The sequence below is a fragment of the Dermacentor andersoni genome, chromosome 2 (genome assembly GCF_023375885.2).
Source record: "Dermacentor andersoni chromosome 2, qqDerAnde1_hic_scaffold, whole genome shotgun sequence".
Classification (NCBI taxonomy): Eukaryota; Metazoa; Arthropoda; class Arachnida; order Ixodida; family Ixodidae; genus Dermacentor; species Dermacentor andersoni.
In genome coordinates this window covers 190,921,532-191,065,710 of record NC_092815.1, presented here as the reverse complement: position 1 = coordinate 191,065,710, position 144,179 = coordinate 190,921,532, and the positions used below count along the sequence as shown (strand labels likewise).

Below are 144,179 nucleotides of genomic sequence, written 5' to 3'. Positions count from 1 at the left end.
AATAAATTAGAATTTTATGGTGTCTGGATGTAGTGCTGAGCTCAAACATAGCAGCACTATCCAGTGTGCTTGATATCGACAGCTTTATAATATCAGTGAAATTACATCAGCAAAAAAGAATGCATATGTATAGGAGTGCTACTTTTGTGTAATTTCGCTACTTTCTGGCAGACGATAAACCAACAAGGCTACGTGTTCACAATTGAGAGCTGCAATGCTGATCAGAATGCTTTAGCCTATCATTAACCTTTAGCCTTACTGACTCTGACGGGTGCCATACAGATGGCAAACGCGAAAGGCCACAGTAACAGCGAAGCTGTTGTGCTAAAGCACCATGTTGTGATAATCTGCTACTGAAATATTTCATGTTGAAGCTCTAAAAAGAATTTGAGGCATGCAAATGACTAGGCAAGAAGTAGCCTGTAATTTTGTTGCCATATTAAGCACGTAGCTATGATAAAATATTTCGTTTAACCTTCGGTATATTGTTGGGAACATGCAGTCTCATGCTGGAAATATTTGTTTAGTTGCTTTCATTACTTTATAGCTGTGATTGCTTTTCTTGTGCAGGCCTCCTCCGGATCTTCATGGGCAGCGATGTGACGCCAGAAGACGAGAAAAAAAGAATGAAGAGTGTACGCAGGCACCTGGCGCAAAAACTTGCTGATGCACAAAGAAGTAGTGCCGCTGATACAGCTACAAAGCCTGTCCCAAAAGTTTGTGCAGTTCATGCCACCACACCCTCTGCTGCATTTTTGCTGACTCACTGCACAAGTGAGTCAGCAAAAATGCAGCAGAGGGTGTGGTGGCATGAACTGCACAAACTTTTGGGGCAGTCCTTGTACAGTCGCACCACCTAGTCTTTTGTCGTCCTCTACTGCACTTCCCTTTTCTTGCTACCCATTCTATCACCTTCACGGTTATCTACTCTATGCATTACATGACCTGCCCAGCGCTATTTTTTTCTCTTCATTTCAATTAGAATGTCGTCTATACCCGTTTGCTCTCTGATCCAAACCACTCTCTTTCTGTCTCTTAAAGTTATGCCTAGCATTCTTTGTTCCATTGCTCTTAGCGCAGTCCCTAAATTGTTCTCAAGCTTCTTTGTCAGTTTCCAAGTCTCTTCCCCATATGTCATCGCTGATAAAATGCACTGATTGTATACCTTCTTTTTCAATGATAATGGTATGCCTCGTTAATTCGAAGTCATTGGGACCGCAGAAAATCTTCAAATTCAGGTTGCCGCGTCCTGTAGTTCGAGGCTCCAAGGGTCATGTTATTTCTAGTTGACCAACTACATGCAGCATTTGAGAATTTCCACAGTAGCACTCAACAAAACTGCGGATAACATTCAGCGATCCGATAACTTCCCCGAGAGCGGGTGCTCGGAAGGGCTCGTTAGCGCCGCTATTGTCGCTGTGATCGCACATTGGCCGCATCAGCGGTAGCTTCACACTCCAAATCTGAGTAGCATGTTTGTTGATCTTTTTCAAAGTTCAGATACTCGGCGAAGCCAACTGCACTGGATTCGCTATCTCTGCGCAGAGTGCATTGATGCGGTCACAATACTCAACTCCATCTTCATCAAGTGCACGTGAATAGTCAGCATCGACGGTGCTTTCCTTCGAGAAGCCATCGTGTTCAAAACACCGCATGACCAAAGTGGGTTCCACTTGCCTCCATGCATACACAATAAGACGTATGGCCCCGAGGAGGTCGATGGAGTACTCCTTGCCGTTGTCGAAGCAAAGGAGCATGCGCTCGAGCAGGTGGTGGCGGTAAATCTTCCTTGTGTTGAATGACGCCTTGGTCCATTGGCCGCGAGATCGACGTGGTGTTCGGAGGAAGAAATACCATCCGGATAACTTTCAGGTGTGGGGTGACGCCATGCGCTGGGCAATTATCAACAAAGAAGAGTACATTCCTGCCTGTGGCCGCGAACTTGCGGCCAACCTGCCGAACATAATCTTCAAATATTGCACCTGTGACCCAAGCTTTCTTGCTGTGCCGGTATGATAAGCTCATCTCTTGGCGGCAGCCGTGCATTTTTAAAGCAGCGAGGCTTCCCACTCTTTCCAACTACAAGTAGCGGCAGCTTGTGTTTGCCACACATGTTCGCACCGAACAGAACAATGATTCTTTCCTTGCCCTGCTTTTGACCCTTGACCGCGGTGTCCTTCACTGCAAACGTTTGCAGCATCTTGTAAAAAATGACTGCCTTGTCAACGTTGTACACATCGTCTGTACCGCACTCGCTAAGCAATGGAGCCAACGTGTGTTCCTTCCAGGCGTCGATGACCCTCTTGTTTGCGCTGCCGCTCTCGCCACAGACTGCTACGAAGGTCAAACTATTGCGCTCTTTAAAACTGCTGAACCATCCATTGCTACACTTGAACTCTGCGTGCCGAAGTTGTAGAGCCAAATCGCTGGCCATCTCCCGCAGTATCGTCCCATTGACGGGAAGGTGGGCTGCGTTTGCTTTCTGCATCCAGCTAAGTAAAGCTGATTTCACATCTTGGTACGTGGGAGCCCGTACTTGCGACCGCTTCGGACATCAACAAAATTCCTCATTACATCGAAAGCGTCCATCACCTGTGAAGCAGTTGCCTCAGCAGGCACATCCTGTACGTCATCTTCGACATCAGAAGAGTCTTCATTCTTCATCATTGCAGGCGGCTTTGATAATCTGCTCATCATTCACCTCTTCATGAACTATAGCACAATCGTCAGCACCGATGTATTCATCAAGCTCGAGATTAGGCAACACGTTTCCCATTTTTTTCCAGTGTTTTCCAGGCGGCCGTGATCCCCAGTGCCGCTGACGCCTCTTCGTCGGTGTTGCGCTAGCAGAGTCTAAGGATAATGAATAAAGGGAAAATGAGACACCCACCTGTTCGTAGCAATTGCTGCAAAGGAAACCCATACGGGTTCCTCAAAAGAAAAGCCTCATAGTTGAAGAAAAATTCGTCCTGGTCAGGGACTTTTTCTTCAACTATGAGGCTTTTCTTTTTAGGAACCCGTATGGGTTTCCTTTGCAGCAATTGCTACGAACAGGTGGATGTCTCATTTTCCCTTTATTCATTACTTCTCTCCACCTTGCGGGTTTCCGCAGAACTACTACGTCAGAGTCTAAGGATAGATCTTCGGCAAATCCGGGTGCCTAAAACAGTTTGCAATGATTGAGTGACCCAGTGTGTTCCAGGCAGCAGACATAATTTGCAGTGCCACGTACATGTCCACCTTCGTGTCTTGGCCGGTTTTACTGTTGAAGAGCAGCCGCTGAATTAACCTCCCGCGGTAAGCGCGCTTCAGGCTCAGAATCACACCCTGGTCAAGAGGGTATAGGACAGATGTGCAATTTGTAGGGGAAAACATCAGCTCCGTGTTAGTGAGCTTGACTGCTTCGGAGTGATGGTCTGAACAATTGTCCAGAAGCAAGCAAACTTTATGGTCCTGCCGCTTCATGTTGCAGTCTAATGCCACCACCCACTCTGTGAAAATAGCGCGGGTCGTCCATGACTTGTTGTTCGCCTTGTACTGCACAGGTAGGCTATGGGATCCCTTGAAACAGTGTGGCTTGGCACTTTTCCAATGACTAATGGAGGACGCTTGTCGGAGCCATCCATGTTTGTGCAAAGCAGCACCGTCACACATTTTTTGCTGTTTGCCCCCGTGACAGCGCTGCCCCTTAATGTCGAGCATCCTGGCCGGCAACATCTCGTAGAATAGCCCAGTCTCATTGGCATTGTAGATGTCTGCCGGCGTGAAGTTGCCTAAAATGCCGGCCACATTGCTCACCTTCAAAGCTCCGTCAACGTCTGCGGACATCGATTTGCTGCACAACACTTTTCCGATGATGTTATGGAGGACCTTGAAACAGTTCAGCCAGCCAACGCTGGCTTTAAAATCGTCAATGCCGAGTAGGCAGGCGTGGTTCAAGGCTTTTTGCTGGACGATGCTTCCATTGAGGAGGACGTTCTTGCCTCTTACTTCAACACACCACGCATGCACCGCCTTGTCCAGCTCTTCATGGAGGGGCCGCGTCACCTTTTTGTGCTTGGAAGATGTGCCTGAAGCAAGTGCCTTTTTTACGCTGTCCTTATTTCCTAGCATCGTACACAGCGAACTGGCCGGAATCCCAAAGTCTTCAGCGATTGCCACTTCCTTCCTTCCACTCACAGCTTGGGTGATGATTTCAGCTTTCTGCTTGAGGGAAAGGGTTTTGCGTTGACATCTCCTCCCACGCATGGATGAAAGCTAGTTGTCGAAGAGACGCTGCGAGTGACGCGACCACGAAAAAAAAAACACCCAAAATGGCGAAACTGCAATCACATGATTTCGTGCTTACTATGGCTTTGGATTTAACTTAAACTTTTGCCAATAACACTTGTTCTGGTTTTGATTTTGACTGCGAAAATTTCGTTGAAGCGGAAACGCTCACCAAAAATGGCTCGTGCAGAGAAACTTGGGGCTATAATTTCTATGGGATACTGACGGGGAATTAAGAATTATTCGTTGTAGCGGTATATTCATTGTGGCGGGATTCAACTGTATTAGATATATATGAATATGCTAGTTCTATTAAGGCCGGGTGTATTACTGTGTAATAAAACTTTGAAATGATCAATCAAAGGTGTATTTTCTATACAGCAACTATCAGCGTAGTCAAGCATGCTTGGTACGCAGACCACTATAGGGATGCATTCTCAGAAGATCACTTTCAGAGGTAGTTTCACTTTTGCGAGGATCAACAATGGACAGCTGCACACAAGCGTCGGGCAAAAGCAAGAATCTTGACGGCTGAATCGTGAAATCTCGCAAAAGTGAAGCTATCGCTCAATGTGATCGTCGGAGAATGTTGCCTCAGGCGGCGGCAGCCAATAGTAGGTACCAGCAGACTTACAGGCCGCCAGGCTTACAAACTGACAGACTTACAGACTTACAGGCTGACAGACTTACAGGCTGACAGACTTACAAGCCAAAATAACGTATAGCTGACAAGCTGACAGGCTGACAGCCTGTTGGGTTTCTTGACTGGGACAACACAGTGTCAAGGTGGACATCCCGAGAGAGACGAAGAAAACAATGGTAATGCCCCCCATACCAAAGAACATGCACCCAGAATACAATAAGGACCGACGAGAGAACAGAGCAGAGCAAATACAGAAGAAATTCGGTAGCGATAATGACGCAGTGTTCGTAGACGCGGCTCGACACAGTCGCAGACGGGGGTTTACGGCAGCCGTAATCGATAGGGAGAAACGGTGCAAGACGTGCGTGACCATACGTGCCACAAGTAACGAGACAGCGGAAGAAGTAGCCATAGCGCTCGCAGTAGCTCAGACTAACGCAACCGTGTAGTCAGCCACTCTCAGACGGCAGTAAGAAACTTTGCCAACGGCCGAATCTCCCTGGAGGCACTACGCATTCTTCTTCCAGGAGGCTAAAATTGAAAAAGAAAGAGATACATCATCTGGACACCCGCTCACACCCTCGCGGAGGACGGCAACAACCAGGCGGCACACGACGCCGCTCGAGGGCTTACAGACCGAGCCGCAGTCGCAAGTGACGCCCCGACACCCTCCGGACGTGACGGTGCGGTAAATGAGTGGGAATGGGAGGACAGAATGACCACATATAATGACATCGCGAAACACTATATGTTACAGAGGGGCATATTGCCGCGACCTCACGGAAAATTGACAAAAAAGCAGTCTGTTGCATGGCGGCAGTTACAAACTAGGACGTATCCGAAACCTGCGCTCTCGCATATCATATATCCGGATGTATATTCAACGGACAAATGCAACGGATGTGAATCCAGAGTCACTCTGGAGCATATATTATGGGAATGCTGAGGGATAAATAATAAAGAGAACGCGGCCTCTAGCAGCAGCCTTCGCACGCGCTGGGAAGCCGCGCTGCTCAGCCCCGCCCTCGAGGATCAACTATGGGCCGTCTAGCGGGCCGAGGATGCCGCCAGGACCCACGAACTCCTGGCCGTCACCTAGGCGGGGCCTTTGGCCCTCGCCACCAACTCGCAGGGCACGCAATAAAGTTATTTCCTCCTCCTCCTGTACAGTGTACCAAAAGCATCGACATGTCTTGCAATGGAGAGTGAAGTGACTACGACAGCTGTTTTTCACAAACATTTTTTGAACTTCCATGGCAGACTGTCCAATAAAGACATTTTGTCAGATCAGTGGAATTTTGTTCGCGATTTCCAGGTACTGCCAAAAGCTATACATCATACATATGTCTCACTGAAAGGGCGCAATGACAGACACTCGGCGATACAGAACATGGGCAGTCAGGTAGCTGACTTTTGAAAGTGGTGTCGATGTACAACTTGGCTGCACCTTGCCAATTTCCTAGTATGCTAGAGTGTAAAGCAGTAGAGAAATAGTTGATTATTTTATTTTTGAAACTAGTAACCTGTGCACAAGCAGTCAAACGGTATCACACATAAAGAAAGTTAAATTGCAGCGTGGCCATGTGTTATGTGGATGAGAGATCAGCCGCAAAGGTGTTTATTTCATATGAGGCGAACTGAACCAGCACTTAAAGCCAGCACATTTGTCTACTGAGGTGCCTCACCCTTTTTGAGCATTTTGGACTTATTAACTATTATTATGCACTACAGCTCATATTACGAGGGTTGATACAGAAATAGGGTTCCCAAAGAGCTCCATCCACACGGGAAGGTGCCAGGCGAAATACCGCAACACTGCTGCGCACGGCTGTTCCCTAACTCTCGATTCCCCCTGGCGGCGCTTCGCTGCGCCGCTCATTCTTGGCTCAGCAGCCGTGCGATATAGAGGTTCCCATTGTTGATCACGCCATGTGCGAGATTCGTTCTATAATTCGCTTATTGCACGCCAAAGGGACTCCACCCTTGGATATTCATCGTCAGTTGACAGAGGTGCATGGCGACAAGTCTATGTCCGTTCAACACGTCCGAAAGTGTTCCAGGGAGTTCAGTGCCGGTCGTAAGGAAGTCTACGATGAAGAACGGAGTGGAAGACCGTCAGTTTCGGAGTAGGTTACCGAGATGGTCCAACGCGAAGTGCTTGAAAACAGGAGGATCACCGTCCGTGAACTTGTTGCTCAGATTCCTGGCCGTTCTTACGGTACAGTGGAAAGAGCTTTGACTGAAAAAAAAGGGGTATCACAAGTGTGGTGCTCGATGGTTACCGCAGCTATTGACATTGCCAGTTTCTTCAAAAGTATCCAGAAGATAACAAAGCATTGTTGGACTCCATTGTTACGGGAGACGAAACGTGGGTGTTTCATTTCACTCCCGAAACGAAACAAAAATCCAAACAGTGGCGCCACCCAGAGCCACCAACTGAGCTACCGCGCCGCCGTTTTCCTTATTAGTCATATAAGAAGCCAACAAACACTGACACGAAGGACAACATAGGGGAAGCCCCCTTTCTTCTCGTTGATTACCTAACGAGGGTCTCGAATCCCACAGCATTTATGCCTTCAGGTAGCATATGTGACTTTATTGACCAGTTGTCTTCACCCAAAAAGATCACGTTCTCGTGATGCCTGCGGCAAAAAGGACGTTCCACGTCCGCCGCCAAGGTCTGTGAGTGGTGGCACTGGCTAACACTCCCAGGGTTCTACTAGGAGACATAAATACCCAAGAAAGTGGATGGGAAAACGGCGCCGCGATAGCTGAATTGGTAGAGCATCGCACGCGAAATGCGAAGGTTGTGGATTCGGTTCCCACGTGCGGGAAGTTGTTTTTTCATCCACTTTAATTTCCGTTCATTTATCGTTTCTTTATTTCAATTGTTAAGCACAAGTAATTTCCCCTAGGTTGTCCTTGGCGTCGGTGTTTGTTGGCTTCTTATGATATGACTAATAAAAATCGGGCCCCTCGGTTAACCCGCTTTCCTCTGGTTGATTGCACAACGAGTGTCTCGAATCCGGCAACATTCATGCCTTCAGGTAGCATATGTGGGTTTATTGACCGGTTGACTTCACCCAAAAAGATCACGTTCTCGTGACGCCTGCGGCAAAAAGGACGTTCCACGTCCGCCGCCAAGGTCTGTGAGTGATGGCGCTGGCTAACACTCTCAGGGTTCTACTGGGTCACATAAATACACAAGAAAGTGGATGGCGAAACAGCGCCGCGGTAGCTCAATTGGTAGAGCATCGCACGCGAAATACGAAGGCTGTGGGTTTGGTTCCCACTTGCGGCAAGTTATTTTTTCATCCACTTTAATTTTCATTCATTTATCGTTTCTTTATTTCTTTTATTAAGCACAAGTAATTTCCCCTATGTTGTCCTTGGAGTCAGTGTTTGTTAACGATCGAAGAAGCCATTCAACTCTGTGATGGGTACACGGAAGACACGGTTCACATCTACACTGACAGTCAAGAGGCACTCACGCAACTGAACTCCTGATTCTACACGACTACCATAGCGCACCGGATAAAACAAGTCTGCCATCACCTGCGGGATAATAGACATGTACGCATTTTCGTACACTGGACACCGGACCACAATCTGAGGGGAGCGGGGAACAGGACGGCCCATGAGACGGCAGGCGAGAAAACGAGACAGGGCCGGCCATCGCAGCCGTGAAATGATCCCGTCACTTCTGGACCGCACCTATAGATCCCCGTCATCCGTCGTGTACCAGATCACCAGATTGCCCGGCTGAAGCACGAGAGGAAGGCTCTACTACGGGGTCCGTTCCTAGTATCATTCCTCCTATTCCCACTCGCCTTCCTAGAACAGCCCAGGTTTTCATCCACAAAGGAAGAGCTAAGGCATCCATTACACCAGATGTTCTGACCAAGTAGAGAGGAACAGAAGTGAAACGCCCCAACTGCCCTGCGTGGACGTCTACCTGAAACATCTGATCTGGCCATGTCCTGCTACAGCCAGCATCAGCACACCCGACCACTAAAGGTGGCATCGTACGAAGACTGGGTCGGACCGCAAGCAGATGCCACTAGAATTAGCGCTTTGTTGTCTTTTGCTAAGGAGGCAGGCACTTTTCACCCGCCGTGGTTGCTCAGTGGCTACGGTGTTAGGCTGCTGAGCACAAGGTCGGGGGATCGAATCCTGGCCACGGCGGCCGCATTTCGATGGGGGCGAAATGCGAAAAACACCCGTGTGCTTTGATTTAGGTGCACGTTAAAGAACCCCAGGTGATCGAAATTTCCGGAGTCCTCCACTACGGCGTGCCTCATAATCAGAAAGTGGTTTTGTCACGTAAAACCCCATAATTGAATTTCTTAATTTTTGCAGGCACCTTTCCTTTTACCTGATCACTTACCCCCATCTTCGACCACGGGCCATCCTTTCTGATAAAGGTTTCAATCAAGCAATAAATCAACCATACCGAAGCTCGCGGAACGCGTGTCGCATGCGTCACGGGCCCAGCCTTCAGTTCCTTCCTCCTCGCTTTTGTTCTTTTTTGGCGCAGCGCACTTCCGATGACAGCGTCGCGTGCGAACTGTTGCGATTGTCTCGTTTCGCGCACGATTTTGTGCGCTGTGCACGAGGACACCTGAGTAGCGGTATAAGTCAGTGGTACACGACTAGACAGACGCAAGTAGGCGAAACGGAAGTGCGTCTCTCATGCTGCAGTGGGAAGTAAAACAAAAACACGCAGACATTCGGTTTGTCTGTTTTAGTACTTCTCTAAACTTGAATTCTTCTATTCAAGCAACACATTACAGACATAACAGATATTCCTTGAATAATTTTCGAGGTCAAGTGTCACTACGAGCGATGTCACAGCACAAACGTGTACGTAGGCGCACTAGCAAGTGTACATCACCCTCTGACTTGGAGCACGGCGGCCGCGAGGAGAACGGCAAACGGCGTTCGGCCTGAAATTTCCGATCTTGCCGCGGCGCGTAGCGAAGTAATGTTTAGCAGACACGATCAGTATCGCGCATCTTATGCTCTCCGTTTGTCAGCTCAAAATGACCAGACCTGGTGAGGGGCCCTTTAAGCGAGCGAGCGTCTTTCCTCTGGCGCGATATGGGCGCGTGGAGCGAGGGATGGCGCAGAGGAAGCGCAGCGCGCGCCACCTGGCGCGGCGTAGCCCCCTAGCGAGCGGTGCACGAAGCGCACTTCACGAGCCCTCTCCGGTGGTGACGGCAGAGCCTGCTTGAACCTGTATGTGACCTTATTTATCATAAAATAATAAGGCCTGTCTATAACTACAAAAGTTGGACAATTTCCACCGAGTTATATATAGCACCGTTCAGTTAGACGGCTTAACGGTCTTTGGTTTGGGCGCAGTATTTTTCGCAACGCATAGGCAAGTCGCATTGTGCAATCTTCCAGCTTCTCTCGACTCACATACGTGCGTGACTTTTTATGTGCAGAAAGATAGACAGAACTTCTGCGATGCACAAGCATCTGCGAGCATGGACGTGCTGGCATCAAGACAGCCTCGCCGCCGTCAAACCAATGGTCGTTCCACGGGCGCCCAAACGAAAGAGAACGCTGCTTGCTGGAAGCTAGCCTACCTGAGCAAAAAAAAAAAAAACGTTTTTCAAATGTGTGAACATTTTGGTGCTTACCAAGCGAGGAAAACCGCGCGTCCGTCCGTCACGTAAGACCATCGCTTTCAATATCGCACCCGCACCAGCGAGCGATTTCACCTTCGTGCTGCCCCTCGATAAGTGCGAACTCGCAAATCGCTTTCTGTATATGGGCCCTCGTGTCTCTCTTGAACGCGAAATTTGTGGCGAGGATGGCACTCTGCATACCGCACGGATGACACTCTGCTAGAGAACCTGGTATTTATGACCTGCACATGTGTGGCCATACATACTTGAAGATATATATGTTTCTTTTTTTTTTAAGAGGGGTCCCGTACAGTGGTAAAATAAAGGAAAAGACATTAAAAAGAAAGAAAGAAAAAAGAAAGGAAAAGGGGAAGGAGAAGGAACATAACAGGCGATTTGAACTCGTGACCGTTGGATGTTGCCCGGAAAGATAGCTCAGTCGGTTGGTTCGTCAGGCCCCAGGTTACTTTCAAGCGCCATAGCTCCTGCTCCAAGCCTCATATTTACGTGGAAACGGACTGATGTTGTCCGCGACAGTCGGATAGTGGTTGGAAGGCATATTTTCTTGGAAAAATGGCCGCCCGAGGAGATGAGCGAACTCGAGCGGATTTAGAGACTAGGAAAACTGCCTTAAAATATTTAGACTTGAGGGAAAGCTTCGTTTACAAACTATAACACGGCAATCAGCACTCGAATACGACGAGAGGAATTATTGAGACGTGGAAAATTCCCTTGAAATAAATATGGTTTGCGAGACAAATGCTTGTAAGTATTGAACCTCTTAAAAGATGAGGGGGAAATATGCGCTCACCGAGAGGGCATCGTCTGCACGAGACCACCACCAGGCACCTTAATGAGATGGCGAGGGCTCTGCGGCCGGAAACAAAGCCTCCTCTCTCCGCCGGCCAAGAGGGGAAAACGCGCTTTCCGATCGCTCACGGTTGCGCGGACATAGTATAACTCTAGCGTCTAGGAACAGCTTAACCAGGTGCGAGGGCGGCACGCATAGCGTGGGAAGCTAGCCGCCAGAATAACTATCTCAAGGACTGCTGCTGACGAGGGCGAAATACCTTCGTGTAATTATTGTAACCCTAATCGGATTACTTTCGAAAGAGAAAAAAGGAAACGGCCCAGAGGGCTATACTACGAGAGCTATGACTGATAATTTTCCATATTTATATATATATATATATATATATATATATATATATATATATATATATATATATATATATATATATACTCATCTCATCTATGGGAGCGCATGCGCGCGCTGTTGCTTTGTCTCTGCGTGTAGTAGTTAAGAGAGCCAGTTTAAGGGCGGAGAAGAAGGAAGGAAAGGAAAGCAAAATTGCAGCGCCGTGGTTTTAAAGCGCACCCGTGGTAGCGAAACGGAAGGCGATATAAGCGTGCGTGACCATGATACGCACACGACAAACTGCCTCCAAACTGCTCCACATTTAATTATTGGCTTCGCTTATTATGGTTCAGTATTATTCTCGCTAACCGATCTCTTTCCGATAGGCAGACGCTCGTCAAATACTATTTATACCCCGTATTCTAACAACTAATATTTTAGTGAACACTTTGGAGGGCACCCAAAGTCAGCCTCATAGTTAGAGAATTCCTTAAATCGCTCTTGTCGCTTGCCTTAATAACGTATTCTGATTCTTCCAAGTCTTTGGTACAATTTAGGTGATGAAACATTGTCCGTAAACTATCTATATTTCTATAATCTCCTCCTCCTTTTTCGTGGAAATACCTTGCAAAGCCTTACTAAACGTCAACTATAAAATAAATCGGGGCATCCACATCTCAGCAACTACAAGGGAGGTTGCGTGAGTTGGCAATAGTTCATGAACTAACAGTTATGCAGTAACCTGTTCAGCAGCGTAAGAAACGTAGCGAGGGACACAATAGTTCCCTTCGGCATCGATTGCCCGGCATCCTTAGTCGGCCATATTGTTTGTCATTCAGGGATGACAGGTATGTCAGGCTATACAAAAAAAGTACAATCCACTCCACACTTGTCCATAAATGAGTGGAACGCTCTTACGCAATTCACTGCCAACATTAAGGAATTATTTCCAATCGGCTATACTAACCTACCTCAATGAGCAAACCTGTCATACCAGCTTTTCTAAACTGTAATCCTGCTTGCGTGCCAACTATCTTTGGACGCTGTCAGGCATTTGTTGTATTATTCTGTTCATTATAGAATCACTACTTCAAGCTACTGCTAGAGGTACTTTATCTCCTCAATGCTGAAAACATTTGTGTTTTGTTTTTCATGCTTACAACCCCATTTTGAAGTTCCTTGTTATCTCCCTTCCTGCCTGATTGTTGGCCTTTAGAGCAAATAAATGAGATGAAATATATATGCCACTGTGTATGAGATGTTCTTCCTTCATTGACTATCCAGGCAGAATATATTGCACGGTCATCCCACACAAACTGTCGTAAGTGGCACAAGCGCGTTCGCGTGGTTACGACGCAGGCCGCGAACAAGCCAGCTGTGGTAGAAGATGACGACGAACGCGCGAGCAGTGGCACGCTTGCTTTCGCGCGGTTACGATGACGCTGACTCCGATGCTCAACCCAGGAATGGGCGCCTAAGAGCGGCACTCTAAAACAAGGGACGACAAACAAACACGACACGACGTGCGCAGACTAGCAACTGCCGTGTATTGTCAGAAACACTAATGTATACCATGGCACAAACACGTGTAAAAGCTTAAAAGATTAGCGGCTAAATAATTAACTTCTGACTTCTGCGGCATCATAGACAGTTTCGCAACGCACACGTCACCGGACTTTTTAATAAAGAATGCTACAGCAATCTCCCACGCAGTCCTACCTTTGTGCCTTTACAACAGCTTAGTTTCATTCAGCAAATTGCATTATTTGTAATGTAGGCAGTAATTAGACCACGGCTGCCCTTTCAACGGAGCTCTGTGGTCCACTAATGGTTATTCAAACACCGTCCCGTTTGACCGATGTACCACTTTACAACAGTTGTACATGCAACTAACCTGTCACGGTCTTTAACATCGCAATCACTCCAATGTTGTGTATCGCCTTCAACCATTCTTTCTACTGGTGCGCAGATGCGGCCCAACTTATTTCTTGCCAAAAATACATTTCCACCAAATCATCTGTGCACCTTCGTCATGCGGTGAGACAAGGCGTGCACATACGTAATACTAGCCAATGGCTTTTTTTTTAGCGTTAACCTCTCTTGTTGTGACCTCTTTCGCTTCCAATTTTAACTTCCTCAGTAATCGTTTACTGGGGGAGGTCAACGTACTGATTGGACAATTTGACTCTTAAGTCTGTTGAGCTGATTCGAAAAGACTTCAGTCATTGGATGCGGGTATGACTTGCGCAATGCAGATTCGAAACAAGATGTGGCAAAACCGTTCTTCGCTAACTTCGAGTGACCAGAGCGGAAATCTGGAATGGACTTAACAGACCTTGGCGAATACAATCGATAGGTGTGGACGGGAGATGCATAGAATAACGCACACTGTACACGTGATTACATGGTGTACCTGCACTCGTTGCGTTTGAATTAAGGGCCTACAGACGGTTGTTGTGCTGTACATCATTGTGCTTTGGCGAGTTCCTGTTTCCAGTTTTGAGAGCGCAGCTCTGAGGCGCCCGTTCCTGCGTTGAGCGTCGGCATTCCCGGTGTAACCAAGCGAACGAGCGCAGCGAAAGATGAGAGCGAACGCGGACACAAGGGGAGGAGGAGCGTGCAGGGGGAGCATGAAGCGGAGGAGGAGAGTATAGGGAAACCGCGAGAAAAGCATAGTGCGTAGAGGAAAGCAGAGAAGGAGATTACGGCGAAAACGTGAGAAGAAAAGCGTAGTGCTGCTCAGGACCCTCGCGGCGACGACCGCTACGAGATGGCACCAGAGTACACACCAAATATTTTTACACCCTTAAGGGTGTAAATCAGTTTGTCGCCAGACGAACACCCTTAGGGTGCTGTGGCCTACACCTTACATCTGGGGTGCTAATATAACACCTCAGAGGAAGGGTGTCCAGCAAAATAAAAATAGGGTGTTAGGGTGCTAGTCAACATTAGCACCCATCTACATGGGTGCTGGAAGGGTGTACACCCTTTGTCACCTGTATCGAAGTCGATGAAGCTTCAGATAGGCATACGTGGAGATGCGCTATCGATCACAGTAAATAATAGTCATTCATGGCATACAGAAGCAGTTTGTCTTCCCTGCACAAACAAAAGCCGTGCAAAACCAATATATGTATTATAAATATTTAGGCACACATGCATTGAATGTTTTGTTGCTTATATATATATATATATATATCAGCAACAAAACATTCAATGCATGTGTGCCTAAATATATATATAATATATACATATATATATATATATATATATGTATATAAAACACCAGGGCATACACTTTCTTGCCTGTTAAAAAGAAATATGTGCGTGTTGATTGTGCTTCTGCCATACAAACTTAAATCTAATATCACAAAGGAACATTAACCACTAAAGTTCTTTTTAATACAAGCAAGTTAACATGCCACAAGAATTCTAAGGACGTGAAGCTTTGACAATTCTGTTGAGAAACTTAGTCGTCACAGACCTTGGTTTCGTCAGGTCAAGGCCCATAAAGAACCGCTCAAGCGCAACAAGGGTGTTAAATGCTTTGCGGTCATACTGCAGGTTGAACAGCCAGCATGCGCACATTATTGCCGCAAGTCCATCTTCTGCATTCATTGTGGCGAGAAACATTTCTCCCGGTCGACCATCAAGAAGAGAAACTCCGCATTGTGAAGCGAAGAACCAGTAAATGCCACACAGGGTGTTGCTGGAATGTCATCCTGCATGACAAAATTAAAAACAATATTTTCCGCATGAGATGACAGCATGCATGTGGCCAATTGATATGTTGCCTATACTGTGGAAAATTTACTCTTTTAAACATGACTGGATCCAACATAAATAAAACTTAACACTCATAAACTTGGCTGACGATCACTTTGGAGCAAAGGGGAGCCGTTATTGCCCATTGTTCTGAATGCGGTCACCATCCCAAGTATAATTAGAGATGATTGCTTGATGCACATACGTTCCGCAATCTCATGAGCACTGGTGCATTCACGGAAAAAATACGGCTATAGTGGCCAGTAAGAGGGCACACCCACTTTTATTATTTTCGAACACAAGACAAACATTGACTACTACATTAACTACTATTCGGCTATTACAGCTACACCTAATGTGCATAATAAAAAAAAACTTGCAAAGCAAGATAGACATATGCCCGAAACCGAGTGCTTTGAATAGGTAATACTTCCCACATATACATTTTCTGGGATGTTTAAACATTGCTATTCCATTTAGAGAATAATTATAGAACTATTTTTCTAGATCCCTTTTCATTTTATCTTTTATACTGTTAAGAAATCCTGAATATCTTTAGTGCGTGTGTGTGTGTGAAGAACCTTGAGCGGTGCTACAAGGTAAACAGAACAAGTATTTAATTTCAACAGGCTCGACAGGTGGACCAATCTTCATTAGGATTTATGAGAAAATGGCAGTTCGGCACTGATAGTGAAGACACCAGACCGGGTGCCCGGTCATTCTCATATACATGAAACTAAGAGGGACAGTTATGACAATGACTGACTTTCTCTCGGCGTTATGGCAAATTTACGGCTGGCTTATTGGCAACGATGCAGGGCAAAAGGAAGGTGGAGTCCCATGTATGTAGGGCAAGGTCGGTGAAAAAAAAGGAAAAAAGAAAAAAAGACAGGACGAGGGAGAAAAAAGTTGGAGAACGGAAGAAGGCGGAGTAGCAGGAGCTAGGTTCCAGCTGACACGAGGCAAGGAAGGAGAATACGGTCACTGCTCAGCACCAGTATGTGTGCCACCGTTGTAGCGGGCGGGGGATGTGGAATAGGGAGGCGGGGGGCACAATAGAGAAGGGGCCCGGAAGGAAGACAGAAGAGTGGCTATTTGTGGAAAGTAACACAGTGTCACAGTACACATATACAAGGCACGGCCCGTTTCGGCAACTTTGTGGTACAGCTGAGGTGCAGAAAATTTTTTTCTAAAAAGTATATACACGCGGGGTCCGCAAAGCAAGTACGCCCTTGGGCTTAGTTTTAGGGAGCAGAGTTACGCTTCCGTGTGGTGCAGTTTCCGAACGTTAAACGGGCAGCTGATATCACATCAGCTCGTGCGGATTCCCAGAAGGGGCAATATGTCACTCAGAATAACTACGCGAGTGGCAGGACGGAGGAAACTGGATTTATTAGTTTTTCGCTCGCGCCCTTGAAGCACACGCGGAGGGAGCCGCAAGCAGTGGCCAGCATCTCAGTTTTCAAGTAGAGAATTATTTGCACTCCCTATGCCCTCTCACTGTATATCCCAGACACGTCAGTCGCCCCGGACTCGCATTAATTCCTTTAGCGTATGTTGCAAACTTATGGATGAAAAAGAATTCTCTCTGCTTGTGTGCACGGGATGTTGGTAACAGGCTGCAAGAGCACGACGCTCACGCGTTCAGAGGAGTGATCTGGCAGTCGAACATGCCTGGAGAAGGGTAAAGTCGGGAGACTTTTCGCATGTGTGCGGCGACTGTTGAACCGCAGGTGAAAAGGAGTCTCTGATACATTCCCGCTTACACACCTCGCATCGAATTTTCTACATGACACTACTGGAATTGCAGTCAAGATTTTGTTACTTTTATATACAAAGGTCGAATTTGATGCTTCAGCGGTGTCTGTTGTTGTCATGTGATGACATACCTTGCAACAAGGTTTCCCACGCGGTCGACAACCCTTGGGCGTGTTGGGCTTCTGTGTCTTCGCCCTGACAAACAAATCCCTTAATTTTTTTTCTTTATATACAACACGAGGCAGCCACTTGAATATATTAGCGAGTTGGGTGCTCTGTTTCATGATGTTAAAATGGCGCTTAAGAATGGCATTGACTCGTGAAGCACCGGTAGTGTATGTGAGGACCAAGTTCGAATGTGATTGGGTATTTGTAATGCTCACGCTCTCTCGCATTATATGTGCTCGCTCTAAGCTGCGGGCCCGTTCAATGGCATTGTCTACAATTTGTGGAGCATATCATCCATGTGTTGCCAAAATTGTGCAGATCTAGAACAGGTTCCTCACGTTTGAAAGGTAGCCTGAATAATTTCTTTACATATACACACACACACACACACACACACACACACACACACACACACACACACACACACACACACACACACACACACACACACACATATATATATATATATATATATATATATATATATATATATATATATATAGATGTGTGTGTGTGTGTGTGTGTGTGTATCTGACGTCACATACATCTGACATCGTGTGCATTATGTGCATATTAGTCTACGTTCGCTTATTGCATTACACTATTGGCATTGTGCATCGTGTTCCTTGGCTGCGATGCAGTCTTTTTCTTGCTTTTGTTTGCTTACACATGTTGATATGAATTACGGAATGTTTTGACCACTCACATTCTTTGGAACAAAGAGCTCCCACAGCTGCTCGCTCCTTCACATTTGATACAACAATCTCCAGTGCTGCAAGTGCCAGGATGTCTGTAAAGCGAATGATAGAGGTATAGATGTCTGTATACATATTTATCTGTGTATAAACATATCAACAAGTACACTATATATATATATATATATATAGATGGACTCATTTTTTATTAATCATATAAGCTAGCATTCAATTACACCAAGTACAGCATAGAGGCAATTATCTGCATTTCTTATTGAAATGAAATCATAATAATTGTAAATAAAAGCCGATGAACTGGCCGCACGTGGGATACAAACCAACATCACCGTGGTGCCGTTTTCCCCTCCACTTTCTGTGGTTTATTTTTCTTGACTAGAAGTAACCTTAACAAATTATATTGTGCGATTTCACGTGCAAGAACCACGATTTAAAAAAATTATGGGGTTTTACGTGCCAAAACCACTTTCTGATTATGAGGCACGCCGTAGAGGAGGACTCCGGAAATTTCGACCACCTGCGGTTCTTTAACGTGCACCTAAATCTAAGTACACGGAAGAACCACGATTTGATTACTCATAATCAAATCGTGGTTCTTCACAGTCCTTCACGCCGTAGTGAAGGACTGTGGAGATTTTGACCACCTAGGGTATTTAACGTGCACCTAAATCTAAGTACACGAGTCTTCGCATTTGGCCCCCATTGAAATGCAGCTGGCGTGGCAGAAGTAACCATGGGAGGGTTAGCCAGTGCCACCACTCACAGCCTTTGCGGCGTATGTGGAACATCCTTTCTGCCCCAGGCGTCACATCTACGTGAACGATTTGAGTGAAGGCAACTGGTAAATAAACGGGCACGTTACCTTAAGCCACAAAGCTGCCAGATTGGAGACCCTCGCTATAAGAAAATGAGTGTATATATATATATATATATATATATATATATATATATATATATATATATATATATATATATATATATATATATATATTGTGTGTTCGTGCGTGTGTTTATTATGCGAACAACGAAAAACTGCGCAAAAGAGAACAAGACAGAGAAAGAACCACACGACACAGGCGCAGACTAACAACTGGTTTAATGCTCTAACGCCACTTTCCTACCAACAACAGAACGCATGCGCACAAACCGCAAAGACCAATGCCGCTATCATGTAGTCAAGCCCAGAAACGCCAACTCCTTGCGGTACAAATGTATGGAAGCCTCACTAACACATTTATCCGGCCCTAATCTCGCGATTTCTAAAGCTTCGATTACTTCACGCTCTTTCTTATCACTTGCTCGACCGACAATCTTAGTCCTGCCGAAAAGTGGAGAACAAACTTTGCCGTCATGCCTGCAGGTCTTGCAATGCTTAGGAAGATGGTGTCCTCTAGAATTATCTAGTGAATTGGCATGTTCTAATAATCTAATATTAATGCAGCGGCCTGTTTGTCCAACGTACACGTTGCCACAACTCAGCGGAATCTCATAGATGACATTCGCTCTACAAGGCACAAACTTGTTCCTGTGGTTAGTGCTGCAGTCGATTTTCTTTTTCCTATCAGGTCTAGCTAAATTGCACAGACTGGACAGCTTACAAGGTGCCGAAAAGAGAACCTGTATGCCGAATTTACCCGCGACCCTCTTCAGGCCGTGCGAGACCCTGTGGACATAGGATATAACTTCATACTTCCTCCTCTCCTGTGGATCCGCCCCACGAGGCTTTGAACTTGGTCGGAAGGACTTCAACAGGGACTCGGCAACAGCCCGAAGAAGGGCCAACGGAAAACCGGCCGACCGAAGGCGATCAGCTTGGGCATCAAAACTAGACTGAACCTTGTGTGGACAGGACTTCACTAACGAAGCCCTGAGGCACGTTGACGCAATCCCCCTCTTGACCAGCTTCGAATGGCTCGAGTTGAAGGGTAGAAGTGCTTTTTTCGACCTAGGCATGTACGCCCAGCAGAGGTGGTCAGGATCGTTAAAAAATAATTTTAAGTCTAAGAATTGCAAGCAAGAGTTTTCAGGAAGTTCAATACCAAAATTAAAACTGGCAAAAGCAGACTTAAAGGATGCTAAAACCTCCGATGCCACCTGTGTCAAGTTATCGTTGTAGTCTAAATTTAAAAGAATTAAAAAATCATCGACGTATCGGAACACACGAACGATGTGGTCGTCAGAAAGTACCCGCGCTAGCGAGCGGTCAAGTTCGGCTAAAAGGATCTCGGACAAAACAGAGGCTACACACGGCTACACACACAATTAGTCTTATTAAGCCGACACCCACACCAAGGACAGCATAGGGGAAATTATTTGTAGAAGGGTGGCCTGCATTTTTGAATGATGCATTGATAGGCAATACATGCAATTTTTAAACTTAAGAAATAGGGTAATCACAACTTGCACATGTGCAATATTGGTAATACAATGAAGCTGTTGCACACAAAATTATTGAATGTAGGTGTAAAAGTTACACTCAGACTTTTAATATTGCTGCAGTGCAGGGCCCAATATGTACTGCCTAATTTTTTATGTTCGCAGAATCTCAACATACTTTTTACAACTCAACAACACCAACTGCAATATCGTTTTGATTACTTACGCCTTGTTTCATTAACTGTTACGCCATTTCATTAGCTGTCTGTAACATCTGCAGCACATGTTCATCACAGGTCACTTTTCTCCTGGCGGCCATCCTTGTCAACATATTAATGGCTTGTGAAACCTTTTTGCTTGGTTCTGCCTTTGTTAAATCCTGAAAGTCACTGCAGAACTGCACAAAATACAGAAAGATGTACCACTTCGAAACAAAATGTCAAAAATCGCTTGGCTATACCTTTTCAAGTAATATTTTGGGTTGGGCCAATATTCGAAGCTTCATATGCAAATCAAATATCACACAATAAATATTCGTATAGATATTTCAAAAGAAACTAGTTCTTATTTTGACAACTGACTATTAAATTCCGGTTACAGTTCTCTATCTTCTACACAGCACATTCTGAAGGGAAACAAGACATTTTCAAAGCAATGCAGAAACGAAATGTGTGAAAGGCAAATTGTTATCCATCCAAATGAAGCGCGAACCTACAAAGGAAACCCATACCGTTTTCCAAAAGGAAAAGTTTTACATTTGAGAAAAAATCATCCTGGTCTGGGATTTGATCCTGGGACCATCGCCTTTCTGGCGTGGCCACTACTATCGGAGCTAACTGCTGTGGTCAACTAGCTTCTTGGTTAGCTGAAATACAAGAGCGACCACCCCACAAGTGATTTTTGCTAGTCTCTGATTTAGCATTTTTGGCAGACTCGTCATGAAGCAGGTTCAAACCTTACGCTCTCTCCTGGGTGTTTTTCTTGTAGCGAACCTTTTTACATATGCATATGGCACACAAATCCTTTGATAAAGCAGCATCGGCGCTTCCGTACTAGCATGGTGCGCACACATGCGTGCATCGTAAATTTTTTTTTGTGCCTTGCAAAAATCTTGACTCGATAGATTATGCTGCTTGGTATCTCCCATTCTCTATCCCACAATTATCCAAAAGAGCCGGAGTTGTTTTGCATAGCACTTTGGAAAGAAGCCCCATCCCTGCATATTTTAGGTAGCAATTATTCAGCCACCACATTTCTTTGATAACCGTGGCATACATTAGATCTAAATTGTACTTTGCAATTATTCCATTCTAGCACTTAGATTACAATTATGCCATACTTTTCACAGGTACCTATTAACAAAGTTTCATGTTAGTAATCAGTTTCACAAGGCACATGGACATTTCTAATGCACCAGAAATGGCTGATTTATAAGTGCCACACAAAAGCACCTTACAAACCTGTATAACTAAGAATATGTATTGCTGTCATGAACATCTGCAAAGCAAGTAGAAAAGCCGAACCACTTACTCGTTGAAATTCCATGAGGTATGGATATTTCATCTTGACATCGAGCACAGTGCTCTTGGCAAGGTCAGGAAGTCTTTGGTTTGCTGTTAGGGCCATTCTTTCTTGCATCGCCTTCTCATTTGGTAAAGACTTCTTGCTTTCTAAGATGAGCCATTCCTCGTGTTTGCTGATACTAGTCTCATCTTCTCCTTTGAGGTTCGGGAGGCCGATGGCCTGAATTGGGAAATAAAATTTCAAACCACTGATTCAATGGTTTCTGTAGTTTTCAAGCACAGATGCTGCTTTCTGTTTGAATGATGCTGAACTGTCCTCACCATCTTAGGCTTCTTGCTGCGCTGGAGCTCCTTCGCGGCTGCCTCAGTTCGTCTTTGAGCACCAAATTTCTCTCGGTTTTGCAATGCACGATTATCTTGAAGTTTCCGTCTCTGGTTTTTGAATTTATTTCGAAGTGCTACTTTCCAGGAGTCCTACGAATACAGAATATTAAACTGGTTAGGATATCTGCTGATATATAAAGCAATGCTGTCTCCACGAATCTACAGGGTGCAATGCTTCTTTAAATAACAGCACCAATTTACAATCTCTCTTGAAGCACTGCAAATTCACTGGCATTTGCTAATTTAAGACTTATTAAAATATAGTGTTTTACTGTGGGCAAGGTACATTTGTCAAATACATTGAATAGCATTGCATCAAATACAAACCGAATATTTAGAGCGAAGAATTACTTTTTCACAAATGTCTAGCACCGAGCATAAAAGCTTCAAAGGTTTCAGAATGGTGTTCCAGAAAGATATATAAATGACCAAATGTGCGCTTTTCGTTGTTCCGTTTTCGTAAGAACATTTGCTGATGCTCTCATAAAAACTATTGTGGATAAGTCAAGATTAATCCAATCATAGAGAACAGCATGCTAACTTTAATGAAAGCTTGCAGGACCTTTCATTAAAGTTATTCCATCCATCCAATGCTAAATTCAAATACTTCTAACCTGAGAATCTGGGTGTGAATACATTCCTTAATATTAGCTGAAATAATGAGCAAGGGCCAGTTTCAAAAGTTATGTACTGAAATGTAAAATGAGTAGGGTTTTAAATATAGGGTAATGCACTTTAAGTGGCTAACCGTAGGTACAATACAGCACAAGGTAAGTTAAAAAGGTGAAGTAGCATTAATTAATTTTATGAACACGCGTAATGCTATGTGCTTTCAGTATAAGCAACATTTGCATAGCTGGAGTTTGAGTACCTCCTTTGATCAAAATAATGACTCCCAAGTTTTATGGCAATACTAATTTCGTGGATATGCAATATACAGGCAGTACAAAAAAATTACAGAAGGCCGCCTTTTCTGCGCACCAAAGCATGAAATCTACTCACGGATCCACTTCCAACGTCTGGCAGCTGTGGGTACTTGTCAAGGAGAAGGGACGTCACCTTGTTGTAGAACTGACGTGTTGGAAACCTGTAATGTACGTGTGCATTACATTTTCAGTGGTACACATAAAAAAGTTATGGAAGGCAGAAAACTGGGATATGCAAGCCAATATGCACTTACAATGTTGTGGATGCCATTGCACCAAATAAGATGTCGGTGATCTGTCTAAAAGAAGAAGACGTGAGTGCTTCGCCACTGATGACTTTTTCATGGAGGGCTCCAAGGCTGGGCATCACAAAGTTGACCCCGTCATCATCTGAGCTCGATGGCCTACAAGAGATGACACTTTAAGTTACACATAAAAAAAGCTATTATAACGACGAGATTACTTTAATGGCAATTAACCTTACGATTGAGTTCACAACCTAAAACCGAATTTTGCACTTAAGTCTTTTTTATACAAAACGAAAATCATTTTTGGCACACACACTCTATAAAACTGATAGTGCCAGATAGCTGCAAACTTCCATGTTTATGTACTCTTGTCAATAAAATGTCAACCTCGTTTGCTTGCTTATTGATTTATGGTATTGTCCAGGCTTCGACAGCTATGTGGGAGTAAAAGCGATATTAACAGTGTCAGTTGAGTGCCGCGAGTGTGCTATGTTGCTGTAAAAAAGTTTCAAATTTATATGCCATCACACAAGTGGTTTGTACAATTGGGGAAGCTATAGCTGACGGGACTGAGAAATTCCTATATGTGACTGCAGATGTCCTTCTGAATGAGTACACTTCGAGCTTCGTCAAGTGTAGCCTTGTAAGCGCAGCTTTGACAGCACCGTAGCTTCCACAGTGCTCCAAGCTAGAAGTATGAATTTGTACTGGTGATAACTCTAGAAGTATGAGCTAATGATTCACTAAACATGCAATCATTGCAGTAAAAATTATCAGAAGTGCAATCACAACTGTACCTAAAAATGCACTTACAGTTCAATGTGATGAAGGGCTTCACTGGGTCTGCTCTGTACACAAGTTTCCAAAGTGACCTTTGATGTGCACTGAAAGCAGGAACAAGCCACAAACTTATTGTTTACTCCAGGTAGGCCACATACACCTGTGACCATTGCCTATAAAATCATGCGGCTTTTGTGAACTGTGGGAGTATGTGCAAGCAAAGCTTTGGTGAGCTGGTAAGACGAAACCTGCAAACATGAACATATGTCACTCGAACGCATACACTCGCTGTCGCAACACTGGCGGGAAGAGCGCGAACCGAGCGGTGCAAATGTTTATGCTGCCTATCCCTTCAATGAGTCTCCAAAAACCCGAGGTTACTAGACCTCCAGCACTACGGGCGTATGAAGGCGTACTGTAGATAATAGCCGAGTAGGCGCACCAAGCTTTGTACCTACCGCAGAATTTCAAGATAGAGTGCGGGCGTGCTGCTGGTGCAGAAATGACGCGCGCTCGCCTGGCCCTACTAAGCATGCGCTTTATTACGTAACCTCCAATATTGGGCGCGCATCAAAAATTCTTGGCTCAGCTTCGCTCCCACAGCCTACGGCGACAGAACTGCTTGTTGGCCTAGTTGATGCTTGCTAAAAGACATGCTTTTTGCCGCAATTGAACAAACACAATATTTTTGCCGCCCGTGTTGTCTTTATGTGTCTTCCTTTTGTCTGTGTTCAATTGCGGCAAAAGACATGTCTTTTAACCTACGGCAAGCAGGGCGCTATATGATCTTATGGCACAGAAGCGACAATGATAAAAATTCGCCTGTAGTTTCTATATAACTGCTACCACAATAACAGAGAAAGCGATGCGGCTAGCAGTGGCGGAACATAGCAGCCCTCTCTGCGAGTCAGCTGGCGCTGACGCTATGTTGCAGGTACCATAGTTAACAGCAGTTTGAGCCCCTCCAACTTTCCATTGTCATTTTCGAGCTTACAAACGTTGTTTTATTTACTAATGACGAATTCATTATTACACAAGCCATATTTGCGAGCAACTAAAGCGACCATGGATGTCACCGCACTATGGTACGAGAAATTGTACATGCCGCTTAACCTTACTAAATGGAAAGCCTGTGCGATACTGAATGAATGTACGGAATAGCCACTACTCCTTTTTGCTCTATCATTCACCCGCAACCACAGCTTAACCAGTCACACCTACACAATAAATTCTGCTCCTATCAATACTGCCCCGTCTTACAAATATCTTGGCGTTCACATGACATCGACACTATCACAGGCAACTCATATTGATGCCATCTGTTCTAATGCTTCACGCACCCTTCAATATTTAAAACGCAACCTGAAAGCTGTATCACCAGAAATAAAAAAGCTAGCATATCTAACATTCGTACGTCCGCAGTTAGAATATGCGTCATCTATCTGGCACCCTTCCCAATCATATGTAACCTATGACATAGAAGCAACACAAAATCGCGCTGCTCGGTTTATAACTTCCAATTACTCTCGTGGTACCAGCATAACCGCACTAAAATGTACACTTGAACTACCATCACTTGCTTACCGCCGCATCATCTCGCGTCTCTGCTTGCTTCACACCTTTCATTACCATCCACACTCCAGGCATTCCCTGTTAAATCCACCCTTACGTACATCCTCTCGCTTAAGCCACAGTCGTCCCATAGCAAACATTAACACCCGATCATCTGCCATGAGCACTTCATTCTTCCCCGACGCAATAACCCACTGGAACCATCTCCCAGACGATATCGTGTCATGCACTGACCGTAAAAAGTTCTGCGAAATGTTAAATAACCACACTGCTTAATTACCGATCCCACCTACCCTCACTCTAACACGATGTTCCCCTTTTTTTCACAATTGTTCCTGGCTTGTATTTGTTTATTGTTGTTTCTTTACTGTGCTGTACATTTGTTCCAACATTATTACAAGGATTAAAGCCCTCCCTTATGTAACGCCACCGAGCCTTTAAGGTGAAAATAAATGAAATGAAATAACGCGAAGGGATGCAGTAATGAATGAGGAAATGACGCATAAAAGCGAATGGCTGCAGGGCGCTTCATTCATCACTCCTGCGATCTACTGTCGCAACATAATGTAAAAGTACGATTGACGATGTTTTTGTCACAGTCGGTGAGAAGAGCTTCAACCTCCCTGACGCATATCATGGTTATAGAACTTAAAGATACCTCAGAAATGTCCACAACACAATCGAACACGGGAATGTCCTTCACGTATTACGCAATGATGTAGCGCGGAACTTTGTGAAGACCACTCGCTTAACGTGCCTGAGGAAGAGCCTCGATTGTTTTACTCAAGGTTGCAATTAGTAGACCATAACCACAATAAAGTGCTCAGTGGCAAGTCCTACCGCGGCGCTCTTGCGCAACGTGAAGTGCCAGCCAGCACGGCAAGCAGACGAAAATAAAATGGCTTTATATTCGTGTCACTAACCCGAATATTAACGCGTCACTTTATAAGACGCTTAAAAAAGAAAGACGCCTCATATTCGCGCAAACACGGTAATCATTAAAACTAGCGCGAGCTCGCGAACGTGTGAAATATTTAAAAAAATTAGTTAACTACAGTGACAACCTTCCGCTATGAAATTTACCTGTGATGATGAACATGATGGTGCTCCTTCAGCGACACTTTCCTGTTGGGCGTCAACAATGATTTTGGCCATATCAGGTATGTTGTCATCGGCAGCGAGGTCAACATATTCGTTGAATGTCGGATCCAGCACCTGAAACCAACGTCCGTGTACAGTCACTCAACCGGCTAACTGCGTAGGAGATCGCATTAAGAGGAGGCTTTAGCTCGGGCCCAACTCCGACGCGGCCTATTCAAATACATGCAAAAACGTTTTTCTGAGGTAACCCCTGAAACGATTTTAGCCCTTTGAGGGTCAATGAGGTAAATATACGGCGCCGCAAACGAACTCCAAGATGGTCGATGTAGTATATTTACGGCACCGTCTGTATGTTTAAAAAGCGCGCCAATTTCCTAACTTTTCCTTTGCTGTCATGCGCTGCCACTATGTAGGGATACAGGGAATTTTTTTCGCGTCACCCTCTCTCATTTTCCGTTGCATGGTTTGTTTCAGCGCTAGTTCGCTCCCGCGCGTCTATATAGTACCGCTCGCGCATTGGCGAGCGCGCGGGCTGTCGGCGGCTCGGGTTTTGTTCCGCAGGAGGTTTCGGCTTCTTGCACTTGCAAAACTGATGGCTATTTCGTTACTAATCGCTCAAAGGGCGACCGCCTGCCTCTCAATCGTTTAGTGCTCACAGGGGCGCGCTAGGAAGGATGCCGCCGCGCATGCGTTTCCGGTGCTTTATTTTTTTTTTTTTTTTTTTGACACTCGCGGGAACTAATTGCCTCTAGTTGACGATAAGATGAACATTAGCGGAAGTTTGTTACGCCTTTTGCTTTCTTGACGGGCACACAACAGTTTTCTTGAGTGTGCTCACCTATGCAGTTCGACAACGCTATGGATGTACATATTAGTGTAAGAGCAGGAATATTGGAGTCTTGCGAAATATTCTCGTGTGCGCCTTTTCAAAGCCTTGAACTATAACAATGCATAAAAGTTTCAATTCTTATCTTTATTTCCTTTTTTGTTGTTGTTATTCATGAATGAAGGGCACATATATACCAACGCAAAATATGTTTTTCTCACTTTACGGTCACCGTAGAAAATTACGGTAACTTTTTGGAAATAACTCCCTAAGAAGAATTGGAATCTGCAACAAACACAATCGACCCTTTGCAGTCGCATCTGGCGAAAAAAATCGACCCTCAGAAAGTTGATGAAATTTGTTGCATTTGAGAGAGCAAGTTAAATTCTAGTGACTGTTGTCGCGGAATCTTTAGTTCGGTCCAGAATTTTGTTAAAAAGATTTTCAAAAATTTGAAAACTTGAAAAAAAATATAGAAGCAAGAAGTTTACAGATTCATAGCTCTGCATAAAAAACAGGTATCTCGGTTCTGCAAACGGAATCCATTAGATCATTCAAAGCGGACAAATTCGATACGTCATTTTATATCTTACGTGAATTTTTACGTTGTTTACAAGGGTTCTGTAAAAGCTATATTTCCATACTACTAAATTTTTGAGATTCATGTGTAACATATCAATTTTATCCGCTTTAGACGTACTATTAGATGCAATTCACAGAATTGTATTAACAATTTTACTTGCTGAGTTACAGAGTTGTAAATTTGATGATTTCGTTGAAAATTTTCGATTTTTGCCAATTTTTAATACAAAACTGACAACTTAAACAATCGGAAATCAACAGTCACCAGATTTTCAGTTTTTCTTTTAAATTCAACAAACCTTGTCAAATTTGGTTCAGTGGTTGCCGAGAAAAACGAATTCTCCTTCTACATGCATTTAAATAGAGCACCCGAGCTCCAACTCCGACGCGGCCTATTCAAATACATGTAAAACGCGAAAACGTTTTTCTGAGATAACCCCTAGACCGATTTTAATGAAATTTGTTGCATTTGAGAGAGAAAGTTAAATTCTAGTGACTGTACGAAGCGAAATTTAGATTTAGGGCTTGAATTGTCTTAAAAAGATTTTCAAATATTGGACCGATTGAAAAAGAATAGAAGCACGACGTTTACAACTTCATAGCTCTGCATCAAGAACAGATATCGCGGGTCTGTAAACGGCACCCATTCGATCAATAAAAGCGGACAAATTCGGTACGTCCTTTTAAATCTTACGTGAATTTGTTACATTGGTTACAAGGGTTCTGCAAAAGCTGTATTTCCATATTACTAAACTTTTTTATATTCATATGTAACATATCAATTTTGTCCGCTTTAGATGTACTATTAGATGCAATTCACAGAATTGTGACATTATTTTTCGTTTTTGAGTTACAGAGTTGTAAACTTGATAGTTTTGTTTCTTGAAACTTTTCGATTTTTGCCAATTTTTAACCAAATATTAACAACTTAACTCAAAAATTCGAAACAAATAGTCGCTAGATTTCAAGTTTTTCTTTTAAATGCAACAAACCTCGTCAAATTTGGTGCAGTGGTTGCCGAGAAAAACGAATTTTCCTTTTACATGTACTTAGATAGGGGCACCCGAGCTAAAGCTTCCTCTAACATTTTTTTCGTCGTACAATCACAACTCCGCATGTACTCGTATGAAAAACCAGGCAAAACATAAGGCAAAGTTCGGTCTGCTGTTGCAGAGGTAACGAAGCACTTTTATCGTCGCGACGATGGATACAATTTTTTTTTAAGTGCTAGGAAGGCACATGTAACCGACAAACGGAGGCCTCGGGAAAACACCCGAAATTATAACTGGATGGCGGAGGAACTCTAGGGCCCCCAAGGCGCAGCGCGTAGATAACAGCTGGAACCAGAACGGTCTGTGTGTTCGAACGACCGAGGTCAGAGCGTGCCAAGGGTGCTCGCATACTGCGACATGCACAAGTCTCGTCGAGCCCCGAACTATTAGGCCAGTCCGGGCTCCCGCTTTGGTGCCCTAGAGGCGCCGTCAAGCATACTTAAATGGCAATTGTGAAAATAAACACGATTGGACAAAGAAAATCACGCCGGCCGCGCGGCACGGGCTTGCGCAGCCGCCAGCTTGTAAGTCGATGTCCCGCGCTAGCGCACCTCAGCTTCGCGAACACCAGCTATAACCTTGTCAGATATAAATGCACGGAGTTATCCACGGCAAGGTCGAACATACTGCTCTATATATAAACAGAATTCTACACTTGTCATTCGAACCGTCCTGAAATCGCCGTCGTGGCATATTTCCAAGCGTTTGAATTCAGAACTATGCTGCGAACAGCTTTTAGAAAAAAAGTGCGCGCAAGTGCAAGTCATACACGCAATTCGACGTAAGTCAAATACGTAAGTCGACAAACAAATGCAAAATCAACGTGCACTTACCTGAAATTTCCTTGATGACAGTGCCACCAGACTACCGAGAACTGGACAAGTGGCGACTGCTTGCTTGAGCGCTTCCAAGGACCCATCTTGTAGCGTGTACGACCGCTTCGCACGGAGGTGCGGCACAGTTAATAGGCAACGTACAGGCGGCATCTTCGTTGACACCGCGCACAAAACTAATCACAAGTATAAATTTGTAGAGCGGAAAACGAACAAACGCGAAGAGACGCCAGCGAACAGCGCAAGTGGCGCAGCTAACGAAACAATGCACGCACTGGCGCGCCTGGCCTGTACACAAGTTTGAAGGAAAGGGGAGAGTGAGAGAGACAGAGAGTGCTAAGAAAGCGCCCGAAGGTGTGAGGCAGCATGAAGGAAGGAGGAGGTGCGCGATGGAGACGGTTGCCAACAGACAGCTTGAATCAGGAGATTTGGGATAGCATGGGGATAGCCGTCCGGAGCTTCGCGAGTTGTCAGGAGCGTGAACAGACAACCCAATTAGGCGTTATTTATTTCTAGGCAGGGTGGATAGTCTGAATAAATTGTGTGGTATAGATTTCGCGTTACTTCTTGCTTATACATCAGCAAAATCACAACACATAATGATTTTGTTTTCCACAGCGAGGAATAAGAAGAAAGTCTATGATAAAAAAAATTATGCAGATCCCACGAGAATCGGTGTAAGCGAAGCGTTCAGCGCTGGATGCTTTGATTGACGATAATTAGCGGGGATGTTGGCGGCTAGAGCCTAATTTCTTTAACGTTTAGTCTAACACGAGAGTGGCGGGTTGATGTTAAACGTTACCTTACGGGCACCACTGCTGTTTGTCTGCGTAGTACACAGAACACGCAGAGAGAGGTGTTTTCTTGAGGCGTTGTTGTGCCCCATATTTCACAGCCTCTGAGAGGGTTGAGCATAGTCATTGCCTCACATGGCACATCGCATTGCGGCAGAAGTATTAAACTTGAATTGGATTATGGCGCTGTACGTTCCAAAACCACAATCGGATGATGGGGCATGCCGCAGTGACGGACTATGCATTATTTCTGAAACCGTGAAGTTCTTTAACGTGTTCCTAAATCTAAGTGCACGTGAGTTTTCGATTTCGCCCCCATCGAAATGCAGCTGCCGAGGTTGGAATCAAAACTACGGACTCTAGCTATGCCATAGCCACAAAGCTAACGCGGCGGGCACAGAAGTGTTGATTTGACGGTCGACCGCTTCCGTAGTGTCGCGTGGACCGTGTGGTGCGCTTTAAATAATGCGGCTCTGCTTCTGCACGCCCTGCGTAGTTTGGCCGCTTGAAATATTTGCATGGTGTTTATTTTTCAGAAATAGCAACAACATACTGTACGGTACCTTGAACTTAAACTTATCCAGTTTACCCGCAACCGCCGTCGTATAGTAGTAGGGTTTGCTTGCCTTCTCAAGTCACCTCCCCCCCCCTCTCTTGTATGGGAACTGCCTCTTCTCCTCCCTCCTTTCTACAGTTATGTCCCCTCTGGGCTCGCACCTTAGGAGAAAGGGCAGCGCTGTAGTTTCTGCAATGCTTCTGAGGGGAGCCGAAACACATTTCTCATCGGAATCAGACCAAAAGAAAGGAAAGAGAATGGTTCTTAATGAATTTAAAAGAAATGGCTACACAGAGGACTTCATTCGAAAAAGAACCAGACACAGACGACGGCTTCCCTACCCCAGAAATGAGTGTCCATCCCATACGTCAAAGGTACCAGCGAAGGTCTCTGCCGAATACTGAAAAAAGGCCTCAAAGTTGCGCACAAACCGATAAACGCTTTCAATCTCCTCGTCCCTAAACCAAAAGATCGTCCAACAAAAGAAAAAAGTTCAAGGCGTCGTCTACAAAATCAGCTGTGCCGACTGCCGGAATCGTACATCGGGGAAACCAAAAATCTCAAAGAAAGTATCAGACAACACGAGAATGACGTCAGAACAAATCGAATACGCAGCGCCGTCGTTGAACTTTTTGGAAAATTGCTTTCCAAGAAACCCAAATCCTTCAAACAGAGACGAACTCGGGAAAAATACTACTGGAGTCATGGCACATTCAGAATACGGGGGAGGGGGGGGGGGAGGGGAGTAACATAAACCGCGTGAAGGGCAACCTACCCACGCTGTATATCCATGGCCTTGGCGACATGGCGAAAAAAAAAATAAAGGACGCCTAGCCAGGTAGATTACCGCTCGAGGTCACCAACACCAAAACGTCTGCGCTCCCCCGTGCCCGACCCTCCCCCCCTCCTCCGCACTAATCCTGACAACTGCACTCTCACGGGTCAAGCCTCCCCCAGCATCGGTCATCCCAGCCGACCAGCGCCGCTACAGCAACCGACCCTACCCCCCTGCCCCCCTCTATTTCCGGATGTCAAGTGTATCCCTACGTTCCGTACTCTCCCCTCCTTTCTACGGAGGACCCTTTAAGCTGCACACCGGCACCTCCGACGAATACCCCCCGGAGAAGGAGCCGAACAGGCTCCGAAACTTTGGGCTAAAAAGTAAGCAGATCCCACGCACTGCGGGAATCGATGTAAGCGAAGCTTTCCGTCCTGGATTCTTCGTTTGACGATAATTAGTGGTGAAGTTGACGATTAAAGCATAATTTATCCAACGTCTGCTAACCCGAGAGTGGTGAGCTGATGTTAAAGGTCACAGTGCGTGCACCACTGCTGTTTGCGTAGTACACAAACACGCAGGGAGAGGTTTTCTTGAGGCGTTTTTGTGCGCCATAATTTAAAACCTCTGAAAGGGTTCAGCGTCGTCATTGCCTCACATGGCCCATTGCACTCTGGCAGACGTGGCAAGTTGAACTGCATTATGGGGCTGTACGTGCCAAAACCACACTCGGATTATGAGGCACGCCGTAGCGGCGGACTCCGGATTAATTTTTGCACTGTGATGTCATTTAACGTGTTCCAAAATCTAAGTGCTTGCGCATTTTCTAGTTCGCCCCTGTCGAAATGCGGCTGCCGCGATTGGGATCAAATCCACGACCTCTAGAAATATCAAAGCCGCAAAGCTAACGCGGCGGGCACAGAAGTGTTGATTTGACGGTCGACCGTTTCCGTAGTGTCTCCTGGACCCTGCGGTGCGCTTGAATTAATGCGGCTCTGCTTCTACACGCCCTGCGTGAGTTCCCCGCTTGACATATTTGCATGGCGTTTATTTTTCATAAATAGCAGCAACATCCTTTATCGTACCTTTAACTCAAGCTTATCCTGTGTCCCCGCAACCGTTGTCGTATAGTAGTGGGGTTACCTCGCCTTCTCACGTCTTCCTCCCCCCTCTCTTTTTGAGAACTGCCTTCTTCTCCTCCCTCTCCTTCTCCTCTCTACAGGGCTATCTGCGTCCCCTCTGGCCTCGTACGTTAGTAGAAAGGGAAGCACTGCAGTTTGTGCAATGCTTCTGAGGGGAGTCACCGGTAATTATAGATGGTGTTACGTTTCGCCTACGACGCGCGGTATAGCCGGCGCGGATGCAACGGACGCCGGGGCTTCGTTCAAAGCGGCGGACATTTTGGCCCGTTCAGCGCCGCCGATACGCCTCCCCGCCAAGCGCGTCCAGGCGTGTTTCCGTGCCATGTGTCTTCGTGTGTGCGTGTGTGTGTGTGTGCCACGCTTGTCAAAGCGCAGCAGCCGGGGAGAGGAGCTCCCCAAGTGTGAAGCGAGGAGGTCTGATCGGCGCCAGCTCGGCGATGCGTCACTACACTCGTCTCAACATGTCTCTCAGCCTGTCCGGGCCCAGAGTCACGTGGTCTCATCCCGTGACGTTCCTTCTTGCCCTCATCTCCGAGAGTATAAGAGCAGCTGCCCCCGGACGCCGGGAGAGAGGCTCCGATTTCTTCCGTTGAGTTACGTGCTCTCCTGTCTCTCCACTTCGGTCGACCTGACCGCCCGCTCTTTTGCGATGTTAGAATAAACAAGTTGTTCTGTTACCAGTTGACTCATGCTTTGCCGGGACCTTCGGATGCTTCCAGTGCCCCAGGCCGCCAGGCCAACGCTACCCTTGGGGCTTGCGACCCATTTGCAACAACGGGCGTCAGCACTGAGATTCCAACAACTGGTGGCAGCGGTGGGATCGCGACAACGGAGGCCAGCAGCGAAGATATGCGGTTGACTGTATGCTGAGCAGCACAACGACCATCCGGGAGCAGTGCAACGAGCCCTGTGTGATGACTGGTTGCCTGCAGCGGAACGACTGCGCTGAATTCTTGGCTGCGAGGTTTGGTGAGTGCGGGACTTTCTTCTTCTGAGTTTTGCCAGGCTTTTGTTAGTGTCAGAAACAGAGCTGGTAATTGTGGTTGTCGTTGCTGCCGGGTTAGTTTTCGGCAAGACAATAGTAGGCAGTAGAGAAAGCAGCATTCAGAGCAGCCATGGATTTGAAGTCGTTGCGCAAACCGAAATTGCTGGAGCTTGCAAGAGAGTTGGGTCTGGATGTCTCAGACAAACTCAGAAAACCAGAACTGCTAAGGGCTATTCTGGAGTTAGAAGCTGAGGATGACGAGCTGTCGGAATGCCTTGAGACCATTGAGGAGAGGGAGACGGCAAAAAGACAAGAGCGTGAACGTAAAGAACAGATAGAACGAGAGCAACAAGAGAAAGAAAGAGAGCGCGACCGTCAACACGCTTTGGAAATGAAGCGTCTCGAGTTAGAGATGGAACGCGCTCGTAATGGAAGTCAGGCACACGGTGCAGGAGAACGAGTATCGTTCAAAATGACTGACCTGATGCGGCCGTTTAAGCTTGGAGAGGACATTGGTTTGTTCCTGGTTAACTTTGAGCGAACGTGCGAGAAGCAGGGGTTCTCTCGGGAAACGTGGCCACAGCGCTTGCTCACTTTGCTACCCGGCGAGGCGGCCGACGTAGTCGCTCGCTTGAATAGAGAGGAGGCAGAGGATTTCGACAAAGTGAAATCGAGTCTGCTAAAAAAGTACAGGCTGTCCGCGGAGGCGTTCCGTCGGAAGTTTCGGGAAAATGAGAAAGGCAAAAGTGAGTCATATACAGAGTTTGCCTACAGGCTTATGTCAAACATGCAGGAGTGGCTCAAAGAAGAGAAAGCGTTTGGTGACCACGAGAAAGTTCTGCAGTGTTTCGGGCTAGAACAGTTTTATAGTCGGTTACCTGAGAACGTGCGGTACTGGGTCTTGGATAGGCCAGACGTTAGTACGGTGGCTCGAGCCGCTGAGCTAGCCGAGGAGTTTGTGACGCGTCGGGCTCGCGGAGCTAAGGACGGTCAAAAGGGTGAATTTGGCTCCAAGTTTGAGAGGCCAAAGTTCACGCCCATGAGAGCAAGGGGGGACACACGTAGTTCGGATGCGAGTGAAAGCAGTCCGACTGAACGTAAGGAGACGGCGGCAGCCGAAGCCGAACGCAGAAAGCGGTTCGAGGCGAGGCAAGCGCGCGTGTGTTATACGTGCCAGAAGCCGGGTCACTTTTCGGCGCAGTGTCCGGAAACAAAAACAAAAGTAGTGTATTTGTCATTATGCAGCACTGACGAGAACATGAAGCTTCTCGAGCCTTACATGCGAGACCTCCTCGTGAACGGGAAAGAGTGCCGAGTGCTTCGCGATTCCGCAGCTACGATGGATGTAGTTCACCCCTCTTACGTAGAACCCGATATGTTCACGGGCGAGTGCGCATGGATCAAGCAAGCCGTGGAAGCTCATAGCGTGTGTCTGCCCGTAGCAAAAGTGCTTATTGAAGGACCTTTCGGAGCGCTTGAGACGGAGGCCGCAGTGTCATCTATGCTGCCCCCCCAGTACCCGTACCTATTTTCGAACAGGTCCGATCACCTCCTGCGCGAGAAGGGGCTTTTGTTTGGTGAGGCTGGCGTTCAGGCCTTAACCAGATCGAAGGTTCGGGAGCTCGCTGCAAAGGCGGTAGTTGCGGGGCCGACGTTGTCGAACAATGAGAAAGGGTCAGAGGCGCAGCAAGCTGATATTCAGAGCACGCCCGAACTGAATAAAATTGAGCCTGTAGCGTTGAAGGCACCAGATACTGGAGAGGAAATGCCCGACACGGGAAAGTTAGAAGAGCTATCTGCAGATTTGCTCATCGCGCCTACGTCAGATGGACTGAATAGGTTGCTAAAAGTCAGCCGGTCGGCTTTGGTAGCCGAGCAAAAGAAGGATGGCAGCCTAGAAAACATCCGCTGCATTGTCAAGGAAGGTATCGCCAAGAAAAATGCTCGCTTTGTGGAAAGAGGTGGGGTCCTGTACCGGAAGTATCTAGACCGCAGGGGAGTGGAGTTCGATCAGCTGATCGTGCCTCAGTGCTACCGTCAGGATCTGTTGCGCTTGTCGCATGGGGGTTCGTGGTCCGGACACCTAGGAGTTAAGAAAACTAAGGATCGTCTCTTGCAAGAGTACTATTGGCCAGGGTGTTTTCGGGACGCAGACCACTTTGTGAAGACATGTGAAACCTGTCAGCGGGTGGGCAAACCAGGGGACAAATCGAGGGCGCCGTTGAAGTTGGTACCTATCATTACGGAGCCTTTTAGACGGCTCGTTATTGATACAGTGGGACCTCTGCCGGTAACAACCACGGGATACAGACACATTTTGACTGTGATCTGCCCAGCGACAAAGTTCCCTGAAGCAGTGCCGCTTAAAGAACTCAGCTCAGTTGAGATAGTCAATGCACTACTGTCCATATTTGCGCGAATTGGTTTTCCTGCGGAAATCCAATCAGATCAGGGCACAGCGTTTACTAGCGCTTTGACGACAGCCTTTCTCGAAAGGTGCGGGGTAAAGCTGTTACACAGCTCAGTGCACCACCCCCAGTCGAATTCCGTTGAGAAGCTCCACTCCGTCATGAAGCGCGTGTTGAGAGCATTGTGTTTTGAACATCAAACTGACTGGGAGCTGTGTCTGCCTGGGGTGATGTTTGCATTACGTACCGCGCCGCATGCGGCCACGGGGTTTTCGCCAGCTGAGCTGGTGTACGGCCGCTCGCTGCGGTCTCCGCTTCGCATGCTTCGAGAATCGTGGGAAGGCAGGGGCGACGACCCAGTCGTGGTGGAGTACGTGCTTAAGCTCCTCGAACGCTTAAGAAGGGCACAGGAGTTGTCAGGTGAAGCAATGGCAAAGGCCCAGCAGAGGGCCAAGGTTTATTATGATCGGACAGCCAGGGCCCGTCGTTTTGAGGTGGGCGATGAGGTCATGATATTGCGCACGTCGCTAAAGAACAAACTCGACGTGCAGTGGGAGGGCCCAGCACGGATTGTTCAAAACCTGTCGGACGTTAACTACGTGGTCAGTCTGCCAGGAAAACGGAAAGCACAGCAAGTTTACCACTGTAATCTGCTCAAACCCTATAAGTAACGGGAAGCAGTAGTGTGTATGATGGTAAACGCTCCCGAAGAGCTTCCGGTCGAGCTTCCGGGACTAGGCTCAGTGACGAACAGGAAAGACACCGATCAAGTCATTAGTGACTTAATCAGTAAAGCATCGCAGTCGCCTGAGCAGAAAACCGAACTACACCAGCTCTTACAAGAGTTTCAAGGTCTGTTGTCTGAGAGGCCTGGTAGGACTTCTGTCCTTACTCATGACATAGAACTTACCTCCCCAGAGCCAGTACGATCCAAGGCGTACCGGGTGTCACCCCGCCAGAGCGATATTATGGAGGCTGAGGTAAAGAAAATGCTACAGCTCGGTGTTATTGAGGCGGGTGAGAGTGATTATACCTCCCCTTTGATTTTAGTTGAGGTACCGGGCAAGGAACCTCGTCCTTGCGTCGACTACCGCAGGCTTAATTCCATCACTAAGGATCAAATTTATCCGATCCCTAACATCGAGGAGCGCCTTGAGAGGGTGAGTAGCGCTCAGTTTATTTCCACCCTAGATCTTGTCAGGGGTTATTGGCAGGTTCCACTTACAGAAGAGGCTAGTAGGTATGCGGCGTTCATTTCACCAATGGGAACATTCCGTCCTAAAGTGTTGAGTTTTCGTTTGAAGAACGCGCCATACTGCTTTTCAAGCCTCATGGATAAAGTGTTGCGGGGACAGCAAGAATTCGCTTTACCGTATCTAGACGACGTAGCGATATTCTCCGCATCCTGGCCTGAGCATATGGCCCACTTGCGGGCAGTGCTAACCCGCCTGCGCGATGCGGGCTTGACAGTCAAGGCTCCCAAGTGCCAGTTAGCACAGGCCGAGGTTGTCTACCTCGGTCACGTGATTGGTCGGGGTCGTCGCCGCCCCTCTGAAATAAAGGTGGCCGCTGTGCGAGACTTCCCGCAACCGCGCACGAAGACCGATATTCGGTCGTTCTTAGGTGTCGCCGGCTACTATCAGAGGTACATCCCCAGGTACTCTGATATCGCGGCTCCCCTGACGGATGCTCTAAGAAAGACAGAGCCGCAAACAGTCGTCTGGGACGAGACAAAGGAAAGAGCTTTTAGCGCCCTAAAGAGCGCCCTAACAAGCCAGCCTGTGCTACGATCGCCCGACTACACAAAAGGGTTCGTTGTTCAGTGCGATGCTAGTGAGCGAGGCATGGGCGTTGTACTGGGCCAACGGGAAAATGGAGAAGTAGAACACCCCGTCCTGTATGCTAGTCGTAAGCTGACCAGTCGTGAGCAGGCGTACAGCGCCACCGAGAAAGAGTGTGCGTGTATCGTGTGGGCCGTTCAGAAACTGTCATGCTACCTAGCCGGCTCGAGGTTTATCATTGAGACGGATCACTGCCCTCTCCAATGGCTGCAGACCATCTCTCTCAAAAATGGCCGCCTCCTGCGCTGGAGCCTCGCTTTGCAACAATATTCCTTTGAGGTGCGTTACAAAAAGGGGAGTCTCAACGGTAACGCCGATGGCTTAAGTCGAAGCCCCTAACGTGGGAATCAGCCTCAAAATTGTTTGTTACTGATGTTTTTCTTCCTGAGGCAGGATTTTTAACCTATTGCTTATGTGTAGTGTTTCAAAGTGATGATGTGCTTTCTAGTGCAATTTTCCGATTTGTGGACGCGTTCTGAGTGCTGCTAAACTACTGTAAGGAACTAGGCAGTAGTATAAAAGGGGAAAGAGCCTGGGAGGGCTTAGTGAGGGTTGTGCCGTGCTTGCTGACTGAGCGGTTGACTTTCGGCGTAGTTCTAACGCTTGCCGGGAACGAGAACAAAAATGTCAACTCTCCCGAAGTCACTTTGCAGTGTCCTGTGTGAACCTGAACGAGAGAACGAGGCCTTCTCTGTGCGCTGCGCTCAAGAAACGCCGAAGGACGACCGACTTCGGTTATGAGCATCAGCAAGCGACATCCCTCCGGACAGCGGATGCAGTCCCCTGACCATCGGGATCTCCTTCCCCCGGCGGGGCGGTCTGTTACGTTTCGCCTACGACGCGCGGTATAGCCGGCGCGGATGCAACGGACGCCGGGGCTTCGTTCAAAGCGGCGGACATTTTGGCCCGTTCAGCGCCGCCGATACGCCTCCCCGCCAAGCGCGTCCAGGCGTGTTTCCGTGCCATGTGTCTTCGTGTGTGCGTGTGTGTGTGTGTGCCACGCTTGTCAAAGCGCAGCAGCCGGTGAGAGGAGCTCCCCAAGTGTGAAGCGAGGAGGTCTGATCGGCGCCAGCTCGGCGATGCGTCACTACACTCGTCTCAACATGTCTCTCAGCCTGTCCGGGCCCAGAGTCACGTGGTCTCATCCCGTGACGTTCCTTCTTGCCCTCAACTCCGAGAGTATAAGAGCAGCTGCCCCCGGACGCCGGGAGAGAGGCTCCGATTTCTTCCGTTGAGTTGCGTGCTCTCCTGTCTCTCCACTTCGGTCGACCTGACCGCCCGCTCTTTTGCGATGTTAGAATAAACAAGTTGTTCTGTTACCAGTTGACTCATGCTTTGCCGGGACCTTCGGATGCTTCCAGTGCCCCAGGCCGCCAGGCCAACGCTACCCTTGGGGCTTGCGACCCATTTGCAACAACGGGCGTCAGCACTGAGATTCCAACACTGGCAACCGGCTATATAATGTGGCGACGGCCAGGTAGCTCCAGATGGCATTGTGCACATTCGACGCGGTGGGGTGAAAACGTGTTTCCAGCGTCGCCTTTCCTCTGTGACTCGCTGCTGCCATGTAGGCACACGCTGTAACCCCCCCCCCCCCCACCCCCTTTACGTGGTGTGCTTGACAGCATCAGTCACAGCGGCAACAACAGTGGAAAAGTCGAAGGAGGAGGCAAAGAAAGCTTCGCTTTAAAAAAAAGCAATCAAGTGTCCATGCTCTGCTGTCACACGGTCGGACCAATTGTCACGGTGGAGATTCTGGAACTATAAGTCCTAAACGTTTCCATACTCTGCTGCCGCACTGACGCATCGCTTCTGTCGCTGGAGAATCTGGAACTATAAGCCCTGTGTGAGCGCGCCATGCCTGGAGCAGCTATTTTATAATCAATCGTGTGTACCGCAGTCGAGAAGCTTGTGAAAGAGAGGCTCACAAAGGCGGCATTTAATGTGCTCCCATCCTTTCTGCGACTCAGAGGTGAGTATATGTTATATACCTATGTTATATTTTAGCCGCGGTGCCATAATTCGGGCAGGACAAGGCAAGCTTACACTGTACGGACACAAGGACAAGGAATACAACACAAACGCCATCCTCTCGTTCTTACGCCCGTATTTTGCAGGTCTACCTTTCCATATCATGGATTCCTTACGCACTCGCTCACGAAGTTTTGTGCAGTGTGAGACCGGAAACAAACGGAGGCGACATACGAGCGCTTCGAGACGAAACAGGTGCGCTTGGGGTGCCCAGGCCACAAGCGCAGGAGCGCGCTCAGTGCTGTTACAATTGATAATTGCACGGGCAAGTTATAAACCCAAGCAGAGCTGCACTAAACTAGTCTCCCTCCCTTCGGCACTGCTATGTGGCTACGTTATTTTACGACTTCTGCTTACCAGCCTATACTGTCAGGAAACTAAGCTTAGACACTGCATTATACTGAAATAGGCATGTTTTAATACATCACTTGTCATTGTAATTTCACGATGCAGAAAATTCCTAAACGATTACTTTTTTTCAGATGCCGGGTATTCGGTACTTTCGATGCCCAAGATGCGGGTATCCAACGTTCTCACTTAAGGAACTCTTCAGACATCTCCGTATAGCTCATGGGCATGAAAATAGCTGGCTATGTGGCCTAGGAGGCTGCATGAAGACATTCAGACTGTTTCTTTCATACAAGAGGCATGTGTACCGGAATCACCCCGAACTGTGGAAGTGTGCCATTGGAAGTGGAGCAAACGAGCGTGTTTGAGCCGCATAGTGAAGAGCGTACAGAAGCCCAAGAAGTTTTAGGTGATCCTGAGCCATCTCAGTCAAGTCCCAGTTTAAGCAAGTACGTGAATCAGCTTGCAACGCTGCTTCTGAAGTGGAAGGAAGCAAGGCGTCTTCCCGAGTCCACCTTGAATGAAATAGCAAACGATGTTATTTCCTTCATTAATATAATGCTTGAGGATGCACAGCTTTGCACAAATATTGGTGCTGTCGTTCATGAAGAGCAAGAATGGAAGCAGCAGCTGAACCAGCTGCTCTCGAAGTGGGGTCGGCTTAGATATTGGAAGACACATTTTCCAATTGTTGAGCCTCGTACCACAGTGCTGGGAACTGATGGCCATGGAAGATTTGACACCATGGAGTATGTGCCACTTTGTGATGTACTGAAGTGTATCTTGGAAAACACACAATTATCTGGTGACTTCAAAAGCTACCCAAGAAAAGAAAACAACTTGTGTTCTGCTTTTGATGGTACTGAATTCCAAAATCATGCCTATTTTGCTGGGCACACTTCTAAATTATGCATTCAGCTTTATAGTGATGAATTCGAGGTGTGTAATCCGTTGGGTATCATAAGAGGAAAACATAAAATGACTGCCGTGCATTTTTTAGTGTTGAATTTTGCTACAAAATTCCGTTCAGCACTCTCAGGAATACATTTGGTTTTGCTTGTTAAAGACAAACATGTGGCTACCTACGGCTTTTCAAAGGTCCTGGCTCCCCTAATTACAGATGTAAATGAATTAGAAGATGAAGGTATTGTCATAAATGGAACTCTACTAAATAGTTTAGTTTTCATTTTCACAGGTGATAATTTGTCCAGCCATAGAGTAGGAGGCTTTAAATGCTCATTCAGTCGTGTGAGAATTTGTAGGTTTTGTATAGGATTGCACCATGAGCTCAATCACAAATTTCTGGAAAGTGCTTTTCTGCTTCGCACACGAGAAGGCCATCAGCACCATTTAAACATGTTAAGTGCTGGGCTTCCCACTGCATTATTGTATGGAGTTAGAGAAGCATGTGCCCTCACATTCAACGGGTTTAATCCAACACAGCATCTATCTCCAGATGTGATGCATGCCATTCATGAAGGTGTATTGCCATCTGCGTTGCAGCATATCATTTCATCGTTGATGAAACAGAATTTATTTTCCCTCACATACTTGAACAAGATGATATGTGAATCGAATTGTGATGCTCATGATGTGCGCAACAAACCAGAGCCTCTATCAAAAAAGTTTTTGAAAGGAAAAGCGGGTATGAAGGCCTCAGCAGCTCAAGTGTTCTGCTTGTTTCGTCATCTTACTTTTTTTGTTGGTTAATGTGTTCCAGCAGAAAATGATGTGTGGCAGCTTTACCTTCTTTTACGTGAAATTGTAGACATTATCATCAGCTACAGAATCCCTACTAAGTATATTGCCTACCTGCAGAGAAAAATTCACTTCTTCTGTCTGGAATTCAAGTTATTCCCATTTTCATCACTACCTTGCAAAGTGCACTAATACATTATCCTTCACTCATCATAAAGTTTGGACCTCTAAGTGCACTCTGGGCAATGCTATTTGAAGCAAAACATCAATATTTTAAGGATATTTCACGCAAGATCCGCAATTGGAAGCATCTTTCGTATAGTCTGGTAGTCAGGCACCAGTTATTGCAAAGCTTTACATTTATAGCTCCTCATGAGAGCAGTGTTCACACGACTGGTTGTTGCCCTGTGCTCTTTGAGCACCTTCCTGAATATGCACAGCAGTTCGTTTCTGAACACAGTCTTGAATGCTCTAATTCATTTACTGTAAGTTCTCTAACTGTGAATGGCAGGATATACAAGGTAGGTTGTTGTCTTGTTGACAACATTTCATTTGATGATATGCCAGAGTTTGTTCATGTATGTGGGCTATACTATGTAAACAAGGTACTTTTGATTGCGGCAAATGTGCTTGGGACTGTTTATTTTGATGAACATTTTCATGTATATGTTGTGAGTATGACAGAAGAGTACAAAGTGCTGACATCAGTTTCAGAGTGAGAACGAGCCATTGTACATGCGGCAGCACAAGGGACGCAGTGTGATAGGCACTCGTCACAGTTTAGCGTAAACCAGCTGCCTAATGTGGACGGGTGCATCTCAATTTTTGCCTAGTTGCTGTTTCTCTTTATGTAAAAATTTGTGGCTGCACAGCCTGTACTTATGCCTTTCAATATTTACGTATATCTGTACAGTTTGGTTTGTAATCATGTGAGAAATTCAAGCTTCACTGAAATGATAAATAAAACTTGACTAAGTATGTTATATATTATCAGGCATGGCAAGCAACCCTTAGCTCTATTGTCTAGATGTGGCATCCGAAGTAGATGTTTTCATGAATAATTCTGCAATATATTTGTAGTGCAGTAGCATAATACCCTTATAAAACAAGTGCCGGTGACTGTACACCTGGCAGCATAAGCATCACAAAAAAGATGGGATTTCTTATAGCAAGCTTTAGAATCCAAATGGGCACTGGCGATTTGTAATCTTCTCTTACAAAATGAAAACAGGCAAGAGTACTAAATAGGCCTTTTTCAATGTTTGAAGTTATTTGTTTTTTCCTTGGTTGTCTAAGCGAGCTCTTACCGAAAGTATTGATAGTAATATTAAGTTTGAGTCAACATTAAGACATTACAATAATAAAACTGTATTTTCAATAAAACTTGTATGTGACTTGCTTGTGCGTTTCTATCTGCCCTTACTGTTTGTACTAGACACAGTTTTTTCTGGCTTTTGTGGAAAAGCTTTTAGGGGCATTTTAAGTTCTACCAAAATGTGCCTGTTGCTTTAACCTTGATATTCCACTTGTTTAGTTTTGTGTTAAGATGTATCACTGTTTTAAATGATGCTATATGAACGCATTTTTTATTAATCGACACTTGTACTTGTGGCCATACCCTTTTCAAGTACCCATCATATCAATCACATCGTTACCTTAAATATAACAGTACACAAACGCATTGTGCAATCTACAATTATTGAAATTCATGCGTGTATATCAATGCAGAAATCTATTTAACACCCTTTACTTCATGCTTTAACACCCTTAATAGTGGCAAATTCACACCCTATATGCGTCTGCACCCTTATTGCGAGGTGTTTTGAGCAGAAAGGGTGCTAAAAGGGTGTTATACTGGGTGTAAACATCAAAACACCCTTTTCAACACCCTTAACGGTGTAATAATGTTTAGTGTGTAGCGCGCCGTCGTCTGTTCACCGATGACTTACCTCTCTTCGGTCCCTGCTTTTCAATGCCTAACAAATGTTAAACGTTATCCCTGCATGCATCAGAAATTTCTCGAATGTTATCGACAGTTCTGTCCGTTGGCTGTTGTTACCGAAGCTTTTTGTAATGCGATGGTATGGGGCTCTTGCATTGCCTAGTGGGCGCAGCGAAAATGGTGCTAAAAAGCGCCCTCTCTCCTGAACTGGGTAGTACCAAGCTCGGTCGTGTACTTCGGAAAGTACTTTTACAATATAAACCCGCCACTTTCAGTTTTGTTGTACCACGGCTTGCAGCGAATATCGGGCGCCGAAGATTTTTTCAGGGGTGGCACGCTACTTAAAGGCAATAAATTATGTAACGCCGAATACGTGTACGCCGTTCAAGAAATAAGCAGCGAAGCTTTAGCGCGGTGTCAATCGCAAGTGAAGCGAGTCGCGTACGAAGTTGAACTTCAGATCACGTTTGCACGCTGCTAGATTCAGGCGCACAAACGCGAGGAAATGCTTGCTATAAATGAATTCACAGCAGCGATAAGCAGACATGTGCACGGAACTGCTCGAGCGCACGACGGTACGCGCCGCGACGGCAGCGGTCTTTCAGCATGGCGCGAAACGGTGGGCCTCCTGAAATCTTTGTTGACTGCATGCCGCTAGACAAGTAGTTATGTCTGCACTGTAGTAGCGGCGATCTGTCCCATTAGCAACTGATAAATAAATAAATGACTGATGCAATGCATATGAGTTCGCAGTAACGTACGTGCGAATCGCGCTGCAGCGCGAGCTCGTGCGCTGCTCGCTTGATGTAGATTTTAATGACAGCGCTCGAACATCGATGTGCTGCAATCAATACTACCTTGCTGCGCTGCCTCAACGTGCTGGCTTGAGGTCAAGGATGAGCACATTTCATTCTCTAACCTGTGCTGCTCGTATTGGGGTAATGAATTGTCACCGAATCAGCCCGACCATTTGTGGTCATTTGCACACAGCTGGTCACTTCACCGGTTCGCACCAGTCGAATTGTTAATCCGCCTCTTTCATGGCGCGACGGCGCATGCGCCCTGCCCTAGCGGATTAGTCGCGAAACGTTTTGGAAGGGTCGCGCGCGTGGCCGCGCGCCGGAAAGTCCCTCGAAAAAAAAAAAAGCGCTCGGACGCGCGCTGCTGCAAACACTCGTGCCGTGTACCGCGTTGAAACTCTACTGGTAGCTCGACGTCGGTGCGGTGCCGAAAACGTGCGTAGCGTAAGACCGCAACTCCACTTCAAAAGAGAAAGCGGCCAGGGCATCGTCCGAGTTGTCTGGACTGCACCGTGAGCCAGGTCAGGCACGTACGCAGGATTTTTTTTCGGGGGGGGCCCAACCCAAGGTAACTTTTCTATGCAAACGAGGGAGAGGGTACATTTAGTAGTACAAATGTGAATAATGCCCACCATTCGCCATAAAGACGCATAAACCCGCAAAAGAGAATAGAAATAACGTGTATCTCACAGGTACGCCTGTGAGAGACACCTCTTCTTTACTTGGCAAACAAAGAACCACATCAAATGGACTCGTGCATAAAGGATGCGCAGGAAGAACCTTGCCAAAAACAAGTTAACCAGAAAAAGTGCAAAATAAAGATTTCTAGTAGCGTCCTGTGAATGATCTCTGGAAGAATTATAGCGAAATGTATATTTGCGGAACAACCACAGTTCTTTTGGATCCCTCCTTTACTGCTCTACCAAATGCCAAAACCGACTGATATTGTTATTTGGGAAATTGTGTAACGATGCCTGGTCACCATTCCCGTACAGCCGAGTAGAGCGCCGGACGCTCCTGTTCTAGACGTACTGCGCCCAACCACGGAAGGTTACAAAAACACCCCCATTAGCACAGCAGGGAAGTGGCTACGTCAGCGGCTCGAATGATAAATGTAGAAGAGTCATTCAAAACACACGGAATTATTCTTCACTTCCGGCAGCGTTTTCTCTACTTCCTTATTAAATAAAAAGATGTTGATCCATAAATATTTGCACAAACAATTTTCGCTTTTCGTCCCTGTTTGGCTGCTGCCTTGGCTTTCTTCCTTAGTAGATCGCTTAATTTCTCATCTCCTTGCGACTCTTGTTTCTTGTTGCCAATTTTTGACGAAAAGTGCTGTACAATTAGGCAAAACAAGAGGAGGTAAGGGGTGACAGTCATATTGCTTATGGGTTGAACGGTTATTCCAGGGTCTGATGATGGACGCTGTTTCACAGTATACTATTTTCTACCTTATCTAACCCATATCGCGGATATATGGTTCCAGGGATCTGCCAGCGTCACGGAGAGCCATTACTCGAGGAAATAATGAATCAAAACGAAAAGTTAAACACAACTGGCGTTTTCTCCGGCCGCAACTCGTTCCATGAGCATACACACCAGCTCAGTATGAACCGAGTTTCTTTCTTGGTCCCTGGATCAGTCTAGACAAAGAAGGTTGGACTAACGAAGCAACAGCGATGCGCGTGATCGTTGAATAAATGGTGACATAAAATTGGGTTGGGCATTATAAATAAAATATTATATTTAAAACGATAAACTACGCCCTGCCTGCTGCAATAGATGTGGACAGCTGAATTCATCTTGAGTTAATCGCGCAGGCACCGAATCGATGAGAAAACTGGCCTCCACACCCCAGGAAATGCCGATAACTACTGCCATCCAAAAGGAGTGAAAAACATGACAACCATTCGACTCTGTGAAGACGGAATGGCATCGAAAGCTGACGACAGTCAAAGCTCTCAAACGAAAAGCAAAGTGTTTCACCTCCGTTGCGGGTCGGCCTGAAGATAGTGTTACATCGGGCCAATCCGCGGCAGAGGTGAAGCAGGCGTTAAGCATCCCCCCCCACCTCCCATCCCTACGTGGGCCGCTCCCGAAGATAGTGAAGCATCGGGCCGACCCTGGGCGGAGGTGAAGCAGACGTTAAGCACTACCCATACGTGGGCCCATCCCGAGGATTCCCAAGCGCGCGTTATAGGTTCCCGAGTCCACAGGCGTACGTGCCATTGATCTTGGACCGCTTTCACACGATCACCAAGATCGGCCCACATTATGATTTTTTCTGTTAAAGGACGCCGAAACAAACTACGAAAGTTAGTCATACACTGATTTCGCTTTAAAAGGCAGCAGAATGTTGACCGCCAAGTAGATTGATTTGTCGGCATTTTATGAATGTGTGTGAGGAGTGGTGGCGTGGGCGGATGGGGGGGAGGGGGTATGTCAGTTAATTTCGGGGGGGGGTCCGGGCCCCCCCGGGCCCCCCCTTGGGTACGTGCCTGAGCCAGGTAGTTGCCGCCTTTCATGAATAAAACCCGTGCGTTACACTTGGGCGACACTTAAGTACATCACGTTGCTGACGAAGTCTTCTTGCAGCGTCAGTCCTCACTTGCTGGTGGTGGCAGCACGTTCGTGACTGCACGTACTCGTAAGGCGCGGCAACACTGGCTCGAAACGAGACCGACAAGACGCTCACTCCAATGATTGACCGGCTATTGTGCGTCACTGAAACCTTTTCATCATACCAGGTCCACAACTACGTAACCGACGAGCGCGAGTTGTACTGGGCTTTCTTGTTGAAGGCACCGGCAAAATCAGCGTGCCAACAATCCTTCGACCGAACCCCACGTGATCGGCCGTCGAATCTACAACACAACAGCGACAGCGTCTTCGTTTTAATTAGTCAAGCACGCCTACCAAGTTGAAATGCACAAGCTTTAACCCTCTCAAGCCTTGCCCATGAAGTTTGTGCCAATGTCGATCCTGTTCAGCGAAGGTTAACCTGGCGCCGTCGAGTTCGTGCACTCTCTACCGGCGGACCTGAACTGAAATGTAAGCAGTTAGGTCCAACGAAACTGCTTTTATACTTCAATTCTGCCCTTAGCGATTTTAAATCAGCTACACTTCACTTCGCACGACGCGTACACAATAAGCGGTAAGCGGCGACACAGCGCTGTGCCAACATCTGTACGTCACCGCACCTGTAGGCTGTCGGCCGCATTCGCTACATATATGGGTGGGCCTGTACGTGTTGCTTTGCGGACACATTTCTCAATTTCAGAGATGCACTGTTTGCCTCTGCGTCATGCGGCAAACAAAAGACGGTGTATTCGGTATACAGCAGCATAAACAACCGCCTCGCTCATTTATACCAAAGCCGTGTGAGCAATGGCACCCGCGTGTTTTCGTGAGAGAACAACATTGCCTACAAATGAGCACTTATGCGAGCACAGTTTTTTCTAATAATGCTCTATGCCACGCTAAAGCTGTAAGTATGATGGAGTTAAGGAAAAGCGAGAATGAGTTAACAGCCCGTAATATATGTGGATCACAGTTGCCCTTGTTTAAGTGGTTCGGCCGCTCATATTGTCTCGTCTCAGGGTGTAACAACATGGCACATATGCGCAGATATGCATGTTTTGCTACATTTTGACACTATTTCATATTTGTGAAGGTCCACAATATTTGACGATAACAGCGACCTGCGGCTGTAGATGTCGATGTAAACATGTGCACCGCTTTAATAAATCCCACGCAGAAGGCTGCGCTCGAAGACTTTTTGAATATTCGGAACGTCTAAATAATGTGTAAGAAGAATACAAAAAGTGATGTGCAAGTGCAGAAATCAGTGAGAAATCCCAAGGCAGCCTTGCCGCCAAACGGAACTCAGCGTGCCTTTATCGGCCACACTGTTTGCAGAATAGCGCACTCAGGCCTGCTCGCCCAGTAGTCATTGAGTGATACGTGGCTTCAGGAACGACATGCTGTCCCGAAGAAGCCATTAATGATGATTCGCGATCCACGAAACGCACGACTGAGGCGCAGTCAACGTGGGCGCAGGTACACAAATCAACCGGCGAAAGCGCCGGGACCCTTCCAAAACGTTTTCAGAGGCGTGCGGCAGAGGGCAGCACAGGACAATGAAAGAGGCGGATTGTCGATGTGGCCGGGTCTCAAATCGTGAATCACCAGCCATGCCTGCTGCTATGTCGGTCTGCCGTCGGGACTGTAGGTGCAAAAGACCGAATTTTAGAACGCAGATAATCAAGCAAGCTTCGAGACAGGCGAAGCAGCCAGCATGGCACAAAGTTTCGCTTATCCAGCGCGACGAACTGCAGCTATCCAGCGCGCCCGACGCCCCGCTTCGCGAGGCCTAGAAGGAAAATGGTAGAATCTGTTGTTGGGATTCAGGCCTTCTTGTTCATGGTAGCCCACGACGCAGAAGTAACGATGGTGACGCTTTTTCGAGGCTGAGCTAGGTCTCTCCCGATCGGCGTCGCCGATTCCTTCTGCTTCCAGCATTACGCCTCACGGAGAGTCCGTTTTCGTTAAACTATAGGCTGCGGCTAGCTCGCAGCGTGGTCGGCGAGGTCTGTGACAAGTGACGAACCTTTTCGCACTCGCAACAGGGCAGAAAAAAAGCGCGAATGGACGCAAAACTCGGGCTAGAAACGTACTTCGCCACAGCCAGAGCACAATACTACCCATGCCGGTACTACTCAGATAACGTTTCGCGCGCCGCCACCAGGCGCCGCTACTATACCTCAAACTCCAGCGCAAGACGCCCATGCACGACGCGACTTGCGTAGTACTTTCCGGAAGCCCTAAGCAGGGGGACGCGGGACAGAGTCCCGGCCACGCCGGTCGTATCTAGATGGGGGTGAAATTCGAAAACACCTGTGTTCTTAGATTTAGTTGCATGTTGAAGAATCCAACGTGGTCCAAACTATTCCGGAGCCCCACACTACGGCGTGCCTCATTACAAAATCGTGATTTGGCGCGCAAAAAAAAAAAATATTTTTTAATTTCTGGAAGCCACGCTGGCACCAGCAATTACGCTGGAACCTTCCACAAATAATGTAATAAAGCCGATGCGCTTGACCCGCAGATAAGATTTTCGACGACCGTAGAGACTGCTACATCTCTCAAATTAATTGCCTGAATATATCGCCAAATGAAAATACGTACAGCGCTGCGCTCACATCTTGTTTTAGGGAGTATCGTAATCGTAGGTGAACTTTTTTTTACATACAGGGCAGAGGTGTAGCCGGGGGGGGGGGGTGCTTATGTGGCTTCAGCCCCCTCTCCCCCGAAATTTTTTCGTGCTGTCATGCGCCGCCGACTAAAACAACCCCCTGGCGCCGTCAATCCTGCTCTATTTTGTCTAGGATGTCCTTTTCACGCTGGAAACGACATTTTAGCACGAACATTGCGAAATTCAATTGAATTGAATTCATTTCCATATTGAATGGGGGAAAGTCCGAACTAAAAAGTGAAAGTGAATTCACTTGACAGAGGTTCGGACCCCCTTGAAAGAGTCAACAACTTCTAAAGGCATTTTGTCAAGCATAATGATTTTCTGGGAGAACTACCGGCGACTGTTTAGGAGTAAAAATGATTGCTTTAGTTTTGTTTGTATTAATTTTTAATGAATTTATATGACTCCATGTTAGCAGGCCTTGGAGGAAATCACTGATGTTTAACTGAAGTTTTTTAACGTTGGACCCGCGAAATAGTAGAGTCATGCCATCCGCGTACACTATATAAGATGGTGTTTTGCTAATGTTAGTGACATCATTAACATATAAATTAAATAAGAGCGGCCCAAGGATGCTTCCTTGTGGAACACCAGCATTAATCGATTTCAGAGGGGACAGGCTGCCATTGATAGAAACGTACTGTTTCCGGTATTTAAAATATGATGTTAAAATTTTAAATTTTAAACTCCTCTTATTTCGCAAAGTTCAAGTTTTACTAATAATGTGTCATGGTTCAAACTGTGGAATACTTTTGAAAGATCTACACATATTCCAACAACAAACTGTTTTTCCTCAAATACTTTTAGAAATTCTTTTTGTGTTAACAGAGCATGCTCGGTCGATCGACCTTTGCGAAAACCAAACTGACATTCTCTCATCAAATTGAATTTATCTACAAAAGAAGAAATCCTACAATGTAACAGTTTCTCCAGACCTTTAGAGAACAGCGGTAGAAGAGAAATCGGTCGGTAATTGGCGAGGTTGTTTTTATCTCCGCTTTTAAAAAATTACAATTACTTTTGATATTTGCATTTTTTGTGGAAAAGTTCCGGTTGAGAGGGCTAGATTGTAGATGTGGGCGAGTACCGGTGCAATTAAATCGGCTACGCATTTTACAGGTTTTATTTGCAAATTATCTATGCCCAGAGCTGCGCTGTTTCTAAGTGAACAAGGAGTTGTCAGATTCGGTCGTCGGGTTTAGAAAAAGGCTCTTGGGGTTCCTTTCAACCATATAGGTTTCATCAAAATTTTTGGAGCTTGTCCCTAGCTTCAGGAAAAAGTCATTAAAAGCTTGTGCCAGTTTAGTACCCTGTACTGATTGATCGTTTAATTTTAATTCAGTGATATTTTGATTTACATTGAAACGATTCAAAAGGTCATTAATTTTTTTCCACATGGCTTCAGGCTTATAACTGTTCTCTAGAGAAAACATATTGTGCAGGTATGCGCGTTTCGCATTACGCAGGAATGTATTGGCTGTGTTTCTTTGTTTTCGAAATAGTTCCCAGTCTTCAGGGCTGCGTGTGGTTAAAAATTTGTTGAAAAGCTTATTCTTCTTCTTGATTAGTTTGAGGCAGTAATTAGTCACTGCTCAATTGGGCTCGATTCCGCGGCAACGCCAATGCACCGGGAGTCGCATATCGTAACGCAAGGCGCTCCATCCGAGCACAAAGTTTCAAAGGCGTTTTGATGGCCAGCGGGCTCGCGGCATCTCGCGAAGGCCGCGAAGTCTAGGGAGCGCTTGGATTTCAATTCTGAAACATTATGGGTATAAAGTTTCCATAAACTGTTGATGCGAAAGGTGCATTGACATTTCCAAAGTCATGCGCTAGGTTTTGAATTCCGGAACTTTGCATGTTTAATGTTGTTATGAAGATTTCACGCCAAAGGTGCATTGAGATTTATAAAGTCGTACGTCGGCCTATACAATGAGACACACAAAATAAACACACTATCAGACAAGTTTGCAAAGTACGCAGCGAGGTCCGATGAGTCGACGCGTCGTGGTGGTTCATTTGTGCGGTCATGTCACAGAAACGAATTTCAACATTATTTTCACCTGTGCCAAAGCATTCATGTCAAGAGGCTAAATCCAGGAAAGGTAACTACCTTCTTATTTTTCTACTTTGACTTTTATTCGCGTGGACACATTGAGCCTCTTCAATTTTTTTGTTCTGGCTACCCGCCGCAGGCTCCCACAGTCAGCCAGAGCCCATGCGTTTTTGTCGTGTGGCCCCGACGACCGTGTGGAGCACTTCGATGCGCATTCGTTTTTCTCTAACCGAGTGGATGTTCGTCTGGTAGAGGTTTGGACGCTTTCTGGCTAGCAGACGAGAAAAAGAAACAATGGTCGCTCGCCGCCATCACTGCGGGGACTCGACGGCATGTAACGCGTCCGCTTGAGCGCAACCACTCCATAAAATTTTGTCTCGCCGGTGTAGGATGCCGAGGAGTATGCGTATAGTTCTCTGTGGGCCAAGCGTCTCACGCTTTCTTCGGTATTATTTCGGTAGGCACATGAGGTGCCCAAAGTAGGCATTCGATTGTGGCCAACATGCTTTCTTTTGCGTCCTTTTTTCTTCATTTCGGTGCTCCGGCCCCACAAAGGAAAGAATGACATAGTTGCAGCGCAGCGAATTGCCGCACGGTGAAAGTTCGTTTCAGTTGCCGGTTACTCTTAACATATTGTTGCGATAGCAGTTATATGGACTGCGCCTCCAGGCGCATTCCTGCCGTCGCCCTCATGTTCCGTGTTGAGTCCAAGGGCGATAACATCGCGCCCGCGCTCCGCATGCTGTATCCGCGAGTGAAAGCGTAACGGGGGGGGGGGGGGGGGGGGGGGGCATGGGTGAGCCGACGATGGTGGCTCAGCCTTGTGTGCGCAAGGAAACCCGCCGCCTTCCATCGCGCAAGATGCGCCAGGGGGAGTGGAGGGTGGGGGGGTGACCTGTGAATCTGTGGTTGCGCAACATGCTTATTTGCCTTTTTTGACGCATCATACACAGTGACTCTTTCTTAGATAAGTAGATTTCTTGGAGACCTATAGGTATACTTAAATATGTTGTTGCGAGGTTTTGTGTATATGTGCAGTGAACTTTGTTTCCAGTGACACTTTTTTTTTCCTTTATCAAGCTGTATCTTCGCATTTGTATATTCCATTGTATCTTCGTATTTCTAATGTACGAACGCGAGTCAAATGAAAGTGGGCCAACCCACCCTGCGCAATAATGGCTCGGTTCATTATCTACGAGGCATGCGCGTGGCACAGAGGCATCTCTCATTTACAAAAGTGGCACGCAGGTGTGAGGATCAAGGTTCTTATTGCTCTCATACACTGGGTTGAACGTGGTTGCGTGACAAAATGCACACCCCAAAAGTTGCAAAGCGGGGTGTCGTGAGGTTTCTGACAGATGAAGATGTGTCCCAAAAAGAAATTAGTCGCCGTATGGCTGCCGTGTACGTTGAACATTGCATTTCATTGACCACTGTGAAGCGTTGGAGCAAACGGTTCAAAGGGGGATGTGAAAGTTGCGACGACGATCCAAGACCGGGCCAAAGCCACCGTGCAATCACCCCGAACACAGTTGCAAAGGCTAATTAGACAAGAACGGAGGATAAGCATCGATGAATTGTCAGGGCTTGTGAACATGAGTCACAATTCGGGTCCCGCCACAAATCATGAACATCTCGGCTAGTGGCTCTTTTGTGCGCAATGGAAGGCCGAGATTTTGAACCACCTCCAGAAGACGGAGAGGTTGGGCATTGCCTTGACTCATCTAATCCGGTATCACGATGAGGGTGACGGCTTTTTGTCTGCAATTGTGACCAGGGATGAATGGTGCCACCACTATGAGCCTGAAACACGACGAGAAAGCTTACAGTGGAAATAGTTGAATTCACCACCCGCAAGGAAAGCAAAGGCCGTCATTTCTGCCGGAAAGGTGCTGTTGACTTTATTTTTTTCGATCATCAGGGGCCATTATGGATCGAATTTGCTAAACCTGGAGAGACTATCAATCGTTTCCGATATTGTGAAACGTTGGATCGGCTGCATGTCGCAATCAAGAACAAACAACGTGGAAAATTCAGGAATGGGGTCATTTTGCTCCACGACAATGCCCGTCCCCGCGTTGCTGGTGTGGTTAATACAAAACGGGCAAAGTTCAACTGGGAAACGCTGCAACATCTGCCATACAGCCCAGACCTGTCGCCTTGCGACTTCCACATTTTGGAGCATTGGAAAGAACAGCTCGAGTGAACCACATTCGTGTAGGAGAATGACGTGAAAGAGTCAGTCGCATACTTTTTGAAGCAGCAACCCAAGCAGTTTTATGACACGGTAATCACGCGACTCGTTAGTCAATGGGACATATGTCTAAATGCTCATGACGACTATGTTGAAAAAAAAAAGGTACCCCGTTCGTCATATATTCGCATTGGCTCACTTTCATTTGACTTGCCCTCGTATAGTTTGCAAAACTCCTGCTTTTTATAGTGCTCTCTGTTGCGATTATAATGTCGGAGCACTTACAATACACCACCGGTGACAGCTGCTCCTGGGCAATACATTCTTACAAAGGACAGCGTCATTGAGATTTTTCCCGGGTCGTTGCATATGTACAAAAATGTAAACATGGTTCTTGAATGACACAGAGCGAGGGAGATGCAACTGTGAGAAAGGCAGTGAGGCTAAAAAAGTTTTATTAAAACATATGTCCTCAACTTGTTCATTTCATGCCCTTTACATCTTTGATATCAGCGGCATGTACTGCTTTCGTGGTTTCAAACTGATATAATTTGAAGTTCGTGTGACATTTGCTTTACTTATTAAGTATACAGAAAACATGGAAGCACTGATATGAGTTATTTCAGGCACGAGTTTGAGACAAAAGTGTAAATTCTCTTATGAACAAATACATATTTTACTTGCCTTGACAGTGCATAGCGTTTAAGAATTCGTTTGCAGCATCATTGGCAATGGCAACGCATTTATTCATGTTGAATGTATTTGATCGCTCGACAATTTCTGTAAGGACGAGGCCGAGCTGCAGAGTGAGCCCCCCCCCCCAACGCAATTTCTGGCTACGCCACTGATACAGGGAGCTGCACAACATGCTTTAGAAATTACCTAAAGATAGGGAAGCTGTGTTAACTGAGTGATCTCCTCGGCCCTCTTTTTTTTATAGATGCATGCATTATGAACTTCATAACCACTTCCAAAAAAGGATGTGCTTGCTACAGCAAACTTGTGCAACATCATTCCAGCCTATTTGGCTCAGAAAATTGAAACAGAACCGCTGAAGAGCAGCAGAACTGTATCCCTTGTTAGTATTAAACCATAAGTACGTTTTCAAAGTTATACAGTAAAAAAATATAAAGTCTAAATATGATCTTCGTCACCCCATGCGAGAACGTAATGAAAAATACAATTTATTAGACCAAGGACCTACATATGCAGAGATCAGGGGCCCTATAAGGTAAAACTATTCCAATATGTTTTTATTCCAATCTCCTCACGTGAAATTTGCGTAACCGCCGACGCAAGCATCGGGCGGTAACCAGCAGGGTTGCCTGAAGAGACCAATCAACCGCTCTCCTCGTTCATAGGAGGTCACATTTGTTTGTTTGAGAAACGAATAACATTGCTTACACTGAGCGGTTTGTCTTATCTAATTGGCTGACAAGAGGCGCGGAACACGCTCAAGTCGAGAGGGATTCAATGGCGCCGAGCGAGCGCACTGAAAATAGATAACTGGATGAAGAGTATGGTGCCGGCGTCTGCGATTGGTCCGCTGTTCCTTACTTAGCTTGTGGTGGCTGGTCGACAATCGCGGTGGCATGCAACGGATGCTTAAGAATGACGTCAGAACGGATCCTAAGCAAAGAAGAGTTGTTAGAATAAGGCCGTAAACGTACCGAGAGTGCTCGAAAACGTTACACGGTCGCGCAGAAAGCTTTATTATACGCAAATAAACCCATGAGATGCGGCAGGTGCGAGTAGCCAATGCCTGAGCGATCGGCGGTAGCCAGCTTTTCTTCCTTTCGGAACGGGGTAGCCTGCGGCTATTCAGAAGAAAATTCAGTTTTGCTCGGCGTATTAATGCATCGTTAACGCGTACACGTCACTTTGACGCGGTGAGTTTTTGTGGCTTTGTGACGTCGCGTAACACGCAGGTGCAGGTGAAGTGGGTGCAGGTGACCAATAGCCGAGGGCTAATGGCGAAAAGGCGTCGAATCAGAAATAACTATTTTTCTTTTGTTTGGTGAAATCATGTACAAGCAGTGTGTTCACGTCATATCAGATGGGTAGCTATCGTGGTTTTCGTGAAGTCGAGTGATATGCAGGTGAAGTGGGGGTGGTCCAAAAAAGTTTTTGACCAATTGGGGAGGGGCTGATTGCAGAATTGCAATAGAAAAGTTTGGAATAGTTTTACGTTATAGCGCCCCAGGTTGGTGAAATTTGAGTTAACGCGATGGAGACATTCAATGAATTATAGAACAGTCGCTTTTCATTTTAATCATTTGTGTATACACTCTTTTACTACGAGCAGGAGTACATTTTCTTTATTTTCTTTTGCTGGCGTACAAAGCCTGTAAACTTTGTTTCATGGAATAAAAAAGCTCTTTGTTCCGTGCAATTTATTCGTAATCATATGCACAAGTTGAATGACATAAGATTCTCGGAAGCAATGCAATCGTTTGAGCACGTCTCCCTTAAAGTAGAGGCATGGCCAAGTTCGCAGACTTCAGGACGTACCGTACTGTTCCCAGCATGACAGACCCATCCGTGGAGATCAAGTCGTCCGTGAGGCAGCGCTATATTTGACGGGAAAGACTAAGTGTTACAAGGCGTGAAGTCCAGGACGCTCAATACAATTGAACAAAAACAACGCCCCGCACGAGCTAATGTCTAGCCTCTTGTTGGACAGGAAATGCCTTACGCGGTCCCAGCAGCGGGATGCGGCAATGATGGTCACATGCACATGTCCACTATCACTCAGATAAACTTGTTATAAACTAGAAGTTTATTAAGCAGACTAGCGTTGTTGTTGCAAGTTACAAGCACACTAGCGTTGCAACTGATATGTTTGTGCTGTGTCAAAAGGGAATTTAGCCCTAAGTAATGTAAGCCCAAGTGTTACTTAGGACTAAATTTACGTTGGGCGCACCACAAACACAAGCGTCTGAGCAGGAGCCCTAAGAGTGTACTGAGCTACTTGGCATTGTTTAATGACGGTAAATGCTTAGAAATGGACTAAGACTTAGGGAAGAGAGCGCAGCACGAGCACTTATTGCGCTCGTGCTGCGAAAGGCGACTTCGCGATCCCTTTGCGAGCTCCACGCACCGCGTATGGCAGCAAAACTTTGCTGAAATGTTTGCAGCAGCGTGTGCTACCCGTAAGCTATGTTATTTCATCAAGCCCGAGGGATGGTTTAGGGCCCCTTTAAAGTTAGCAAGTTTCTGTAATTACATAGTGCATTATGTTTACTGAAATAACAAATCGAGCACCAGAGGCAATAAAGTAGTTCCTTCGCGTGCACAGACCTCTTGAGAGAGCGCGAATAATCGCTGCAGAGCCTGCAAAGTATGGCTGTACAAGCGACGTGGCCTGCTCTACTACGTAACTTCTCATGTTCTGTCTATACTATTCCTGTGGCGGTGAAGATTTGCCGTACTTTTTGTGAAATGTTATGTTTAATTGTGCGCAGTTGACCTTTTGAAATATCCGAAAAATACTCGCATTGAAGAATAGTGACTGTTCCATTCGTTATTCGGAAGTTTCGAATATTCGCACACTCCTAACTATTAGTCGTCGTCGCGGTCACGAAGCGTCGCTGTCACCAGAGTGGGAGAGATACAAAGAAACGGACCGGCACATTGTAGATTGCGCCAACATTGTTCATACGCCGATTATTATAGTCGGCCTTTGTAGACCGTTGCAGATTTTTTCACGTACTAAGCCTACGTACGGAACGTCTAAGGAATTCGTCTGGCGTCCGCTGCTATGTGCTCCCCAGCTCGAGGGCCTTCTGTATGCGGCAGCGCCGCTGTGTGCCCACTGCAGGCGCTATATGCAACAATGTATCATACTTACTGCGGTAGTTTCATTACCAGAATAACACGCGCATCTACCTTAAAATCCGATATGTATGTACTTGAATGCCAATGCGTTATATACAAAAAACACCCTGAATGCGCGTAAGAGTCGCGCGTATTTGCCGTATATATAATCGTCAAATGTATACTAGATGTTGGCTTATACATTAACTCTGCTGTAACTTTGTAGCCAACGACTCTCTGCAGTGAATGATAGACTGGTAGCACACCATTTCGCGAGATATGTAGTCGACTTGCTTACGTTCAAATATTCCAGCATGGCATTCAACTGTTCCACAGTAACAAAGAACATCTCCTAAAGATAAGTAGAAACCAGGTGTTAAACATGAATCGACTCCACATACTATAGAGACCATCACCAGACAGAAAAATAATCACTACTCGTTTGCTCTAGCGCCATCAAATCATGTGTTGACAGCGCTCATGCTGCACATCTGCAAGTAAGACGGGATTGGTAACTGGCTATAGCAAGGGCACATCAACTGGGACGATTGATCCCATAAAAAGAAATCCGAGCAGGACAGAAACATTGCAGAAATACGTTGTGTTGTACTTCGCAAAAAAAAAAAGTATACGCGAGAGGTCACACAGGTTTAGAGAAATGTGAGGATTTAAAATAAATGGTTCAATTTCTCTGTGGGACATTTGTAGGTTTAAATTAAACTTTCGGACAAAATATCAATAAAATTTCGCGAGTTGGTACTTTGAGGGATGTACAAAAGGAAATGCTCCCTAAGTAGCAATGGGTAACAACAAAGGTTTAAATTATATTTACGTTGCAATGCTATCACCATAATGAATGAATGAATATGTGGTTTTTACTGGCGCAAGGGCCAGGTATGGCCTAAGAGCGCCAAGACACTGTTAGTGATTTCGTGGTGGAATGATGAGTTCTGTGAAGATGTGACTTGGCTGTAAAGGGGCCTAAAATAGTCGCTGTCAAGTGCGTAAAACCTACGTGCCATAAGATTATGGCGATGTCCAACGACGAGTACTGTGAGCCTTACACTGCAATGCGGGAGAATTATATGACATAAGAAACATGTAAGATGCAAAAATTAACTGCAGCACAACTGCCTCACCGGAGCCCTTGAAACACAAGGGCCTGGAGGCAGGTGCTATACAGTACAACTATCCCAGCGGCATCCTCTAAAAAGAGGAAGCGCTACGAATGTATGGGACTAATAACATATAACTAATAACAAGGGCCTGGAGGCAGGTGCTATACAGTACAACTATCCCAGCGGCATCCTCTAAAAAGAGGAAGCGCTACGAATGTATGGGACTAATAACATGTAAGACCACATCTCTGATGAAACCTAGGACTGTGTCTGTATTAAAAAGTGGTTCTGGACCGAGAAACATTGCAGGATGAAGAGGAATGTGCTGCCGGTATGCTAAAGGAAAATGTCTCTTTCTCTCAGATTCGGCTTCCCGACACTCCAGGAAGACGTGGAGTACGGTCAGCCTCTCCACGCATCTACCACAGGTTGGTGGCTCTCGTCCAGTAAGTAGTCCTAACTGTGGCTTTATTAGGTGGAGCTTATTATCCATTTCCGCGTCCCACTATGCTTTGCCAGTGGTCCCGCAGCCTCCTTCGCAAGAAAGGCCTCAGATCTGTGACAGGCACCTCAGCGGTAGGGTTAACGGCTTGCGATGAGATAGACGTGGCCATCTCGTCCGCCAGAACGTTGCCCTCGATGCTACTATGGCCAGGCACCCAGGATATAATGATATGCTGGTTAGATATGTACGCTTTACACAAGACGGTGTAGAGTTCATTAAGTACTAGATTTTTGTGTCTATAGAGTGACATTAAGGCCTTCACGACGCTTGGGAATCTGTATATATCGCTGATTTTTGAAGTTTTGGTTTTCTTATATGATTTACAGAAGACAGTACTGCGTAGGACTCGGCCGTGAAGATACTTGTTTCCGGATGCAGTACACCAGATTCTTAGAAGAATGGGCCGAAGGCAGCATAAGACACCCCGGCATTTGACTTCGAAGCGTCTGTGTAGAACTCTGCGCAGGCGTGCTTGTGCTGAAGTTCTAGAAAATGCATTCGGATTTCTATCTCTGGTGCGTGTTTTGTTACTTCTAAAAAGGATATGTCACATTCTATCATCTGCCACTCCCAAGGTGGTAACAGCTTGGTTGGATGCATTAGGCGAAGCTCGAGGAATGGGACATGCATTTCATCGCTAAGCTCCCTCACGTGCAGCGAGAAAGGCTGTCTTAGAGAGGGACGATTATGGAAAAGTGTAGTACACGTCATATCATTAACGGTGCTAAAACATGGATTTTGATGATTGGAATGTATTTTCAGGAAATATGTAAGGCTGATGTAAGTTCTCTGTAGATGGAGGGACCATTCATTTGATTCCGCGTATACGCTTTCAATCGGGCTTGTTCTGAAAGCGCCAGTGGCTAAGCGGATACCTAGATGGTGGACAGGATCTACGATCTTTAATGCGATCGAAGCGGCAGAGTTATATACGACGGCACCAAAGTCCAATCGTGATCGAATTAGGCTCTTGTAAACATTCATCAGACACTTCCTGTCGCTACCCCATGTTGAGTGGGATAGAATTTTAAGTAAGTGCATTGTCCTTAGACATTTTTCTTTAAGATATTTAATGTGCTGTATAAAAGTAAGCTTGGAGTCTAGTATAATACCTAGAAATTTGTGTTCTTTGTTGTTAGGTATTTGATGTCCACACAGTTGAACACAAGGATCTGGAACCAGGCCTCTCTTTCTAGTAAAAAGAACACAAGAGCTTTTGTGGAGGTTGATTTTAAATCCGTTTTCGTCTGCCCACTTGGAAACCTTGTTCAAGCCCTGCTGTACCTGTCTCTCGCATACTGTGAGGTTGCAGGATTTGAAGCCTATTTGTATATCGTCTACGTATACGGAATAAAAAATGGCCGGTGGCAGTAAAGCACGTAGTGTGTTCATCTTAACGATAAAGAGAGTGCAGCTGAGCACGCCTCCCTGGGGTACACCAGCTTCCTGCGTAAAAGGACGTGACAGTGCGTTACCGACTTTTACTCGGAAGGTACGATTTCACAAATAGCTTTCAACTGTGTTCAGCATATTTCCACGGATGCCAATTTCCGACAGGTCTCGCAAGATCCCGTAACGCCATGCCGTGTCATGCGTTTTGTCCATGTCGAGGAATATCGATAGGAAAAACTGTTTATGTATAAATGCATCGCGGATATTTCCTTCAATGCGCACAAGATGATCGGTTGTCGACCGCCCTTCTCGGCAGCCACACTGATAAGGATCGAGCATATTGTTGAGCTCAAGGAAATGTATAAGTCTGCGATCTATCATTTTTTTTTCAAGAAGCTTACACAGACAATTTGTTAGAGTTGTCGGACGGTAACTTGCCGCCAAGGAAGGGTCTTTTCCCAGCTTCAGAACGGGAACTACGATCGCTTCCTTCCATGTGGATGGGAGGTATCCCGCAGCCCAATTTGTATTAAAAAGTGCGAGTAGTGTGACTTGTGTGTCAGTGTGTAAGTTTCTGATCATGTCATACATGAGCCTGTCAGGTCCCGGCGCAGAGCTTTTGCATGTGTTCAAGGCAGCTGTCAACTCGGCAATACTAAAAGGTCGGTTATACGGTTCATTCTGTCTGCATTTTCTTATGATTGGCTTACGTTCCTCTATTTCTCTATGTTTAAGGAAGGATTGGGAATAATGGATTGAGCTCGACACACGCTCAAAGTGCTCCCCTAGGGTGTCTGCCTGCTCTTCTAAGGTATTTACTTGATCGTTCACCAAAGGCAACGGATTTATTTGCTGCCATTTTAGCTTCCTTACGCCATTCGAAGCTTTCGACTCCTGTGTGTAAGAACTGATACCTGAGAGGAACCTCACCCAGCTTTCTCTCTTCGCCTAACGCCGTATGCGCCTTCCCTGTGACTTTATGTGTTTAAATTCGATAAGATTTTCTGCATTCGGCGACCTACGCAATATTCCCCATGCCTTATTCTGCCTCTTTCGGGCATTTCTACATTCATCATTCCACCCGGGAACACGTCTTTTAGGCGAACCACCATTTGTTTGCTGAATAAACTTTTCTGCAGCATCAATAATAAAAGCGGTAAAATATGCGACAGCTTCATCTATACTAAAATTGTTTGTAAAACCGAGTGGTAAGTGAGTAGCTTCTTTAAAATGCTCCAAGTCAGCCGATGCTGATTTCCAAATGGGAAACTGGGGAGTGTTGTCATACTTCGTTAGTGATCTTAAAGTTATAGGGAAGTGGTCACTTCCAAAAGCATTCTTGATCACATTCCATTCAAGATGAGGCAGAAGGGAAGCAGAGCCTATTGCTAGGTCTATGGATGAATATGAATTGTGTTGAAGGCTGTAATATGTTGGTTCCTTCTTATTAAATAGGCAGTCACTAGTGGTCAGAATAAAATTTTCAATAAGTCGGCCTCTTGCGTCGCAACGCGCGTCTCCCCACAACGTGTTGTGGCCGTTAAAATCACCCACTAGTACGTAAGGTTCCGGGAGCTGATTTATCAGGTTATAGAGATCGGTTTTTTGGAGGCGATAGCTTGAAGGTATATAAACGGAACAGACGGTTACGAACTTATTGAAAATAATCCCTCTTATTGACACTGCCTCGAGGGGCGTCTCTAAGGCTACCTGGCGACAAGCTACGCACTTGCCTGCAAGGATTGCTACACCGCCGGACGAGGTGTTAGCCTCATCACGGTCCTTGAGAAAAATGGTGTATTGTCGGAGGAAGTTTGTGCGTTTTGATTTTAAGTGTGTTTCCTGTAAACACAGCACTTTTGGATTGTGTTTGTGGATGAGTTCTTGTACGTCATGAAGGTTTTTATGAAGACCTCTCACGTTCCATTGAATAATTTGTGTGTCCATATTTAAAGTAAATTGGTGCTGTGTGTACGGAAACGGAAGTGATGCCTTAGTTTACAGAGCTCTTTCCAGGCACTGTAACGGGGATGTGACCCTTTTTGGAGCGATCGAGCGAATCTCGCCGCCCCTTAGGCACTTTTTGCGCCTTGTGGATAGGTGTAGTGTCCATTGCGTCTTGTGAGGCGTCGGACACGTGCTCTTGCGAGTGAGAAGTCCCCAGAGAGGGTCCCGCCCCGGAGGGCAAGACCCCTGCGCCCACCAGCCCGGAGGACGATGGGGCTCCCTGAGGGATTTGGATGCGCCGGCTGTTGCCAGCGCTGCAAGGGGCCGGGGTGGTTGGGGCATCCTCGGCTGCGCCCACCTTCGGGGTCGATGGTCCCTTATTCTGGGGTGACGGAGCAGCGCTAGCTCCAACCGCCGCGCAGGCAGATGGCGTAGCTGCCGACTCACTGCTTGTGGGTCGGTGCGCCGCCGGAGGCCGTTGTGTCGCTGCCCCCTGACGCGTCACATCGGCAAAACTTTTCTTGGGCAGGTACATACCCGCCTGCGCGCCTCCTTGAATGCGGTGTTCTCTTTTACTTTGATCGGTACGATTTCTTTTTCTTTCTTCCAGGAGCGGCACGACCGCGAGTATGCGGCGTGCTCCCCGTCAGAGTTTACCCAGTGGAGAGCGTTCTCACAAGCTTCAGCGGTGTTTTCTTGAGCACTGCATTTTGCACAAGTTTGGCGGCCTCGGCAGCTCTGCGAGCTGTGACCGAAGCGCTGGCATTTGAAACACCGGAGTGGATTTGGCTCTTACGGCTTAACACTGATCTTGATGTACCCGGCCTCGAGTGACTCGGGCAAGATACTTGATCCAAAAGTAATTCTTAGGTGCTTCGCCTGAATCTCTTTACCATCCCGCCTCATCTTAAATCTTCTGACATTGATCACATTTTTCTCACTGAACCCCTCCAGGAGTTCCGCTTCAGTCAGCTCAAGCAAATCATCATCCGACACAACACCACGGGTGGTGTTCATTGTACGGTGCGAGGTTACTGTTATGGGGGTCTCCCCAAATGACACTAGTTTCGGTAGTTTCTCATATTGTTTTACATCGCTGTGCTCCAAGAGGAGGTCGCCGCTTGCCATCCTCGACACCTTGTAACCTGGACCAAAAAACATAAGTCAAGGACTTTGAAACAAGGAAAGGTGAAATGGTTCGCACTGCTTTGTTTGACTTTTCAGAGTGAATAACATGTAAGCAGGGAAATCTCTGTATTTGGTTCTCCGAAAAACTGGAATAAATCTTCGGTGCGCCCTCATTTCTGAGGGCGATCAGGAATTTGGGGGAACGAAGTTTCCTTGAAAATACGAAAAATTCGGCAACAGCGCTGACCGCCCACCACGGAGCCCAACGAGGGGACGCGGCAGAGCTTGCGTACAAGTCTGCACGACGCCAGTCGTACGCCATCACTATAACCAAATAATGAGTACTCAAGGTAGGATAGCCATACAAGGTTAACCTCTGCCGCCGTGGAGAAAGGAAGTAAATGGAAGAGAGAAGAAGACAGGAAAGGTAAAAAAGTGAGAGATAAAGACGAAGGTTTGAGGAGAGAGAGACAGGAAAAGGCGACTGCCGATTTCCTCCAGGTGGGTCAGTCTGGAGGTGCCGTCTATGTGAAGCCGAGGCGGAAGAGGTGTGTTGCCTCCGCCGGAGGGCCTTAAAGGTCCAAACAACCAGCATCGGCTCAACCCCCAGGATCCCCTTTTCCCCAGACACGGCTAAGCCGCGCACGGCTACACGCGGGAGGGTCCGACCCTCGTGTGCTCGGGTACGTGGTGTCGCAACACACCAAACGCCTGCTGACGCAGACGCCCCTGCGGGGTGCTATCACCATAAGTAGAAAACGAAAAATAGCGATTTCAAGCCTTGTATAAGCAACAGGGAACCATCTCTTGCGCATATGTTGTGATTAAAAATTGCTTCACAATATTGCAAATAATAATCGGGTGCTAAAAGTTGTATAACGTATTCAGAACCGGTTCTTGGAGAGAAAACACGTAATTGCCTGTGTGCTCGAACCGAGAAGTGTGTTTTATAGGGATAGGGATAGGAATAACTTTAATAAAGTGCCGGCAAACGACGATTTAACGAGTCGTGACGCTGGCCAAGCGTCGACCCGGGGTTATACTCTACTCTGCACTAGCCCCGTTGGGCCCGATTGTAGTGGGTCACGAGGCTTGTGCTTTTCGAGCGCACCCCGGGCCTGCTGGACGGCCCATAGTTGTGAGTCCTTGTCTGTAGACTGCAGTGCACTTTGAAGTTCTGGCGGGTAAGTCCTGGAGTTAGCTGCCGTCGGGAACCTGGCACAGTCCCACATGATGTGCCATTGGTCCGCAGGACCCGCTGCACAAACACCACACAGCCCACTCGGATAGAGCTCTGGGTGAAGCACGTGCAGCATTGCGGGGGCGAGGAGTGACGCGGTCTGTATTTGTCTTAGGATTACGGCCTCCTCCCGACTGAGTGCCGGGTGGGGAGGCGGCATTGTCCGTCGAGCTAAGCGGTAACACTTGGTTACTTCGGCATAACTAGTCAATCTGTCCTTGGTTTCGAACCACCACACGGAACGGTCACTCTCGGGGGCGCGGAAGGTAAGCGCTCGCGCCGCCGAATGGGCCGTCTCGTTGTGGTTCGGTGAGGATGCACACTCGCCGGCGTGCGCCGGGAACCACTTGATACGGACGGTGCTGCCGCGGTCTTGAAATTGGAGCTTGCCGATGATGGCGGCCGCCGGCGAGCATATTCGCCCCTTGGCAAAATTGCGCACGGCATTCCTCGAGTCGCTGAGCACGGTGCGACACTCGGCCTCGGTGATCGCCAGAGCGATGGCAACCTCCTCAGCGTCTGTGGCGTTCGTGCACCGCACGCTCGCTGCCGTTGTCTTGGTGCCGTTAGCCGCCGCAACGACCACTGCTGCGAAGCCTTCCCGCTTGTATTCCGCGGCGTCCACGTACCGGGCGTGCGGGTCTTGGGCGTGTTGTTCGGTGAGGGCCTTGGCCCGCGCCTGCCGCCGTTCTTGGTTGTATTCTGGGTGCATGTTCTTCGGGATGGGGTCCACGTAAATGTGGGCCCGCGCCTCATCTGTGATCACGCACGGTTGCCGGCTGGGAGCTTGGGGGTTGTAACCCAGGGACGTCAGTATACTGCGCCCCGTCTTGGTGGTAGAGAGGCGCTCGAATTGCGCGGTGAGCTGCGCTTCGGCTATTTCTTCTAGGGTGTTATGGACGCCGAGCTGCAAGAGCCGAGCCGTACTCGTGGTCTCCATTAAACCCAGCGCCGTCTTGTAAGCCCGTCTGATCAGCGTGTTGATCTTGGTCCTGTCAGTGACGTGCCAATCAAGGTAGGCCGCAACGTAGGCAATGTGACTGATCACGAACGACTGGACAAGGCGCACGAGACTATCGTCACGCATGCCCGCCCGTCGTGTAGAGACTCGATGTATGAGCCGGATGGCGTCCATTGCCTTGGTGGTAAGCTTGTTGATGGTCTCGTCGTTGCGACCGCTCTTGTTGAGCAGCAGGCCCAGTACTCTGATCTTGGGCACCTCGGGGATGCGTTGCCCCGATGCAGTCACAATTTTGATGTGATCACACTCCCGAAGAGGAGCGCGCTTCCGTCCCGGTCGAAGCGGTGTGAGGACGAACAGCTCGGATTTGGCGGGCGAGCACATTAGGCCTGTGCCATCAAGGTGCGGTGGCGGTAACCGCCGCTTGCAGCTGTTGCTCGATGCTGGCGTCGGTGCCACCGACGGCCCGCAGGGTAATGTCGTCGGCGTAGATAGTATGCCGGACGCCGGTCCCCGCTACTGCCCTCGCTACCCCGATCATGACGAGGTTAAAGAGCAACGGCGATATGACCGAACCCTGTGGAGTACCCGTACTGCCGAGCTTGTGTTCGGGGAGCTTGAGGTCTCCGGCGTGCAGTTCTACCGTGCGGTTGGTCAAGAAGTCTAGAATATAATTGTAGCTCGTTACCCCCATGTTGAGTCTTGATACTTGTCCTAATATGGCTGAGTGTTTAACTTTGTCGAATGCACTTTGTAAATCGAGACCCAGAATTACTTTGCTGTCTTGTGTCTTGTTGTCGACGATTTCTTGTTTGAGTTGTAACATGGCATCTTGTGTGCTGAGTCTGCGCCGGAAGCCGATCATCGTGTCAGGATAGAGGCCTTCCTTCTCTAGGTATTCCTGCCACCGGTTGGCGACCACGTGCTCCAGCACCTTGCCCACGCAGGACGTCAGCGAGATGGGACGCAGGTTGCCGATGTCCAGTGGTTTGCCCGGTTTCGGAATCAGGATCGTTCTTGCCGTTTTCCACTGTCGGGGGAGCTTGCCCGAATGCCAGCATTCATTGAAGTAATCGGTTAGGGCTTCTATCGAAGCGTCGTCCAGGTTGCGTAGCATCTTGTTTGTAACGAGATCTGGGCCGGCTGCTGAGCGGGTGTTGAGCTCGTGCAGCGCTACCCGTACCACTGATATGGTAATGTCTCCGTCGAGCCACGCGTTGGGCAGCCCCCCGTACGGCGGGTGGGTTTCCGTTGGCGTGTCTGGCAGATACTTGGCTTCCAGGCTCCTGATAACAGCGTCTTTTCCTTGTTGTTGTGTGATGGTGTGCATGAGGCGGGCCAGGCGGTCGCGCTGGTTTGACTTGGTCTTTGTTTCGTCTAGGAGGTGCCGAAATAGATTCCATGTACAACTGCGATGCAATTCCCTGTCAGCTCGGTTGCAGATCTCGTTCCACTGTTGACGGCACAGGAGCCTGCAATGTTGTTCAATGGCCCTATTTAAGTCAGCCACCTTCTTCCTCAATTTGCGATTCAGCCGGTGCTGCTTCCAACGCGCCTGTATCGAACGTTTGGCCTCTATCAGATGGGCCAGGCGGCTGTCCATGATGATGACGTCCTCGTCTGTTTCTATGGTCTTTGTGGCTGAGCGCACTGCATCGCGGAGTTCCACCGTCCAGGTTTCGATCTCTGTGATGTCTTGCGCTGTGGTGAGTCGCCCCTTACGGAATTCGTCCCAGTCCGTCCACTTATGTATAATGGTATTGCTCCGTAATTGGTTGGGTATCGTAATTTCGAGGATGTAGTGGTCACTGCCCAGGTCGACGCCCGTGTTGTGCCATGTTACTTTGCCCGTGTGATCATTTTTTACGAACGTAAGGTCTGGTGTGGTGTCTCGTGCTACGGAGTTGCCGATGCGGGTAGGATGCGTGGGGTCCGTGATTAGCACACATTTGTGGTCCAGGGTATCCTGCAATAAGTCCCGTCCCTTGGCCGTGTCCTTCACATAACCCCACGCTCGATGGGCGGCGTTGAAGTCCCCTCCGATCAGCAACGTGTTGTCTCTGGCTTGGGTGCTGGCTGTGTGTAGTAGGGTCTTGAATTTCTGTGTTTGGTGCTTGGGGTTACTGTAGATGTTGACGATGAACAGGCTGCCTTTCCGTTGTTTGCTTGGGATGATTTCGGTGAAGGCGTATTCCACCCTGCTGCGGCCGTGTTTGAGTTGGTGCTCGATGAACGTGAGCCCTTTGCGGACGAACGTGCAGACGCCCCGTCCCTCCCCTTGGCTAACGTGAGCGCGATACCCAGGGAGGGTGGGGGTCACCGTCGTCGTTTCTTGCAGCAGGATAATGTCGGGTTTCTTGTTTACTGTGGTAATATGTTGTTGCAGCACTGCTTTCTTGTTGTTGTAACTGTGACAGTTCCACTGCCAGACTGTAAGGCCTGGTAGCGATGCTATTGTGGATTGGTATTGGGACATAGTTGTGTCGAGGGTGGGGCTTGCGTCTGTTCTTGGAGGTATGGGTGTTTGGCGAATTCCGCTGAAAAAATTGGGCTGCGGACTATGGGCTTGAGGGTGTGTTCAATGAATTCGAAACGTTCTTGTATGGTGCGGAAGGACGTCGTGATCAGTTCCTCCAGCCGTGCCAGTCGTTGGTCGGTCACGGCAGCGGTGCTGGCGTAGGTGTTGGCGAGCGCTTCAATTTTGGCTTCGAGCTGAGTTTCCAATTGGGTCAGGTCCTTGTTATGTCGTGATGAAGTGCGTGTTCGTTTCTTGGTGGTTGGGTCAGTGATCTTCTCCTCCTGGGGCGCGTCTTGGCTTTTGTCCTTTAAATCTGTGACTTGGTGCGATAGCGTGTCGGAGTTCTGCTCGGGGACAACGGTGGGTGTTGGTTCGGTGCGTGCTCGTTTCTTGGGGGTTGGATCAGTGGTCTTCTCCTCCTGGGGCTCGTCTTGGGTTGTGTCCATTGATTGTATGCCTTGGTGTGGTGGCGTGTCGGTGGCGGGTGTAGGTGTCTCGGGTGACTGAGCTGGCTCTGTCCATGGATGGGCTTGCTCTGCTTGAAGTTCTTTCTTGACCTCGGCTAGCTCTTCGGCAAGCCGGCGCGTGGTTTCTACCAGGGTCGCATTGGTTGCGCGGAGTTGTTCGAGTTCCTTGTAGTAGGGGCTGGTAGTCCACGCCTGCCAGCTGCTCGGTGTGCTTCGGCCACTAGTGGCGCTGTTGGAGCTGGCGCTGCTGCCTTTAACTTCGCCCTTGGCTACGTCGGCCCAGCTGACTTTGTCACGGGAGCGCGATCGCTTTGCGCCGCAGCTGTTCCTGTCCGACGAGTCACGGCCGCGGGATGCGCTACGCGAGGCATGACGGGAAGCGTAACGTGATGCGTGGCGTGAGGCATGGCGCGACGCGCTGCGGGATCCGCCACGGGGAGCGCTGCGCGAGCGGGAGCGTCCTAGGCGTGGAAAGGCACTTGATTCGAGTGCTTGCTTTCGCTGTTCTTCGGCGTTACGGCGTTCCCATCGCCGTCGCCGCACGACGTACGGAACCTTGTATTTGGCTCTGCAGAGGCGGTCTCCAGTGGGGTGTTCTTCGCCACAGAGCTTGCACTTGGGGACACACTTGTGGCCCTCTCTGGGATTAGAAACACCGCATGAAAGACAAACACGTACGTTTGGTGTGGGGCACACGTCGCGCCTGTGGCCGACCTTGCCGCATACTTTGCACACTTCTATTTGCTTCCTGTAGAGACTGCACGGATAGAGCGTGGATCCATAACGCACATACTTGGGAACCTTGGTACCGTTGAACACAACGATTATTGTAGTCGTGTTCCCGATACGCTTCGCTCCCACGGCGAGGGGGTTGTACTTTGTAACGATCTGCTGCATTATTTCGGCTTCGCTGTCCTCAAGCGCTATGCCCCTGATCACGCCCTTGACAGTGTCGTGGGCGGTTGTTCCGTAAGCGCTCACTTCGTATATTTTGCCTTGGACGTTGATAGCTTGTATTCGAGCATACTTCTTCGCTCGTTCCTCACACGGAGTGCTGAGCACCATAATGAATGCCATAGACTGTGGACTAATTTGCTAATACACTAATACGCCATTATTTCGTCTCGAAAGCTCCCCTGATTTCGCTAGTTTTCTTGCTTGTGTGTGGTAACCACACTGGACCAGCCTTTCCAAGGTCAGCACTGCGATATAATTGACACACACAAACTGCAGAGAAAGGCTCAAAAGAAGAGAGTAAACTTTATAGAAAAGAGCACACGAGCGTAGGTAGCTCTTCCGCTGTGCAGTGGGTGGTCCCTAGAAGCCAGGAGTCGAGCGGTCTTAGCCCTTCTCGCTCGGTCGACAAGCTGGTCCGTCGAGTCTGAGCTGGACAGCGCTGCATCCCATTGCCGTGTGGTGGCGTGTGTTATGGGTGTAAGCTGTGGTGTGCTTGCGCAACCCCATACCATGTGGCAAAGCGTCGCGCATTGATCGTAGTGTGGGCATTTATAGGAATACAGTGCAGATGTGGTAGAGACTCAAATATGGATATGTGCTTGTTTGGAGTCTTTTTTCCATATTATGGCTTCCTCTCGCGTCAGAGCATTATGAGACGGCGGCAGTGTTCTTCGTGAAAGGCGATAGTGTTCTATGTGGGAGGTGCGTGTAGGTTAATGGCATGAGCTCGGATTAGGACTGCTCGGCGTAACCCTATCGCGGCTATCGGAGTACATGCGCTCGGGCGTAGGCGTGTGCCTGCTCATTGACGCTTAAAGACTCATGCCCCAGATTACACACGATTTGTATGTATGGTGGGAGTTGTTGCGCCCCAATCAGAATGCCATGTGTGGCCCTGCAAATCTTGGCCCTGAAAAAGTTTCTGCATGCCGTCTGAGAGTCCGTCAGGAATATGAAGCACTCCCAGTGTGGTCTCGTCGTGATGGCTGATGCTATCACGGCTAACGCTAGTTCCAGTGCCTCTGCAGCGCTCGTTCTGGAAACCGACGACGCATTTATTTCGGTCCCGTGATTGTCGACTGCAGTGGTGACAAATCTGGTGCTTATTGCGGTGCTCGCGGCGTCTACGTACAAGGCATTGCGGTGGTTCTCATACTTCTCGCGAGCGCCTGCGCTCGGGCATGTCACCATCCGATATGGAAGCTCGGGTGCATGTTTCTGGAAAGTGGTGAGACGTGCATAGTTTCCTGTATTCGTGTTGGAATTTTTGTCGATGCGTTGCTCTCCCGTACGGAATGTCCAAGACGTTTCAAGACGCAGTGTCCTGCTGTTGTGCGTTGTAGCCTTTCCTTCCCGTTTACCAGGTTGGCCTCTGTGACTTCCCGTGCGTTGCTGTACACCCTTCTCTCCTCGAGGCGAAAAGTAACATTTCCGGGTGGGAGTCCGAGCGCTTGCTTATACGCCTTGGGTATCAGCCGGTCGAGTACCTCCACTTCCGCATTGCTGAAATTTAAATATGGTGCCGAGTGCGCAATGCGAGTCACAAGAGCCTGCACTAACCCGCCGTGGTTGCTCAGTGGCTATGGTGTTGGGCTGCTGAGCACGAGGTCGCGGGATCGTATCCCGGCCACGGCGGCCGCATTTCGATGGGGGCGAAATGCGAAAACACCCGTGTGCTTAGATTTAGGTGCACGTTAAAGAACCACAGGTAGTCGAAATCTCCAGAGTCCTCCACTACGGCGTGCCTCATAATCAGAAAGTGGTTTTGGCGCGTAAAGCCCCATAATTTTAAAAAAGAGCCTGCACTAGTTGGATCAGGTCCTGTTCTTTGAGTCCCTTCTTCTGGTAATTCGTTGCACCATGCGCAAGATCCAGTTGGTCGTGTATGTCAGCTTCTGTATGGCACATCCTCCGCGCCCGTCCTTTTGTAATTAGAAGCCGAGGATACTAAGTCTGTCTTCCTTGGGAATTTTTCTAGGGCCTATTCGCAGGTGGATGGTTGGTCCCTGGGTTGTTGATCGTCCTTGTGAGCGCTTCTCGATTGTGAGGAGCTCCGGCTTCTCCGGCGCGCATTGCAGTCTGCATGTCTCCGCGTATCTTGCTACGACGTCCACTACCTCCTGAAATGTCCCTTGTTGTTCTATGGACCATCTGGCCGTCCATATCGTGATGTCCAATGTGTACAAGGCATATCTAATCCCCAGTATTTTCTCGGGTTGGGCTGGTAGTTTCATCACGGCCGCGTTGAAAAGTGTCGGCGTCAGCAGTGCTCGTTGTGGCGTTCCTCTATAGGTGTATCTGGTCGCTGTGACCTCACATTTCCCAGCCCTATTGTGGCTTTACGATCTGTGAGGACCATACGTACTTGCAGGTTCGTCGGCCGCAGTTGGTGTGACTGCGATTTGCTAGTATGGCTTCGTGCCCCACGTTGTCAAAGGCCCCCTTTAGGTCTAGTGGAAGAATTGCTTTAGGACAGCACGGCGTTGCTGCATTCAGCACTTCCTCTTTTAGCTGCAGAAGCACGTCTCGCGTTGACAAGTAGGACCGAAAACCAAACATCGTGTTCGGCATCAGTTATGTTCTTCGATATGCGCTTGTTGCCTGTCTAAGGTCACGCGTTCCATCAGTTTGCCGTGACAAGACGTGAGCGAAATGGGTCTTAGGTGCTCCAGGCAGGGCGTGTTTCCCGGCTTGGGCATCCGCGTAATCTCGGCATGCCTAAATTCCGGGGGCAAGGTTTTTCTGCTTCTTTGTATATTGAATAGTTGAAGTATTTCCTGTACGGTTGCATTGTCCAGGGTACGTAGCAACTAGTTGGTGATTCCGTCCTTGCCCGGAGGAGTGTTTCGAGTGAGCCTTGCGATCGCTCGCGTCAGCTGAGAACGCGTGATGTGCCGGTCGAGCTCGCTGTTTTCCAGTCCGGTGTAGTCAGCCGCAGGCTGTGCACCGAGTATCGGTTGGCCAATGTATCTACTTGGTAGGGCACCCAATAGCTGATGGTCTGTGCTTCCAAAGTTGTGTATTACTCGGCTCATCGTGTGTTTGCTTTCTCTCTTGCTCTGGGTCAGATCCAGCAGATGTCTGAGTGTGGCCCAGGTCTTCGCAGTGCCCCGCGTTTCTTGGAGGGAGTTACAGAACTGGTCCCAGTTCCGTGCAAGTTGCTCTGCGTAACGCTCTGCCTCGCACGTCAGCTTCGCGTTGCGATTTTTATTTTACGATTGTGCAGCTGCACACGCCATCTTCTCAGCAGGCTGTGGCGCGGTTCCCACATGTGTAAGAGGAGCGGGTCCACTGCCGGATTGCCCGTGGTGAGTGCAATCTGCTTCGAGTGTTTGGCCACCGATTCCTGCAGTTCTTTAACCGAGCCCTCCAGATCACTTATTGCTTGGCATTCTTGCGTTTCCCTTTCGCTCCGGAACTTTGCCCAGTCCGCGATTTTGGTGGAACGTATCTTTCTTTTTGGGAAGTTTGCCACGTGTGCCGTGACGCCGTGCATGAAGTGGTCGCTTCCTAGCGTCTCGTTAGCGTTTGCCTACTCGACGTTCCGAAGTCTAGACGCGAGCGCAAGTTCGGTACACGTGTCGCTGGCTGTGCTGTGGCCTACTCTTGTCGTATACGTCGGGTCCGTCACTATCTTAAGTCACCACACTCCTGATGTCACCACAGTCGCATGCGAGCACCTTGCCGACAGGTACATCAAAAGAAATTTGTTTGAAAGAGCAGGTAGCTACTCACGATCGCTCATGAACATGACCTGATCACTAGTGACTCACGCTTCATTGTTCCGAGTAACTCGCGCAAGGTACCTTGCTAGAGAAGAGGTGAATCGACAGGCGCAACCCGTATTACCATGGTGACTCACATGACGTCACCTTGAAGAACACCTAGCACGCACTCAAGTAAGGGCGGTGTTGATATTAGGATATTATTTTTAAAGGGCGAGATATACACATTTATTCACACCTTTTTCTTACGAATGAATTGAACTGGTCATAATAGAAGTATTCTATTATGAACAGCAAATTTTTAAACTACCGACCTGATAACAAAATACCACTGCATAGATTTACACTTTGATGATTATTGCGCGTTAGTCAAATATTAATGGAAAGTTGAAGAGTAGCTGAATATCGGATGAGTGAGATTCAGTGCGCGTTCTTTTCTTACAAAGCTTAAGGAGCGAGTGCTCGAAGGAGAACCGGCAAATAGAATTGTGATGTGTTTAATGAGACATCTCGCTCAACACCAGATGTAAAAAAATACGATAAGGTCTCCTGATCTAAACGATGTAATTTATTCGATGCGGTATTTGATTTCAGAAGAGACCAGGGCACTTCCTGGATCGGTTTATAGAAACTAAAGGGAGACGACTACACGTGCTCCTCTCTGAGCGCAGCCTGAAAGAAAGAAAAGTTGTGCCTATCGAATGCCGCGCAATCCACGCGCTGAACAAGTGGCATTGCGTCTTGTGCAGCATTCAGAAGCAACGAACACCTGTGATCCTATTGTGTGACTCCTTGTGGAGTCACCAGCACTGCGTCGCGCCACTCACTGAGGTACTTTTTAACTTGACATTTCAAGTTGCAGCAAATTTCCTCAATTGGATTAAAAAAGTACTGTATGGCGGCAGGCGCTTGATGGAATGATTCGAGCTGACCAGATTTGCCTGTTCTGCACGCTTGTGAGCGGAAACGTTGTCGAAAATGAAGACGGCCTCTGTATCCGGCTCCTCAAAGTGAACCTGGACAGAAACGTCGGCGAGAAGGTCATTGAATACGATCAAATGGACCCTTTCGACAATTCACCAGTGCAGCACGCCGTTTACCCACATGCACGCGATGATATTGATGTTCACTCCTTTCGTCGAAGTCGTCGTCTGGAGCGCTGCCTCGCCCTTTTTCGCGCCGCCTAATTTTCTTGATCATGATATATTGTAATTTGTTTTGTCAACGTCAAAGCGGCAAACCCGGGACCCATTGGCTTGCAACCATTGCGCATACTTTTTCGCTTCTTCACGTCGCAGCGGTTGAGGTCCACCGGCTTCTAGGTCGCTAATATTATGTAGTAGGTGTGTGCATCGTGGAGGCAGTCAACTGAACTGGTGCTGATTGTGAGGCCAGGTATTTCTTTTTCAACCGTTCGCTTTATCTGTTTCAGAGTGAGCACTAGGATCTCGTCGACAGTTCTTGTTTCGACGACGTCGACACCACACTTTCTAACGGAGCGTCCCGTTTTCAGGGACACTTCATGGTCTGTCGCTGCAATTGACCTTGCAGTTTTAAGTTTATGCCCAGCGTCTCGGCGAGTTGTTTTAAATCTCTGACGCGCTTAGAGGCATCGACGATTCTTGCTCTGTCGACATCAGGCACCCTGTTGTTTTTCTTTCGCGGCTCATTTCGATCCTTGAATGCAGGACCCCGCTTTCGCACAACGCTTCCCTGTTCGTCTGCAGGAGGCCCATCTTCCATGGTGGTGAGCTAAGGCATAGATCGAGCACAACAATAGCACTGGGAGCACAAAACAAAAGGTCAGACCGCCACTACTACAAAGGTGCTGTGAACACCGTCTGCTAAGTCCGCTAGGTTACGAGACGGTATCGTTAGCTTTTCAAGCGGAGAGTTGAACGTGTTCGCAGAGGACAGAGAAATTGTGGAAATACTAAGAAAAATTTGTGCTCTTTATGATTACATTACGGGAAGTATTACTGAATAACATACAGCAGCACAAGAAATAGAAGAGCTAAAGCAGGCAACTTATCGTCTGCGTCAACGCAGGCGAAACTGTACATGTCATTCTCCCGCGATGGTAGCCAAACAAAAACAGAAGAGTTAGCATACGGCGTTCACCGCGCCTCCTTTTCACCGCGCCACCTTTTGCTTTGTGCTCCCGGTGCTACTGCTGTGCTTGATCTTTACCTGAGCTGACCACCATGTAAGATGGGACTTCTTTATCATAATGAACAGGTCGTTACTCTTTGCAAGCCGTTTCGTTTGATATGCACGTAAAAAGCCTGGCGACGTGACGTGAGTGACTTGTGATGACTTGATTTGACTTTGTGATAGTGAGCAAGTTCTTGCTCTTTGAAAGCGATCTCGTTTGATATGCATGCCGACAGCTCGGGACAATGCATGCGTGGGTGAGAACCGTGGTGACGTCACATTAGTCACTACTGATCATCTCATTTGACTTTGTGATAATGAACAAGTTGTTATCATTGAAAGCCATTTCGTTTGATATGCATGTCGGCAGGCTAGGGGAGTGCATGGTAGGGCGACTTCACTTGAGTCGCTAGTGATCACATCATGGGACTGAATGATAGCAAGCCGGTTGTTACCCTTTGAAAGTCATTTCGTTTGATATGCCTGTCGACAGCTCGGCACAATGCATGCGTGGGTGAGAACCGTGGTGACGTTACGCGAGTCACTAGTGCTCACCTCATTTGACTTTCAGATAGTGGGTAGGTTGATACTCTTTCAAAACGATTTCTTTTGATATACCTCTCGGAAGGCAAGGGGAGTTGGCGCTCGCGTGCGAATGTGGTGACGTCACGTGAGTAACCTGTGATCGCCGCATTCGACATTTTGATAATGAGCAGGTTGTTACTCTTTAAAGCCATTTCGTTTGATGTGCTTGTCGGCTGGTTAAGAGAGTGCATGGTTGAGTAAAAAGCATGGTGATGTCACATGAGTGACTAGGGCTCACATCATGGGAACGAGTGATGGGATTTCGTTTGATAGGCATGTAGGCAGGTCGGGACAGTGCTTGCGTGCGTGAGAACCGTGGTGACGTTACGCGAGTCACTAGTGATCAGCCTATTTGACTTTATGATAGCAAGCAGGATGTTACTCTTTGAAAGCCATTTCGTTTGATATGCATGTCGGCAGGTTAGTATAGTGTGTGGTTGGGTAAGAACCCTAGTGAAGTCACGAGAGTAAGTAGTGATCACCTAATTTTACTCAGAGATAGTGAGCCGGCTGTTACCGTTTGATAGTGAGCCGGCCACCTCCTTTGATATGCATGGCGGCAGTTTAAGAGATTGCATGCCTGAGAAGCGTGGTGACGTCACGAGAGTCACTTGCGGTCACGTCATTTGTGCGAGTGATAGTGAGCAGGTTTTCAGCTTTGAAAGTCATTTCGTTTGATATGTAGGTTAGGCAGGTCAGGAGAGCTGCGACGGCGGTGACTTCGTGAGTCACTATCAGCTATCACTATGAGCTAATCATGTCACTCAAAAATAAGTTGCTACACTTTCAGAACTATTTCGTTTGATATGCATGTTGGAAGCATAGGAGTGCATGCAAGATAACAACTTAGTGAGCTATTATGAGCCGCGTAGTGATTGTATCAAGTGCCTGAGTAATGGTGAGCAAAGTTTTACCCTTGCGAACCATGCCGATCGATATTCATGGAGGGACGGAAATCGCATGTCATGATCGCAACCCAAGTAGCCTAATGTGCGTCACGATTGTGACTCACTTATATGAGTCAATCTTGTCACTCGGAAACGCTACTGGAAAAGGAGGAAATGAGCGATATACCACGCGGAAGACTTTCTAAAGCAGCCACGACGACGTTGGTAGCGTGTAAGCTGTGCTGACACCAATACAGTGATGACGTGAATGAATAGATGGCACTCATGGCGCCTGTTACAACTTCTCTTGGAATAAATTTCGTTCTTCAATCAATTTGCAACAAGATTAAGTTGACTGGCCCTGGGATTAAAATGTATGGCACTTGGATTGAAATGGCTCGCGCAATAATTAAATCAATCGGCATGCGGATTAAATCGGATGACGCTGGTATTCATTGTGGTGGCAAGTGGATTAGGTTATTGGTACTAGGATTAAAAATGCTGGCTCTCAGATAAAATTGACTGGCGACAGGATTATTTTCAATGGCCATTACATTAAACTGAGCGGCAAAACTTGTAGGTCGTAGGTTGTTCACCGGCCTTCTCTAACGGTACACTGATATGGAACCAGGAACTTGTTTCATTCGAGAGAACGTAGGAGACGACAGTCAGTCATATTTTCGAATAGCCTGCAAAGGCAACTTGCGAACACTTTTGCGCGATAGCTCGTCACTAAAGAAGCGCCATTTACCTGCTTCAGAACCGGAACAACAATCGCTTCTTTCCATGTAATTATAGAGTGTGCGTAGAGTCATTTGGGTGTCCGTGTCGAGGTTATTGACCATGTCGTACATTAGTTTGTCAGGTCCCGAAGCAGAGCTCTGATACTTCTTGAAGGAGGCTCATAAATCAGCAATGATAAAGAGAGATTGTAGGGTTCGGGCTATATGCACTGATGACCCAATGATATGCATCCTAGTTGTTAGTTGCGTTTAAGCAATGACTGTGTATGGTTTATAGATCTGGAGACGGGCTCGAAGTGCTCTCCGAGAGCATTAGCCTCTACTTCCAAGCTATGTATATCGTCAATTACGAGAGGCTTAATTGCCTTTTTAACCATTCCACACTTTTCTTTCCTGTGTATAGGAATTAATTCCTGAGAGGAACTTACCCCAGTTGGCGCTCTTCGCTAGTCGTCGCGCCCTTCGCCCTTGTCATTTAGTCTGTTAAGTCGATTAGGTTTTCCACATGAAGGTATCGAAGCAGTATAGCCCATGCTTTCTTTTGTGTCTTTCCCATATCTCTGCAGTCTTCTTTCCACCAAGGAACACGTGTCTTACTGGAGTAGCCGTTTGTTTGCGGAATGAACTTTTCTGCTGCATCTATAATAAAGGCTCTAAAATATGCCATGGCGTCATCTATACTACAAATATGTGTAAAATCCTGTGACAAATACATGAATTCTTTAAAATTATCCCAATGGGTGGAGGTCAGCTTCCATCGAGGGGCGTGCGGAGGAGAGTCGTGTTACCGCATCAGGTTATAGGAAAATGGAAAATGGTCGCTCCCAAAAGGACTGGCGATAATATTCCCTACTAGGTCAGCAAAAAGTATAGAAGATACAACGGATAGGTCGATAGATGAGCAGCTATTGTCAGGGAGATTACAATAGGTTCGTTCTTTTTTAGCCAGAGTTTATAGGAAAATTTTCTGTAAGGCGACCTCTCGCGTCGCACCGGGAGTATTGCCAAAGAGTGTTGTGAGTGTTCAAATCCCCTGCAAGTACGTAGAACTCTGGAAACTGGTCAATGAGGTCGTGGAAATCTTTCTGAATGAGGTTAAAAGTAGGACTCACATCTAAAGAGCAGACACTAACCAGTCTATTCAGGAGAATTGCCCTTAGTGATAATGCTTCTAGGGGCGTCTGACACCATAGGATGAGGCGTTAGCCTCGTGACGGTATTTGTGAAATGTGGCATATTTCCAGACATAATTTTTGAAGCCAACGTTTGATTGGCTCACAAGTTTCGATGAGGGCGAAATGCGAGACACCCGTGCACTGAGATTTAGATGCACATTAAAGAGCCCCTGGTGATCCAAATTTGCAGAACCCCCACTACGGCGTGTTTCATAATCATATCGTGGTTTAGGCACGTAAAACCTCATAATTGAATTTTTAGGCTATCCAACGCATTTAATTTGTGTGTATAGGTCATTACTGGGCTTGTCATACTTACTGCATCCAATGACATGCAGAAGGCGCTAGACCATTGTGTAACTTTGACGCAAAAATTCGCTTTCGAAAACATCGAGGTCGCAGAAATCCAGCAGGAGATAGGCATTCAGCGTGTCTTGAACAGTGTTTGAACGTCAGCATGAAAAAGTATTAAGCGTGAACAACTGTCGTCAATTCATTCGTGCCTACTACCCCATGAAACTCTACTGTACACGAAAGGCGCTTTGGTGGAAAGAAACAGAATATTTTTTCAGAGAAGGTTGATAGTTTTGAAACAGCCGAGACGGGACGGTACTTACAGAGTTTGGAGTTAACAGAGACCTGGCGCCTTTAACGATGCAACTTCGTAGACGCTCTTTGATGTCATTTGTGTTCTGTAGAAGATTCGAACGTTTCATCACGACACTGAATCTTAAGGAGGATAGAGAGACAATTGAATGGAGCTTTCTAAATTTAGATTTGCTATAAACGACAAGGCGTCCTGCAGTGGCTACAAATTGTCTTAAGTGGCAATCCATCGTCAAACATTTTGCCGCAACTGTCTGTTATATAATAACGTTCTATCACGCCTGCAACACTCCTTGCTACAGCAAAAATGAAATATGTATCTACAGTTCTCTTATTGTTCGTTTGTACTGACATGTGTACATAAGTTATTATGTCATCATCATCATCATCATCATCAGCCTAGTTACGCCCACTGCAGGGCAAAGGCCTCTCCCATACGTCTCCAGCTACCCCGGTCATGTACTAATTGTGGCCATGTTGTCCCTGCAAACGTCTTAATGTCATCCGCCCACCTAACTTTCTGCCGCCCCCTAGTACGCTTCCCTTCCCTTGGAATCCAGTCCGTAACCCTTAATGAACATCGGTTATCTTCCCTCCTCATTACACTGTGCCGGCCCATGCCCATTTCTTTTTCTTGATTTCAACTAAGATGTCATTTACCCGCGTTTGTTGCCTCACCCAATCTGCTCTTTTCTTATCCCTTAACGTTACACCTATCATTCTTCTTTCCATAGCTCGTTGCGTCGTCCTCAATTTCAGCAGAACCCTTTTCGTAAGCCTCCAGCTTTCTGCCCCGTAGGTGAGTACTGGTAAGACACAGCTGTTATACACTTTCCTCTTGAGGGATAGTGGTAACTTGCTGTTCATGATTTGAGAATGCCTGCCAAACGCACCTCAGCCCATTCTTATTCTTCTGGTTATTTCAGTCTCATGATCCGGGTCCGTGGTCACTACCTGCCCTAAGTAGATGTATTCCCTTACCACTTCCAGTGCCTCGCTACCTATCGTAAACTGCTGTTCTCTTCCGAGACTGTTAAACATTACTTTAGTTTTCTGTAGATTTATTTTCAGACCCACCCTTCTGCTTTGCCTCTCCAGGTCAGTGAGCATGCATTGCAATTGGTCTCCTGAGTTACTAAGCAAGGCAATATCATCAGCGAAACGCAAGTTGCTAAGGTATTCTCCATCAACTTTCATCCCCGATTCTTCCCACTCCAGGTCTCTGAATACCTCCTGTAAACATGCTGTGAATAGCATTGGAGATATCGTATCTCCCTGTCTGACGCCTTTCTTTATTGGGATTTTGTTGCTTTCCTTGTAGAGGAGTACGGTGGCTGTGGAACCGCTATAGATATCTTCCAGTATCCTTACATATGGCTCATCTACACCCTGATTCCGTAGTGCCTTCATGACTGCTGAGGTTTCGACTGAATCAAATGCTTTTTCGTAATCAATGAAGGCTATATATAAGGGTTGGTTATATTCCGCACATTTCTCTATCACCTGATTGATAGTGTGAATATGGTCTATTGTTGAGTAGCCTTTACGGAATCCTGCCTGGTCCTTTGGTTGAAAGAAGTCTGATGTATTCCTGATTCTATTTGCGATTACCTTAGTAAATACTTTGTAGGCAACGGACAGTAAGCTGATCGGTCTATAATTTTTCAAGTCCTTGGTGTCCCCTTTCTTATGGATTAGGATTATGTTAGCGTTCTTCCAAGATTCCGGTACGCTCGAGGTCATGAGGCATTGCGTATACAGGGTGGCCAGTTTCTCTGGAACAATCTGCCCACCATCCTTCAACAAATCTGCTGTTACCTGATCCTCCCCAGCTGCCTTCCCCCTTTCCGTAGCTCCCAAGGCTTTCTTTACTTCTTACGGCGTTACTTGTGGGATTTCAAATTCCTCTAGATTATTCTCTCTTCCGCTATCGTCGTGGGTGCCACTGTTACTGTATAAATCTCTATAGAACTCCTCAGCCACTTGAACTATCTCATCCATATTAGTAACGATATTGCCGGCTTTGTCTCTTAACGCACACATCTGATTCTTGCCTATTCCTAGTTTCTTCTTCACTGCTTTTAGGCTTCCTCCGTTCCTGAGAGCCTGTTCAATTCTATCCATATTATAATTCCTTATGTCCGCTGTCTTACGCTTGTTGATTAACTTAGAAAGTTCTGCCAGCTCTATTCTAGCTGTAGGGTTAGAGGCTTTCATACATTGGCGTTTCTTGATCAGGTCTTTCGTCTCCTGCGATAGCTTACTGGTTTCCTGTTTAACGGCGTTACCACCGACTTCTATTCCGCACTCCTTAATGATGCCCATAAGATTGTCGTTCATTGCTTCAACACTATGGTCCTCTTCCTGGGCTAAAGCCGAATACCTGTTCTGTAGCTTGATCCGGAATTCCTCTAGTTTCCCTCTTACCGCTAACCCATTGATCGGCTTCTTATGTACCAGTTTCTTCCGTTCCCTCCTCAAGTCAAGGCTAATTCGAGTTCTTACCATCCTATGGTCACTGCAGCGCACCTTGCCGAGCACGCCTACATCTTGTATGATGCCAGGGTTCGCGCAGAATATGAAGTCGATTTCATTTCTAGTCTCACCATTCGGGCTCCTCCACGTTCACTTTCGGCTAACCCGCTTGCGGAAAAAGGTATTCATTATCCGCATATTATTCTGTTCTGCAAACTCTACTTATAACTCTCCTCTGCTATTCCTAGAGCCTATGCCATATTCCCCCACTGACTTGTCTCCGGCCTGCTTCTTGCCTACCCTGGCATTGAAATCGCCCATAAGTATACTGTATTTTGTTTTGACTTTACCCATCGCCGATTCCACGTCTTCATAGAAGCTTTCGACTTCCTGGTCATTATGACTAGATGTAGGGGCGTAGACCTGTACAACCTTCATTTTGTACATCTTATTAAGTTTCACAACAAGACATGCCACCCTCTCGTTAATGCTATAGAATTCCTGTATGTTACGAGCTATGTTCTTATTAATCAGGAATCCGACTCCTAGTTCTCGTCTCTCTGCTAAGCCCCGGTAGCACAGGACGTGCCCGCTTTTTAGCACTGTATATGTTTCTTTTGGCCTCCTAACTTCACTGAGCCCTATTATATCCCATTTACTGCCCTCTAATTCCTCCTATAGCACTGCTAGACTCGCCTCACTAGATAACGTTCTAGCGTTAAACGTTGTCAGGTTCATATTCCAATGGTATTGGATATTTATATCTTGTTATCGCGCCTGTTAAATTACTTTCTACACGCTTTGGTGTCGTATGCTAACGCGAGTGTTTCTTCGTGGAAGGGAAGACAACGTTACGGTACGAGCGCTCCTATCGCGGAAACGGAAATGTGATAATCTCAAGTATATGATACATATCACAGCTAACGCAATTTATCGTACACACAGAGGAAAACAACACACTCGTCTGAAATATTGCGAATTTTGCTGAAGACCGCTGGTCACCTTTACGAACAGCAAAACTTCACTTGTCATGATTGTTGCTTACATCACGTTACTATACACTTTCGTACAATCTACTAAGGGTACCGCCGTCGTTTTCGTAATGTCAAATTTTTAGTTACCTTCTGGACCCTGGGATTTACGTAAGCGTAGCAAAGTCTGTATCCCAGGCACAACTTCTCAGCAATCTGAAACATACGAAGCACATAAGCAATGAAGTGCCACCTCGGAAACCCTAGAATGCTAAGGTCTATCGAAACTTGAACGCGTCACGTGCTAAATATACGCGCAAAAATGGTGAATGAGTTATACGCGTTGTTGTAATCGTTCTCAAGTTGTTAAAATTTGTGCAGCCAATGTCCTCGGAATCTAAGTGCATGTCTGAAAGCTTGTAATAAGGGCTCTTTCTGGTAATGTAACTCTCTTTTCAGCTCTAGAAAGCAATAACAGCATATATATGTTCATATTTATAGTATCGAACTTGAATGAACACGATTATTGCAGCGCAGGGGCAACTTCGTTCTCATACAGAAAAGCATAGTGTAATATTGGCAATGGTTGGCTTATCCCACAATCAGCTATGCTCAAGTAGCGTGTTGTCGATGATCCTGTGAGAATAAACATTTCAAGTGCATTCGCTTTCATTAGGAAGCGGCGTTGGGAAGCAGAAATCAAATGGTTCTTGTCTACATTAGGCACCACCGCCCAAGTGGTGCATTGCTGCTAAACTCCTGGTATCAACGATAGAAAATTTGTTCTGTATAATGGACAAGGAATAGGAGACGTAGTAAACATCGATTAGTCATAAAACAATGTTTGCGATAGTACTATACCCTATATTACTATCTTTAGTAAGTACTTTCAAACTTCCATTCTTACCGCGCCTCGAATATAGCTCTCAAGCTGGTGGGAGGAATGGCGAGCGTCTTATGGTTACATATGACTGGAAACATGTCTGCATGTTTTCTCATATACATTTTGCCTGCGTTAAGACACCCTTACAAGGAATTCTTCTAATTAATGCCAATGTCGAGAGTATGCAGCGAATAAACTTCGTTGTCTGGCCACTGCCTGTTATGAGACAAAAACGCAAGCCACCTAGATGTGCCACATCGAGTTATTGACATTACTCTACAGAGTGCTCAATTTTCGAAACCCAAAAGAGGCAATAGTAGGTTAATGTATAATCGGTGACAGAAAATACACTATGGGTAAGTCTATGGGTTAAGACGCCGTGGTAAACATGCTAATAGGTGACTTATTTCACGGCAGGGGTTCCTAATGGCAGGCTTAATTGTAAGTGGTATACAGGGTGTTCTACGAAATTTTTAAGTACGAATTTTTAAGCCGTTTAGCAATAACAGAACGGTTACTTCGGAGACATGCCATCAGCGGTGGCGACCAAGGGGTGACAGGTGATACGACGTAATGAGTGCCTAATTAACAAAACAATTAATGATTTAATTTTTATCTTTTAGTGTCACTGCGCTCATCGTAATTGGGAAGTTGAGCCGAGCTCTCGCTACAAAATATAACAACTTTCCGGAGGCTCCAGCGAGCGCGAAATCGCGCTCCTCCAGGCGACGTCCTGCTTATGTCATCCAGCAGCGGGCAGCCAGCACACCATGGCTCCGTGGTCCTCGCTGTCAATAGCAGGTATTTTGAGCCCTATATGGCACTCTGTGGCACTTTTAACACTTTTCCTAATTATGTGATGCTTAGGAGATGTTGATGCCTTTATTAGCGCCGGATACTCTTTCTCGTAGAAATCCAAGTAATGAAGGCCACAGACATGAGAAGACTAAAGAAATCTCATTCGAACTTAAAGTCAACTATTATAAGTAATTCAAACATTCAGTCTTAAGCCATCTGACATTGTGAAAAAGATAGAAAATAGAAAGTCCACTGACATATGAGCAATAAGTTCAGCATAAAGTCCAGTCACATAATTACGCAGAAGTACGGGTACATAGGAAAATACGAAATAAGCTAACACGAAGGCATGTGATCCAATGCATAGAATGGAAAAAAGCGAACTGAATATTTTAGGAGAATATTCCTCGCAGCGAGAAATCTTTGCAGCGCCATTGACGCTCGCCTTTGGAATGGATGTGTGGCTATGCACAGAGCGTAATGAAGAAGAGGACAGCCCAGACATTAGCGGCACCGTCAACGCAGGGCTCGAGACAGTGTTCTACTTGAACCAGTGCTCTTCGCTGCGGACCTTTCTGGATCCACGGCCTTCATCCAATAGCCTTCTTTTGGGTTTGGGTTAAGATGGCTAAAATGGCTAAGACGAAGGCTAAGATGCGCCAGCCACAAGGAAGTGTTTAGTGTAAGTAAAAAAATTAACGGGGTGAAAGGAACAAAGCCTTCCTTTACGGTTAATTTAAAAGGATTGTTGTCTCAGAAAACCTAAAGACGTCTTCTTGGGAAACTAGTGCATACTCTCGCCGCGGACCTTTCGGGATGCACGACCCCCGGCTTATAAACCTCTTTGCACTGGGATCTTCTTGAGGCTCAATGACCTGCGGTGTAATGTTGTTATATCCCTTTTAAACTTTGTCGCTGTGCGTCGTCGCGGATCTTCAGTTAGAATATCTGTGTTTTCGTCCACGTGGCTACATGTGGTTTTCCAACTATCAGCTCGTGGAATGGCGCGGAGAAAGTATTTTGTCAACGCGTTACCTAAGCAAGAGACAGTGAACCACCTTTTCAAAGAACCTGCTTGCAGCCTATCTGGACGGGATTTCAAATTCAAGCATAGGGTCAGGTACAAATAAACCTGTAGATTTTGAATTTTGATCAAAACACGTTGATGTGCTACCAGGGGCTGAAATATGTCTTAGTATATGCCGCAATTCCCCTCGACTAATGGGAAATCGAGACGTAACGTTGTTCATATGCAGTTGTGCAGCTGCCTCGTCCGCTGGAAAATTACCAGTGATATTGCAGCGCCCAGGTACCCACTGGAACGTTAATGTGTTATGCGGTTCACTGGCTTTTGTGAATTCCTTTAGGGTTTCGCAAACTAATCCGTAAGAACTACATAGTAGGGCCAATTTTCTCTTTTCCTGTACTGAATTTGTGTACCACAATACTGCAGATATTTTTCCTGCAGTTCATGATGTCGTAAGGCGGAAAGCTGAATTTGGAATTGATTTATTCTTTGAATCAGCGCGGAATACGACGGCAACACAAACAAGAAATGACACGTACAGGACGGCTGCGTCCTTTCTTTTTGTGTTGCGGTTGTTTTTCACGCTGACCTAAAGATTTAGTGATGCCGTGCGAGACAGCTTCAAACTTCTGTGTTCAGTTTCATTCTGGCATGACAAAGGCGGCCATAGAAGAATTTGCTTGAAAAAACGATCTACGTACGCTTGAATATAGCAAAGTCTTTTTTTAACACTTCCCGGTTTCAAAATCGCACGAGCCAAAAATTTCTCACTGCATAACAGACCAAAACTGGATATATTACACTGCAGGAAATCATCCGCAATAGCTATACGGGATATTCAACCAAACTTACTTCTTCAAATGTGCCGTATGTTTTTGAAGAATCCGGATACGCGAATGTTTTTTTTTTTTCTTCGAAGCCAAATGAATCAGTACAGAACTTCAGGAACCAGTTTCAACCGTTACAATTTTCACTTCGGAGCGTTCGCCTTAACCGAACGGAAGTGTGGGAACCCTAACTGAACACGAATTTATGTTCGACACCCTTCATAGTACCATGCAGCAAGTCGTGTTACATGGATATCAGACGCCAGCGGTTTTGTTATTACAGGCGCGCGACGCCACATAGGTAAGGACAGTGTATTCCCACGAGCCGCTCTAGCCATTCTGCTAATACGCTACGCAATAACGACACCGCATAAGCAGTAACTGCAAACCACGTGCAACATTATACGACGCCCATTAAGCCATTACTAATTAGGTCAAATAAAAGTGAGTAAACTTTACTCACCCAAAAAATTAAAGCCTTAGAAACTGCTACTGCTCGAATGGAGCGAAGGTATCACGTATCAGAGCAACTTACGGAGCTTTGATAGACGTTTGCGAACGCCTCCACCATGACTGCACTACTCGCTTTTTATGTTCGGTTCCAAGTCGTACTGCATAGGAATATTCTTGCGGCCGCAGGGGCCAGCGACCAAGCCGGCCGGTAGGATCCTTGAGTGAGGAAACCCAGTAGAGCGCGTGGTGGTCCGTGGTTACAGAGAAGTGGGTGCCATACAAGTACGGCACGAATTTCGAAACCGCCCAGACGACAGCCAGACATTCGCTATCTGTAACATAATAATTGCGGTCCGCTGCTGTGAGGAGGCGGCTAGCGTAGGCGATGACACGAACTTGACCTTGTTGGCGCTGGGCTAAGACGGGTCCGATACCGTGACCACTAGCATCGGTACGCACCTCTGTAGGAGAGGACGGGTCAAAGTGGGCCAGTATAGGTGGCGTGGTGAGAATGTTGGTGAGGTGGGCAAATGCGGCAGTTTGAGCGGGGCCCCACGTAAACGGCGCGTCCTTCTTCAGAAGTTCAGTAAGTGTTCGGGCAATCCCTGCAAAGTCTTTAACGAAGTGTCGGAAGTAGGAGCAGAGTCCTACAAAACTTCGGACGTCTCTGAAAGACTGAGGTACAGGAAAAGACGTGACAGCACGAAATTTTTCCGGGTCTGGTTGAATACCGCAAGCATCGGCGAGGTGGCCCAGCACTGCAATTTGCCGAAGACCGAAGTGACAACTCGATGAATTCAGTTGGAGCCCAGCCTCGCGGAAGACTCGAAGAACAGCTGATAAGCGCTCAAGGTGTGTCTCAAATGCAGGCGAAAACACGAGAATGTCGTCTAGCTACCGGAGGCATGTTGGCCATTTGAACCCTTGAAGCAAAGAGTCCGTCATACGTTCGAACGTTGCTGGGGCGTTGCATAGACTGAATAGCCTAACCTTGAATTGATATAGACCATCAGGGGTGACGAACTGAGTCTGCTCTTGGTCTTTTTTATCCCCAGAAATTTGCCAGTAACTAGACCGAAGATCTATTGATGAAAGTAGTTAGCACTGTGGAAACAATCGAGGGCGTCGTCAATGCGAGGCAAGGGCTTGACGTCTTTCTTGGTAATGCGGTTTAGATGACCATAATTTAGGCAGAAAAGCCCTGTGCCAGCTTTCTTTTTTTAACAAGCACCACGGGCGACGCCGAAGGGTTCGACGAAGGTTCAACAATGCCTTTGTCAAGCATCTGTTTCACTTCATCTTGAACAACCTTAAGCTCTGAAGCAGAAACTCGATATGGCCGGTGATGATAGGACTGGCATCACCTGTATTTATGTGATGCATAACAACTGAAGTCTGGCCCCATTGGCGATTGTTGAGGTCGAAGATGTGGTAGGAAACCAAAAGGCGACACAGAGCTGTTGCTTGTTCAGGTAATAGGTCCGCAGCAATCATGTGACGAAATGTTGCGTCAGTGCAAATAACATCCTGCGTACATGGTGAAGAATCTGAGCATACGTCTACTGAAAACGTCGTGACGTAGTCATCTCCTATAGCACACACCGTTGCAACCCATATGCCTTGGGTAGAACTTCCCTTGTCAGGCCAAAATTTACGACGGGGCGGCACGTACGGTTATCGGCGACGGTGACGACGGAGTGGGGCACAGTGATACAGCACATCAAAAGAACATCAGGAACAGGTGTGGCAACCTAATCACTATCGGGCACAGGAAAAATGATGGCGAATCGACGAAAGTCAAGGCTTTAGGCGGGAGGCGGACGAAGGCGGTCGTAATAAAGTTGTTCGGCAATTCGGCACGAATAGGCGCGACTAGAGGAAGTTCGAGGCAAAGGGTACCGGCAGAACAGTCGATCAAAGCTGAATGCGCAGTGTGAAAGTCAAGTCCCAGGATTAGGTCATGGCGACAATTGGTCAGCACTGAAAAAATAACAGCAACGTGGCGGTCGGCGATACTTACACGGGAAGTGCACATTCCAGTGACGTCAACAGTGCTGCCATCGGCCACCCGTACGGCTCGTGTAGTAGCAGGCGTGAGAACCTTCCTCAGCCAACGACGGAGTTTACAACTCATTATGGGAGTGCGGACGTGCTTCACATGCGCTCCGTGATTTTGGGGTCCTTTGACCCGGTTAATCCCATCGGACTACCGAAATTCTGGTCGGAATCGACGTCGGAAGTGAAGAGGACCACGAGGATACCAATTTCAAGCCGGTGGGTCCCCTTTTTTCGGATTTTATCGGCATTTGAAGTTCCCACGTGGTCGGCAGGGCGTTACGTACGGGGCTCCGCGTCCTTCCCGGCTTCGGCCCGCGGTGAAGACGCATCGGAGCGATGTCCCGAACGAGCAATCCGAGCTACGACCAACCCGTGACCTTAAGACCGACAAGATTTTCGGCTGAATCCCAGGAAAACATGGAAGAAGACTTCCACGACACCATCGAAGTGGCCCACATGCAGCAAGACCGAGACGGCCTCGCTGCAGCAGGGATCCAAGCCCCGGGAAGCAGCACCTCAACGATCCAACGCTCACAAGTAAGCGGAATCGACAGAGAAAAAGAAGACGACTGGATAGTCGCCATGTCGAAGAAACAACGGAAACGCCAAGACGGCGGCGGCAAGCAGCAAGTCTTGGCGGGAAACGGCCTAGATTGCGCGCCTTTTTCAGGGGCGACGAAGAACGCAGCTGGCGCGCCAGCCGCGGCGGAGAAGAAGGAGAGGGAGGGAGCGCCGAGGCGACGCCTGCCTCCGCTCCCCAGAGACGACTTTAAAATCGTCCTCCGGCCGAGAGAACTCGCAGTCAGAGACTTGCACCAACACCACGTGGCGCGGGCGGTAGTCGCGGCTACCGAGCGGGGATGTAAGGAAGAAGACCTGATCATCCGGCTGCGCATTGGATCGAACATCATAATTGTGAGCACCAGCAACGAAGAAGCGGCCAAGAAGATTATGCGCATCAAGCAGCTGAGCTTCGGAGGCAAGAACTACGCCGTAAACGCACACGTAGCGGCGCCGGACGGCACGCTACGCGGGGTGATCCACGGAGTGGATCCGGAGACTTCGCCCGAGGAACTCAAGGCAAGCCTCAGAGTTCGCACGCAAGGCGTGAAGATCCTAACAGCCAGAATGCTCGGGAGATCCAGCACGGCCCTCATCACCTTCGACGGCCCCACCCTCCCGAAGCAAGTTCTCTACCACAGCGGAGAATTTTGGTGCTACCCGTACCGGCCCACGAGGCAGGTATGCTACACCTGCGGCCAACAGGGGCACCGAATGGACGTCTGCCCGAATCCGGAGACTAGGGCCTGCAGACAGTGCGGTCTCCAGAACCCGGCGGCAGACCACCCATGCACACCCAAATGCCTGCTGTGTGGCGGCGACCACGTGGCGGGCACGAGAGACTGCAAACAGCGACTCAAGTCGGCGAGCGAGCTGCGGTGGGGCCCCCTGCAGCAGCAACGCCGTAGCCGGGGCCGCAGCCGGGGAAGAACACCAAGATGGTTCCGTGACGAGAGTCAGGAGTCGGGCCGGAGCAGCCGCGGCGGCAGCCGGAACCGGAGCCAGAGCCGGGGATCCGAAAAGGACGAGTCCTTCCCACCCCTGGGCGGCAACGACAAGCAACAGCAGAAGCAGACGCAAGGGCAGAGACAGCAAAAGAAGAAGAGCGGCGGCGTTAAGGTGAGCTGGGGAGACGGCCCTCCCAAATCACTCTTTGCTCCGCACTCGAACACAAACAACACACAAACCGCACGCGAGAAACAGCTAGCGGAGGAAAATACGACACTTAAACGTGAACTTGAGCAGCTTAGGAAGCAGCTAAGCGAGGTTATCAGAGAACTACGTGAATCGAGGACAGGCTATGCCCCGCCTAGGACTCTGACCCCACCGCCTAGGGCGATGGAGACGGGGCAACAACACCACGAGGGAGGGACCTCCAACGATGACCTTAAAACCTTCATGATGAACATGCAGAGGCAGATGCAAGAGCAGATGCAGCAGTTAAAAAGCGAAATGCAGCAGGGACAACAAAAGTTTGCCCTGTTAGAACAGAATGTCAGGACGCACATCAAGAGCCAAAACACACAGAGAATAACCAATGATGCTAGAGACAGATTACTTAACGAACGCAGGTTCGGCACAGAAACCCCCAACGCAAATAATGGTAACCCATCATGGCAGAACGCCTCCAACAATTAGAGATGTGGCAGTGGAACTGCAGGGGGTACAGGCAAAAACAAGGCCTCCTGCAGCAATTCATCTATGCCAGAGGAACCCCACCAGACGTAATTATGCTACAGGAAACAAACTGCACCCCTACGCTTAGGGGCTACACGTGTCAGGAAAATGGCCGTACGGCAACTCTCATTAGCAAACAAGTAGTAGCCATAGCACATAACGAAATAAAGGACACCCGGATCGAACACGTGATCACGGAGATAATCCCCAAAAAGAAAGCACGATCTAAAAGCACTTATATTATAAACCTATACAGCCCGCCCAGACAGAAAGATGGGGACTTTATTAGGCTCTTTACGGAGGCGAAAAAGTTCGCGGGGAACAACACCCTAGTAATAGCAGGTGATTTCAACGCCAAGAGCCCGAGGTGGGGCTACAATAAAGACGACAAGAAGGGACGTGGCATTTGCGCTGCAGCAGAACAGGCAGAGTGCGAATTGCTAACCGACGAACACCACCCAACTAGACAGGGGAACAGCGTCAGTTCAGACACGTGCCCTGACTTAACCTTCGTAAGGGGCGCCAGACAAGCAGAATGGGAGAACCTGCTCGAGAACCTTGGAAGCGACCACCACATAATAAGGATCAGCACAACCGCAACCAATATCAAGCGGAAAATAGGCAAGGTCCGCCTAACGGACTGGGACGCCTTCAGAGCACACTGCAAGCAGATCAAGGGCGACATTGTATCTGCGGAGGAGTGGAGCCAGCAACTCAGACAGATCCAAGAACTCTATACTAAAGAGGTGGATAGAACCGAACAAACTCCGGAGGTGGACAAGCGGCTCCTCAAGCTATGGGAGGCGAGACGCGGCCTCACCAAGCATTGGAAAAGACAGAAGTTCAATAGGAAGCTAAAGATTAAAATAGCCGAAATAACTAAACAAGCGGAGGAGTATGCAACGCAGCTGGCTAGGCAAGGATGGCAGCAATTCAGCAACGCGCTGAACGGCACCCTCAGCACGGCCAGGACGTGGCAGATCCTCAAGTCCCTCATGGACCCGAGCAAGAACAAATCAGAAAGCGGCAAATCGATTCAGAGGCTGGTGCACCAGTACACGGGCACGGACGAACAGCTACTCGAGGAAGTCCGGGTCAAATGCTACGGCAGAGACCAGGTCGAAAGCTACCAAGAAGAGTACCAGGGCGAAGAGAATCCCACCATGGATCGGCCCATAACGAGAGAGGAAGTCGTCGAGGCGATCAGGTCGGCAACAAAAAACACAGCAGCGGGGGCGGACAGAATCAAGAACTCGCTCATAAGAAACCTCAGCGATGGCGCCATAGATCAGCTCACAGCCTACTTCAACAAGCTCTGGCACGAAGGAAAAGTGCCGGCCGAGTGGAAACACGCGGTAGTGGTAATGATCCCGAAGCCAGGCAAGAAACTCCAGGTCGAGAACCTCAGGCCGATCTCCCTCACGTCGTGCCTGGGCAAGATGTACGAGAAAGTAATCACAAGAAGGATCCAGTCGCACCTAGAGAGGAACCAACTGTACCCAGACAGCATGTACGGGTTCAGAGCCCACCTGTCTACGCAGGACGTACTACTCCAACTCAAGGAGGAAGTACTCGAGCAAATGCCGAGAAGTGGCGAAAACGTTGTCATGGCCCTCGACATAAAGGGAGCCTTCGACAACGTGAGCCACGCCGCCATCATGGAAGGCATCAACAACACCAACTGCGGGGGAAGAACCCACGACTACATCAGGGCCTTCCTGAGCGACAGAACAGCGACCGTGGGACTAGGCGAGCTGAGAAGCGACGTCTTCACCACGCCTTGCAAAGGAACACCCCAAGGCTCCGTGATATCGCCCGTCCTGTTCAATATGGCGATGATCGGGCTAGCAAGACGCCTCAAGGAAATCCCGGGGATCCAACACGCGATGTACGCCGACGACATCACGGTGTGGGTCACCCAAGGATCGTTAGGGGAGAAGCAGGACAGACTACAAGAAGCTGCGACCTGCGTAGAGACCTACGTCAGGGAGAGAGGCCTCAGATGTTCGACGGAGAAGTCGGAAATCATCAGGATCGGAAGAAATCCTACCAAAGCCTCTCTGGAAGTAGTTCTAGAGGGGCACTTGATCCCAGAGCAGAACATGGTACGAATCCTAGGCATGTGGCTGCAGAGCAGCCGAAAATGCAGCCATACCATCAGCCTGCTGAGAAGAGCCGCGGAGCAGGTTGGCAGAATGATCAGTAGAGTCTCCCAGAGAAGGTACGGGATGAAAGAAGAAGATACCCTCAAACTCGTCAACAGCCTAATCGTTAGCAGAGTTATGTACTCCTTGCCCTACCACGCAACAACAAAGGCGGAGCGAGAGCAAGCCGACTGTATTCTCAGGAAGGCATACAAGATTGCTCTACACCTGCCCAGAAACGCATCAAACGAGAAGCTACTCCAACTCGGAATCAGCAATACCTTCGATGAGCTTGCCGAGGCTCAATTGGGGGCACAACACATCAGACTCAGAGGCTCCTCTACGGGAAGGGCGCTCCTGAGAAGGTTGGGTCGGAACACGTGCGGACTGGTCGACAGATACGCGGACGTACCGGACGACCTTAGAAAGACCTTTAATGTAGGACCCCTGCCTAAAAACATGGATCCTAACCTACACGAGGACAGACGAACAGCAAGGGCCGAGCAGCTAGAAAGGAGGCTAGGCCGGTCAGAGAACACAGTCTATACGGACGCCTCCATGTACGTACATGCAGGGAAGCGCTTAGCCGCTACGGTGGTAGTTAATAGCACAGGAGACATGGCCACATGCGCCTCAGTGGAGGTCGTGGGCATAACGGAGGCCGAGGAAATTGCCGTCGCGCTGGCGGTAGCAGAAGGCTATAGGAAAGGCCGATCCCTAAACATCTTAACAGACTCGAAAGACACGTGTAAAAACTATACGAAGGGCAGAATTAGCGGCATGGCCCTCAGGATAATCAGTGGGGCAGCAGCCTCTGCTGAGCAGACACCCATACAACACATAATCTGGGTCCCAGGCCACGCAGGAGTAGCGGGGAACGAAAGAGCAGACAGCCTAGCTCGAGGGCTTACATACCGAGCAGGCATGTCAGATGTTCTGGAGCTTCAGCTACTAGCATGCGAGGGGGGATACACAGAGACATTACAACTATACAGGGGGACTAGATTCAAGTACCCACCACCACACAAAGCCCTCACTAGGGAGGAAGCAGTCGGGTGGCGTAGGCTACAAACAAACTCCTTCCCCAACTTGTACATCTATAACAAGATGTCACCAACACAATACAGAGCAAACTGCCCCTGGTGCGGCAACACACCCACACTATACCACATCACTTGGGAGTGCGAACGAAATAAAGCATTCCACCAACACGAATTCCCGAGTGCGGAGCAATGGGAGAGCCGGCTCACCAGCAGCGAGCTCGCGGCCCAAAGGGCCTTAGTGCGGCACGCTGCTGATGCAGCGCGACTCAGTGGAGCCCTGGACTAGGGGCCCAACCTTGCTGAAGAGAAGCCTCAAGTCGCCGGCGCCAAGAAGACGACGGAGGCTTCGAATCCGCGAATCTCTTAAACGATCTCATTAAAAGTTTTCTACTACTACTACTCATTATGGAAACCTGGGCTCCAGTATCTATTAACGTCGTCAAAGGGACACCGTCGACGTGAACATCAAGTAAGTTCTGGTTCGTTGGGAGCGTCAATGGAGGATTTCGACGCGACGAAAATAATGCAGCACTACCCGCAGGAGCTGCATGGACTAGTTTTCCGTCCCCGAGGGTCCATAATTGGTCGGCGACGAATAGCGGCGTGGTTGGGGCGACGGGGACCGACGGCGCTGAGGAGACGGCGAGCGAGCAGGACGACTGTTATCGACGGATAGGTGAAAGTAGGAGGCATGCGACGAGGCAAGTAACGGCGCGGGTCGGCATATGAGCCAGGAGACGGGGAAAAGGAGCTCGAATACGGTGACGTCCAGGAGGTGCGGCAGTGGCGAGTGACGTGGCCAATGCGGAGGCAACGAAAGCAAATGGGCTTGTCGTCTGGAGTTCTCCACTCAGCAGGGTTTCGGTACCTGGAAAGGGCACCGGTCGGGCTTCAGGTCCGGAGATGGAGCAGGAAGCAGGGAAACCGAGGTTTGCAAGTTCTTGCCGCACAATTGCCTGAATGAGAGAGATCGCTGGGGCTGGTTGGTCAATGGTGAGGTCAAGTGGGCGTGGATGGAACGGCGCAGGACTTGTAGCCTCGAGCTCGCGGTGAACAGTACGTGTGACGTGCTCACTTGACGGCGCTGAAGCGGGAAGATCGATGCAAGACGACGTCGCAACCGTGTTAAGGAGCCGGGAGAACTGTGGAATGACGCGGCGGCTTTTGGCGAGCTCAAAGCGGCGGCATTCCTTGACAATGACGTCGATGGTGGACACAAAATTGTAGACCAACAAGTTGCACGCGTCGTCCACGATACCTTTGAGTACATGGCCGACTTTGTCAACCTCGGCCGTTTTCTCGTTGACTTTCCGGCAAAGAGCGAGCACGTCTTATATGTACGAGACATACGATTCATTAGAAGATTGAACTTGGGTACCAAGCTCTTTTCTTGCAGCCAGCTGCCGACCGGTCGGATTTCAAAAGAGGTCGCTGAGCTTCTCCTTGTAAGCATCCCAGCTAGACATCTCGTCCTCGTGTGTCCGGAACCAGACACGAGGAGTTCTGGCCAAGTAGAAGAGGACATTCACTAGCATAATGGTAGGTTCCCAGCGGTTGTTTCTGCTAACACGCTGATAGAGGATGAACCTGTCCTCATCGTAGACATTATCTTGGCCGGAGAAAATGCCAGGAACGCGGGAATTGGTAACCGCGACGTATGTTGTTGTCGGGGTCTCAGGAGTAGAAGCAGACGAGGTGTCGTCACCGGGAGCCATGGCTGAAAGCAGGACGGTGCAGCCGCTACGGAGCACCGTGGCGAGGACGGGGAGCCGTACCCTCCACCAAAATGTTACTTTGTACAACTTGACCTACAACTACCTGTCTCCGTTGACCTTCCTGCTCAAGCTCCAACTCAGCTTTGTTCCGCGGATTTTATACGCCTGCCATCTCTTGCAGCAACCTGCATCCCTGTCTTAGCCTGCTCACCTGTACCTGACGTGTACCTGTACCTGCTCACCTGTACCGCGACTTCAGTCCTGCTTTCTCACAATGTCTCCTTCCCGCACACCATCGTTTCTGTTGCGGACAATCAGACATGTCTTCCGATCCTAAATTTTGGACAGTGCCCACAAGTACTTCCTCGAGGCATGTCTCTAGCCACGTTGTCACCGACGCACGAGTGCCATATTTCCGCTCTATCTGTTGCAGCGTCTTCGACCAATGCTCGTTCTGCGCCTTCTGCATCAGCCCCGACCGACGACTTTACAAAGATGATTGCACCGGACCTCTCAACCCAACAAGCCGCAGAGCTCCGTAGCCTCCTCGAGTCCTACTGCGACATTTTCGACCTGAACGATCGCTCTTTGTGTCAACCTACGGTCGTGAAGCATCGTATAAATACCGGCGATGCATCACCTGTTCGCCGACGCCTATACCGTGTGTCGCCTTCTGAGCGACAAGTTATCCAGAGCGAGGTTGACAAGATGCTTGCCAAAGGGATTATTGAACACTCTTCCAGCCCGTGGGCGTCCCCTGTTGTTCTCGTCAAAAAGAAGGACAACAGCTGGCGATTCTGCGTTGACTATCGTCATCTAAACACGATCACCAAGAAACATTTATATCTACTTCCCAGCATTGACGACGCTCTGGATTGTCGCCACGGTGCCACTTATTTTTCATCTATAGATCTTCGCTCTGGATATTGGCAAATTGCCGGGGATGAAATGGACCGTGAAAAGACCGCATTCGTCACACCAGGCGGCCTATATCATTTCCGGGTAATGCCTTTTGGCTTGTGCAATGCCCCGGCGACCTTTGAACGGATGATGGACGTGCTCTTACGTGGTTTGAAATCGTCCATCTGTTTGTGCTACTTGGATGACGTCATCGTATTCTCTTCTACTTTTGCGACGCATCTTGAAAGACTTTCATCTGTTCTTTCTGTTTTTCGCACCGCTGGCTTACAGCTCAACTCGTCCCAGTGCCACTTCGGTCACCGCCAAATAACCATGCTCGGACACCTCGTCGATTCGTCAGGCATTCGCCCCGACCCCGCTAAAGTTCATGCTGTGCAGAATTTCCCCGTACCAACTTGTGCCATAGTTGTTCGCAGCTTTATTGGCCTTTGCTCGTGCATCCGCAGGTTTGTGGAAAATTTAGCCCATGTTGCCCGTCCCTTGACTGACCTCCTGAAGAAAGACGTTCCTTTCTGCTGGGGCTCTGAACAGGCGTCTGTTTTCTCGCAGCTCATCACGCTGCTCACCACACCTCCTGTTCTCGCCCATTTTGACGCCTCCGCTCCGACAGAAATGCGCGCTGACGCCAGTGGCTACGGCATCGGCGCAGCTTTAGCTCAACGCCAATGTGGGCGCGACCGCGTCATCGCCTACGCCAGCCGCCTCCTCTCTCTCGCAGAGCGCAACTGCTCGATTACTGAGCGCGAGAGTCTCGCCCTCATTTGGGCGGTGGGCAAGTTCCGACCCTCCATATATGGTCGACCATTTACAGTTACAACCGACCACCACGCCCTTTGTTGGCTTTCCTTCCTCAAGGATCCCACCGGACGCCTCGGTCGCTGGGACCTACGGCTACAGGAATACACATACACTGTGGTCTACAAGTCGGGTCGTCTACATCAGGAAGCCGACTGCCTGTCTCGTCATCCCGTCGATGTACCGGACGTTTTAGTGGATGTCGCACCGATCTGCGTTCTTTCGCTCTCTGCCTTGCAAGACATTGGCGCTGAACAACGACGCGATGAGTCGTTACGCCCCATTATCGAGCGCCTGCTTTCTGATCCGTCTGACTCATCCCTTCACGTGTTCGTACTACAAAATGGCATCCTGTGTCGCCGCAACATGCAACCCGACGGGCCCGATCTCCTAACCGTCATTCCGTCTAATCTGCGACAGATTCTACTGCAGCAACTCCACGACGTTCGCACCGCTGGACACCTTGGCGTCACGCGGACCTATGATCGAATTCGGTGACGGTTTTTGTGTCCCCGTCTCAACCGCTCCGTCCGGCGCTATGTTGCCGCATGTGAGTCGTGTCAACGCCGGAAAAGACCAGCTGTGCCTCCCGCCGGACTGCTGCAGCCTTTGGATATACCGGCCGACCCTTTCTTTCGCGTTGGCGTTGATCTCCTCGGACCATTCCCTATATCAAATGACGGAAATAGGTGGATTGCCGTCGCTACGGACTATACAACTCGCTATGCCATTACTAGAGCCCTACCGACCAGCTGTGTCACAGACGTCGCTGATTTCTTGCTTCACGACGTTATCTTGCACCACGGTGAACCTCGTCAACTTCTCACCGATCGCGGCAGATACTTTCTTGCCAAACTCTTAGACGACCTACTTCGATCATGTGCTACTAAACACAAACTTACTACCGCTTACCATCCTCAAACTAACGGTCTTACCGAACGCCTGAACCGCACATTTTTTGACATGTTAGCAATGTATGTTTCCTTCGATCAACGCGACTGGGACATTGCTCCCTCTTCGGCCGTGAGCCGACTTTGCCTTTCGAGACTCTCCTTTCGACCACACTCGACTCGCCGACAGAGTACACTCCGGATGTCATAGCCACAGCGACCCAAGCACGCCAGATTGCCCGCATTCGTCTTTCTGCTTCACAGACACGCCAGAAGTGCCGTTACGACCAGCGCCATCACGACGTGCACTACGAACCAGGTGCTCATGTGCTAGTTTGGTATCCAACTCGGCGTGTTGGTCTTTTGGAGAAATTCCTCTCGCGGTACTGTGGCCCTTACCGCATCCTTCGCCAGGTGACCCCTGTCACATATGAAGTGTCTCCTCTGGATGCCACGGTGCCTTCACCTCTCTCTGACATCATCCACGTCAGCCGCCTCAAACCCTATTTTTCTCAGACCGATGACCCGCACCAATAAGGTGCTTTTTCCGACGGGGGTGATGTCACAGTCGGTAATGTGGGAAAAAGGAGGACGATTATGGTGGCCTTGGAGGCGACGAAGAAGAGGGTAGCATTATCGCTGTTCTACGCTTGCTGGCTCAACCATTAATTTTGGAATGAATAACTTTAATGAAAGGTCCTGCGAGCTTCGGGACACAAGGTCCCATAGAGCGGGCTACTCCCACGTTGGGACCGCGAGTTGTAACTCCCTGGCCGCATCGTGGGCTCGCTGGACGGCCCAGAGCTGCTCCGCCAGGTCCGTGCTGCGTAATGCTTCTTGTAGCCTGGCCGAGTCTTGATCCTTGTTTACGTGGGTCCGACCACACGGCCAGAGCAAGTGATGTACGTCTAGTGTGCTATGGCAATTTTCGCAATATGATGTTTTGTACAGGTCAGTCATGTAGTGATGTAGTCTGTTCTGCGTGGGGTACGTGTTTGTTTGAAGCATCCTGAACGTGAGGGCTTGAGGCCTGGCGAGCTTATTGTGAGGTGTGCTGTATATTCTGCGGTCTAGATAAAAGTGCTTTGTTATCTCATTATATGTGGTGGGAGGGTCCCGATTCTCGCAGGGATGGTCACGACCAGAATAGGTGGCGCCGCGGAGGGTTAGGTCTCGCGCGCTCCTGTGAGCCATCTCATTGAGATTGCGAGGGGCGTTCTCGATATCTCCGAGGTGTGCCGGGAACCAGCAGATGGTGTGATGCTGCAGCGGTGCGGATCTATTGATTATTTGTAGAGCTTGGCTTGCAATTGCTCCTTTATGAAAGGCTTTGACGGCCGAGCGTGAATCGCTGCAGACGTGGGTGGTGGTCGGGTCTGTGAGCGCGAGTGCGATGGCGACCTGTTCTGCTATCTCGGACTCGTGGGTCTTGACTGTGAGAGCGTTTGTGACTTGACCTTGCTTATTGATCGTGGTGGCAACGAAAGCCTTCCTGGTCGGGTACTGTGCCGCGTCTACGAAACAGGCTAAGATCTTCTTATCAGGTATTTCGCGCAGGATGAACGATCCGCGTGTCAGCCTTCTGGGTTGATGGTGCGCGGTGTTCATGTTCCGCGGGAGTGGGCGAACCGTGTAGGAGTTGCGTGTGCCCGTCGGAACGCTTTGATATAGATTCTCCATTACTGTGGTGTCATGACCTAGTTTGGCTAGGATTTCTCTACCTGGTTTGGTTCCAGAGAGTCTTGTCCATTGAGCCCGTTCTTGAGCTTCGGCGATTTCTTCAAGTGTATTGTGCACCCCCAGTTGCAGCAGGAGCTCCGTCTCGGTGTTCTTGGGGATTCCCAGCGCTAGTTTGACTAGCTTCCTCAGTTGTACATTGAGTGTGTCCTTCTCCGCTGCCTTCCATCTGTGCATGGCCGCCTCGTAGGTGAAGTGAAATAGCGCAAAGGCGTGTGTTAGCTTCAGGAGATTTTCTTCCTTAAGGCCGTGTTGTCTGTTTGCTACGCGTCCTATGACATTACAAGACATCTGTAAATAGACGCACGCTTCTTCCTTCCCGTAACAATATTATTAAAATAACAGAAAAATTTTGAACAGAAAACAGAACTTTTCGTGTAATACAAAACAGATAACTGTCCTTAAACACATAGTTTCTCTTAATGTAAAACAGAAAAAAGAAACGTTAAATAATGGAAAAAAATAGAGAACAGAGCTTTACAGACATTTTCTTGCAATGGAGCTGCCAGAAAATTTTTGTTTTTTTAAGGAAATTTTTTTACATTGCACATGGGTGATCACGACACCATCAGTGACTGGCTCCACCTGAATCATCGGCAAGTCGGAGCTGGTCATGGGAGCGTTGATACAGGAGCCAACCTTCTTACGATCAATGTCAGTAACTTTCATCAAAGGGCACCACGTAGCCTAATGTCCAACGTCAACATCCAGGAAAATGTTTCTGGGGCTGTCTGTGGTGTGGATAATTTGACTTGGTACCACAGTTTCCAGAAACACCGAGTCAGATTGCCTGTTGAGTCGTCTCAAGCTATCGCTGTATAGCAGAACTGATAGTTGGGCGAGTTGGTACGAATTCATCGCAAAATATTTTTGCGCGCACAATTGACAAGGACACAGTGAAGGGGGACACACGAGCGCTTACTCACAACTATTTTATTTTCGGAAAGATATAGAACATCCTCAGCGCAGATAGCTGGGGTATATATGTTCTATATCTTTCCAAAAATAAAATAGTTGTGAGTAAGCGCTCGTGTGTCCCCCTTCACTGTGTCCTTGTCAATTGTGCGCGCAAAAGTATTTTGCTATGAATATCGCTGTATAGTGGCGGGACAAAAATATGGCAATCATTCCACGCTGTGAAGATATAATGGCACCCGCTGTGGTTACTCAGTGGCTATGGTGTTGGGCTGCTGAGCACGAGGTAGCGGGATCGAATTTTAACGCGACAGCGTTAAGGAGCTCGTGTCGCAGAAAAGCCGGTGTCGGCGTCCGCGGCGTTGGCCGTGAGCGAAAAATCCCGGCAGGCAATTCATAAATAAAAACAACTTGCAACGTGGCCTGCGTGGGAATCGAACGGAGTGAATCTCCGGAGTGAGAGGCGGATATACTACCACTCAGCCACGTGTTCGATGCTTCAAAGCGGCACAAAAGCGCCTGTAGTGAATGCGGTATTGTCTTAGAAACGTGCCGTAGAAAGTTATACTGTGGTGTATATCGGTAATTATGAGCATGTAACTTACAGAAGTTGCAGTTACACGAGTAGCGAAGTACGTTTCCGTTACATTTCTTCTGCGCTTTCCGCACACGCAGAGCCATCTTGCGGCAAACACAGAAGACCCCCTCTTCTCAATGTACGGCGCTGCCCCGAAAGGTGGCGCGCCACACACGCATTGGGGCTGTGCGGGGACCAGTGCGAGGCGCGTCGCGGCCCCGACTCCCTCTCCCCTGACGACGCTTCGCCGTGCTCTCTCGCGGGTTGAAGAATCAAGCGTCCTTCCTTTCTTTAGATCACTATCTATATATCTCTCTGCCCGTGCCGATCACGACGTTTGGCTGGTGTAGATCGTTTCCCCCTCCGAGACACCGAGTTCTTTGGTTCGTTCCGCTTGCTCTGGCGCACCTTTCGTTGCCGCGCCGAACGCTGCGTTGCTCGACGCTCACCGCGTGATTGGTGGGTGCAAAGTCCGATGCAGGGCGCCTCGTAAGTGATCGCTGCGCCGTAGCGCATTGTCTTACACCCCTTGGCGAGTCGACGGGAACGCTGTCGCGTTTCACTCTTGAAGGCGAAGCTTAAGCGTCCTCCAAATTTTTTATTTATTTGTTTTAATTTTGTGATTCTGTCAATCCCATCAGGGATTTTTACAGGAGTGGGTTAGAAGGGTCTATATACATTGTAGGACAGATATTTACAGAAGAATACAAAAGGGTACTCAGTAAGCTAAAGGATAATGGACCTATGTTAACAGCAATAACTATGGCAAAAACATAACGCACAATCAACTTATTTGAATTACATATGTTTTGCAAACAGACAAAAAAAGGAAGAAAAGAAGGATAAGCATATGAGATGTACAATTTATAGCATCATCCATAATTTCACATCACAGATTTCTGAAAACACTTCGTAATTAAAACAATGATAAACACAATGTTGATAACATCACTTAGTCGTGGCTTACAGTACTGTTGGGCCAACAAATTCCACAAATTTGTCAAAAGTGGGCTGTGCGACTACCGTCTGGGCTAAAGCATTGCAGTCGCGAAGAGCTCGCGGGAAGAACGAAAAGCTAAATGTATTGTTAGCGCACGAATATTCTTGGAGGGTAAGGTGATGCTTGTGACGGGTTTCTGTACATGTGTTAAAGGAAATATAGGTGTTGGAATTCATATGAACTTTATTATGCAGGATAAGACAAAGCAATTTGAGTCGGTACAGCATCACACGACTGCTTAATGCTTGAAGGCCGATCTCGGATAGCATCTAAGTAGGCGAGTCGGTGCGCGTAAATCGGTTACAGATAAAACGCGCGGCTTTTCACTGGACAGCCTCAAGAGTAGCTATTTGATTTTGGGCAAAGGGAAACCACGCCACGTTCGCATATTCTAAGACAGGACGTATGATTTTAACATAGGCCAAGGGTTTGGCTTCCTTCGTAGAGCATCGCAGGGCCCGGTTTAAGAACATAAGGCTTCGCAGCGCTTTGCTTGCCACGTGCTCTACATGAGCCGACCATCCTAAGTCTGATGATATTGTTACGTAGGAAGACGCAGATCAAAAGCTATATACAAGTATATTTACAAAGAAATACGCCGCACTTGGCCAAGAGGCAACAGCCCGCGCTAGCCTCTAATCGTCGTCGTCGTCTTCACACTGCTGGCCTCATCGTCATCGCAAATACTGTTCCGTAGCAATATGATAATGCCCAAGTACTTATACTGAGTGACATTGTTAAGTACACTGTTATCACAGCCGTATGTAAAAGTAAGCTTGGATTTCTTTTTTGTTATTGACATTGAAACTGTTTTATCGAAGTTGATGGCCATTTGCCAGTTTTCACACCATTGGGCTATCAAAGAAAAATCCTTATTAGGACTAATTTGGTCTTGCCGGTTTAGTGCTTCTCTATCCAGGACGCAGTCCTCTGCAAGTAACCTAATCTTGGATTCAACCTGATTAGTTATGTCATTTATGAACAAAAGGGACAGGATAGGGGCCAAAATGTAACCCTGGGGTAGACCAGAAAGTACTGGCACAGATTCAAAAGCGTGGGAGCCTAACTGAACAAACTGGCGGCGGTCAGATAAATAATTGCTAATCCAACGAAAAATTGGCCCATCTCCTAGTATATGTTTAAGCTTTAGAAGTCGTTAACATGGCAGACACGATCAAAGGCCTTTGAGAAGTCCAGATATATTACATATATTTGTTTCTGGTCGTTAATTGCTTGGCGAAATCGTGTAAGATCTCAACAAATTCTGTAACGGTAGACAGACCAGTCCTGAAGCCATGTCGGCAGGGATGGGGGACATTGTTTGCCTGAATTAACTCTGTAACGAATTTTAAGATATGTTCCAAGATTTTACAGCGTGTACATGTGAGAGAAATAGGCTTATAATTTAACTTACAAGAAATATCGCCCGATTTGTAGACGGGCACTATTTTAGCAATTGTACATTCTGCTGGAAGGCATTGTTCGGAGATTGATTTATTGCACATAAGGCATAAATATTTGCTTACAGGCTTGGCATAACGTTTTAGGAAACAGTTCGGGAATCCGTCAGGACCGTTGCACTTTTTATCGTCTAAATTTAATAATAGTGCGAACACGCCTGCTTCAGTTACGACTAGAGCGCTCAGTCCCTCGTTGTGCTGTATATTTTCTGGCCTGTAAGCATGCGTAATGCCATTGTCGGGGGCAAATACGGAATGGAAGAATGTGTTCAACGCTTCCGCTTGTTTCTTTTCTTCTGTCGGCGACAACGGTTTTGCACGGTTATCGTTGTGCCTGACATAACGCCACAATTTCTGAGGTGAGTCTTTAATAAAATTGCTGAGCGTTGTACTGCAGAAGCGCTGTTTTCCTATCTTTGTTGCTTCCTTTAGTAGTCTGTTTAACGAATTTATTATTTGGCAGAAGTCTGGAACTGGGCATAATTAGACTTCTGCTACCTTTTTATTCTACGTTTTGATTTAATTACGTCGCGTGTTATCCAAGGGTTGAGCTTATTGGTGTTCTTTGTATTTGTGGGACAAATTGCCTATAGCAGTGCATAGCGTGTGCTCTGAACAGCAACCAAATTTCGTCGACGTTGGCCGAGCCCTTTAAGACTAGCTCGTTAAAGCCGTAGTATACTCGTGGACAAGGTAGATCATAATGGCGTCATCGTCTGCTTCGTTAAATGCGTACACGCGCTGTCTTATGCTATGTTGGCGGATTCGGTTTGGAATAGTTATCGTGCAAAAAACCATGTCATGATGCGATAGTCCTTCAAGAATATCGACTTTGTTATTTTCTTTGGAAAAGAAATCGCTTACGCAATTAAGGTCTACGATAGAGCTTGAAGTACCGTGTACACGGGTAGGCTTCGATACTATTTGGGTCAGGTTGAAGGTATACCGAAAACTCAGCAAGTTATTGTTTGTTACATTGGATGGGCTCAGAGAGTCCCAGTTAATGTCTGGAAGATTAAAGTCTCCTCCCATTATTATGGCGTTCCCCAGCATGTGTTGATACATGTACTCTAGAAGCTGCTCGAGATACGAGACTTCGGCTTGAGGCGGTCTGTAGGTGGCGCCAACATACACGTGTGTCTCACCCGACTGCCTTCTACACCAGACCGCCTCCATACCACGGACAGTTGGCGTCACTGAGTAATTTATGCGTTGGCCTATGAGCAAAGCAAGACAACCACCTCTAGTTGTTCTGTCTTTTCGGACAATGGAGTAGCCCGGAAGGGCCACTTCATGGATGGCGATGTCAGCGTGCAGCCATGTCTCAGTCACACAAACGTTAGGTTCAAGAGCAACCAGAATCGCCTCTAGCTGTTCGATTTTGTTCAAAAGGCTGCGCGCATTAACATTGAGAACAACTAGGGCCGACGATGGTTCCGAGTTCGCGTGGCTAGTCCGTTGTGCATGTTTTCGTTTTTTGTAACTTCCACTATGTTTTTCGTTTTATCACCGAAGGTGAACATTTTGACTTTATCGTAAGATAAAAAAGCTTTCTCTTTCTGGTCTCCATGTACTTTCGTTCTTTCCCATAGCTTCTTTCTAATTTATCTTACTGCAGGCGAATAATCCTCACTAATTGAGTATTCAGTTCCTTTTAGCTTTCTGCAATTACTAAGTATGTTAGATTTCTCCCGGTAGTCAAATAACTTCAAAATGACAGGTCTGTGCTTGGGATTATCAATCGTTTGCTTTGGCCCAAGACGGTAGATTCTTTCGATGCCAGCCCTTTTTATTCCTATTGTACATTCAAAGGTTGTTTTCTCAACAGCATCGAGCACACCTTGGTGGCTCTCATTTTCGAGTTGCTTAACACAGTATACGACAAGATTAGACCTGCGGCCTCTGTTATCTAATTCGTCGACTTTCTTAGTCAAGAATAGTACCAGGTGATCGAGCTTGTCAACTCTTTCCACGCATTCCAAGACATGATTTTCTATTTTGCCTATTTTTCCAGCTTTTTATCTATCGCTCCAAGTTTTTGATTGGTCACCATTTTTTCATTCTTTATCTCTTCGATGTCCTTTGCAATCATTTTGAGGTGCTCTTTATTCGTAATGTCACCGGGCCCAGGATTAGTCACGACGTCCCCTGCCAGCAACAACAGGAACCGCAAGGAATCCGACAGATCACAGAACCACTCAAGCAAAGCGTGTGGGCACGATAGGAAAATCAGGCAAACATTACTGCTACGAAAGGATTTGCCGAACCGCTTCCTCAACTGGATGGCAAACAAGAATGGATTTGAGCGATGCACCTCGGTACTGCTGCCGCGACCACTGAAGGATCTCTCGCAGAAATAGATCCTTAAATACCATTCCCGTGACGTCATGGTCTTGTCCTCTGATAGAGTTGAACTGGTCGGGGCAAGTAGCCTCTGGCACCATCTGGTGCCCGATGATAAGGCCAGTCATGTCCCGGGATACCAGGTAGGTGGAACAGTTGCGTCGACGAATTCCCTGGTGAAGGTCTGGTTGCAGGTGTACGAATGCCGGCGACGGCGGCCGCATTTCGATGGGGGTAAAATGCGAAAACAGCCGTGTACTTAGATTTAGGTGCACGTTGAAGAACCCCAGGTGGTCAAAATTTCCGGAGTCCCCCACTACGGCGTGCCTCATAATCAGAAAGTAGTTTTGGCACGTAAAACCCCAAAATTTAAATTTTTTAAAGATGTCATGGCGACGAAAACGACGACAGTCAAAGCTCTCAAAAGAAAAGCAAAGTGCTTTCGCTGCCATTCTATCTTCACAGAGTGGAATGGTTGTCATTTTTTTTTTGCGTTGCGAGTCTGGCGTCGTCGCTGGTTCCGAGGTACCCAGGCTCACGATTGTCGTTTTCGTTCAGCATCGCAGGAACGTTATTCGTCGGTGGTAGTTTGCATTCTCGTTGCTTTTCCCTTCGGCGCTCTTCGTACCTATGTTGTTCTTCGGGTGTACGAACTATACGTGTCCGCCCCATCGACAACGCAGATATTTTTAGCGCCGATACCTCTCCTGCTTATATACTGCGATAACCTTGACGTTACGCTATTGTTCACGGGGAGCGTTCTAATCTGTTCTGCGTTTTGACATCTGTGTTGCCGCACTGCACCCATATGGGTTTGTGAGAAATCAGTAAGTCCGTTTCTGTTGCCGGACGCTGAAAGAAATTACGGAAGGTTAGTGAAAAAAATTGGAGGACGCTTAAGCTTCGCCTTCAAGAGTGGAACGCGATAGCGTTATCGCACCTCGTTCGCACTGCCCACTCATTCGCTCGGCATGCTCTTCACGAGACGAAGTGGAGAAGGGGGCGAGTGGCGCGCCACCTGTCGCGGCAGCGCCGTACATTGCGAGGAGGGTGTCTTCTGTGTTAGCCGCAAGATGGCTCTGCGTGTGCGCCAAGCGCAGAAGAAATGTAGCGGAAACGTACTTCGCTACTCGTTTAACTGCGACTTCTATAATTTACATGCTTGTAATTACCGATATACACCGCAGTATAACTTTCTACGGCACGTTTCTAAGGCAAAACCGCATTCACTATAGCCGCTTTTGTCTCGCTTTGAACCATCGAACTCATGGCTGACTAGACGCGTCTTGGCAACCGAGGTGGAAGGACGTGCGTTTCATGTGCTCTCAAGGAGCGGTGGTTGCGGCTAACAGCGGCCGCGGTGACAGGATCGACGGAATGGATACCGAGGGATACGAAGTGGTTTTGCCTGCTCTGCCATCAGGTCGTAGTGTTTTGAATACTTTATTATTGCACGCGGATGGACGATCGAGGCCTTACCGAGTCGAACATTTCCGGGACACGTTGGCGCGTCTTGGTTTGCTCCCTGAAGTGATTGCGTTGGGGGCATATCAGATGAGCCACGTATGGGCCGTGACTTTCAAGAGCACAGAAGGGATGAAGAAAGCTTTTCCATGCGGCGAAATGAAGGTGAAGGGCCAACGTTGTTTGGTTATTGATCCGGCAAACCAGGACGTGCGTCTAAAGCTTCACTGGCTTCTTTTCAATGTGGGCGACGATGATGTGCGTGTAGCGCTTGCTCCGTTAAGAAAGGTGACCGAGGTCTCGAAGGAAAAGTGGAGGGTTCAAGGGATCCAAGGCAATGGGTCGACGACACGCCTCGTGCGCCTCAAGCTCCATAACGGCATTAAGCTTGATGACCTTCCACACCAGCTTCGCGTAGCCGGTGACATGGCCCTTCTAGTCGCGCCTGGAAGAGCGCCACTGTGCCTGCGGTGTCACAGTAAGGGCCATATCAGACGAGAATGCCGAGTTCCTCGCTACACGCACTGCCGTCGTTTTGGACACGAATAATCTCAGTGCGTGAAGACGTACGCAAGTGTTGCGGGGCCGGTTGGAGGAGAAGACACTGCGGAACTCGTCATGGACGAGGCTGACGCTGAAGAAGCCGCAAGCGAAGCAACATCGAAGATCCAGGAACTTGATGCGGCAACGTTAACCCCGCCGGACATGCCCCAAGACGCAAGTGTTAACAAGGAAAGCCGAAAGCTGACCGACGCAGTTGGCGACGCCACCAGCGTCGTGAAAGTGCAGGATGCCTCAACGGCGTCGGAGTCACCTGAGGAGCCAGCAGTCATGGAAGTAAGCGAGGGAACAAGTGGAGCCTCAGTCTCCAAGCGCGGCCACGACGCTACGCTGGACGAGCATGAGGCCCTGGCTGCAAGGATCTCGGAAGCACCGCCGCCAATGGCGGCGTTCATTCGGCGGTCAACGCTGAGACCGCGTCCGAACATACCTGCGGACCGTAGGGCCTGCGGACCTAGTGGTCCTAGAACATACCTGCGGACCTAGTGGTCAAGCCAAACTCAAGGGACGATGGAACGCCATGACAGGGACATCAACTGTGCCTTCCTAAGGCTGCCATGGCAGCTACGGAAGGTTTGTGCAAATCGCGAAGGCAGCTTTGGCCCCAGACGCATGAGGTGGGTACCATGCGGATCGTTTGTTCTTCATAAAACATAAAAATGGCTCAAAATACTGCACTTCGTTTTGCTACTATAGATGTCCGCGGTCTTTTTGCCAGAAAGCGGCAATGCCAGCTTAGCCGGCTTTTCTTAGAAACAGATGTTGATAGAGCAACGGTGCAGGAGACAAAGATAGAAAGTGAGGAACAGACGGATCGCATGGTGCTACAGTTTCGCAATAGATACAATGTTTATGTATCACATGCTTTCGGGACTTCCGCGGTGTGCGCTATCTTCATTAGAAAGAACCTGGGAATAAGAGAAGAAGGGGTTTTTTCTTGTAAAAGTGGAAGACTGGTTTTTGTGGATTTTTCTTTTTTGGGCGTAGGTTGGCGCGTGATATGCGTATACGCCTCCAACATTGAAAATGAGCGTGTGCCTTTCTTTGAGAGAGTAAATCAGCATTTACAGTGTGACAAGAAAGTCGTATTGTGTATGTAGATTTTAATTGTGTATGTTTCGCGGCCGATCGAGTGAAAAACCTGACAGTGCGTGACAAAAGTGCTTTACTTTTAAACAACTAGTGCAAGAATCTAATCTGAATGTAGTCGGTCATTTCCTGTGTACTACCGGCACGCCTGCATTCACACATTTTCAAGGGCAAAGTCACGCAAGGCTAGATAGAGGGTATGTCGCACTGGAGCTTGTTCCTATGTGCGGCAGCTATAGTGTGAAACACATCTCGTTCAGCGATCACAGCCTTGTAACCTTTAGTGTAGGTACCAAAGAAAGAAAATCGAGATTTAACTGGAAGTTGTTGAAGTTTAACGATGGGCTGTTAATGAACGAATCCTTTTGTGAAAGCGTGAAAGCAAAATTAGAAAATTTGATCGAGGCCGAAGATGGCAACGTGCTAGAATTATGGGAGAACTTGAAACAAGGAGTCAAGATCAGTGCTATAGAAGAAGCCACTAAAGAGAAATTTATTAAAAGGAAAAAAGAAAATGAAATGCAACGTGGGCTTGATATTTTGTACACCGTGGAAAGCGAGAGACCTGGGAGCCGAACAAAAGAAATAAAAGAACTGAAAAGCCAGCTTGAGCTTATCGAAGAAGAGAAGCTCAAAGGAGCAGTTATAAGGGCACGAGCTGAAAGGGTTTGGCTAGGTGAGACACCGGCTAAACGACCCTTATCTGACGAAAAGGCATACGCGAGGCGAAATGAAATCAGAATGATTCAATACGAGAACGAGATCACGAGCCAACCTCAAAAAATTGAAGAGGCGTTTCTTGATGATTATAGCAAATTATTCGGGACTGTTAAAGACGTCACAGGAGAATTCAAGACGGACTTCTTGTCAAACATGCCGCAATTAGAGGAAGACATTCAAAAGCGTCTGGAGTGGCCTCTGAGCATCACCGAAGTGGAAGGAGCCATAGATGATTTAGTTGTAGGCAAGTCCACGCGACCTGGTGGACTCGGAGCCGCCTTTTATAAAGCCTTCAAAAGTGATGTCAGTGAGATCCTGTTATGGTTGTTTAAGAAGGCCTATGCGCAAAAGCAGGTTCCTCCATCTTTTCGGACATCGCACGTAGTTCTGATACCGAAATCAGAGGACCCAGAAAAATTGTTAGCTGTCGACGCTTACCGGCCCATATCACTAATGAATGTAGACTATAAGATATTTACAAAAGTGCTCGGAAAGCGATTACAGGGAGTGGTGACCAGCATAGTAGGGTCGCATCAAACATGCGACATTAAAGGAAGGTCTATCTACACAAACATTCATGTTGCCAGATGCATTTTAGAATACTGTAACGACCTAGGTGAACACTGTGCCATGTTACAGTTAGATATGCAGAAGGCTTTCGACCGTGTGGCCCATAAAATTCTTTTCAGTATTCTAGAACACATAAAGGTAGGGGATTTGATCTTAGATGGGGTAAAGACATGCTATCAAGACTGTACTGCCAGCCTCATTATAAACAAGGAGGTTACCAATAGCTTTAGCGTCCGGTCATCTGTGCGCCAGGGCTGTGGTTTGTCGCCTCTTTTATTCGCAATTTACCTAGAGCCGCATTGTAGGAAAATCAAGAATGACAATAGAATATCGGGTTTCAGAGTGCAGTACGCGGAAGTGAAAGTGCTGCCATACGCGGATGACATCGCGTTGTTTTGTCGGGATAAAGAAAGCATCGAAATCGCTGTCGCAGAGGCTTTATCATACTGCAGAATGACAGGCAGTGCCATCAAGTTTGATAAATCCCTAGGGGTATGGATCGGCAACTAGGAAGACCATCCGAGTACGTTTGCAAATATCCGCTGGACAGTCACGCCGGCAAAGTACCTAGGAGTGCCGCTTGAGCATTACCGTGACGCCGTTGATTACTGGAATACCGAAACTGAAAGGGTTCGTGAATGTACACTTAAATGCGGAGGCCGCAATTTCTCTATGTTTGCTTATGCGACAGTGTGCAACCTGTTTGCCGTTGCCAAAATTTCTTACGTGCTCCATGCGTTGTGCATGTAAAGGGCTAACATACAACGTTTACATAGAGTACTCGCAGTGTTTGTATGGGGTTCAAACTTGGAGCACACCAGTCGCACTAATCTCTTTCGTTCGGTTAAAAATGGAGGATTAGGTCTGGTACATTTGTTCATTAGGCAGATTGTGTCGAGGTTTGTTTACTTACGGGTCCAAAATGACCCATTTTTATTAACTATGTTTCAAACAAGGCTGAGCGAAGCTATACCTGAATTCATTGTATCGTCACATCGGTGCAGTCAAGGCAGAGCGCGTGGTTTCCTAAAAGAGGTAGTCTTGGCTTCTCAGCTGTTAAAGGTTCGGTTTTCCATGGAATACTTAAGTAGGGTACCACGAAAACGCTTACATAAGGACCTGGTAGACATAATGTTGTCGGTGTCATTGTATCGCTCGATGTTCTGCATTGGACCTGAAAAGGACGTACTAAACAGAGTAAAACGAATGCCAGTACGCCCGTCGCTAAAGTCCTTTTTCCAGCTCCACACCAATACTTTACCTGTGAAACCATGGCTAGATGAAAAAGGACTTTCCGTGCCTTTGAGCGTCAACTGCTTACTATGCCGGAAACTCGAAACCGTAGAAAGCATTTTTCTTGACTGCTGGGACGCTGCGTTCCATTGGGACATCTTACAGAGAACGCTAAAGAAAGACTTGCCGATTACACCATATGGGATTCGTTTCTTGCCTACTCTAAATGAAGACAAAGTACCCTATGACATGTTCATGCTGGTGTCCTTACATAGCTTATGGAAAACTAGAATGGCCGTGAGACATGCCGAAATAAACGCGCGGCCTGTTAGAGAATACTTAATTGAAAGCATTTGTCATATTAAGGAAATGTATAGTTTGCAAAAAGAAAAATCAACATGGCTTAGTGTGATGACTGAGCTAGCGAATTTCAAGCGTTTTTAGCCCTGTGACCGGCAACCAATGGCAGAGATTTTGTCGTGACTGTTGTGTATTGTGAAAATGTCTTGTTTTGTATGTTGCCATGTCGGTAATAAAGAAAAAAAAAACTCATGGCTGAGTGGTAGCGTCTCCGTTTCACACTCCGGAGACCCGGGTTCGATTCCAACCCAGATCATCTTGCAAGTTGTTTTTCTATTTGAATTGCCTTCCGGGTTCGCTCATGGCTGTCGCCGACAGCGACGCCGACGACACCGGCTTTCCTGCGACACGAGCTCTTAACGCTGTCGCGTTAATGCAGCTTTCGCTATATTGCGAAAGCTGCATTGACCTATGCGAAGTACTAAAACGACCGCTCCTTTTACAGCGAAAGCTGTAAAAGGAGTGTTCGTTTAAAGCTGTAAAAGGAGTGTTCGTTTCAGTACTTCGCATAGGTCGAAGAACCGACGTGCTTAAGAACAGGGTCGCGCTGGTGCTTCTACGCATGGCCGCGCGACTCCGCGCAAGTTCATAGTCGTCACAGGATAAATCCTCACTATAAACTCGAGTAGACACGAGTGTCTTCGCTGCCGCTGTGCAAGCCCGTCTGTTTTTTCGAGGCCGCCGCCGCTGAAGTCATTTCCCCAAGCACACATGCGCGGGAACGTCCACTTGGATTCGCAACAAAAAACAGGTGGGCATCCAAAGATATAAGCAGAAATGAGGGGGTAAAAAACGCCCAAAGACACCAATGAGACAGTCTAATAAAGGATCCAGGTTCGTTTACACCACTTGCGGTTGATACCTCAATTTAGAGCGCGAAAACTGCACAAGGACGAAAGGGACAACGAAACGGCGCTGTTTATTATCAAGGTAAACTGCTATTACGCGGAAGCAGGTATATACGGGGGCACACCTGCCCTAACCACCAACTTCTTTGCTGTCATATACGTTACCTTTATGATGGCGGGCGGAGACAAGGTGAAACGACGAGCAAATTTCAACCCACACTTCTGTAAAATTCGGCTCGCCAGTGCTGCGCTTCGGGATGCTGTTACGAGACCTATTTAAGGATGAAGAGAATGGAATGTCATTATGAGGTCATGGATAAAAAGAGTGCTTCACCGCTACCCCTACCGTGAAAATATTCGTACGATTTATGTTTAGGCATCATACGTAAATTCACCACACACACACACACACGTATATATATATATATATATATATATATATATATATATATATATATATATATATATATATATATATATATATATATATATTGTTTCAGCGCACACTTTCCAATTTTTTGAAGGTTCGATTCGATTCGATTCTAGATTATGAGCCGGTCTACGTGAAGCGGCGGACACTACTTGGGTAAAACAAAATTTAATGCGAAATTGACCATCTGTCTAGCCCCCATTTCCTTTCTTGAAAACGCTGCGCTCGTTACTTTCCTGTAGAGAATGCTCTGTCATGCTGATAACGCGCATGCGGTTCGTGACTTGGAAATACCGGACTCGCGTCGTTAAAGAAATGCGGGCAAGACAGATGACGATTATTGTTGTGTGGTAAATATACACTCCAAAGGGTGCCACTGTTTTTACAGTGTAGGCATGACAGCACCCCTGTCGCAATTAAATGAGCTTCCTTGCTTGTCGGAGACAGCACGTGCGCGTGAACACGGGCTCGTCTTAGGATCTGTTAAAAAAAAATTAAAGCCACTCTCCTCAAGAAAGATGGTTGAACAGCACGCTACCCAGACGAACTGTATAGATCTTCATTGTATTACGCGCGTCACGGAATGCATTCCCGGCCGTCACCATGGGTAGGCGGCGGGTGCAGGGCATGACCTAACGAGAAACTGCCGTACGCGAACGTAAGCGCGGGCGCGATCGTGCCCTTAAGGCAGATCCCGTGTATCGGCGACGGCATGCAGAAGCAGTCGAGATGCCTACTGGTCTTGTCATCGTCAGCGTGTACATCAGAGCGACCTCGTCTCGTTATGACATGGAAATGTTCCTGGCAGAAACGATGAAGACCTTAACGCCACATAGTACGCCGCTCCTCGTGTGCGGTGACTTTAACATCGATGTGGCGAATGAGCACGGCAAACGGATCGAGAGTTTCATGCTAGATCGCTACTCGTTGAAACTGAAGGCGCTACAGAGACCCACGACGAACGTTCCTGAAATGATCTCACGTTTGCAAGCAGGCAGCCACGTACGCAGGACTTTTTGTTCGAGGGGGGGGGAGGGAGTCCAACCCAACGTAACTCTTCCTATGCAAATGAGGGGGGGGGGGAGGTAGCTTTACTAGCACTAATGTGAATAATACCCACGATTGACCATAAAGACGCGTAAATCTGCAAAAGAGAATTGAAATAAGGTGTACCTCACAGGTACGCCTGTGAGATACACCACTCCTTTACTCGGCAAACAAGGAAGCACATCAAGTGGACTCGCGCATGACAGAAGCGCAGGAAGAACGCTGCCAAGAACAAGTAAACAAGCGAAAGTAAAAAAATAAAGATTTCTAGTAGTGTTTTCTGAACTAGCCATGGAAGACTTATAGAGAAATATATATGTTTGCGGAACAATCACAGTTCTTTTGGACCCCTCGTTTACTGCTCTACCAATTAAAGTGCCAAAACCGACCCGTGTTGCTATTTGAGAAGTTGCGTAACGATGCAGGACGCTGCGGTTCTAGACATACTGCGCCCACCGCGGAAGGTTATAAAAATCCTCACATTAGCACAGCAGAGAACTGGCTACGTCAGGTCGCTCCACTGATAACTGTGGAAGCGTGATTCAAAACACACGGAATTATTCTCCACTTCCGGCGGCCTTTTCTATACTTCCTTTTTAAAGAAAGAGATGTTGATCCATAAATATGTTCACAAACAACAGTAAAATTTGTTAATTTTCGCTTTTCCTTCCTGTTTGGCTGTTTCAAATCAAGTCAAGTCAAATCATATTTTATTCTCCAGTAAGTATCTGAATGGTCACCTGGGCTAAAAGCTGTACGAACAGCTTGACGAAGACCCAGGAAACCATTACATGGCAGCAGCAGACAGAACGAAATAACAATAGCAATACAGAAGTAGTCATCAAATCAAATCAAGTACAGCATCAAATCAAATACAGCAATAACACAGAAGTTTTCTTAAACGACATATGAAGAAATACGGATTACATGTGCACAAAGTATGTTCGTAGTTGTTTTCGACTAAAATCAGCAGTATGTTTATGTTTATTGAGAAAAAATGGCAGATTGTGAGCCAAGGATTGCAGCTTGTAATCGGTTCTAAACTGTGGTAAGGACCAAGTGTCGGTACAACGAGTGTTAACTATTGGTGTACGATATTCAAAGGAAGCAAGTTGTGTCAGGAAATTACTCATACCTGTGGAAGAAAAGTATCTTATTTGTAACAAACGAAATTCATATATATTATCTACACGGATCAGATTGAATGATGCTATTGTGGGATTAACCCTCGACGTTGGTGCAATGTTAACGATAAGGCGAATAATATTCCTCTGCAATACAAGAAGCTTGTTCATATTTCTTTTAGTTGTTGTTGCCCATACCAGTGTACAATAGTTAATGCGAGAAAGAAATAGGGCGTAATATACTTGTAGTTTAGCGCTTGTGGGAAGAAATGTGCGGCAGCGTGGGATTACACCTGTGACTGCAGACAGTTTTCTTGAGATATAAACAGCATGAGCGTCCCATTTTAGATGGGCAGAAAAATACACACCGAGAACCTTGTGCTCGATGACTATTTCTATATGCTGGTCTTGAAAAATGAATGAATTCACCGGAGGAACTGCTTTATTTCGAGCACGAAAAATAACTGCTTTGGATTTAGTTGGGTTTACTTTGATTTTATTTACTCTAGTCCATGCCGATAGTTTAGTCAGGATATCATTGCATTTTGGCTCTAGTGTGCTAATATTACTCCCAGAATTAAGTAAGGTGCTATCATCAGCATAGGTTACGAATTTTACTGGGGTGTCGATATTTACGATATTATTCATAAACGTATTAAATAAAAGGGGCCCCAATATACTTCCTTGCGGCACGCCACATGCAAGTGGTACGAATGATGATCTTTGGTTGTTAATATAGACGCGCTGGTACCTATTTTCTAAGTAGGATTTAACTAAGGCCAAAGCTGTACCACGAATTCCATATGATGAAAGCTTACTAATGAGAATACTGTGATCAATGGAGTCAAATGCTTTACTAAAATCGAGGAAAATTCCGGCTGTCAGTAAATTATTATTGATATTTTCCAAAATTATTTGCTTGAAGGCTAACAAGGCTGCTTCAGTGGACCGCACCTTCCTAAAACCATACTCTGAGTCTGTCAAAATACTGTGCTTATCATAAAGTTTGTAATGCGAGAAAGAATAATTTTTTCCAATCCCTTCGAAAAAACTAGGAGGACGGAAATGGGACGGTAAGTGGACGCAGGGTTGTGATCACCGCCTTTGTACAATGCAGATACCCTTGCACATTTCATGGAAGTTGGAAATATACCTGTCTCAAGGACAAGAATAAAAATATGAGCAATAGGGCAGACGTTAACAATTCTAATACATACTTAACAGGTTTAATTTGAATATCGTTTTTATCCAATGATCTACTGTTTTTTAAGCTCGTGAATGTGCTGTATATTTCATTTTTCCTTGGCTCTCTCCCTTAGTAGATCGCTTAATTTTTCAATTCTTTGCGACACTTCTTTCCAGTTGCCAATTTTTCACGAAAAGTGCTGTACAATCAGGGAAAAGCCAGACGAGGTAACGGGTGACAATCATTTTTTTTTTTGTGGTTTTACCGGTTATTGCCGGGTCTGTTGATGGACGCTGTTTGGCATTATTTTATTTTGCACCTTATCTAACCTATATCGCGGGTATATGCTTCCGAGGATCTGCCAGCGCCGCGGCGAGCCGTCACACGAGGAATTATTGAAGCAAAAGGGAAAGTTTAAAGCACCTGGCGTTTTCTGCGGCCGCAACTCGTTCCTCGAGCAAACAAACCAGCTGACTACGAACCGAATTACTTTCCTGGTCCCTAGATCAGTCTAAACAAAAAAGTTTGCAACTAACAAAGCAACAGCGATGCGCGTGATCGTTGAATGGGTGGTAACAACTGAACTCATCTCGAGGTAATCGCGCGGGCACCGAATCGATGAGAAAACTTGCCTTCACGCTTCAGGAGATGCCGATAACTACCGCCGTCAAAAGGAGTGAAAACATTGACAAGCATGGAACGGCAGCGAGAGCTGACGACAATCAAAGCTCTCAAACGAAAAGGAAAGTGCTTCGCCCACATATAGGGAGTGCTTAACGCCTGGTACACCTCCGCCGCGGGTTGGCCCGGCATTGCACTACCGTCGGGCCAACCCACGGTGGAGGTGAAGCAGGCATAAAGCACTCCTCATACGTGGCCCGATCCCGAAGATCTCGAAGGGCACGTTACAGGTTCCCGAGGCTACAGGGGTATGTGCAATTCAGCTAGGACCCTTTTTGCACTATCACCAGGAACGGCCCACATGATGATTTTTTCTGTTGACGTATCACGAAAAAACTGTTATGTTAGCCATATGCAGCTTTCGCTGCAAAAGGCATCAAAATGTTGACTCCCGAATAGATTGATATATCAGCGCGTTAGGAATGTGTGCGAGGAGTGGTTGTGTGGGCGAAGAGGGGGGGGGGGGGAGGGTACGCCGCTCAATTGTGCTCGCCTCCCCCCCTTGTGTACGTGCCTGCAAGCAGGCTGTGTCACGTTAGGATGGCAGAGCCTCTGACCATCTCCCACAGCGATCACAAGGCAATACTGTGCAAGTGTAGAGTCGTCCGTGAAAGTGTGAGTGTGTGCGTGTAATCAACGGCTACATGATCTCAAATGAAGGCTACGCAACTTAACGAAATGTGTTTTCATTCAACTTCAGCGTTCAAAAAATACGATCCTAAACAACCAATCAAATCACCTATGCACAGCATTTCTTGGATTTGTTATGGGGTCATTGGCTTCGGATTTTGATTATCTTTGCATTGGGGGAAAGCTTCGCGTTCAACCTTCTTTCTTTAAGAAAGGGGCTTTGATTTTTGTTGTTGTTGTTGTTGTTTATGATCCTAAAATCGTGCTTCGAATCTGTGAGCTGTGAGTGTCCTTCGCTGAACTGGAATATGGGTCGGCGCTGCTTCGGGCTATATCGACGCGTAGTGTGCTGGGCGTTTTATTCATTAAAATTGTTGCAGAAGCTTAGAAGGTCTCGTTCTGAAGCGGCGCTTCAGCACTGCGCTTTGCCGGCGGCTCGTCGCAACGCAACTTCGTACCTTGCACCCATTTGCCCATACGAGCTAATTGTGCGTCCATAACGGAGATGGCACACCGAGGCTTCAAGACCTCTCCTGTTTTGTTAGTTTTGCTCCAAGCGCTCAGTGCACCGTCCGGTTTCATTTTGTTCAATTAACTTCGTCGCGCACAGCTGCTTCTGTTGCCGACTAGTACTTGACTTCACTACCTGAAGGCAACAAACCTGAGTGCCCGACTATAGACACCCTGCACCTAAGTTTTCTATCTCTCTCTTTCACTCCCCATTCCCCTCCCCACGTCTAGGGTAGCAAACTGGACTCAGTCTGGTTAACCTCCCTGCCTTTCCTTCTTCACTTCTCTCTCTCTCTCTCTCTTTACTGCTTCTCTGCTCTCTAGCTCAGTACTCCTCTCTCAATGCAGGCATTTTTGTTCCATTTACTTCTTTCTCTTTTACTCAGCTGTTTTTGCTGCACAGCGGGCGGTGATCTGGAGCCTGCAACCCCTATGCCTTCCTCGGGGCATTGCGCGGGCTGACAGGCGGACGGGCTTGCGCTGGCGACAAGACTGCCGCCTTATCGGGCCCTGGCGTGGCCGCGGAGGAGGGTCTGGATGGCAGGCGATGGCTGCGTAGCTCATTGCTTCAGGCTGAGGCTGCGGTGTTTCTGGTGCTCCTAGCCACTGCTGAATTTTTTTACCTGACAATATCCGCAATCAACGCAAACTGGTGCTGCTACGCTTCAAACATCCCTCACTGTTCTTTGGGCACAAATGCTCTTGTAGTCTCCCTCAGATCCTTAGAGCACCGTGCTTGAATTTTGGCGCAGTCTGTCTTGAGCATGTGGAGGTTCTACTGCCTATTCCGCACTTCCAGCGCTTTCTTGATGCTGGTGGCCTCACGAAGAAACTCTTCGGCGGTCTTCGGTGGGTTCCGTATCATTGTGGCGTAAAGTTCTTGCTTCACACCTCGCCTGATCAGGCGAGGTGTGAAGCACTCGAGTAGGGGAACTTTGTTCTCGGACATTTCCGGCTCGGCATGGTGGAAAAGACGGGTTATGTCTTCCATAAAGATAAGAACGTTCTCGTTAGATAGCTGCACTCGGGCTTCCAGTAGAAGTGCGGCCCTTCATTTTCAGACAAAGCTCGTGAAGGTACTAAGGAAGTTTTTGCGGAGCAGGTCCCACGTTGCAAGTGTGGACTCGTGGTTATAGAACCATGTCTTCGCGGCGTCCTTCAAGGAGACGCACAAATGGCGCAGCTTGTTTCACATTTCCAGTTGTCTAAGGTTGAATGCCTTTCCATTGCCTCGAGCCAGGTTTCTGTGTCGTCGGATGGAGCTCCGCGCAAGATGGCTGGTTCACTGGGTTGTCGCAGTATGATGGTTGCAGGCGATGCTCGGTCAGTGATGGTTGTAGCTGACTCGGTAACGATTTTCCTGATCGTTTTTGGTAAAAGCGCGTGCTCCGAAGGCAGGTTTTGAAGCTGTAGATTGCTCGATGGTCCGGGGCGACGCTGGTGTTGTCGTCGCGATGTGGGTTTGACCGGGGCGTCCGGTGCAAGGACGCGAATACGCCTCCTCCATTTGTGACGTTGTAGTGACGATGAAGAACACATTAGCAACACTGTGAATCACGCCACCTTTTATTGGGTGTACGTTTCCCATAATAATAAGTAACAGTGAAGCACTAGGATAGCAACGAACTCTGGGGGCGATCGTCGAAAATCTGATCTGCGGCTCAAGTGCGCCTCCTTGTATACATCGCTCGTCCAAAGTTCTAAGGTAAACGCCAAGGTAATCGACACAATTGGTGTCGCGCACACAATCTGATTATACGAGCTTCGGTGAGAACATACACAACAGATAAAATGAAGGACGACATTCGAGAAAGTTGCAAATCATGCAGGCGCACCTTGCGCTCAGCGATAACTTTAGTTGTGAGCGGGTGAAATGGAGTACCCGAGAAAAGAATAACTACACGCGTCAATATGGACGTACCGGATTTGCGGGTTCGCCGCCACATTCGAAAATGAAACGTCGGCCGTCGATTTCTATTCCAGTCCATTTCTATTCTACTCCGTGACACTTCGCTCAGCGTGCTCCTTAGTAGTTTCCCCGGCGCGCTATTCTTTTCTCCGCCTCCAGGTGCCTTCCTTCGAGGCATCATCCTCCTCCGGCGCTCGCTTACCTAGGACCTTCAAACATAGCTTTGCTGATTTCACTCTTCACGATTTCACGCTTGCGAGTAAAAATGCTTCTGCGTCAAGAAACATGACAGCACGGAGAGGGATGTGCTGGTGGTATGCTACAGGAAAGTGTTTCTTTGAGCTTCTGTTTCCCTACACTTAAGAGAACGGTGAGAATGTTGCTAAACAAATTTTGCCGCATAAGATTGGGCAGTTCGGACAGTGCTCACGCCTCAGCAATCTAGAAATAAGGTGTGTTCCAACGACGCAAGATGAAAGTTGCAGAAAGGTTGTCGAGCTTCTCCGCTATAAAATTGGTTGCCCTGTCATGCTTGAGGACATTGTCACTGAGCACAGAGTTACAACAGGTCACGCAGATAACAAGAACATTATTGTTCCCTTGTGTTCGCGCGACAAGCGCCCAGAGTTTGCAAAGAAACGTCGCAACGCCTCCGTTTCTCTGGAGCACAAGAAAAGTATACGTCAACGAGCATCTGATGCCTGGCAATAAGCAACTCTCTTCTAGGGCGCTTGCCCTCAAAAAGCAAATAAAATAGGCTTTTCTGTTGACTTATAACTGCGTCACCAAGACAAGAGGAACCCTGACGGTGTTGTAAACCGAATAGCCTGTGACGCTGATTTCGATGTATTCAATGCTTAAGCTTTCGTGTCGCGATAGAATATGAATAAAAAGAAGATGGCTTATTTTTCTTCCGAGTGACTTTAGTAACAAAAACCTCGCGCCGCTTCTTCTTTTTCTTCCACATTTCTCCGATGCGGCGTTACATTTTCCTCCGGGGCCGACGAAGCTCACCGAGCGAGTCAGAGTGCGCGTTGATGGTACGGTTTCAATTGTGCGACGTGCACAACTTGTTCTTGCGTGAATGGCGGTTATCAGCCGTCACTTTACCGATGACATAAGTCACTTCACTCAAGCATTTGAGAACGACGAACCGGGCCGAATATGGAGCGAAGCTTTTGGCAAAGTCCCCTTTTCCGAACCGGTGTTCACAGCCACACGAAATCAACGGTGGCGAATCTGACGGGCAGATGTGCGTCGTAGCGAGCCTTAGCATGAAGATGCGACGATAGGGTTCTGAGCCGGGCAAGTCGACGTGCTTATTCGGCAGGACACAATATCTGCGTGACAGAATCGTCGTCGTTAGATGAAAAAGGAAGTATGGTGTCGAGAAAACTTTGAGGATGGCGAGGGGAAAGTAGAAAGAAAGGTGCGTATCCTGTGACTTCATGCTTGGCTGTATTGAAGGCATAAATGATGAACGGTAATGTGGCACCCCAGTTCTTATGGTCCGCTCAGCATTGAAGGCATGTTCACTAAGGTACGATTGGTGCGCTCGGTTATACCGCTCGTTTATTCGTCAATTTTTCACGTAATTTGTTCTTGATTGCGACACGCAGCTGATCCGGCGTTTTACAATATCGGAAACAATTGATAGTCTCTCAATATTTAGCAAATTCTATCAGTGATGGCCCCTGACGATCGAAAAAATAAAAGTCAACAACACCTTTCCGGCGGAAATGACGACCTTTGCTATCTTTAAGGGTGGTGAATTCGAATGTTTCCATTGTAAGCTTTGCCGTCGTGTTTCAGACTCGTAGTAGTGGCATGATGGTTCGTCTCCGATCACAATTGCAGACAAAAAATCGTCACCCTTATTGTGATACCGGATCAGATGAGTAAAGGCAGCGCCGAACTTCTCCGTATTCTGGCGGTCGTTCAACATCTTGGGCATCCAGTGCGCACACAAGAGCCCATAACCGAGATGTTCATGAATTATGGCGTGAACGGTGACGGTGAACCGAACCGTGACTGATGTTCACACGCTCTGCCAGTTCATCGATGCTTATCCTCCGTTCTTGTGTCATCAGCTCACCAACTTTTGCAATTTTGTTAGGGGTGATTGCACGATGACTTTGGTCTGGTCTGGGATCGTCTTTGCAACTTTCACGTCCTTCTTTGAACCGTTTGTTCTAACGCTTCACGGTGGCCAATGAAATGCAATGTTCAATGTACACGGCAGCGATACGGTGACTAATTTATTTTTGGGAAACATCTTCAGCTGTCAAAAACCTCACGGCACCACGCTGCTCAACTTCTGGAGCGTCCATTACGTCACGCAACCATGTTCAACCCAGTGTATGAGCGCATTAAAGAACATTTATCCTCACACCTGCGTGTCACTTTTGTAAATGAAAGATGCCTGTGCGCTACGCGCAGGCCTTGCAGATAATGAACAGAACCATAATTGCGCAGGGTAGGTAGGCTCACTTTCATTTGACTCGCCCTCGCATATTAGAAATGCGAAGATACAATGGAATATACAAATGCGAAGATACAGCTTGATAAAGGGTAAGAAAGTGTCACTGGAAACAAAGTTCACTGCACGTATACACAAAACCTCGCAGCAAGATATCTAAACATACGTATAAGTCTCGAATAAATCTACGTATCTAAGAAAAAGTCACTGTATATAATGGGTCTAACAAGGCAGATAAACATGTTGCGCAATCACAGATTCACAGAATCCTAGATCCCTCCCCCAATCCATCCACTCCCCCCGATGTATCGCGCGCGACGGAAAGCGGCGCGCTTGCTCCTCACTTTTCTCCCTTGCGCACACAAGATTGAGCCACCATCGTTGACTCACCCATTCCCCCCCCCCACGCTTCCACTCGCGCATACACATGCGGCGCGCGGTCCCGATGTTATCACCCTTGGGCTTTATACGAAACATGAGGGCGACGGCGACGGCAGGAATGCGCCTAGAGTGTCCATATAATTGCTATCGCAATAATATAATAAGAGTATCCGGCAGCTGAAGCGTCCCATGGCCTATTACTTTCCGCAAAAGAAGTAACAAAATAGAACTTTCACCATGCGAGAATTCGCTGCGCCGCAACAACGTTTTGTTCTTTTTTCCTTTTGTGGGGCGGGGGCACCGTAATGAAAAAAAAAAAGCAAAGGAAAGTATGTTGGTCACAATCGAATGCCTACTTTGGGGAACTAATGTGGCTAAAAAAGGAATATCGAAGAAAATACGAGACGCTTGGTCCACCAAGAACCATGCGCATACTGCTCGGTATCCTACACCGGCGAGAAAAGACTTTCTGGAGAGGTTGCGCTCAAGCGAACGCGGTGCAATCCGTCGAGTCCCCACAGTGATGGCGGCGAGCGACCATTGTTTCTTTTTCTCGTCTGCTAGCTAGAAAGCGTCCAAATCTCAGCCAGCCGAAAATGCCCTCGGCCTGAGGAAACCGAACGCGCACCGAAGTGCGCCGCGCGGTGGTCGAGGTAACAGGAGAAAAACGCATGCGCTCTGGCTGGCTCTGGCAGGCCCATAGAATAAAGAACAACTTTAGAGAAGGGAAACTGTACCTTCCACAGTGGTTCGAAAATAAGAAGCGGCAGCGCATGGAACTTAGTGGGGGGCCCGACAGATGGCGCTACTTAAACAGGAAGCGGAAATGTCTTTTTTTTTTTAGTACAATATTCAATATGGCTGCTTTATACCGGTGCCGTACGCTGGGTACGCGCCGTGCTCGCCTCACTGGCTTTGCGGCATGCCTCAGCTGCCGCGTTTTAATGGCCAGGAGACTAAAGAGCCTCTACTGACGCCCATACAAACAAGCCACAAGTGAGTGAACAGGGCGTGCGACTTTATTGGCAGAAGAAAAGCAGTGCACCTTCTCATACAAGATCAGAAATAAAATTTGCATGTCGAGATGCGCTGAAACTATTAACGCGAGCTCGTAAACTGCTCACTTTCGTCGCCGCACATGGCGATCTGGTAACGAGCGACAATCAGTAGCGCAAGCAAATTGGGCAGTGCACCACCTGTTTGCTTTAACAGTCGCCGTAACTTACATTGCGAAGCAATCGGGTGACGCAAGGCATCTGCTGCCGCAACCAACACAGCGACATGGACTGAATGGCATTTTAGCGTTTCCGCCTTTCCAACCTGCACGTTTCTTTTTGTTCTTTCGGGGGCCGCTAATGTGTAACTCATAGTTGGTGCCCCACATTCTCAATGTGGGCATCACCATTTTGCAGCCAGTTTTGCAGGCCTTTCCACCTATGTGGCTATCAACTTCGGACCATGTAATAACGTGTGCTGTCTCCGCTCACGCCACATCACGGCCGATGAAGGCCCACAAGCATAATTTGCCGGCGGCTGCAGCAAGAAATGTCGAATGGGGAGAGCACCAATTACGGTGCATGTAAATTGGGAGTCTTTGTCGCTGTGTGGACTGCAGGAGCAGATGGTTACCTCGGGAGACTGTTGCCCATGCAGCTAACCAGGTCGCCACATCGAAGAAACAGAACACGGCGACCATTATCAAATTAGACTGCATTCAATCACCGCATAAGGTTCAGACAATACACTGTACATTGGCCAAGATCCATATGACAACAGTGGGCATTCACGCACTACAAATTGCATACAGCTTATTCAGCTATCCGACTTCAGGCACAGTGCTTGCCTACGTCGCACATGGTGGTCTAGTAACGAGTGACAACCAGCAGCACAAGCAGATTGGACAGTGCCCCACCTCTTTACACTGACAGTCACCGTAACTTTTACTGCGAATCAATCGGGTGACGCAGGCACCTGCTGCCATAGCCAACACAGCGACATGAACTACCCGGCATCCTAGTGTTACCTCCTTTCCTACATGCACGTTTCTTTTTGTTCTTTCGGTGGCCACTAATGTGTTGCTCACACTTGGTGCCCCACCTGCTCTCAATATGGATGTGGTCTGTTTTGTGGGAATCGCCATTTCGCAGCCACTTTTACAGGCCTTTCCACCCATGTGGATATCAACTTCATACACTTCAAACCATGTAATCATGTATGATAGTCTCTGTTCACGCCAAATCATGGCCAAAGAAGGCCACAAGCATGCTTTACCCACGGCTGCAGCAGGAAAGGACAAACAGGGAGCACCAATCACACTACATGTAAACAGGGAGTTTGTGTCACTGTGTGGACTGCAGGAGCAGATGCTTACCTCGAGAGGCCATTGGCCAATACAACTGAACAGGCTGCCACATCCCAGAAATGTAACACGGCAACCATGACCAAGTGGGACAACATTGAAACAAGATTATGCAATCAAATCACTTCAGCATACTCTAACATAATGCTCAATCTATACATTGGCACTATGCATTGGCTACAATCTACATGACAACAGTGAGCATACACGCACACGGGTTGCTTGCGGCACATTCAACCGTCCGACTGTAGGCATAGTGCTTGCCTTCGTCGCACACTGCAGTCTGGTAACAAGCAACAACCAGCAGCGCAAGCAGATTGGACAGTGTGTCCCACATGTTTGCACCGACAGTCGGCGTTGAATATGAGCAGCTTGCATTGTGAAGCAATCGGGTAACGCAAGCATCTGCTGCCACAGCCAACAGCGACATGGAGTGCCCGGCATTTTAGCGTTACCGCCTTTCCAACCTGCATGTTTCTTTTTCTTCTTTTGCATGCCACTAATGTGTAACTCACACTTGGTCCCCCACATTCTCTATATACTATGGGCATGGTCGGTTTTGTGAACATCACTATGTTGCAGTCACTTTTGCAGGCCTTTCCACACATGTGGATATCAACTTCATACACTTAGAACCATGTAATTATGTATGAGAGTCTCCGGTGACGCCAAATCATGGCCGAGGAAGACCACAAGCAAAATTTGCACACGGCAGCAGCAGGAAAGGACGGAACGGGGAGCACCAACCACGGTGTGCGTGTAAATTCGCAGTCTATGTCACTGTGCGGACTGTAGGAGCAGGTGCTTGCCTCGAGAGACTGTTTCCCAATGCAACTGACCAGGCTCCCACATATGAGAAATGTAACACGGTGACAAGTACCAAGTCGGACAGCGCTGAAACCAGATTCTGCAATCAATCAATGTAGCTTTCACAAAAACACAGGCTGTCGAGCAAGAATAGCAATCCTGAATGAGACTAGGAATTCAATATGGGAATGAGAAAGCTTGCATTCAAGAAAGAAGCCACTCTACCTTGCAAGCATTGAAAGCCAAAAACATTAACAAAAGTTAAATGCTACAAAGCACACAGTGTAAAGGTTAATGCAAGACACGCCAATGCTGCGTCAGCTATTTCAGGAGAGGAATTGCACATGGCAACATACACTAGAAAGAACCGCTACACATATGTTATGCTACTAGACAGTGACTGGCATTAAGTATGAGCAAAGAATCAGTTGACCTTTATTGTTTGCATGAGGAATAGGAATGATCTCTAACAAAAGTGTGGAATGAAAAAGCTTGCATTCATTGAAACAAAATTATACTTGGCAAGAACTGGCAAGGCCAGGAAGCTCACTAAGGAAGGGCAAGCTGACAGAACACTCTTAGCCAGCGTCATCTGTGCTTATTCAGAGGTTGCAGGTACATCTGAAGACAAATAATTTTGGTTGTTGAGGTACCTGGATGACTCGGCCAATATCCGTGCTGGTGGAATGATGGCGTAGGCTCTTTTCACTCTTGAAACAGTCGTTCGTAGACTTGATATCTCATCCAAATAATTCTGGAATGGTTTCTTTGTTTGTGGTCTTGCGAATTCAGCTCCAGCCCCTTCCTGTTGGTGTAGATGGGGGCTCCCGTGATGACCAAGATGTACTTGGCATAGACTCTGTTGGGGCAGAACAATGGCACATGAGATACAGCAGAGATTATCCAAACTCATGTAGTGTTTTCTTTTATGTTCGAACTCATTATGCTGAACTGTAAACATGAACAAATGTTCATATCATCTGCTACAAACAACTGACATGTATCTCAAGACTAGCAAGCCAATACAGCATATATCAAGCATATTTATTTCTGAACCAGGTGTTGTTTACCTTGTAGTAGCAGCCAAAGTCCACACAATGACCTTGTTGTAGCAGGCAGCAGCTTCTGTTTAGTGCATGGAGTGTGTTGCTTTATACTGGTGCCGTCCTCATTACTGCATGTCTGGAACAGAAATTTTGACTGCATCAGAAATTGAATAAGCACAATTTTGCAATATAAAATGCGTAAAGGTGCGACATATACATTGCAATGGTTTGTGACTACAGAACACATGCAAATGTGCACTGTTTGTTCTAGGGTGCTTAAGCAGCATGGTAAATAAATATGGTTACTCTCCGTAAAATTGATGTCTGCGTAACTACAATGCATGTCAACAGCTTAAGTATTATTAAGATCACAAATAAGTACATTTGTGCGCTCGTTTATACACTACAGGAGATCACACTGCTGATTTCACAAGCAAAGAGATGAAAGACATGAAGCTATTAGAAATGATGCATTCTTTTTGTGCATGAACGTGATGCACCGCTTCACTACTGTAAAAATAGATGTCCTGAGGTAAGCCAAACTGAACAGCAAGAACATTTGGAACCAACAGGTACGAAATATGGGTGAATTATCATGTGTGCAACTGTTTAATACATTAAATTCAGTACTTTAGCTTCAGTTTATCAAAAGGTTATTCGGTTCTGTGAACGAAAGAAGTTGCCGGCGGACTCGAAAAAAAAAAATATATATTGATAAGGCAACTCAGTCACTTATGGCTACGGCTACAACGAGATGAAAAATGTGACGCGCGTTCCGATATCGTTTCTCTTTCGTGAATGTGTGTATAATGATGGCCTCGCAACTGAAAGTTTATTTCGGAAACAGCAACGGAGGGTCCTGACTGCCCTCATGTAATGCAGCATCTAGTTCGTTAACTTACCTCCACCTGTAAGTTAACGAGACGAATAAATTACATAGCGATTGAAGCAGTGATGTTAAACGACTCACCGGTATTGCTGTGCCCAGTTGCAGCAGGACCCGGCTCCCATTCCGATGCAGACGTGTTCCACATGGCTCACGACTGAAACCTGGCTTTCAGGCTTACACCCCAAATTAAATAACGCGAGACATCGAAGCGCAGTAAACTGGTGTTAGCACAAAATAACCAATCAATGTACGAACCAAGGAATCCGTACCTGCCGCGCACGCGAACATACCGGTAAAAATTTTAAATTCAGGCCAGAGGTCACGTGGGACGTCGATGATGCTGAACGCTACTTTGCGTTTAAAATGACAAAAGACAACAAAGTTGGTAATGAAAAGTACAATGTAAAATTAGCAATTACAATTTTGTAGTCTTTATCATGCAAGAAAAACGCTTCGTTTACTGTTGAAGAAAGTTTGTAGGTTAAAATTGCGCTTACTACGGCGCCTCTAGCGGGAGATAATGTGCTCAACGGGGAACCTTTTTAATTGGTGTACTATGCCTGTTTCTTTAGCAGCGCCGCGCGGTCGATTTTTTCGCCCTCTGTGGCCATTTGTTGAACTTGAGAGTGTGCGGGCCCTGGCAGGCCGCTGGTAGGGGAGCGAGAACAAAAACAAAAAAAAAGAAGAGGCTTAAAGTGTCTTCGCGATTAAAAGTCAAAGTAGAAAAAATAAATAAGAACTTAGTTACTTTGGCTGGCTTTAGTGACCTCACTGGATGCTTTGGCGCAGGTGAAAAAAAATTTGATATTTTTATGTGACATGACGGCACGAATGAACCACCACAACGCATCGTCTCATCGGGCCTCGCTGCGGGCTTTGTCAATTTGTCTGATAGTCTGTTGATTTGGTTTGTCTCGTTGATGGCCCGATGTACAACTTTGGAAAAGCTAATGAACATTTGGCATCAAATATTTATGGGAACATTAAACTTACAAAGTTCCGCAATTGAAAATCTAAAGCACACGTTTGGAAATGTCAATGCACCTTTCACATCAAAAGTTTATGAGAACTTTATACCCATAACTTTTCGGAATTTACATCCACGCGCTCCGTAAATTCCATGATAGAGTGAAGATTCCGCGGCCTCCGCGAGATGCCGCGGCGAGCCCGTTCGCCATCAAAATGTCCTTGAAACGTTTTGCTCAGATGGGGCTGCTTGCGGTATGTGACTCGCGGTGCATGGGCGTTGACGCGAAATCCAGCCCGAGTTCACAATTTTTGCGGTGAAATGGCTTTTCGAGCGTGAAAAAGACGTTCTAGACAAAATCCAGAATGATTTCCGCCACCGGGGGTTGCTTTGGTCGGCGGTGCATGCACACAGCACGAAAAAATTTCGAGGGGGGGGGGGCGGCTGAAGCCCCATAAGCCCCCCCCCCCCCTGGTTACGCCCCTGGTGACAACTCAACGCATCTCAAGTTCATCGCGCGGGCACCGAATGTATAAAAAACTGGCCTTCACACCCCAGGAGATGCCGATTACTACCGCCATCCGAAAGGAGTGAAAAAGGCAGCAAAATGTTGACCGCCAAGTAGCTGTGCAGTCTCAACATTGTTTAGGCGGCGCTTTAGGAATGTGTGTGTGGAGTGGTGGCGTGATGGGCGGGGAGGTGGGGGGGGGGGTTATGCCGCTTAATTTCTAAGCCCCCCCCCTCCCCCCCCGGGTACGTGCCTGAACCATTCGCATTCTCTAGGTCAACTCTGTAGCCATTCCTTTGAATGGTCATACATCATTTTAGGAGTTATACTTGACACCAATTTGAAGTTTCACCAATATATCGATTCCGTTTCTAAAGTGATTTCATATAGAATTGTGGCTTTCGTAAAATCAAGAAAACGTTTTAGCATAAAGGCTCTTAAAGGACTGTATTACGCATCCATACGCGGCCACCTAATTTTTGTATTACATCATGGGGTAATTGATATTCACTTCACATTTGGCTTCTGAAGGTCCTGCAAAGGCAAGACGTGCGACTAATCACTTGCGCAGCTCGACTGACGCCATCACATCCTATTTTCGTCCAGCTTAACAAACTACCTATCTCTGAATGATATAGTTACAGTATCTGCGTTTTGTTTTTTAAGGTTTCTCGTCGCCTGCTCATAATCGACATTTTTCCTTCCGTGACGTTATCTGATCCTAACAAAACTACATTTGCGCTGCATAATAACCATCTGATGACAAAAATACATACTAATTAGGAGAAAATGAGCGTTCTTTTTTATCTATTTCTTTATGGGATTCACTCACATCTGAAGTGAAAGAAATAATGTCTGCTGATGTATTAATGCGGGAGCTAAAATTTTTTTATTCAATGTGTAACTGTTGCGTTCCGCTAAGTTTGTTAACTCTGTGTTTCATGATGAGTTCCTACTTAATCACTCAAATATTTGACGCTGCCTTTGTTAAGAGTAACATTCCTAAATTGTTTCTATTGGTACACCTTCACTTTATGAGTTCTCTAATGAATTAACAATAGAACCTATTATTAATTAATAATTATTAACACTAGAAGGAGGTCCTACCTGCGGTTTGTAGCCTTGCGACCTCCTCCTGCATATTTACCTGTATTGTACAGCCCTCATTTAACCACTAATAAATATTGCTTCATGGATATGAAATGCATATCAACGCATATGAAATAGGAAGTTGGCGTGTACATATTAGTCCGTTATGTCGGTCATATCGTTGCAGATTCGTTCGACTGCATTATTGTGTTTTCATGCCATAGAATGCTATCGCAAATAACAATTAGGACAATGTGGCATAAGATTTTTCGTTTTGTACAATTAACAATGCCTGCAGGCTCTATTTAGCTGCGTTCCACACCTAATTTGTGAGGATGGCCGAAGTATTGGAACTTCTTCGACCTTTATGCGAATGCTGCGGCACAAAATACATTACTATAGCCAGTATTTTTTTAGTAGGTATCGTGTAAGTCCTATTTTTCAGTTTACCAATGGCGCGCCAAGAATGACGACTTTTAAACACTTGCTACCATGGTATTATGTGTTGCTTTCATTTACGCTTTCTCTCTTGAGGACAGAGCTGACTGAAAAGGCGTTCTTACTGCATAAGCCAGTGTGACGAGATAACAATTATGACGCGTTCCCATTTAGCGTTTGTGGCTTCTCCAAGTTTCGGTTTAGAACGTACATGAATAATCGTTTTCTGCTGAATTGTCGAGCTCCACTTTAGTCAGGCTCCGAGTGGCCACGCTCACTACAGGAAAGTAAAACACAGGTCCCGTTTATCGAACCCCCATGGTAAGTTTCATCTGTATCGCAATGCAGTGCGGACCCGTTCAGTCAGTCCACTATGCAACTTGTGTTTGTCTTCTGTCGCTGCCTCTACGGTAGGCTCTCTCCCACGGCCGAAGGGCTGTCATGCTAAGATGTAACTCATAAAGTTGACGAGGGCTGATACATGCAACCGCATGACTTGTTCTTTTCAATGGGCTGGTTGACGGAAACAACTTTCCTTATGTACGCCTTACGTTTCTGAGATGAAAAATGATCCCTCGGTGGGGATTAAAGGGAGAGGCTGCGAACTATGGCAGTGCCATGGCCTGGTTATGAGAAGCACGCAACGAATTATCACTTACCACGGCTTTTTCCGCATACAGCAAATTTTCCGCATCTCACAGTTCCAAAGCTCAGACAAACAATCACAACGCTGCTGCACAAAATCGTTGTCCTCTTTGCTGCATTCATGGCTTTTTCATAGATTCCTCTGAGTCGGGGTTAGGTTTCTACCGCCCGAAGGAGAGTAGCAGTAACTGTAGGGCATCAGCCACGCAACAAAAGGACAACTGCGCATTGGCCGTTGAAAGTGACGATTTTATCCGCATTAAAAACAACAGAATAACGCGACTTTTTGGCGTTTACGCAGCTGAATGGGAAGAAAAAAACCCCGGCGATGGCGCTCTGCGAGCGCAACCAGCTATGTGTCGCCAGCTGACGAGGAAATGGATCTGATAAATGGACTTTTTTCATTCTACTTTTATTACCTGGCCAGTGTATGATCATTCGCGTTGATGATTAGTGGCACGGAAGTTGAAGCTCTTGGTGCAAGTAGTCAAAAGGACACAAGAAGCGCAAGATTTCGACCCGACTTCTGTGATGGCCAGGGCGAAAGAACGCGTGGAGATCCGCAGCCCAGTTGCCGATACGCAGCCTCGAGCGTCGCTCTGGTGTCGGGCTTGGGTCACGGCTGTGCGAGGGCGTTCGGTACACGAGCGCACTAGCACCTCCACCAGATGTCGCGTAGTGGCGGTAAATACATAGCAGAAAAACTGTGTGTAATTTAACTTTTTATTGGCGAACCTGTGCCCACAAAAGCAAGTTACACTCAAAGTAAAACGATAGCGGCTAATACAGTCAGCAGTCGTCAAATTCTGATCTGCGGCGCAAGAGCATCGGCTTTTATACATGAGTCATCGAAGAATAATCGCTGGTGCCCTCGTGTCTTCCAGAAAGTACTACAAAATTGTCGTTGCCCATACAACCACATTTCGCATTATTTGATGGCAAGCGACAGGGGATAGAACCATCGATAACATTCGAGAAACTTCCGATGCATGCTGGCGCCTCGAGCTCTAAGTGGGAACATTTGTTAGACGGCGAAACACAGTAACACGTTAAAGGACAAACAAGTACACGTGTGGCAATAATAGTGTCGAAGAGGCCCTACCAAGTCTAAATGCACGGCATCGAAACGGCTGCACCGCTAAACGCCTGTGTCGGGTTACTTTCATGACTTTACAGGTTTGGCAGCTTCTTGCCCAGCTTCGAACATCTTTGTTGGTCCCTTGGAAGACGATGCAGTCTGGGATTAGCCTCTGTGTCTCTCTGATGCCGCGATGGCATAGCCCATGCAGTGAATCGAATATAGGCCGCTGTAATTGATGGCGTACGAACTGGCGATGTGTCGCACGTGACCACTGTTATTGCATAGCGAAGCGACACTTCCGCAACCTGGAGCGACGAACAGTTTCCGCAATCGGCACAGTTCGGGGTCGTTTTGCTTGGCGGAGTCTAGAACTTGTAAATCCACAGGGCAAGTAGTACAGCGCCGATCCGCGACAGTGCGTCAACTGTCTGATTTTCTGTCCCGGAGATACGGCTGATGTCCGTACAAAATTCGGAGATAAAGGAAATTTGCCGAACGTCAAGTTCTCAGTACGAGGAACGGAAAACGAAGGTTAACCGCTTGTGGTTGATCAGAATGTAAAAGTTATAGCCTTCAAAAAAAAAAAAAAAAGAAAACACGGCAATGTTTGACAGCGCAATAGATGGCCAACATCTTCCCCCCGAAGGTGCTGTAGCGAGCTTCTGTGGGTTTGAGCACCCACTGCCGTGGTCGACGTGTCTGCCATAGGGCGAGTTGGGTCGTTTCCACCTCGCTGCACTTACCGTGGAGAGACCTCGTACGTCTTATAGCACAACTGTCAGTGAATATCGTGCCTCGCTTACATCGGAGTACACACCTGTGGCCAGGCTGGTGTCTCCTCCATGGTGTTGTTACCTCGTTGAAGTGCACCTTAAATTTCGGGGATTTAAGGAAAAGCCAGATCTAGAACAATATGCATTAAAACAGTAGAGCTTACTCCTGTTGTACGAAAGATATTGCAGCGACGTACACGTCTATTCTGACGGATCGACTATATCGACCAGTTCTGGTGGTGTTGTATTTTTTATACCGACTAGAGGAATAACACTGCGATTCAAGGCGTCACATATCATGACATCTACGGCTGCAGAACTCACGGGTTTTTTTATTGACATAGAGAGCACGGGTACATAGGCCGTGTTTTCCGACTCGAGACCCGCCTTACACAGTATACAGCCAGTTCCCCGACGTGGAGTTCGCGAACAGCTAAGGTACGAAATTGTCAAACTTCACCACGCCGTCAAGCAGAAAGGCCAAGAAAGTATTTTTCATTGGCTGTCTTGCAATTGCAGGATCAGTGGAAATAATGAAGCAGACAAAGCTGCCCGAGAGTCACGTCAATAACACAGCATTCGCATTCATCTTTCCAGGACAGACGCTGCTACGCAGCTTCGTTACCTGGCACGCAAGTTTTCTTTAACAGAGCGGAACACACCAAATATAAGGCGCACCAGGTTGTATAAACTAAACCCTTTGCTCCACCTCCGACCTCCACCCGGGCCTCACCGAAGTGAGGCATTGCTTCTTTGCCGGCTGCAGTGGGAAGTGGCTTTCACAAAGCCTTACACTACTTTGGAATGACCGACAATGCGGCATCTGCGGTGGCGAAGACAATATAGAAAATTTATTGTGCCACTCTCATTGATTTCAGTGGGGAAGACAAACGTTATCTATCGCGTTGCGACGACTCGACGGCCGGCCGTTGTCCATGCAGGTGCTACTTGAAGACCGTCCCCACAGATTTGATTAATTTATTAAAAGGGATCGCCCGAACTGACACTGCCTCATGGGACGCCTGAAGCATGATGTGTCGTCAAGCTACAGACTTGCCTACGACTATTGCTACACCGCCGGAGGCGTTAGCCTCGTCAGGGTGTTTTTGGAAGAAGGTGTAATTACGAAGAAAGTTTGTGGTTGTAGGTTCTAGATGTGTCTCTTGAACACACAGAATCTTTGGATTGTGCTTGTGTAGCAGTTGTCTAATATCGTCGAGGTTAAAAATAAGTCCTCAAATGTTCCATTGTAGTATTTGTCTCTCCAAACAAGCAAAGTGTTTGCGCTGTGTGTTTAAGACAAAGAATATTTCACGGTGCCCTTTCCAGGCGCTGTGACGCGATATCTGTCTTCTTTAGAGCGGTCGAGGGATTTCTGCACTGACTGTGGCGTCTCAATGGGTGTTATGTCAATCGCGTATTGTGGGACTCTGGACACGCGCTCTTATGAGTGATGTATTAATTTTGTGAGCATCGCCTTGAGAGATGAGACCCTGGCGACTACAGAACCGTAGGTCGATGGACCTTCTTACACTGACGGTGAAGCAGCGCTCGCTACTTTTGCCAAGCGGACTGGTGGCACAGTCTTAGGGCCGATTTACGCTCAAACCGCCCATGGCCGCACGCCGCACCGCAAGCCAGCGGTCCGCCAGTAATGGCCGACGTGACGTCACGAGGGGCGGTCGTGAACTTTCGCCTCCGTGCGGCGCCCGCATAAGCATGGCGCTAGTTCGTAGCGAAGCAGAGTGCGAGGCCTAGGCCCCTAGGCTGCCGCGGCAGTTTGTTTTTTGTGTGGTTTATTGTGATCATTGCAAGAGCTATTCAGCATCTGCAAAGCTACTTGTCTAACGCAACAAGCAGCTGTACTCTTCCTGATATCTTCAGTACGTGCGATCGCCAAAGGAAACAGACGGATGTGTGTTGTGTTTACGCGAGGGTCGGAAGTTATGGAGCCGCCGATTTCGTGTGTTTTGCCGTCTTTTGCATGTGCATTACAAACGCGAAGGCCATCGCATACACCTGAATTCTAAGCATGACACTAATTCGGTACGCGCCAAAATGAGAAGATTGCGATCGCCCTCCTGAGCATATGGTGTTCGTAGGTGTTGTGCGTGTGCGCTTCATCGATACGAAGATTGCAAGTTTGTGCAGTACTGTTTGTGTTTCAGAAGTGATGGCACGATGTGTAGCGATGAGCTTCATTATCGCCTCATCGCAGTCATTCGTAATGTGCTGTTTGTGTCTACCTTCGTGTGAGCTGTTTTGCGGGCTGCGATGCACAATATGCACATGTTCTGAAGTGAACAGTGCATAAGCGTTGTGGGCGAGTTTTGGTTCCGGCCCTTTCTGCCTCGTTCACGTATCTTGTGTGTTTTTCAGGAGTGATTTCTGTGCTATGAAGGTGTTTATAATCGGTGAGGGCAATATACGGAACAGCTTCAAAGTTACATGAATACATGCGCGCTGTCGTGAAATGTGGACGCGCGTGTGCACTGTTCTCATGAACGCAAATTTCGGGCACTCTTCATTTTTGTCATGTGGACATTGGTGTGAATAGCAGAAATCCTGAGGCGTATTTCTAGATTAAGCAAAGTATACATTCTTATACTGAGAGATGTGAGCGCCTTGCATGTGCAAGAAATTCAGCTGCTTGTTTCTTGTTAGTGTCTGAGTACACACTGTTAGTGCCAACACCAGTGGCATAGCATGATAAGCATATAATGTGTGAAAACTAGATACATCATTTTGATTCTTGAAAACTTGCATTTTTCGATAAAAAGCCATATGCATGTAACAAAGCATGAAGATGACAACACAACTGGTATGGTCAATATATGATTCGAGGATTGTAGCAGAAGAAACAGAGGACACAGAAGGAACGACTATAGTCAGATACAACTTTAGAAAAAAGGGAGGCCCCGCCCAGATGACCAAAGCGCGATGTCCAATTGCCTCCGTGACTCAAATAATTCCTCTCAAAAAATCGTGCTTCTGAAACGTGCAATTCTAGGTATAGATAAAGACTTTTGTATTTTGATAACTGGTTTAGTAAAGCTCTCATGTGCTACAGTACATGCCAGATCGCGACCGAAAAATAACCCCTTGCCTTCCACAACGCTGCCCGTCGTCTGCTCTTTAGCTTTATTGCTAGTGACAAAAGTAGAAAGAGCAGCTCTGGCTTTTGCGCTTGTTTACATGTACACGGCACATTTACTACTCCTGTTCCAAGCTTCAAATGAATCAGTTTCTATTGAACAAGTACTTATATAAAACGATGCATTTATCGCAACCATTACAAACTCAAGATGCTCGGTGTCAGCGAAAGCACAGTGTTCAAGGTGAGGAGGGAGGTCAAAGCTTCGCATATTTCGGGTGCCAAACTGTTGACGCCCTCACAAACGCGCCCACGAAATGCGGAGAAAAGAAGACGCAGCACGAAGTATGACACGTGCGCACCAAGGTCGTGTGCACGATTTCTTTCGCCGCAACGAGATACCGACGGTCGAGAAGATCACTAACGAGTTCTCGAAGCGTATATGGTGTTATGTTTGTGCCCTGGGATTTGTCTGACGGAAGGCCAGTGCTATGGTGTGTCGACCGTGCAGGCAGCATGCATCCCCGCATGGTCCCTGCTTCGGGCACACGACTACGTGCACGGTTCGGGTTTCCCTGCGGCTGCATGGCGTCCACGACGGAAGCGGCCACCGAATCACAGACTGCTATTCGGCCCCTCCCCGTGCTGGCAGCAACGCAACCCCCCCCCCCCCCTCCTTTGACCGGCAGCGCCCGCACCACGAACGAATCCCGCTGTGTGTGGGACGGTTTGCAAAGGAGGGCTGTGTTTCGACCCTGTGCCTTACAGTTGGTTCCCTTTGTCCTATGCGGGCCATAAAACTCCCCCGGCGCACCATTCTGACCGACCACCAGATCGTCCCAACGCCACAGCGCGGTTTGAGGAAGTGCCGGCCACCGAGAGCGGCGTTAGAACCACGGAGGCTGCCCAGACCCTCTCTCTCTCGACCTTGTTTCGTCCTGAGGGACTGTCTGGGGAATCTGTGGACTGAGGGGTGTTATTTAAGCAGCTTGCAGCTGCTCTATTGGTCTCTCTCCTGATAACGACGACAACATGTAAACATTGTATAAAGAATTCTTCACCGAGAAAGCTCTCCTCGTCTCTGACTCTGCGTGAAGTGGGATCCAGACCTCCTGCCAGCCACACATACCTCGACACACGCAACAATGGATCTCCCATCACTGAACGGTGTACTGTGCGTCACCTGTTGTCGAAATCTGATTCAAGCACAAGAAGAGCCGCAATTCGCTGCTGATCGACCGGTATGACATCGCTGAATGGCGGAATCGCTACCTTCGTGACGTGGAGCGCTATGGAAAGAAGGCCGAAAGATCTTTTTCCTGGACGAGACATGGGTGACGGCGGTACACACTGGGTCGATCGTGTGGACAGACATCGTAGTGCAGAAGCACGGGCACCTATACGCTCAAGCGAATGGCCTGTCGACGGGTCTGAAACAATCTTCTGGAAAAGGCCAGCGCCTGATTGTGACGCACATTGGCAGCGAGGATGGCTTCGTCGACGGCTGCTTAGATATATTCCGAGGCCAAAAAACAAGCGGCTACCACGAAGAAATGGATGGCAATCACTTCAAGGGATGGTTTAATGACGTTCTGCAGAAGTTGCCTGCTGGTAGCGTCATTGTTTTGGGCAATGCACCTTACCATTCCCGGCGAGAAGAGAAATTGCCGACAACAGCTTGGAAGAAGGAAAAAATACAGGAGTGACTCAAAAGCAAGAACATCACCTACAGCGAAAGGTTGGTTAAAAAGCAGCTGCTTGAGTTGGTAGCATCTGTAAAGCCACGCTTTCTGAGCTACATCGGAGACAATGCAGCTGAAAGGGCCGGTTGCATTGTACTCAGGCTCCTACCGTACCACTGCGAATTTAATCCTATCAAGCTCGTGTGGGCAAAGGTAGAAAATGGCATAGCTGAGGACAACAGAGGCGTCAAACTGTCCACGGTCAAAGACGTCTTGAGGGAAAAAATCAAGCACGTAACGGCGGAAGACTGGAGGAAGAAACTTCACCATGTGATGGACCTGGAGGCAAAGTTCAGGCTTGATACGTCTGGAAGTGACCGCATCCAACCCATCATCATCCAACTGGGTGAAGATGACAGTGAAGAAAGCGACTCCGACTGCGAGCTGTCCGGCATTGAGCCACTCGATGAAGCATAACAGCTTCTTATTAATGAAAGAACAGCCCTTATTAGGGCTACCAAAATATTGCCGGTGGGTTCGCAGCAGCCAAGCACTCTGTCGTGACCTCTCAAATAATAAGCATTTCATTTGGTGACATATTCCTTTTAATGGAAGCCCAATTCTGAAAAAGCAACGTCCTGCACAGATCGTGCTCAATATAAGTATTGGCATGGAAACGTGCTGAAATGCTGGAAAATCTGAATGCAAATACAGTTGTTAACCCTGAATAACTATGTGGGGCCCAAAATGCTGATTCGGGCAGCCACTGTCCAGCTTCACACGAAAAAGCAGTAGTCAACGTGAAAGTGACAGCCACATCAATGTGCACACCAAAGCACATTGTGGTTTGCGTGCAGTTGTGCTGCCCCTACTGTTATTTCCAGCCCATTGAGATGAATAATGCCAATGTCAGAAGGCCCAAAATACTCTATTGGGCAGCCACCTACGAGCATGACGGGCCCTGTGATGAGATAACAGTCGTCAGGGCATGCTTGAAAGGCACCTTTAGCATCTGCACTTCAAAGCGCAGCTACGTCGTAGACATTGTATGTGAAACAGCAGCAGTCAACACGAAATTGACCGCCACTTTTGGCAGTTTGCATGCAAAAGCACATTCATGTGGTCGCATTCTTTATTTTGTTTATATGGCTCAGGCAAGTAATATGGACAAGAGAACAATTATCAAACATCATTAGCTTAGTGAGGACCAAAATACTCATTCGGGTAACTATTAATAGCAGTAGTCGAGGACACGCTTGAAAGGCACCATTAGCAGTCTGCACGTCAAAGCACAGTCAAGCTGTCGCCACTGTTGGTGAAACGGCAGCATTCAACGCGAAAATGACGGCCACTGTTGGCAGCTTGCATGCAAACAAACATTAATGTGGTGGCATTGTTTATTTTTGTTATCTGGCCCAGGCAAGTAATGCAAATAAGAGAACAATTATCAAACTTCATTAACTTAGTTAGGCCCAAAATACTCAGTCGGGTTGCTATTAATAGCAATAGTCGAGGGCACGCTTGAAAGGCACCATTAGCAGTCTGCACTTCAAATCACAGTCATGCCGCAGCCATTGTTGTATTTGTTTATCTGACCGGGCAAGTAACATCAATGCTAGCACAATTATTCACCCTAAATAGCTCTGCTAGCATTGTTTGTGCTAAAAAATGCTGAGTGAAGTTGAATGTGTTTTATTGAGGCAATTATTTAATTCACAAGCCATCGGCATAGCGGTCGACGGCCAGGTTTAGAGAATGACATTTGTGAAGTAATAGATGGTGAAAGTTGCAAAAGCTCTCAGTGCACTGCTTTGCTGGGCTCCGTTCACTGAAAAATGTCTTTGCAACGACGAAAGCATCAGACAGGAAATGATACCCCACTGCACAATGTTATTCATGTTGAATATTTTTACCATCATATGTGGTGGGCAGCGAAACCGTCTATTTACTAAGACTGAATGCATGAAAAATGCAACAGCATAGCAAGGTGTTGTTTTGCAATATGCAGCCTTTCATGTGCACTTCTGGCGAGCTGTCACATGCACTGATGCATAAACATGAACAGAGGTAAGAGGCAAAGTTACTGTGCAACCCACATGACGCTTTTAAGAAAATGTATCTCTAAACCTTTCTGTTTTCATAGGCGATCAAAATTTGTTTTGAGCAAGTTGGTTAATCACATTGCAGCAACAACACAAGAAGCAAGGACAGAAAACACAGCGAGTAGGCAGATTGAGAAGACGAGGTAGACCAGTGAGACAGATTTTAATGAGATGGAAGAGGCCAGCCCTCCACTGTACAGGAGTTAGTGCTTTGAATGAGATTGGTTAATGAAAATGTGTAAGGACTTTGCTAAAAAAAAAACTAGCAAAAACAAATGCTAATATAAAATAAAAGGACAGAAATAAGAGTAAGCGCGAACACACATGGTAGCAGGCATGTATTCACACACAAACGCGAAAACTAAGAAAAACTTAAATAGAAAGAAATGTGGGAAATTTAAAAAAATTGACAAACTCAAGAAAACACACACATTTACGAACAGACGCGGGTAGAGATATTATAGGAGTGGGTTCACAAGCTGCTGTGCCTACCTTATCGCATGTTTTTTTTTTTTTTTTACCGCTCTCTTAACACTGTCTTGGGAATTTTTAATTGCAACATATCACGAGAATCGAAAAGCAGCGCGAAGCTATGTTGTGGGAAATCATATCGAGTGCTGGCAACACAACTTATGCGTGACTGTGCCACAGCGCGCATTCTAAAGCTTGCGCGCGCGGTGAGCACTGGTAGAGAGCAATCAATCGACGGTGCTACACAATGCTCGAACACCACCGTTAGACGCTCGGCTATCTCACTGCTGACAATGATCATTCACGCTAAGTTGATGGCGAGAAATCTTTGCGTTGGAGGCTTCTTTAGCAAATATTTTCTGTTGAGACGCTCGTAAGTTTGTTTCATGCGCGCACGCTTTTCTCATTTCTCCTGAGAATGGTTTTGCTCCATCGCTTCACCCCATCCGACGAGAAACGCAGAGACACTACACGAACACACACGCCGCTCACAGTAGGCACCAGACTTTGGCAAACTTTTCTCGTCATAACTATGAAGTACAAGTCCTGAAAAGGAACGACGATAGGTTAACTCGGGAGATCCTTGAGGCATTCGAGATAAGTAAAACAGGAGCATAATGTGTAAGCACACCGTCAGTGGCCTTGACAAGAAAGGAAGTCACCTTTTTGAGACAGCCTCAGATGTACAA

At 47.4% G+C, this 144,179-nt stretch overlaps 3 protein-coding genes and 1 pseudogene across 3 annotated transcripts; 1 reads left to right on the top strand and 3 right to left on the bottom strand.

The window, feature by feature from the left end:
* Positions 1-3,129: 3,129 nt before the first annotated feature.
* On the bottom strand, positions 3,130-4,113 carry LOC126540802 (tigger transposable element-derived protein 6-like). The gene has a single exon (XM_050187639.1). The coding sequence runs from the start codon at positions 4,111-4,113 to the stop codon at positions 3,130-3,132; it is 984 nt and encodes a 327-aa protein (XP_050043596.1).
* A 17,185-nt stretch (positions 4,114-21,298) lies between these two features.
* LOC126540803 (uncharacterized) lies at positions 21,299-30,446 on the bottom strand. Its single transcript, XM_055076405.1, has 8 exons — positions 30,294-30,446; positions 26,964-27,114; positions 24,386-24,431; positions 23,554-23,703; positions 23,376-23,460; positions 22,311-22,463; positions 21,997-22,209; positions 21,299-21,331 (listed from the first exon to the last, which is right to left on the bottom strand). Exons 1-8 carry the CDS (start codon positions 30,444-30,446, stop codon positions 21,299-21,301), a joined length of 984 nt encoding a protein of 327 aa, XP_054932380.1.
* Positions 30,447-41,310: 10,864 nt separating this feature from the next.
* Positions 41,311-42,886, top strand: LOC126540804 (uncharacterized; annotated as a pseudogene).
* Positions 42,887-57,501: 14,615 nt separating this feature from the next.
* Positions 57,502-134,485, bottom strand: LOC129387202 (uncharacterized). Its single transcript, XM_055075945.1, has 6 exons — positions 134,302-134,485; positions 115,328-115,434; positions 84,644-84,709; positions 81,059-81,133; positions 59,238-59,291; positions 57,502-57,693 (listed from the first exon to the last, which is right to left on the bottom strand). The coding sequence occupies exons 1-6, from the start codon at positions 134,408-134,410 to the stop codon at positions 57,592-57,594; spliced, it is 513 nt and encodes a 170-aa protein (XP_054931920.1). The 5' UTR covers positions 134,411-134,485; the 3' UTR covers positions 57,502-57,591.
* Between the last annotated feature and the right edge of the window lie 9,694 nt (positions 134,486-144,179).

Excerpts from the sequence above, each read along its gene's own strand:
- LOC126540802 (XM_050187639.1), bottom strand. The coding sequence starts at position 4,113 with ATGCTAGGAAATAAGGACAGCGTAAAAAAGGCACTTGCTTCAGGCACA.
- LOC126540803 (XM_055076405.1), bottom strand. The coding sequence starts at position 30,446 with ATGCCGCCTGTACGTTGCCTATTAACTGTGCCGCACCTCCGTGCGAAG. Across the intron at positions 24,432-26,963 it reads GGTAAATTTCATAGCGGAAG|TGCACATCAAAGGTCACTTT; the intron begins GTTGTCACTGTA and ends TCCTGCTTTCAG. Across the intron at positions 21,332-21,996 it reads ACCTCATGGAATTTCAACGA|CTAACCAAGAAGCTAGTTGA; the intron begins GTAAGTGGTTCG and ends CTTGTATTTCAG.
- LOC129387202 (XM_055075945.1), bottom strand. The coding sequence starts at position 134,410 with ATGAATGCAGCAAAGAGGACAACGATTTTGTGCAGCAGCGTTGTGATT. Across the intron at positions 84,710-115,327 it reads CTCCGCCCGCCATCATAAAG|ATTGCTGAGAAGTTGTGCCT; the intron begins GTAACGTATATG and ends CGTATGTTTCAG. Across the intron at positions 81,134-84,643 it reads TAAATCCCAGGGTCCAGAAG|AACACAAATGACATCAAAGA; the intron begins GTAACTAAAAAT and ends AATCTTCTACAG.